Source organism: Lampris incognitus, chromosome 1 (assembly GCF_029633865.1).
Source record: "Lampris incognitus isolate fLamInc1 chromosome 1, fLamInc1.hap2, whole genome shotgun sequence".
Taxonomy (NCBI): Eukaryota; Metazoa; Chordata; class Actinopteri; order Lampriformes; family Lampridae; genus Lampris; species Lampris incognitus.
The window spans coordinates 120,485,032-120,629,210 of NC_079211.1; the positions used below are offsets into that span (position 1 = coordinate 120,485,032).

At 45.3% G+C, this 144,179-nt stretch overlaps 5 protein-coding genes across 8 annotated transcripts in view; 4 read left to right on the forward strand and 1 right to left on the reverse strand.

Annotated features, from left to right (window-relative positions):
- Positions 1–3,944: 3,944 nt before the first annotated feature.
- LOC130111957 (kinesin-like protein KIF27) lies at positions 3,945–32,555 on the forward strand. Its single transcript, XM_056279269.1, has 14 exons — positions 3,945–4,005; positions 4,821–5,833; positions 6,181–6,324; positions 6,615–6,791; positions 7,506–7,708; positions 9,660–9,781; positions 16,249–16,386; positions 16,596–16,804; positions 18,311–18,358; positions 18,524–18,694; positions 19,868–20,056; positions 20,266–20,493; positions 23,861–24,059; positions 31,525–32,555. The coding sequence occupies exons 1-14, from the start codon at positions 3,945–3,947 to the stop codon at positions 32,151–32,153; spliced, it is 3,531 nt and encodes a 1,176-aa protein (XP_056135244.1). The 3' UTR covers positions 32,154–32,555.
- An 8,522-nt stretch (positions 32,556–41,077) lies between these two features.
- Positions 41,078–66,675, forward strand: gkap1 (G kinase anchoring protein 1). Its single transcript, XM_056290333.1, has 12 exons — positions 41,078–41,108; positions 41,559–41,818; positions 42,272–42,430; positions 43,406–43,483; positions 61,063–61,198; positions 61,293–61,321; positions 61,536–61,697; positions 61,963–62,049; positions 62,396–62,459; positions 62,575–62,645; positions 62,780–62,857; positions 66,176–66,675. The coding sequence occupies exons 2-12, from the start codon at positions 41,582–41,584 to the stop codon at positions 66,215–66,217; spliced, it is 1,143 nt and encodes a 380-aa protein (XP_056146308.1). The 5' UTR covers positions 41,078–41,108; positions 41,559–41,581; the 3' UTR covers positions 66,218–66,675.
- A 1,193-nt stretch (positions 66,676–67,868) lies between these two features.
- On the forward strand, positions 67,869–75,795 carry LOC130111965 (ubiquilin-1-like). Its single transcript, XM_056279279.1, has 12 exons — positions 67,869–67,994; positions 68,300–68,442; positions 69,333–69,442; positions 69,862–70,124; positions 71,184–71,363; positions 71,808–71,970; positions 72,139–72,260; positions 73,599–73,682; positions 74,376–74,491; positions 74,670–74,838; positions 75,495–75,532; positions 75,684–75,795. The coding sequence occupies exons 1-12, from the start codon at positions 67,869–67,871 to the stop codon at positions 75,793–75,795; spliced, it is 1,626 nt and encodes a 541-aa protein (XP_056135254.1).
- A 7,280-nt stretch (positions 75,796–83,075) lies between these two features.
- On the reverse strand, positions 83,076–88,702 carry LOC130122831 (probable gluconokinase). Of its 4 annotated transcripts, none has more exons than XM_056291879.1 (5): positions 88,569–88,702; positions 88,151–88,181; positions 87,925–88,011; positions 85,584–85,627; positions 83,076–84,669 (listed from the first exon to the last, which is right to left on the reverse strand). In XM_056291879.1, the coding sequence occupies exons 1-5, from the start codon at positions 88,604–88,606 to the stop codon at positions 84,300–84,302; spliced, it is 570 nt and encodes a 189-aa protein (XP_056147854.1). In that variant the 5' UTR covers positions 88,607–88,702; the 3' UTR covers positions 83,076–84,299. The 4 variants fall into 4 exon arrangements, with proteins under 4 accessions (XP_056147854.1, XP_056147869.1, XP_056147846.1 ...); XM_056291894.1 differs by lacking the exon at positions 88,569–88,702 and adding an exon at positions 88,322–88,521 and having other exon boundaries at positions 85,584–85,622; XM_056291871.1 differs by lacking the exon at positions 88,569–88,702 and adding an exon at positions 88,392–88,491.
- A 1,036-nt stretch (positions 88,703–89,738) lies between these two features.
- The window catches only part of frmd3 (FERM domain containing 3), a 124,847-nt gene continuing 70,406 nt past the window's right edge, over positions 89,739–144,179 (forward strand). The window contains exons 1-3 of the mRNA XM_056286184.1: positions 89,739–89,843; positions 135,378–135,482; positions 137,232–137,274. Coding sequence (XP_056142159.1) covers positions 89,739–89,843; positions 135,378–135,482; positions 137,232–137,274 — 253 coding nt within the window. The remainder of the gene's footprint in view (positions 89,844–135,377; positions 135,483–137,231; positions 137,275–144,179) is intronic.

Here is a 144,179-nt window from a genome sequence, read left to right on the forward strand (position 1 = left end):
AGTAGGACTCCAGCTCTCACACACGTGTTTGAAGACTGGCAGCTTTGCGCTCTTCCTCTTTAAGACGAGCTTCAACATTTGACACTTTCTTCTGTGTGTCTTTTACTTCACTGCATGAAAAGTCTATTATTTTTTTTATCCCTTCTATCGTCAGTGTATTTTCGTCGATTTTCTTAGTGTTTTCACTCACCAGCCTTTCAATAGAGTCGGCTCGCCCATTTATGAGTTTGGAGAGTATGGAGATGACGGCATTATCTTGGGATGTGGACTCTTTAGTCTCATAAAGAGCTTTTTTGCAGTAGGGGACTTGCATGGAGTCACAGGTAGCGGAGGAAATTCTTCTTCTGCCATAGTGACCGTTACTGGTTCTACGGAGCGGGCGTAATCATGGCATGAGGATATAAGCATGTTACCCGAATGGACCGCAGGCGAGGGGACTTTGCTCTTTTGCGATCTTTTCCTGTCTCGACTCGACATTAAGCTGCTTTCAGTCGTTGAAGAAGTTCTTCCGGTTGTTGTTAAAGTTATTTAAACAACGACTTCTTCGTTTTTCACCAGATAAATCGTTTATTGTTGCAGGAGCTCAGCAACCACGACTTTACTCGGCAGCCATCTTTGCGTTCCTTTTCGGCGCTGGTATTTTGTTCTGTGAAATTCACGTCCGTGTGACGCTAAGCTCACGTGACACAAATAACCAATCAATCATTAGGAAACGGAGTTTGTTGCTTGTGATAGGCTACGTGCTGTACGTAGGCTTACAGCTAGTGGAAATTAGCCCAGGAAGCACACAAAAGTGCAATACATTAAGAATGTAACGTATTTGCGATTTTAATTTTTACACATGTTTATGTTTGATGCACACCAAAGTAGGTATGGCCACGGCCCTACTGGCCATACCGGTTCCGCGGCCTATGGTATAATCTATATATAATCAATTTTGAACAACGGTACTCACGCATGCGTAAGTAAGCACAAGATGGAGCTTTCTGAGACAGTGTTGGAGCGGCACATCATGGCCTCAAAAGGATCAACAGAAGACATCATTACCTGGCACAAACCCGCTGGACAGGTACGGTCGCAGATCAAAGTATGCTGTTTGTCAATCCACTTTTCACTGGGCCAAGGACTGTCCAAATAAAGGTGAGCAAGTCAAGCTGACTGAAGGTAGTAACACAGAGGAGGTAGAGGAGTGCAACATCAATCTATACACTAAAGAGTCACCCACTGAAGCAGAAATCTTGATGACAGAGTGTTTTGGTTCAGCGATTATTAACACCGCATGCACACGGACTGTATGTGGACAGGGGTGGCTTGATAGCTACATCACTGGACTAAGCCAGAACGAGTTGAAGGACTTGAGGAAAACAGAAACACCCAGTTGTAGACCCTTTGAGTTTGGAGATGGAAAAATGGTCTGCGCCACTAAAAAGTTGAAAATTCCTGTAAAAACTGGACAGACTAAGTGTCATATTGAAACTGATGTTGTCCCAGCTAACATTCCACTGCTTTTGAGCAAAGCCTCCTTGAAAAAAGCAGGGACATAACTGCATATGGAAAATGACAGGGCAGCGATGTTCAACAAACCTGTAAAACTTGACTTTACTAGCTCTGGTCGTTACTGTGTGAACATTATGGACAACAAAAACAAGAACATTCAATGGGATGACCAGGTCTTGGCAACTGCAGAAGATGACACTCTAAAAGAAAAAAATGAGCATGAAAAAGCCAGGGTGAGGATAAAATACTGACAATCTCAGAAGAAATGTACTCGACAACAAAACAGAAAATCTTATTGAAGCTTCATAAACAATTTGGTCATGCTTCTGCTGACAGACTACAGAGGCTTCTAAAGAGTTCAGGTAGTAAAGATGCTAAATGTAACATTATCCAACAGAAAATTGTGAGTAACTGTGAAACATGTCAAAGATACAGTAAAACTATGCCAAAGCCTGCTGTTGGCTTACCACTAGCATCTCAATACAATGAGACTGTGGTTGTAGAGCTGCATGAACTTGAACCAGGTGTGTGGTATCGCTACGTTATTGAACAGTTCGCATGGTTTAGTGCTGGCAGCATTCTAACCACAAAAAAATCTTCTGAAATAGTGAAACACTTTATCCATGCCTGGGTAAGTGTGCATGGTCCACCTCAGAAACTGTTCAGTGACAATGGAGGAGAGTTTAACAGTGATGAGGTGAGAGATATGGCAGAAAACTTCAACATAGAGATAAAGACAACATCTGCCTACAGCCCATGAAGCAATGGAATTCTAGAGAGACATAACCAAACACTTACTGAGATCATAATGAAAGTGAAGACAAGTAATGGTTGTGACTGGAACACAGCAATGGACTGGGCGCTTATGGCAAAGAACACCATGCAAAGTGTCCATGGCTACAGTCCTCATCAGTTGGTTTTTGGACACAATCCCAACCTGCCCTCTGTGCTAATCGATAAGCCCCCAGCTTTTGGGGGCACAACAAAAACTGAATGGGTGGCAAAACACATCTCTGCTTTACATGCATCGAGAAGGGCTTTTACAGAAACAGAATGTTCAGAAAGAATGCAGTGAGCACTGTGAAAACAAATACGTCATGCAGACAAGAAATATGCAACTGGAAACAAAGTGTACTACAAGACAGTAGATTGCCCAGAGTGGAAAGGACCAGGTTTTGTCATTGGTCAGGACAGCACAGTGGTGTTTGTCAGACATGGAGGAACCGGCATCAGGGTACATTATCTCAGATTGAGAAAAGTGAATACAGAAAATGTGGATCAACGTGTCACAAACGATGATACTGAAAATGACACAGACCTTGAGTGAGAACAGGAGATTGCTGACAATAACATAGACGGCACAGAAGACACTGTAAAGGAGATGCAACAAGGGTTGAGACAAATGGAGCCAACAGGAATGACCAGTAGGATGCAGGATGAAACAGAACATCACACAAATGACAATACATAGACACATAGTGGTCCAGAGCAGGGAACAGATCTCAGTCTAAAAACAGGACAAATTGTGAAATACAGAGATAAAGACAGAGGTATTTTACACACAGCTCAAGTCTTAGGGCGTGCAGGCAAAGCTAAGGGTAAATACAAAAACTGGTACAACTTGCTGCAGATTGAGCCCACTGATGTTGCAGGCACTAAAGACTCCGCTGACATGTCAAGTGTAGAGAACCTTCAGGTAGAAACATCACAAAACAAACACCACAAAAGTGTTACTCACACTAACACAACAGATGTATGTGAGGATGTATTTGTAACAAAAGATGTATCATTTGACTTGGAACAACAGCAGGAGATGAAGAGCTGGAGTGATAACAATGTGTTTGAGGAAATTAGGGATGAGGGACAGAAGTGCATTTCTACCAGATGGGTGTGCACCCTCAAAGAAACACTCACTGGGTCAGTACCAAAAGCACGGCTTGTGGCTAGAGGTTTTGAGCTAGAAGTGTCAGAGCTGCAAAAGGACTGTTCCACATGTGCTACAGAGTCAACCCATACATATGGATCCTTCACGAGCTGTGGAACAAGACTCACCTCTCTGTGAGAAGGAAAAGGATCAACTCAGGTCCAAGATAGGCCAAATTCTCAGGGTTGCAAGACAAAGCAGGCCAGATGTAATGTTTGGTGCCAGCAACTTGGCGTCAGGCATGAAAAATAAAACTATGCAGACTATTCATAAAACAAACAGAATAGTGTGTAAACTTAAGTCCAGGAAGGTAGTCTTGAATTTTCACCACCTTGGCAGAGATAGTGCCTTGAAGATGATTGTGTTTAGTGATGACCTCATTCGGAAGTTTTTCTGATGGAGGCACTCAAGGAGGACACCTTATTGTTCTAATGGGGGAAAATTTAAATTCCCACCCCTTTCGTGGCAGTCAAAGAGAGTCAAGAAGATTGTGCGCAGCACACTTGCAGGTGAAACATTGGCGATGTCGGATGGAATTGATAATGCCATCTTTCTGGCTGCACTCTTCTCTGAACTGACTACTGGTGATGCTGAACATGCTGCACCAATAGCCTGTGTCACAGACAATCATTCACTGGGTGATGCACTGAAGTGAACAAGGTCAGTCACTGAGAAAAGACTCCGTCTGGAAATAAGCAGCATCAAAGAACTTATCCTAACCCAAAAGGTTGAGCGAGTCCTTTGGTACAACACAAAAGAACAACTTGCAAACTGTCTTACCAAAAAAGGGGCTTCAGCTCTCCAGTTACTTAAGGCACTCAGTGAAGGACAATGGAAACTTGGTTAAGAAAAAAATCGCTCTTTGAGTCACATGTGTTGTGTTAATTGTTATGTTGTATTCATGTTCTATGTCTTTTGTTGTTTACAAAAGCAGGTCACAAGGGTCCAGTTGAGTACTGGAAATAAGTAATTTTTTAAATTTTTTTAAGAGAGAGGGCATTTGTTAAGTTACAGGTACTAATATTGTGTAATGGTTGCAGTATATCCAGAAGGCCAAATAATGGCCTGTGTGAAAGTATACATATTATCATGAATTGGGAGTAAGGGGGAACTTTTATTGTGAAGGTGCAGGAAAGGAAGTGTGTTGTTGTTTTATGCACACGGTGTGTTATGGTGAACATGGCGGTCGCCAATACAGAAGTTGTCGAGTAAAATGTCTTCTTTTTGAGTAACATCATCAACTGATAATTTTTCTGGTAGCACTGTTGTGTGTTTGGGAGTGCAAAGTGCATTTTCAGTCACAAAGACTGATTGAGAGCCCTCTGATTGTGCGTCCTTATAGTTTGTTTCTGTATGTGCATTTTTACCCATGTATATGCATGTCTGTCTGTGTTTCCAGTGGTGGTTGGAGCCAAAGAGACAGTGGTCACCTCAGCAGAGGAGCTTCTCAGCATTTTAGAAGCAGGAAACGCCCTACGCCACACAGGCACCACGGGAATGAATGTGCGCTCTAGCCGCTCTCACGCTATCCTCACCATTCAGCTCACCCAGCGCTGCCATGACAGCAGCTCCTCCATAAACTCTGTCCGCTCCTCAAAACTCCATTTGGTGGACCTGGCTGGCTCAGAGCGTGCTGGAAAAACAGGAAACACCGGGATGCGTCTCAAAGAGTCAGTCCACATCAACACAGGCCTGCTGGCACTAAGCAATGTCATCCGCGCCCTCTCTGACCCCGGACGAAATCGCCGTGGCAACAGCAGCAACAGTAATCACGTTCCTTATCGTGATGCAAAAATCACCCGTCTCCTACGTGACTCTCTGGGGGGCACCGCTCACACACTCATGGTGGCCTGCGTAAGCCCTTCCCACCACAGCGTGGCTGAGACACTGAGTGTCCTACAGTTTGCCTGCAGGGCCCGTCACATACGCAACCGTCCCAAAGCAATGTGTCCCAACTCTGATGTTAAACCTTTTCCTATAAGCTGGGACCCCAGTGAGGCGAGGCTTGGGGAGCTGGAGTTTGAAATACAGACACTAAGAGAGATGCTTATAAATAAGGAGACAGAGCTACAGAGAGAAAGGGAGAAGGTGGGTGGACACACTGGGCAGGACGCAGACAGATCCAGACAGACCAATGAGTCTGACATGATATGTGACCCAGAGAGGATGGTGAATCAACAGGATCTGTCAGAATACTGCCTGTTGGCACAAGAAGCTGCAGAATTATTGAAGGTGACCTGTAGTCCCACCCTGAGTCCCTCTCTGAGGCAGCGAATGGAGGATTGGCAGGAAACGCTGACAGCTGTCAATCATGCACATCAGACTGATGATAAATACTATTTACAAGTTAATGGGGAGCAACCCCACCATGTCACCATACTACAGCTTAGAAGGGAATTCAACAAATGCCAGGTAGTAATTACAGATTAATAAGACAAATGTCAGCTCACTGTTTAAAAGCTTTCAGATGTATAATTTTTTCAAAAGTTGGCATAGGCATATCAAACCCAAATTTCGGAGGATTAACGCTGAGGGTCACCATTACCCTTGAAAAATCATTTAGTTTTTATAAATTTGTAATTTTCCCTGTTGAGTATGGCTGGCCTCTCAGTTTGTCAGAATGTTACTCCAAGGGCAACTAAACAAGAGGATAGTTATGGGAATAATGTAATGTTTAGATTGAACTATATAAATCAGGTTATCACAGGAAAAGTCAGCACACTTGTCAGCAGTTTTTTGATTTTGACACTGTTTCTTAGGAAGCTCGAGTCATAGACCAGAAGGTGTTGGAGCAGAAAGAGGAGGAGCTGAGACAGGTACAGGAGAAGTTCAAGAAACTCCTACAAGAGAGTGAGACACACTTCCAGGCCTTAAAGGAAGAGAAACAATGTACACGGATACAGGTATTGAAATGAATGAGCCCTAGACAGGTGATACCTTTAGGGCTGATGAGTTTTTTCTGTGTAGGACTAAACTACAGTGGAAAAAATGGGACAATAGTAGTATAAATACTTACTTCATACTTAAAACATTAGATATAATTGAAAATTATGTTTTACATTACTCCACAATGCCTCCAACATACATGACCATTGGTATTCAACCAACTCCGTATGTGTGTGTGTGTGTGTGTGTGTGTGTGTGTGTGTGTGTGTGTGTGTGTGTGTGTGCGCGCATATGCGTGTGTGTTCAGACTGAACAGCTGGTAGACCAGCAGATTCTGATTGATCGTCTTCGCAGCAATCTTAAGACTTCGCGAGTCCCAATCACAGGGGCATCAGCACAAATAGGGGCTTCTCAGAATTCAGCTGTCAGGCTCCATGGTACTCCTGTCATCGGGCACAGTTGTGGTCACGGGCCTGCAAGGAAGGTAAATTGATATAGAATGTGGATTTCTGAGATTGTATGTTTGGCTGTGACCCCAGTTAGCCAAGACATCTGTATGTGTACTCCTAGTTTAAAGTATTTTCTACATTGCCTCTAGTCAATAAAGATATAAGTGTTTGAGAAATAATGCAGGGGCGGCACAGTGGCACAGTGGTTAGCGCGGTCGCCTCACAGCAAGAAGGTCCTGGGTTCAAGCCCTGGGGTAGTCCAACCTTGGTGGGTCATCCCGGGTCGTCCTCTGTGTGGAATTTGCATGTTCTCCCTGTGTCTGTGGGTTTCCTCCGGGGGCTCCGGTTTCCTCCCACAGTCCAAAGACATGTAGGTCAGGTGAATCAACCATACTAAATTGTCCCTAGTTATATGGTATGAATATGTGTGTGTGTGTGTGTGTGTGTGTGTGTGTGTGTGTGTGTGTGTGTGTGTGTGTGTGTGTGTGTGCGCGTGCGTGTGTGTGTGTCGGCCCTGTGATGGCCTGGTGGCCTGTCCAGGGTGTCTCCCTGCCTGCCGCCCAATGACTGCTGGAATAGGCTCCAGCATCACCGTGCCCTGAGAGCAGGATAAGCAATTCAGATAATGAATGGATGGATGGAAATAATGCAGGCTAGTCTCTGGCCTTTCTCGGCTTATATGTTTTTATTTAATTATATCCATGCATATGGATCTGTCTCTGTACATGTGGGCATCTGCATGTATGCAGATTCACACCAGTCCCCCAGCCTATTCATTAGAGAGAGTGATTGCAGCATTTAAGACGCGTGGTCAACTTCTTCTGGCTGAGATTGAGGAGAAAGAGGAAGTGTATTGCCCATTCATAAAACACCAGGAGAAGAAGGATACAGATCAAGGGGAGGGAAAAGAGGATGATGATGAAGACTATGAAGACAATAAAAAAACACTTCGGTAAGTCTACTCTGAACCTGCTGAGTTTGGTTCCAACTTATGAATATTATCAGAGAAGAAAACAAAAGAAAGTGACGTTGGAGTATTTCTGTGTTACTCCTATGTATATACACATATACGCATATACACTATATGTACAAAAGTATTGGGACACCTGGCCATTATACCTACGGTCAGGCACTGATGTTGGACGAGAAGACCTTGCTCGCAATCTCCGTTCTAGTTCATCCCAAAGGTGTTTGATAGGGTTGAGGTCAGGGCTCTGTGCGGGCCAGTCAAGTTCTTCCACACCAAACTCACCCAACCATGTCTTAATGGACCTTGCTTTGTGCACTGGGGCACAGTCATGTTGGAACAGAAAAGGGCCCTCCCCAAACTGTTCCCACAAATTTGGAAGCATAAAATTGTCCAAAATGTCTTGGTATGCTGAAGCATTAAGATTTCCCTTCACTGGAACTAAGGGGCCTAGCCCAACCCCTGAAAAACAACCCCATACCGTTATCCCTTCTCCACTAAACTGTACAGTTGGCACAGTGCAGTCAGGCAGGTAATGTTCTCCTGGCATCCGCCAAAGCCAGACTCGTCCATCAGACTGCCAGACAGAGCAGCGTGATTCGTCACTCCACAGAACACGTTTCCACTGCTCCAGAGTCCGGTGGCAGCATGTTTTACACCACTTCATCTGACGCTTGGCATTGTGCTTGGTTATGTAAGGCTCGCATGCAGCTGCTTGGCCATGGAAACCCATTCCATGAAGCTCCCGGCGCACAGTTTTTGTGCTGATGTTAATGCCAGAGGAAGTTTGGAACTCTGCAGTTATTGAGTCAACAGAGCGTTGGTGACTTTTACACACTAGTATGTGCCTCAGCACTCGTTGACCCCGCTGTGTGACTTTGCGTGGTCTGCCACTTCTTGACTGAGTTGCTGTTGTTCCTAAATGTTTCCACTTTTCAATAATACCTCTTACAGTTGACCGTGGAATATCTAGCAGGGAAGAAATTTCACGAACTGACTTATTGCAAAGTTGGCATCCTATGACAGTATCACGCTTGAATTCGGTACCAGACACATAGGACACGTCACGTCACGTCGCCATCAACATTCCGTCAACGTTACTTTTGACCTGCCTCACCGCGCATGTCGCGTCACGTCATGTTCAGCCCACGCGCAGCCGACGAAGGGCTGTAAAAACAGCATCTGCGCGCGGCAGAGACATGGGTAGAGCGCAAGAGGTATTCAAGTTCTGTAGTAGGCTACTATGCAACGCGAATTATCTGATTAAACAAGATACTAGTCAATTTCTGTAGGCCTGATTGTGTTTTGCCTCGCAAAATACTTCCTTTGACTTCGTATTGTAATATTGTAATAAAATCGGGCAGATTGACAGTAGGCCTATTGCATTGGGATTAGAGAACAAAATTATTTTGAAACAGTAGTCCATACCAATATCATTATATCAACTTTATTTCTCATTATTACAATGTACTAGGCTGGTTGACGGATCCGTCAGCCATCGAGAATTCAAACTCTGTAATTCTTGACGTTGAACAGAGCCATCGGACGTGACGGAACGTGGCTAGTGTGACACCTCTCATTGCTTCCAATTAATAATTTACTTGACGTTCGACGTGACGTGACGTGTACTGTGTGTCTGGTCCATAGACTGAGCTCTTCAGAACGACCCATTCTTTCACAAATGTTTGTAAATGCAGACTGCTTGGCTAGCTGCTTGAGTTTATACACCTGTGGCAATGGGTCTGAATGACACCTGAATTCAATGATTAAGAGGTGTGTCCCAATACTTTTGTACATATAGTGTATGTCACATGTATGAGACAAGCTCACACATAATCTAAATTCATCTTTTTTTTTAAAAATTATTTATTTTTCATACCATTCATCATCAAGGTTGCTGTAACCCATACAATTGACTGTTGTGGTGTTATAATAGGCGATCATTAAACCATACATGGACCAGCCAACAGAGGAAAATGGCCCAGAAACAGAACAATGTTCGACTGGACCAAAACTCCAAGAATGGTATCCTGTTACAACAGCCCCATCTAACCACAGGTATATTATGGATCTTTTACACTGCTAAATAATGTCTGTCTTGTCTTAAGACAAGTGACAAAAATCTTGAAATGAACTGGGTAGTATTTACTGTATCACTACAATTTCCCCATCCCACTAGCCAAAGCGCTTATCCTGCTCTCAGGGTCACGGGAATTCTGGAGCCTATCCCAGCAGTCATTGGGTGGCAGGCAGGGAGACACCCTGGACAGGCCGCCAGGCTATCTCAGGACAACTGCACCCCATTCCAAAAAAAAATTCACTTTTGAAATTGATCTGTCTGGAAACAAATGAACATATCTCATCTAATTGGCAAATTTCTTGATTTATTTAAGAGAATAATACATTTCTAAGACTTATTACACTGGACAACAAATTTTTTCAAACGTTTTGCTCCCTGAAAAAAAAGATTATGGTAGACGATGTCAAGATGAACACAAAAATAATTTCAGATTTGCTGTATCATGTAGGAGTTTGGAGAAACATTAAAATAACTTTTATTGAATTCAACATGTTTAATTGCATAATGATGCTGACACATTGTGTCAGTTCTACTGAGCGTAAAATGTTTTGCAGCCGATTTTCGTTTGTACTCAGCATCTGGTGCCTCTTGTGTCAGTGTCCAACAATAGTTGGCCACATTGATGGAATCCAGTTGCCCTGATACCACTTTTCCATGGTCTCACTGTCCTGGTGAAGCCTTACACCATGTTCGTCACTGACTGCACCAAGATCAACAGGGAAGGAGTCCAAGTGTGAATGCAGAAAATGAATTTTCAACGACATGTTGCACTTCATGGTTTTGTTTGCTTTACGCATGTTGTCAAGCAGCTCAGCTCAATGTAGTTTGGTGCTCTGTAGTTCCCAAGAAAATTCTCAACAACATCCTTAAATGCCTTCCATGCTATTTTCTGTGGCCCCACTAGCAGATCCCCTAACTCTTTGTCATTGATGGCCTGTCTGATTTGTGGACCAACAAAAATGCCTTCCTTAATCTTGGCATCTGTTACTCTTGGAAACATTTGTCTCAAATAGCGAAAACCTTCACCTTCTTTGTTCATTGCTTTCACAAAATGTTTCATTAATCCGAGTTTTATATGAAGAGGAGGAAGAAATGTCTTTGTTGGGTCAACAAGTGGTTTATGCACCACACTTTTCTGCCCTGGAATGAAATACTTACAGAGCAGCCAGTTCTTTTTAATGTAATGTGACTCTTAAGCGCGGCTATCCCATTCACAAAGGAAACAACAGTATACCCGAACTGCATTCCTAGTTTTACTTTATGTGAGGCTGTGTATAAAAGTTGAAAACAAATATCCGTTTGTGAGGACAACAAGGGGCATGGTGGCCCAGTGGTTAGCACTGTCGCCTCATAGCAAGAAGGTCCTGGGTTCGAACCTCAGGGTTGTCCAACCTTGAGGGTCATCCCAGGTAATTTCTGTGTGGAGTTTGCTTGTTCTCCTCGTGTCTGCGGTGGGTTTTCTCCAGGTGTTCCGGTTTCCCCCACCATCAAAAAGACAAGCATGTTAGGGTTAATACTCCTGTCTGTGTCACTGACCAAGGCAATGGAAAAAAGAACTGGAATTGGTCCCCGGGCATTGCACGGGGGCTGCCCACCGCTCCTAGCTACACAGCTAGGATGAGTTAAATGCAGAGAAAGAATTGTCCCATGGGGATTACTACTACTACTACTTTCGGCTGCTCCTGTTAGGGGTCGCCACAGCGGATCATCTGTTTCCATTTCTTCCTGTCTTCTGCATCTTCCTCTGTCACACCAGCCACGTGCATGTCTACCCTCACCATATTCATAAACCTCCTCTTTGGCCGTCCTCTTTTCCTCTTTCCTGGCAGCTCCATATTCAGTATCCTTCTCCCAATATACCCAGCATCTCTCCTCCACACATGTCCAAGCCATCTCAATCTTGCCTCTCTTGCTTTGTCTCCAAACCGTCCAACCTGAGCGGTCCCTCTAATATAATCATTCCTAATCCTGTCCTTCTTCGTTACTCCCAGTGAAAATCTTAGCATCTTCAACTCAGCCACCTCCAGCTCCGCCTCCTGTCTTTTCGTCAGTGTCACTGTCTCCAAACCATATAACATAGCTAGTCCCACAACCATCTTGTAAACCTTTCCTTTAACTCTTGCTGGTCCCCTTCTGTCGCAAATCACTCCTGACACTCTTCTCCACCCACTCCACCCTGCCTGCACTGTCTTCTTCACCTCTCTACTGCACTCTCCGTTACTTTGGACAGTTGACCCCAAGTATTTAAACTCAAATGCCTTTGTCACCTCCACTCCTTGCATCCTGACCATTCCACTGTCCTCCCTCTCATTCACGCATAGGTATTCCGTCTTGCTCCTACTGACTTTCATTCCTCTTCTCTCCAGTGCATACCTCCACCTCTCCAGGCTCTCCTCAGCCTGCACCCTATCTCGCTACAGATCACAATGTCATCCGCGAACAGCATCGTCCATGGATACTCCTGCCTGATCTTGTCCGTCAACCTGTCCATCACCGTTGCAAACAAGAAAGGGCTCAGAGCTGATCCTTGATGTAATCCCACCTCCACCTTGAACCCATCTGTCATTCCAACCACACACCTCACCGTTGTCACACTTCCCTCATACATATCCTGCACCACTCCTACATACTTCAATGCAACTCCTGACTTCCTCATACAATATCACACCTCCTCTCTCGGCACCCTGTCGTATGCTTTCTCTAAATCTACAGACACAAGGCAACTCTTTCTGGCCTTCTCTATACTTCTCAATCAACATTCTCAAAGCAAACATCACATCTGTGGTGCTCTTTCGTGGCATGAAACTATACTGCTGCTCGCTGATCATCACCTCTCCTCTTAACCTAGCTTCTATTACTTTTTCCCAAATCTTCATCCTGTGGCTGATCAACTTTATACCTCTGTAGTTGCTACAGTTCCGCACATCGGCCTTGTTCTTGAAAATCGGTACCAGTATGCTTCTTCTCCACTCTTCAGGCATCCTCTCACTTTCCAAGATTGTGTTAAACAATCTAGTTAAAAACTCCACTGCCATCTCTCCTAAACATCTCCATGCCTCCACAGGTATGACATCAGGACCAACTGCCTTTCCACTCTTCATCCTCTTCATAGCTGCCCTCACTTCCTCCTTGTTAATCCACTGAACTTCCTGATTCAATATCCCTACATCATCCAACCTTCTCTCTCTCATTTTCTTCATTCATCAGCCCCTCAAAGTACTCCTTCCACCTTCTTAGCACACTCTCCTCACTTGTCAGCACATTTCCATCTCTATCCTTGATCGCCCCAACTTGCTGAACATCCTTTGCAGCTCGGTCCCTCAGTCTAGCCAATCAGTACAAGTCCTTTTCTCCTTCCTTAGTGTCTAACCTGTCATACAACTCTCCATATGCCTTTTCTTTTGCCTTTGCCACCTCTCTCTTCGCTTTACGCTGCATCTCCTTGTACTCCTGTCTACTTTCTTCATCTCTCTGACTATCCCACATCTTCTTTGCCAACCTTTTACTCTGTATACTTTGCTGTACTTCCTCATTCCACCACCAAGTCTCCTTGTCTTCCTTCCTCTGTCCTGATGACACACCAAGTACCTTTCTAGCTGTCTCCCTCACTATTTCTGCAGTGGTTGCCCAGCCATCTGGCAACTATTCACTACCACCCAGTGTCTGTCTTAACTCCTGCCTGAACTCCACACAACAGTCTTCCTTCTTCAATTTCCACCATTTGATCTTCGGCTGTGTCTTCATTCGCTTCCTCTTCTTGGTCTCCAAAGTCATCCTACAGACTACCATCCGATGCTGCCTAGCTACGTTCTCCCCTGTCACCTCCTTGCAGTCTCCAATCCCTTTTAGATTGCACCTTCTACATAAGATATAGTCCACCTGTGTGCACTTTCATCCACTCTTGTACGTCACCCTGTGTTCCTCCCTCTTCTTGAAATATGTATTCACCACAGCCATTTCCATCCTTTTCGAAAAATCGACCAACATCTGTCCTTCCACATTTCTCTCCTTGACCCCATACCTTCCCATCACCTCCTCATCACCTCTGTTCCCTTTACCAACCTGTCCACTGAAGTCCGCTCCAATCACCACTCTCTCCTCCTTGGGTACCCTCTCCACCACGTCGTCCGACTCACTCAAGAATTCTTCTTTTTCGTCCATCTCACACCCAACTTGCGGTGCATATGCGCTGATAACATTCAGCAATACACCTTCGATTTCCAGCTTCATACTCATCACTCTGTGTGACACTCTCTTCACCTCAAGCACGCTCTTGACATACTCTTCCTTCAGAATTACCCCTACCCCATTACTCCTCCCATTCACACCATGGTAGAAGAGTTTGAACCCACCTCCGATACTCCTGGCCTTACTCCCCTTCCACCTGGTCTCTTGCACACACAGTATGCCTACCTTTCTTCTTTCCATCATGTCAGCCAGCTCTCTCCCTTTACCAGTCATAGTGCCAACATTCAAAGTTCCGACTCTCACCTCCACACGCCTACCCTTCCTCCTCTCTAGCCGCCTCTGGACATGCCTCCCCCCTCTCCTTCTCCTTCGCCCAACAGTAGCATAGTTTCCACCGGCACCCTGCTGGTTAACAGTACCGGTGGTGGTCGTTGGTAACCCGGGTCTTGACCGATCCGGTATGGAAATCTTATTTATGATCCGCATATTTCATTTGGTAAAGATTTTACGCCGGATGCCCTTCCTGACTACTTTATTAATCCCCATTAATAAAGTAGTAAAATAAAAATAATAGTAGCAGTGCCAATACTTTTAGATCAACACAAATGTTCCCATCGTAATTGTTGTACTGTACGTATGTGTTTCAACAACAGTTCCATGTTATTGTACGTTTCTTTCATGTGTACTGCATAGCCAGTGGGTACTGAAGGGTGGACATTGCCACTGTGTAACAGGACAGCTTTCAGGCTTAACTTTGACAAATCTATAAAAAGACACCATTGTTGTGGGGTCATGCACACAACCCAAAGCCATGAACAATCAATCAATGTCAGTGCAGAAACAGTGATTGTCAACCTATGTAAAGAAGTTTGTCAAATGTTCTTGATGGTTCTGAAAGATAGAAATTTTTGTACCCGTTGACAGCAAACCCCATCCTTGCAATCTTGACCCAAGTAGTTCTGCTTTAGCTTTTGACAAATCTTAGTCCTTGACCAGGTCATTTAATTCTGGCTGTGTTATCAGATGAGAATAACCAGGCATAAAGTGTTCAACATCTAGATCAGCGTCGATTTCAACATCTGGTTCATGCATTGTGGCATCTTCATTTGCCTCATCTAGGCTCCATGTCTCTGGTGGCTTGGCAAACTGTCATCATGTGGCATTGGTCTCATGGCTGAACACGGATTGGGGTATTCAGTGGATTTATTTTTAGTAGAGAAGCCAGATACATTGGTCAGACAGAAGTAATAGTCCAGGGGCGTCCTGGTAGCGCAGCTGTGCTGCTTATAAGGTTAGGGGATACCTGCTGTCAGTTGAGACTGAAGGGGTCACTTAGATGAGTGATGAAATGTTTCTCCAACTAAATGTTGTGTCTACATGAACTGATTCAACTTTCTGGGATATTATCAGCATTATTAATTTTTTGATTTTTTTTTCTTTTTTGGATTTTGATATACTTTAATGATCCCCATAGGGAAATTATGCTCTGCATTTAACCCATCCTAACTGTGTAGCTAGGAACAGTGGGCAGCTGCCATGCAGCACCCGGGGATCAACTCCAGTTTGCCTTGCCATGCCTTGGTTAAGGGCACAAATGGGAGTATTAACCCCAACATGCATGTCTTTTTGATGGTGGAGGAAACTGGAGCACCCAGAGAAAACCCAATTCAGACACAAGGAGAACATGCACACTCCACACAGAGGATGACCTGGGATGACCCCATGGTTGGACAACCCAGGGGTTCGAATTCAACACCTTCTTGCTGTGAGGCGACAGCGCTAACCATTGCGCCACCATGCTGCCTAATTTATTTATTATTTTTTTCCCTTTTATGTGTATTGTCCAAACATTAAGAGTAAGTCAGAGGAATAGTTCTTTTGTCATGACCTCATCTCATTAGCATCAATTACCAAACATCTCCTCTGAGCACTCTGCACCTGCTTTTCACACAGCGCTGTCTGAGTGCTCCTCTCCAGTATTAATGCTAGTGCTGTTTCCAGAATTTCCTTTGTCACTGACCAGATTCAATCCATTTGTGTCTCGTTATACCGCTTGATTGTATTCAAACTGTACTTAGTTCAAATTTCCCCCTCTGTGCCCTGGTATAATCTATTGTTAACATGGAGCATTGCCCACTTTCTTGTGTTGCTTCCCCTCAAGACACCAGAGTCACTGTATGTTTTCCAATTAGCTATTTCACACCCCACCTAAACCTCAGCTTCCTTTTAAGGTCAACACTAACTCTGTTTGTCCCAGGGGCTGGAGAGCACCATGGCAAACAACATGGTTTAAAGAATTCAGGACTGAGAACTAACGCCACTCAGAGGAGGATCCAGGAACTGTCGATCAACATGCGTATGAAAGAGGAGCTCATTAAAGAGCTTGAAAAAACTGGTGTGTAATATTTCTGTCTGACATCGTTTCTGTGTGTGCTCCTTTAAATCTAACTCTTTCAATGTGTGATATTGCTCTTTTTTGTGAGAAACATAAGTTATGTCATTTGGTATGTGCAAGTACCTATTTGTTTGTCTAAGTGTTTCTTTGTATGTGACAGTCATTGTTTCTGGAATTATAAATCAAGACTTGTGTGTTTGTGTTTTTAGCCAGGAAGGCCCAAGCCGTGGACAGCTGTGTCAGACACAGTGGTAATGGCACAGAGGTTGGGGTGTTGGTACGGCTTTCCCTTCAGAGCCAGCAGACCCAAGATGAACTCAAACTCAGCCTGCAGCACATGAATATGCAGAGAGTAAACCTTCTTCGACAGGAGAGAGAGACCAGCAGCACATCTAAGGAAGAACCAGACCGAATCAGGGTTTGTATCAGTGTTTCAAAATGCACTCACACCAACTTCTAGTACTTCGGTATTTTAAAGCAGCAATACTACATCAGACAAAACATTTGGTTCTTTGACTGTTCATGTTAATCTTCGAGGAACTTGTATTGGGCCAAGCACACAATAGTCATCCACTCATCACAGTGGGAAACTTTTGAAATAAAAAACAATTCGCGGATGTCCGGGTAGCGTAGCGGTCTATTCCATTGCCTACCAACACGGACCTTGCCAGCTTGAATCCCCATGTTACCTCCGGCTTGGTGGTCCCTACAGACACAATTTGCCGTGTCTGCGGGTGGGAAGCCGGATGTGGGTATGTGTCTTGGTTGCTGCACTAGCGCGTCTTCTAGTCGGTCGGGGCGCCTGCTCGGGGGGGGGGGAACTGGGGGGAATAGCGTGATCTTCTCATGTGCTACATCCTCCTGGCGAAACTCCTCACTGTAAGGTGAAAAGAAGCGGCTGGCAATTCCACATGTATTCGGACAAGGCATGTGGTAGTCTACAGCCCTCCCCAGATCAGCAGAGGGGGTGGAGCAGTGACCAGGACAGCTCGGAAGAATGGGGTAATTAGCTGGATACAATTGGGGAGAAAAAGGGGGAAAATTCGCATTTAGCACATGGCAGCATGGTGGCCCAGTGGTTAGCAATGTTGTCTCACAACAATAACGTCCTGGGTTCGAACCCCAGGCCCTCCCAGGTCCTTTCTGTGTGGAGTTTGCATGTTCTCCTCGTGTCTGTGTGGGTTTCCTATGGGTGTTCCGGATTCCTCTCACCATCAAAAAGACATGCATGTTAGGGTTAATACTTCCGCCCATGCCCCTGACCAAGGCAATGGAAAGAAGAGCTGGAGTTGGTCCCCGTGCACTATGTTGCCCACTGCTCCTATACAGTAGGATGGGTTAAATGCAGAGAACAAATTCGTTGTAAGAACACAATGACAAAATCTTCTCCTGATCACCACCTTGTCGTGGTGGAGAAGCTTTTGTGTACTAATGATCCCAAGAGCTATGCCATCCAGAGCTTGGCTCCTGGTAGGGTCACCCAAGGCGGATAGGTCAAGTGGGAGGATCCAGATGAAGCGCGATCCAACAAAGACCTCAACAATGGAACTGGCAGAAGACAATGCCAGTGAAGGCGGATGAAGGCTGCAACAGGATGGTCCCCAGTCGTTTTGGTTTGACATGCCATTACTCTGGCCACCCCTGCCAAGGACGATGTGGTGACTGCAGGCGCATCAACTTCTCCACGTAAAAAGCTGTCACGCGCAGGCATCCTCCTGCAAGGATACCCACAAGGACCTAGAAGGACAGTCTTACTCGACCCTGAGTGACTGCTGATGATGATGATGATGAAAGACAAAATAAAGTGGCTTTCTTCTTTCTTCTTATTCAGTATCTATAGTGACCTGAATGGCAGTGACTCTGTTTGGGTGAAATGTGAACATCTCCTTTGGTTTAAAATTGTTTAATGTTTGTTTGTTTACAGGATTTGACTGTCCACCAAAGAGAATTCTACGACAGTGCAAAAGAAAAGGTTAAGTATTTTTTTCAATTTACAAAAATTAGTATTTAAATCTTCTCTTGACTTAACATTTTCACTAAACGAACTTTTCTTTATTCTTTCTCACAATTTTCTTCTCCCTCCTTTTCCCCACTTTGTTCTTTTTAATTCTACTTCCTTCTCTGTCATTTTTTTTAGGAATATGGTAATGGTTGGCTGGAGGCAGAGGAGGAGCAGGCCTTGCAGAGGAGAACTGGGCTGCTGGCGCTGGAAGAAGAGCTAAGGGTGAAAGAGGAGGTGCTCCAGCGCAGGGAGGTCTGTGTGCAGCAGAGAAACACATTGGCGATCCAGAGGCTACGCTCCAGTCAGGTCAGCCTATTGGTGTGCATGTGTGGTACTAGTACAGATATGTGGATATGTGCGTGATTATTTTTGCCTCTGTGGGAGATAGCAATATATGAGAGATGTCAATGGCTTTGTGAGTACAAAGGTATTGTAAAGGCCACTGTTTATGACTACTGAACAAACTGGGCCTCATACAAGAACATTCAATTTAAATTAGCTCGACATTTCTCTGAACTTTTCTCTTAAATTTGTTCTTGCAAGAAGTGCATAAGAGAAATCAATGCCACACTCATAAAATATCTAAGCAGCCCAAAACGATTCTGCCGCTTGTGTCTTGAATGTTGAATGTCACTTATTCTTACATTGAATGCACATACCACCAAACCTTCGATTAGCATAGTTAATGCCTCAGAAAGACCATATAAGGACAGCTGAATTTGAGTGTTGTGTGATTAACAGAAAAGGGAAAGTTATATTTGGAGGAATCTGGGTGGCTGATGAGGTGCTCACTTTGCAGAGACACGCTGCAGAGAAAATTATCTAAAGAGAAACAACTTTACTTGTTCAGAATTTGAAGTGCAGGAGTCAGAACTAATGAAAAGAAAATAGAGGGTTTTTTTTCCACAGTGGGGTTTTCTTGGTTTCAGTTAATTTGAGCCTCTTATATAATTTCATTTCAAAATGCATCCTAAATATTCAAAATATTATTATGCAGTAGGACATGTATAGGTTTTGAAAAAGTAGGCTTTTTGTGTGCTCTCTCTAATATTAAAACTACTCTTTCTGTATGTTAGTGAAATAATTTATGGACTTTCTCCTAAAGACGTGGTCACGTAACTGAACTGTTGAGCTTATTCACATACAACAGGTCTACATCACTCTCAGATTTTGATCTTACCAATAAACAAATCCAAAACAAGAGGAAATTGATGGATCACACAATATTTATTTCGTAGTCATCAAGGCACTTTAAAAACAAATATGTGTATACCAACGGTTCTTACAGGAGGCGAAATGACTCAATGGGCTTCAATTATTGTCATTTCCATGTGTATGGAATCCTGAAAGTTGATGAAACATTTGAAATGCTGAAAGCTGCCTTAACACCAAATTCCTTGAAAACACAAAGTTGAAATTTGTCTGATTGTCCACATTTGAAATGATTTGCGTGTACCTCCCCTTTTATCCTGTTCTCAGGCACTAACTCAGGATCTGTTGCGTGTGTCTGCAAGGCTGGGGTCCCTGGAAGAGCAGCTAGAGGGCAGGAAGGCAAGGCAGACTGGAGGAGTCACCAAAGAGGAAATGGAGAAGGAGAGAGAAGCTCTAAGATGGAGGAGAGATGCTCTGGATGCACAGCTTAAAGAGGGCAGGGTTCTCACGACACAGGTGTTAGGGGAGGGGAAATAGTTTGTCTGTGTTTACTGAAAACACAGTGCTGAACATGTAGGCACCCTATTTGGCCAGCAAAGTTTTGACTTTTTTTCTTTTTTTAAACACAATATATATATTATGACAGAGTATTTTGTTCCTACCGTATAGATGTGTTTGACCTTGCATTTGTAAGCATTTTCATCAGTGTATGTGCCTTTACCCAGGAGGAGCATTGCCTGCTCCAGTTGGAGGAAGCCATAGAAGCTCTGGATGCAGCTGTAGAATTCAAAAACTGTGCCATACAAGACAAACAGAGGCAACTTTCAATCCCACCCTCCTCTTCCTGTCACTTGCACAACACTGAGCCCGTCCACCTCTGCGATGTCACCAGGAAACTACAAGAGCTCTCAATGCCTGAAGGCTCACAATTGTTGGTCAAATACTTCAACAAGGTAGGATAGATTATATACAGCACATTCTCTCTATGTCACAGAAACACATACACAAATACACACACATCCTCCTCACCTTTCATTTGTACTTTCTTTGTCCTACACATTGTATTTTTTTAATTTCTTGTGTTTGAAAAACTTTTTATAGTCTTTCATTTCTTTAAATACATCTGATTTTAATAAGCTTAAAAAACGCTCATTTCAATATGTTACACAATAAACAACTTATTGTGAAATTGTGAGAAAACAAATATTTGAATATTAGGTGTAACCAAAATGGTTCAAACTCTTGCTGGAGTTTTTCAACAAGTAAGTGAGGTACTTTATTCTTGCGTGCCAACACTACACAAATTGTCCATTTCAGTGTGTTGCTGTGTGCGTTTCTGACACAAACTGCTATGTGTGAAGTGAAAAGAAACAAGGGGAAGGAATTATGGATAGAGGATATGCAGGCAAAGATTCGGTGCAAAACCCTAATTTTCCCCATCTCTCCTCCTCAAGTGGCTTTAAGTTGAGTGCCATCCCCCGCTCCTCCCCATAGCTGTATTGCCCATGTGTCTTAATTCTTCTCTTTATGCTATATCAATGCCTGAAAGCTGTCTGTCCCTCCTCCTTACCGCCTCTCTTTTTCTTTCACTCTTCCTTTGTTTCTTCCAGTGTGTGTGTGTGTGTGTGTGTGTCCGGAGGTTGCAGTCAGCTGAAATATCTTCCATTGATTTTGTCTAGATTTTCCCCACAATGGTTGAATCAGAACAGCTGAATGCTTTCTTTCTGCTGCAGCTGCTATGCTGTCTTTCAGTTGCTCTTTCTTTCTCTTCCAGTCCTGCCCCTTCCTCTCTTGCCAGGCGGTGCTCCCGCTGAGTCAGAACGCCAGCTGTAAGCTTTACTTCACCAATGCTACTGTACCTCTATAGCTCTCTGTCTTACTTGCTCCCTTCACCTTTATACCTGAGCTGAATACACAAGGTGGTGTGGCAACTGTATGGAATATATCACAGAAAGGTAAATCAGTTCATCTGGACACAACGTTTAGTGGGAAACACGTTTTATCACTCATCCAAGTGACTTCGTCAGTCTCAACTGACTGTGGGTGTCCCCCAACCTTATAAACAGCACAGTTGCATAACGGCCGAAACCAACGCTTGGTTTCTTATGCAGATAGTTTCAATGGCAATGTGTACTATTGAATGAATGAAAGTGAATCAAAGAAAATTGAATCAGTTCATCTGATGTCCTATCCAGGGACACCACCTAGCCCTTAATTCAGATTTGTGGACAACACCTGGGTTAAAATTAAATCTCAGGATGTACCACATTTCACTGACCACATTAACTCGGTGGACAACCACATCAAGTTCACTAGAGAAGATGTGAAAAATGATGTTAGCCTTCTTAGACTGAAATTGCAATTGGTGATGGGGAACATTTGATTGTTGATGTTTACTGTAAACCTACACATACTGATCAGTACTTAAGGTTTGACGCTTGTCATCCACTGGAGCACAAATTAAGAGTTACTAGGACACTGTACCACCAAGCTGACAACGTCCCTACTGACACAGTGGCCGGGGAAAAGAGAAATCCCACTATAAACAGGCCCTGGTTATGTGTGATTATCCTAATTGGGCGTTTGTCAAAGCCAGGAAGACACCCAAACAGTGCACAAGCCAATCAAAGAGAGGAGAAGGACAACAGCTGCCTAAGCGTAAACCAGTGGTGATTCCATATGTGGCGGGAGTTTTGGAACAGTTGAGACATGTATTTTCCAAACACCACATCTCACCTTGGAGTGCACGCTGTTAAGTGTCAGGAGAATTGCCATGACTTGTACATCAGGGAAACCAAACAGACGCTGGCCAAGACAATAGCACAACACAGGAGCTAATGCTTCAGGCCAGGACTCCACAGTCTTCACCCATCTACAGGCCAATGGCCACTCTTTAAAGGATAAGGATGTGCACATCCTTGATAGGGAGGAACGCAGGAGTCAGATTGTAAACATCCCCATAGTACACATGGCCATTGAAACTCTAGTTAATCGTCACGCCTATTTGCATATGAAACTAATCGTTAGTTTCTGTTGTTATGCAACTGTGCTGTTTTATAAAGTTAGGGGATACCTGCAGTCAGTTGAGACTGATGAAGTCACTTTGATGAGTGATGAAACATTTCTCCCACTAAACGTTGTGTCCAGATGATCTGAATCACCTTTCTGTGATTTCCTTACTTGGATTATTGAGCATGCAAAGACATGTATGGAATATAATTCTTATACCATTTCAAACTGTAGTGTGTATTGTTCTTTTTAGGGGTTATATATGCACAGAGAAATATTATTATAACATAATGAACTGATCACAGAAAGGTGACTCAGTGCTTAAACATAAACCAGTGGTGATTCCGTATGGGGCAGGAGTTCCGGAACAGTTGAGACACGTATTTTCCAAACACCGCATCTCAGCTGCTTTCAAAGCCCAAAACACGCTACACTAAAAATTGGTCCACACCAAGCATCGGATCCCCTGGCACAAACAGAGCAATATAGTATACACTGCGAAGTGCCGGGAGGATTGCCGTGACTTGTACATCGGAGAAACCAAACAGGCACTGGCCAAGAGGATGGCACAGCACAGAAGAGCTAACATGTCAGGCCAGGACTCCACAGTTTAAACCCATCTACAGGCCAGTCGCCATTCCTTCAAGGATGAGAATGTGCACATCCATGATAGGGAGGAACGCTGGTTTGAACAGGGAGTCAAGGAGGCCATCTATGTGAAGAGGGAACGACCATCCCTGAACTGGGGGGGGGGCAGCTAAGAGTACATCTGTTGCCATCTTACAATGCTGTGATTGCAGCTATTTCCCAATAGTACACATGGCCATTGCAACTCTAATAAATGGTCACAGCAATTTACATATGAAACTGATCATTGTTTTCGGTCGTTATGCCATTGTATTGTTTATAAGGGTGGGGATACCTGCAGTCAGTTTAAACGAAGCGGTCACTTAAGATGAGTGATGAAACATTTCTCTCAATAAACGTTGTGTCCAGATTAACTGATTCACCTTTCTGTGATTTCCTTACCTGGATTATTGAGCATGCATAAAGACATAACGAACTGATGCGCTCTCTTCCCTTCTTCACCTCTACGAACCCACCCACCTTATCTAGTCCTGCTTGCTGTCTTTCCCTCACTCAAGGTCAAGGTCACTCAAGGTTTAGTCAACACTTTGAAGAGAGCTTGCATTTTTTAAGAGATATTGTGTATTAATTTATTGCTTGTCCATTTTTTTACTTGTTTGTTTGGGGGGAGTGAGCTGTCCCCTCCCCCTCTTATCCCTCCACCTCCTTCCTTTTTGCCTCCAGGTGGTGTGTCTCCGCGAGGAGCAGCGTCGTTTGCAACTGTTTTGTGACGATCTGCAGCTCCAAACTGAAGAGCAAGAGGGGGTGGTCGGAGAGATGGAGGCTGCCCTGCAGCGCCTGGCCCTTGATGCAGACCGAAGGCTCACCGAACAGCACCAGAAGCACCAGAACAGCATCCAGCTATTGCTGGAACAATTTAAAGGTGAAGGGGCCAGGGCAAAAAGGACTCTTACAATAAGCATCTCATTTACAGTGTTGGATAAATCTGCTGGTAAAGATTTTCTTTGGTATGGGCGGATAAGATGAACTTATCCTAAAACCAGACTTTTCTACCAAACATAGTTGTGACATAAAGCAACACTAATAAATGGTTGCATCCAGCCATCCATTATCTTTATCACTTTTGTATCACATGACTGTGGTGATACACATGGTGTGAAGTAGGGGTGGGAATCTCTAGGCACCTCACAATTTGATTCCAATTCAGAGGGCTACCATGCGATTATAAACGATTATTGATTTATGTACATGATTTATTTTTTTTCTCACTGTGTGACTACTTGCTACTTTTAAAACATAGCATATTTGTAATGATCCATAATTAAAATAAACACATGAATTTACTTCCATTATCTCTCATTAATACGGTAACAAATAGAAGAGATGTGTCAACTGAAAGGTCACATTTCCCAGCATTGCAAAGAACGAAAACAAACAAAAGTGTGCCTGTAGCAGCATCCTTGTAAATTAACATGGGCTTCAGCAAGACTTCAGCAATCACATGATAACATAAAAATCTGTTCTCAGTCACAATAAATAATAAAGACTTCAACTGAAATCCTCTGTTATGGGCAATGAGCACAGAATCCCTCAGACCAAAAAAAATTTTTTTTGCTGTATATTAAAATAAAAAATGGCTTTCATACAAAAACAACATAGAATTCTTTACCAGCTCTCATACAAAACTAACACTTTCTGTGGAATATTTGGTAAAACAATAAATAATGGAGAAAATACAAATAATAGGCCACAATGAAATCATGGAAATGCATGGAAGTGCAACATAGCAAATGTGCTTAGCAGGTGAATGCTAGAATGTGAAAGTTTTTGTGTAAGATCAGGAGTTGGTCTACATGCTCCGGTGGAAGAGCTGCCAGTCATCGGTAATAAAGTGCGCAGCTACAGTGATGTAATATTCTGTAGCGATGTATGTCAACGCATCGCATGTTATTGCTATCCTACCCGCTTTCCTCAATGATTCCATGACTTTGGTTTTCGTTTCATTGTAGAGTGTGGGTATCGCTGTGTCGGTGAAAAAACGTCGAGATGGAATGTTGTATCTCGGCTCCAAAGTGTGCAGCACAGCACGAAAGCCCTGGTTCTCAATTACTGAGTAGGGGCGCACATCGTTGGCAATAAAAGTTGTGATCGACTTTGTGATTCGCTTCACCCTTTCTGAGTTCGGTGGAAGCTCTGATATCACTTGTTCAATTGGTCTCTGGTTGGCAGCAACTACAACCGGCTGTTTTTCCTCCAACTCCAGGTGGAAACGTGAAATATGGTTTCTCATGTTTGTTGTGTTCCCAAAATATTTTATTTTAGTTAGACACAACTTGCATACAGTGTGGCTCTTGTCTAGGTCCCTTTTCCCTTCAACTTCACAGAAGCCAAAATGCTTCCATACACTGGCTTTTAAGCCAGAGGATGCCAGTCAGATTGTATCCAACTTCGGCTGCTCGTGCTCAGCCATCCTCACCAAAACTGAAAAGTAGCATAGCTTAGAACGTAAACACGACACACGTTTTATGTCTGTTACGTTTCACCATCCAGTTGGTTCAGCGGCAGCCGTAAGGAGCGCACAACCCAGTCAAGAATTGAGCTTTAAATTTCCGATTACTGAGTTTTCTGCATCACGACATAATCTTTTGTGTGAGAATCTCGATGCATCTAAGAATTGATCCCCCACCCCTAAGCGTGAAGATACCCATTCCCCATCTAAATGGAGTCAAGACTTCCTTTTCCCCAACAACTCCCTTCTCTTAACTGACCACTAAATTTTTAATGGAACTTGCTATAAGTCGTGATGGAACCTTTACAGAAAAAAAAAATTAAAATGATCTATACTTGGACTTAAAATTGAATCATTCTCGTCCAGTCCAGTATAAACCATGTTGTGTCTATATGGGGGTGCACATATCTGAAACAGTATGTATGAGAGAATTGTATTGCTTTCTTATCTTGACCATGCAGTGTCTTTGTCCACGTCTGAGTTTTGTCTTCGTTTTGTCTTCGTTTGATGGTTCGGAGACCTGGCGCTGGATCGGCTGGGAAAGCGGGGTAGGCTAAGCTAACTGCTAGCCTATGCAGACCAGCAGTTCCAATAACACCAAGGGCAGTCTGGCGGCAGCCTCACCTGGCGTTAACTGTGGTGGTTTTGATGTCGTCGTGAGGAGTGTGGGGAGGTGTGTCAAGGGTGTCTGGCTGGGAGAGCTGGTGCTGGATTGGCCGGTAGTGCTTGGTCTGCTTCATCCGGTGGGCCTGGGGACCACTATTTCAGTGCTAAATGATGAGAGCCATCATGAGTGCTGACAAAGTATTTTTATCTGGCTCGGATCACAACCACATCCGGGACACAATGCCCCTACAGCGATACACATCCAGCAAAGCATCCATCCATCCAGCCATTATCTGAACCGCTTATCCTGCTCTCCAGCATCATGGAGATGCTGGAGCCTATTCCAGCAGTCATTGGGCAGTAGGCAGGGAGACACCCTGGACAGGCCGCAAGGCCATCACAGGGCCCACACACACACACACATGCACATATTCATACCTAGGGACAATTTTAGTATGGCCAATTCACCTGACTTACATGTCTTTGGACTGTGGGAAGAAACCAGAGCCCCCAGAGGAAACCCACGCAGACATGGGGAGAACATGCAAACTCCACACAGAGGACGGCCCGGGACGACCTACCAAGGTTGGACTACCCCAGAGTTCGAACCCAGGACCTTCTCACTGTGAGGCGACCGCGCTAACCACTGCGCCACCGTGCCGCCTCCGGCAAAGCAGCACCACCTAAATTCCAACAGATGGCAGTAATGTGCCATCTAAGACCCGTAACATATTCCTTTTCTGAAATAAGAAACATCTCATTAAGTTCCAGAACTAAACTATACTATGAATTTGTGTACTTCGTAGTACTTAGCCTTCCATTACTGAACATGACATAAATATTACAATTCAATCTCAAGAATTATACTAACAAAATTACTTCAAAAATGATTATACTGTTGTCAGTATTTAACAAACTTGCACTTTTTTTTTTATGACAACAACAATATTGGTATAACAGTCCGACCCAACTACAAATTAAGCCTAACAGGTGCCCGGGACAGCTGTCCAGAGCGCAACTGCGTAAAGGGCCTTGCCAGGGTATTTGCAGGAGAACAGGCAGGCAGAATGTCAGAACGGCTGAGTGGGGTATGGGGGGGGCAGAGCAGCTTATACTCTGTGACCACTCAGCTCTTCGCCCAGCGCCTCTGGGCTGGCATGGCACACGGAGATGGAGGGGAGGGAGATCACTTTCGAGACCTGCCCTCTGTGACGCAGCTGGTCCAGTACCCTGGTCACCACACGAGGCTCCAGTAGCCTGTAGGCCATAGGCAGTGTGGTCTTCAAATACCTCAACATCAGGCGCTGGGCCGGACTGCTGTCTATACCTTCTGTTGGTGTGTTATGCCACTGCAGGATTGCCTTCCAGGGATCATTGCCATCATGGAGAGCTTTCTTGCATAAGTTCTTGGCTATCTTCACAGCAGCCTCAGCCTTACCATTAGCTTTGGGATGGCATGGTGAGGAGGTGATGTGCTCAAACTCCTAGTCTGCAGCAAACCGCTGGAATTGGTGGAATGAGAACTGGAGCCCATTATCAAAGATGACCCGGCCAGGCTGATCGTAGTGAGCAAACTGAGCCCTGCAGCATTTTATTGTCATCTAAGCTGAGAAGTCTGGAAGAAGGTCAAATCAGAATAATGATCAACTAGCAGGAGGAAATCTTTGCCACCATGCTGGAAGAGGTCTAGGCTTACAATCTGTCAGGGGTGTGTTGGCAGCTCATGTGACACCATTGTCTCCCTCTGCTGCTCAATGGCGTATTCGTTGCAGACAGTGCATTTGCCGATAAAGTCCTTGATTTCGCTCCGCATCCCTGGCCAGTACAGTGTGTCGCATGCTTGCCTGTAACAGGCCTCAGCCCCTATGTGATTAGAGTGCAGTCTTGCCAACATTTTGGGGCAGAGTGATCTAGGAATGATGACTCTTTCAACCTTTGAATAGTACCCCACTTTGAATACTGAGCTCCTCCTTAAATGCCCAATATTCCCTTGCCGCCAGTGGAGTTTCATCTCTGTTCAGGCCAGCCGCTCAGAGTCACAGATTTCACAGCCTGGACTTGCTTGTCATTGTCAGTGTGCTGCCAGACCTGTACGAGTCACCGGTCTGACATTGAGGTAGCCAGCCTGGTTGATGAACTCCACATCCAGCTGCTCTGTCTCTAAACTACAGACAGCATGCTTGTTGTGCATGGGCCCTGCATGTGTGTTTGACACAGTGGCCCTGCTGAGGGTATCACTCACGTGCATCTCTGGCCCTGGCTTATACACCACCCTGACGCTGTAGCTCTGCAGAGCCAGCAGCATGCTCTGGAGACGCTTTGGGGCACTAAGAAGGGGCTTGCTGAATATGGTGATGAGGGGCTTGTGATCGGTCTCTGCTGTAATGCTGTCGCATCCATACAGATAATGGGGAAAATGCTGGCATGCAAACACAATGCTGAGGCACTCCTTTTCGATGTGAGCATAATTCTGCTCTGTTGGTATGAGGACCCTCGAAGAGAATGCAACAGGGTGACCCTCCTGCATCAGGCAGCAGCCCAGGCCATGCTGGATTGAATCACTCTGAATAGTGATGGCCTTTGCCATGTCGTAGTAGCACAACACAGGCGTTGTTGTCACCAGCTGTTTTATCTCTTTCACCACAGCATCATGCTTTGGGAGCAAGTGCCAGACTGTATCCTTGTCCATGGGTCTTCTCAACGGTTCGCACACCTCCGAAAGCCGTGGCAGGAATTTGGCCAGGTAGGTGACAAATCCAACAAACCGCTGCACAGCCTTCACATTTGATGGGGGTGGCATTTCCGCAACCGCTTTCACCTTCTCTGGATCTGCCTTCAAGCCCATGGAAGACAGGATGTGCCCATGGAAGCAGACCTCTGGCGTCTTGAATTGGAGCTTTTTTAAGCTAAGTTGCAGCTTGACCTGCCTGCATTGGTCCATTAGGGCCAGCAGTTTAGTATCATGGTCTCAGTTTGCCTGCTCATCTGTTTCGCCACAGCCCACGATGAGATGTCATTAGCTATGGGCTCCACCCCATTGAGCCTAACCAGCAGCTCATGCTGTTTCTGTTGGTACACTTCTGGGGCCACAGACACACCAAAGGGAAGCTTCAACCAGTGTTTTCGACCCCAGGGCATCCAAAAAGTGGTCAGGTAGCTGCTGGGCTCATCAAGCTTGCATTGAAGGAAGGCGCCCCTGGCATCCACGAGAGTGAAAACCCTTGCTTTAGGGAGCTTGTAGAGTACATCATCTTGCATGGGCATGATGTAATGTGATCGCCTCAGTGCTTGGTTGAGGTGCTTTGGATCAATGCATATCCGCAGCTTGTCAGGTTGCTTAACAATTACCATACTGCTAATCCAGTCTGTTGGCTCTGTAACTGGAGTAATATGGTCCTCCACTTCGGATTGGTCAAGCCGTGCCCTCACTGCTTTCTGCATAGTGACTGGAACATTGTGAGGGGCACTCTGGACTGGCTGAATCGCTGCATCTAACTCAAAATGCATCTCACCTGGCACGGAGTCGACTGGGGCAGTGAAAACATTTTAGTATTTGCTAACCAGCATGTCCTCAGTCAGGGGCCTGGCTTGTCCACCGCATTAAGGTCTGCTGGAATGGTAAAATGCATGAGCCCAAGGTGCTCACAGGTGGACCCTGAGAGTAATGGCTGCTGACTGGCCTCAACTACCTTGAAATCTAGAGTGTATCTGCAGCCGCACACAACACACTCTGTCACAAACAGGCCCGTGGAGGGCATCAACTGGCCTGAGTAGAGTCTGAGTTTGGTGCTGCTTGACACAAGATTGTCTTTAGCTACAATCCGAATTTTGTCCTTGAAACTCATGCACGTGGCTCCTGAATTGAGTTGACATTGCTGCTTCTTGTTGTTCAGTTCAAGAGTGACAAACCACATTTTTCCTTTTCCTCCCACAGCCCCAATACATTCAATGGCATAAACGTCATTTTCGGCGCTGCCGCTGCCCTGGCCTATAATTGAATCGTCCACAGAATGAACTCGTGCCCCTGCTCTCTTGGTTTTGATGCACACTCTTGCAAGATGGTTAGCCGTGCCACAGGCTCTGCACACCTTGCCACACGCTGGGCATTGCTCTTTTTCGCCCTCAACAAACGTCTGCATGTGCCCTCATTTGCAATGCCAAGTACAACTTTGTCCCTAATCAGTTCATCTCTCAGCGCCCCATAACCACATGTAGCAGCCTTTTCCCTAAGGTGAGTGACAAACTGTCAATGGACCCACCATCCTTCTGTTTGCAACAGCCAAAGATTCATAAATCATATTCTTGGTGGGTTTGAAGTATGCATCCAGAATTTTCTTCACATCTTTCTGCTCCTCCTCAGCTAATTCCAGATTGTGCTTGTATACATGCCTGCATTCAGGGCCCATTAGACTCCTCAGAGTAGCCGCTTGGACCTCTGCATGTTTCTCATGCAGTCCCGTTGCTAAACTGTAATCCTCAAAATCTGCCCTGAAGATGCCCCAGTTAGCACTCCAGTCTCCATTAAGTTTCATTTGAGCAGGAGGAGGACTCACGTTCACTGCTGCCACAACTTAACTCTGGTATACTCGCTAACTTGAACGTTACCACACTTAAACTGGTAAGCTAATATTCACGTCTCCTTGGGAGAAAAGGGTAAGCGTCGCTATCATTCACTCACTTCTGACACCATGTTTCGGTGGTAAATGACGAGAGCTGTCATGAGTGCTGACATACTCTTTTTATCTGGCTCAGAGCACAACCACATCCGGGGCACAACGCCCCTATAACGATACACATCCGGCAAAGCAGCACCACCTAAATTCCAACAGATGGCAGTAACGTGCCATCTAAGACCCGTAACAACCACGGCCCCTGCCTGGAGCTGCGCCCGAGGAGGAAACGCCGATGGCGGTCTGACAGGACGCGGAAGCGGGGCGGGCTAAGCTAACCACTAATCCATGCAGACCGACGGTTCCGACAGTCATCCTGGCTGGCGTTCGTTCCCTTAGACAGTGATATTTTTTTTTTGGGATATATGTGTTAGTTTGGTTATGTGTGATCTTGTAGTTCTTGGATGTGTTTTTGTCTTTGTGTTGTACTGCTGTGGGCTGGAGGAAACAGCATTTTGTTTCATTTCATGTACGCAAGTGCAGGAACTTAAATGACAAAGTGTTCCTGATTCCTTCCTGATCTGTACAGAATATGAGCGTTTATGCACATTATATATATATGTGTGTTTGTGTGTGTGTGTGTGTGTGTGTGTGTCTGTCAGAAGGTGCTCCAGGAGAAACAGAGCAAGCTGCCCAGGCCAGACTACAGCAGCTTGAGAAAGACTTGTTTTTCTACAAGAGCTCCAATCGCCAGCTGAAGAAGAAACTTAAAGAGCTGCTCAGTGACCATGTTCCTCCCCCACAACAGCCTGCTGCACAGCCGTCACACAAACAGGCCCAATCTCTGCATAAATACACAAAGGCAAACAGTCACCCACACACTGAGCAGATACGGACAAAAACACACTCTGAGCATACACATACTATGACACACAATCACCAGCCTAAAATTAGTCATGTACAGGTTCACAATGAGCATACACTTCCAGAGAGACATCCAGACCAGCCCTCTTGTCCATCCTCATTTTCTGATCTACAAACACACAAAATAATAAATATACCCCCTCACACCCAGATATGCACACATTCACAATCTCAGGTGATGAATGTACAAGGGCATTGCCACAGTGTGGAAGGCTTGGAGATGACACCAGTCCGTCTGTCCCGCAGAGAGCTGAGACCATTCTCCCCTGCTGGCCTACAGGTTTCTGAATCTGCCACCCGAGGGCACCACTCTGAAGTGGAGACTAGCATAGAATCCCTACTGGAGGATTCCATAGAAATGTCCTGAAATACTGATTGATGATGCAGCAGAAAAAGTATTGGAAATGAAAAGTAAAATTGTGGAGTGTCTCATGTGAAGACGAGACAGTGTTGTCTTAAAAGGTTGCAATGCTGGTTTGGTTTTTGTCTATCTTAACCGATAATTCCAAATTCAGGCTCCAAGCTGTGATAATATTTTCCCCTCAAATATTCTTCTAGCATGGAGGTTGTGAAGTTCATGGACTTGAGTTGTCTTAAATGTACTGCAGTATCAGTAAGATGTTTAAGAAAAAATTAGGAGTGGTTGTTGTCAAATAGACTTTCAAACCTTAATATATCATACACGGTGAGAATTTTTGATTACTAATTTTATATAATTCCTTCTAAAGCAGGTGAATCTTGTATATATTGTTCTGAGTTCTGGACTCACCAATCCATGACAACACTGTCCAAACTTTTTTCTCCCCCTTATGTCCTTAAAAAATGTGTCGAACCGTTGCAAATATAGATTATTCTTTCATGTAAATCAATATGCTGAAAACGATAAGCTGGTCCGTCAGCATGAACTTTTTGTTAGGCGAATCGTAGATAACCGAAACTAGGAGAAGCCGCTACATGCCTTTTTTTGTTTGTTTGTTTTCTAAGTAGAAGAAGAAGATAAAGAAGACTCATATGAGTGAACTAAGACTAACCATAACCCAGCAACAGCTGAAACCTGTGGGATCTAATAATTTGGGATACATGGTTGGCACCACCTTTGTTTTCTCAGAATATATAATGCCTCAACCTTTTTAATACTAATTTCCTGTGGCCCAAGTCCAGCCAGAAGATTGAGAGGGAGACCATCAACTCTGACCTTGTCCTCTTACTAGAAGGTCAAAAGGGAACAGTTGAAAGAAAACTGGAGAACATGGGAGCCATCATTTACAGCTATGGCGTAGAGAGATTTGGAGTGAAGGAGAAGATACCCAGTAGGCAGAAAGACCCTTCAACTCAGCCCAAATCCAGGAGACAGCGGGAAATTGACAGGTTGGTGAAGGAGAGAAGACAACTGAGGAAGCAGTGGAGGAAGGCCACAGAGGGAGAGAGGGTTGGGCTTGACGCACTGCAGGCTGAAATAAAGCAGCATTTGACAAAGCTGCGAAGAGCAGAACACCTCAGACGACAGCATAAGAGGAAAGAACGGGCTAGGACCCGTTTCTACAGCAACCCTTACAGCTTTGTCAAGAGCCTTTTTGACAGCAAGAAAAATGGGAGCCTTGGAGTCCCCATACGAGATCTGGAAGAGCACCTAAAGAAGACCTACTCTGATGTCCGGAGACATGAGCCAGTCACCATCCCGGATGACATGCCACCAATTCACCCACCTGACCACCATATGGACACAAGACCCCCCACATGGAGCGAGGTGGAGAGGACGGTAAAGCAGGCAAGATCGATGTCAGCTCCTGGGCCCAATGGTATCCAGTATAGACTCTATAAGAACACTCCTGGAGTCCTGAAATACCTCTGGAAGCTGATGAAAGTGGCATGGCAGAAAAGAGTCATACCCAGGGCATGGCGAAGAGCAGGAGGCATTCTGATCCCCAAGGAAAAGAACTCTACCTGCATCAGCCAGTTTCGCCAGATCAGCCTTCTTAATGTAGAGGGAAAGATATTTTTTAGTGTGATTGCCCAAAGGCTCTCCACATTCCTGCAAAGAAACAACTTTGTTGATACATCAGTGCAGAAAGCCGGGATCCATGGCTTCTCAGGATGTCTGGAGCATGCTAATATCATCTGGCACCAGATACAAGCTGCCAAGAAAGAACGGAGAGACCTGCACGTGGTTTTCTTAGACCTTGCCAACGCTTTTGGATCAGTTCCTCACAAGATCCTGTGGACGGCGTTTGATTTTTTCCATGTCCCCAAAAATATCACGGAGTTGGTCAAGACCTATTTTCAGGATCTCCAGTTCTGTGCCACAACACAGAACACCACCACCACTTGGCAACATCTGGAAATAGGCATTATGGCGGGCTGCACTATTTCCCCCCTGGCATTCATCATGGCAATGGAGCTCGTCATCCGTGCATCGCGATGGGTGGTGGGAGGCGAAAGGTCCAGGAATGGCCTGCGTCTTCCACCAATCCGGGCGTACATGGATGACTTGACCACCATAGCAACAACAAAACCATGCACCAGGCGCCTGCTGCAGAAACTCCAGGAGAACATCAAGTGGGCACGAATTGAGTTTAAACCAAGCAAATCTCGCAGCATCTCCATTGTCAAAGGCCAACTAGTAGATGAACGGTTCTGCATTAGTGATCAACCAATCCCCACGGTCCGGGAGAAGCCCATCAAGAGCCTCGGACGGTGGTACAATGCAGACCTCAAAGACACCCAGCAACTGGAGCAACTTCGCCAGGATACAATCAGTGGCCTCAGGCAAATCAACAACACTGCACTGCCCGGGAAGTTGAAGCTTTGGTGCTTTCAGTTTGGGCTGCTACCCCGACTCATGTGGCCAATAACTATGTACGAAGTCTCACTATCTCATGCCAATCGCTTGGAGAGGCTAGTGAACTCGCAGGTGAGGAAGTGGCTTGGACTGCCAAGGTGCCTCAGCAGTGTTGGACTCTACGACAATGGAGCCCTCGCACTGCCAATTTCCAGCCTGGTTGAGGAATTCAAATGTGCCAAAGTGAGGCTGGACATGTCCCTCACAGAATCCCGAGACCCAATAGTGAGAGGAGTTGCTCCAACCCTAGCAACAGGGAAGAAATGGACCCCGGCTGCAGCTGTACTGGAGGCGAAATCTGCCCTCCGCCACCGAGACGTAGTAGGCCATGTTCAACAAGGCAGAGGCGGCCTTGGCCTGGGAATAAAAACACCTACCTGGCAAAAGGTGACTACTACCGAACGGCGAACTATGGTGGTTGAGGCGGTCCGCCGACAGGAAGAAGCAGCCAGATGTGCTAAAGCCGTAGCACAAGCCAAACAGGGTCGCTGGATGAGGTGGGAGGGTGTTGAAAAGAGGAAACTCACATGGAGTGAGCTCTGGAGCATGGAATCAAACAGGCTGAGTTTCATCATCAAGGCCACATATGATGTCCTGCCCTCTCCTATAAATCTAAATCTCTGGTTTGGAGAGAATCCATCTTGCTCCCTGTGTACAGCCCCAGCAACCCTCAAGCATATCTTGGTTGGCTGCAAGACCAGCCTTACCCAAGGCAGATACACCTGGCGACACAATCAGGTGCTCAGGTGCTTGGCAGCTGAACTCGATTGCAAGAGGGTTTCCATCAATGCCCAACCCTTCAACAACCAGGAAGGGCCCCGGCGGTTCCCAGCTTTCATTCGAGAGGGGGATAAACTGAAGGCCAACCCTTCACTTCCCAACTTAGGCTCACTAAACTCAGCCAGGGATTGGGAAATGCGAGTGGACTTAGGCCAGAAGCTCATCTTCCCGACAGAGATCGCAACAACCACCTTGCGACCAGACCTCGTCCTCTGGTCCAACGCTAACCAGCTCGCTTACATCATTGAGCTCACAGTCCCCTGGGAGGATGCAGTCGATGAAGCGTACGAGCGTAAGAAGCTGCGGTACGCCAACCTAGCAGCCGAAGCAGACGACAGAGGCTGGAAGGTGAAGGTGCGCCCTGTGGAGGTGGGTTGTAGGGGCTTTGTTGCCAGCTCCACAGCAAAACTCCTGAGGGAACTAGGAGTCAGGGGGCAGGCCCACAGGAGAGTGATCAAAGAGCTAGCCAACACTGCTGAGAGGACTAGCCACTGGATCTGGCTCAAAAGGAGAGACGCCGTCTGGGCTGCCAGGGTGAACAGCTAACCACAGGTCACACACCCAGGACCGATCAACCTGTGGTGGGCCTGCCTCAGCGGAGGGTGTCTTGTGATAAAAGGCCGAAACACCCTGTGATGCTGAGGTACACAACTGATGATGTGTCCTGGTGGTGGCAATGTCACCTTGGCAGACATCTCCAGTTTGATCTCCACTGAATCTGTTGCAGTGCAAACACTAGGGATTTTAACAACCAGTCCTTTTTTTTTAATCAAGGGGGCAGGATAAGGAAAGCCCTCCACTGACCCCCTGTTGGATAAAAGAAACGGTGCCTTGGAAGTAGAAATTCTTTGGTTCTTAACCTTTAATCCTCAGCGTGTAGTGGTTATGGGGCTACATAATTCCCCCTATTGAGCTAGTAGGAACGTTAGTTTACAGCTGCTGTTTCCTCGGTTCGGGTTTACAGTGACACACTTCCGCTGCGCGGGTTTTTTGTTGTTGTGGTAATGGTGGAAGGAATAAATGGTGCACGTTGTGTAGCCGAAAGAGAAAGTTGTCACGACTCCTGCTTGAGCTCCTCTACACTGGTGACCCCGACGTTTGTCTCTTGGTAGTTATCAGAGACAGTCTTTCGAACGAACATGGTTGATGAAATCAACGCGGTTTCTCTCAAATTGCCAGAGTTCTGGGAGTCATCGGCAACGACATGGTTTGCCCAGGCGGAAGCGCACTTTGCTATCCGCAAAATAACGGATGATGCTACTAAATACTACTACGTGGTATCGGCGCTCGGATGTTCGACTGCAACTAGAGTGGTGAGTCTCCTTACAAATCCTCCGGTGGAAGACAAATACAAGGGGCTCAAAGATCACCTCTTGAAGATTTTTGAACTTTCCGACGCCGAGAGGGCCCACCGTCTCTTTTCTCTGCAAGGCTTGGGTGACAGCAAGCCATCCGAGCTCATGGACAAAATGCTGAATCTGCTGGGACCGGCGCACACACCTGATTTCCTCTTTGTACAGCTATTTCTGCGACAACTGCCGGCCTAGGTGCGGACCGCTTTGGCTAACACCACCATTACCGATTGCCGCAAGCTAGCTGAAGAAGCTGACAAGTTCTTCCTGGCCAGCCAACAGCAGCACTGCGCGTCCGCGCTCACCCCTGCCCACCCCCACACGCCACCACCTGGTGACTCCATGGGGGTCAACGCGGCAACCCCCGGTCGGCGACAGGAGCCCGGCCTGGGCTTTTACCATGCAAAGTTCGGGGCCAAGGCGAAAAAGTGCACCTCCCCGTGCAATTTCAGCTCGTCGGGAAACGCCAAGGCCGGCGCTCACTAGTGGCCATGGGCGTCGGCGTGGAGGACAACAGGCTACTTTTCCTGCGAAACTCCATCTCGGGGCGGCGTTTCCTATGCGACACTGGGGCGCAGAGGAGTGTCGTACCTGCATCGAGTGTGGACGCCCTGTCGGGCGCTCACGGCCCTCCCATGGAAGCTGCTAACGGCAGCTCTATCCGTAAGTACGGCACGAGGCACATTGACATGTGTTTTAACGGACAGCGGTTCAGCTGGGATTTTGTCACCGCCGACGTGGCATTTCCCCTCCTTGGTGCAGATTTTCTTTGTGCTCATGGGCTGCTGGTGGACGTCAGGAATCGACGCCTGATTGACGCCGTCACCTTCGCTTCACACGCGTGTGCACTCAGCGATACAGGCTCCGTCAGGCTGTCCAGCATGCTCTCCAATGAGGACGTGTTTCTCCATCTTCTCTCCGAGTTCCCTGACCTCACTCAGCCTACATTCTCGTCATCTACGACCAAACATGGGGTTGAGCACCACATCGTCACCACCGGCCCGCCGGTGCACGCCCGAGCTCTCTGTCGCCAAGGCGGAGTTTGAGAACATGGAGCGCCTCGGCATCATCCGTCGCTCCAGCAGCCCGTGGGCTTCACCCCTCCACATAGTGCCTAAGCCTGGCGGTGGGTGGCGTCCATGTGGTGACTACCGTCGGCTCAATGACGCTACAACACCGGACCGCTACCCGGTCCCTCACATCCAAGATTTCTCCGCCCACCTGGCTGGGAAAGTGATCTTTTCCAAGGTGGACCTCGTCCGTGGATACCACCAGGTGCCCGTCCATCCCGCTGATGTCCCCAAAACGGCTGTGACAACTCCGTTCGGACTGTTCGAGTTCCTGCGCATGCCGTTTGGGCTTAAGAACGCCGTGCAGTCCTTCCAACGCCTCATGGACTCAGTGTTGCGGGACCTGCCTTTCCTCTTTGTGTAGCTGGATGACATCCTGGTCGCTAGCACCTCCGTGTCCGAGCACTTGTCCCACCTCAGAGCCATTTTCGAGAGACTCAGCCTGCACGGGTTGATAGTTAACCCGGCCAATGCCAGTTTGGTCTGAGCACCATTGACTTCCTGGGCCACCGGGTCACCAAGAACGGGGCGGCCCCCCTTCCATCTAAGGTGGAGGCCGTCGCAGACTTTCCACGCCCACACACGGCCCAGTCCCTCCGGGAGTTCATTGGCATGGTGTCCTTCTACCACCGGTTCATCCCCCGGGCTGCCGATCTCCTCCGCCCCCTATATGAGGCTCTGAAGGGCACAGCCCCCAAACACGCTGTGGACTGGTCTGCAGAGAGGGCCATGGCTTTTAAGGATGTGAAGGCCGCCCTGGCTGATGCGGCGATGCTGGCACACCCTGTGTCTGGAGCGCCCATCGCCATCACGACGGATGCTTTGGACTACGCTGTCGGCGCGGTTTACGAGCAGTGGGTGAGCGGTGGGTGGCAGCCGCTTGCCTTCTTCAGCCGGCAGTTGAACCTGAGAGAGCGCAAATACAGCACCTTTGATCGTGAGCTGCTTGGCCCTTTCTTCGCTGTTAGGCACTTTCGTTTCCTACTGGAGGGCCGTCAGTTCACGGCTTTCGTCGATCACAAACCGCTGGTGTTCGCGATGGCCAAGGTGGTAGAGCTGTGGTCAGCCCGCCAGCAGCGACAGTTGGCCTACATCTCAGAGTTTACCACCAACGTGAGGCTTGTCGCTGGGAAGTCCAACCCGGTCGCTGACTGTCTCTCCCGGGCCATCACTGGTGCCGCCCATTTGGGACTCGACTACAGCCAGATGGCGGCTGACCAGGCCGCCGACCCAGGAGTGCAGGCATGCAGGACCGCCGACACAGGGCTGCAGTTGGAGGATGTGGCTTTCGACGACGCCGGCGCCACGCTCCTGTGCGACGTCTCTACGGGTCAGCCCCGACCAGTCGTTCCGACTGCTTGGAGGTGACGGGTCTTCGACGCAGTCCATGGGCTGTCACCCTGGCAGAAAGCCTTCACAGAGGTTGGTGGCGGCAAAGTTTGTCTGGCATGGACTCAAAAAGGATGTGAGGGACTGGGCTGACACCTGTGTGGAGTGACAACACTCCAAAGTGCTCCGGCATGTCAAAGCGCCCGATACCTTTCACGGTACCTGAGAGGAGGTTCGACCACGTGAATGTGGACCTGGTAGGCCCCCTACCCCCCTCCCGTGGTTTCACATACCTGCTCACCATGGTCGACAGGACCACGCGATGGCCAGAGGCCGTCCCGCTTTCGTCCACGACAGCGCCTGAGGTTGCCCGAGCGTTCATCGGAACCTGGGTCGCCCGCTTTGGCACCCCATCTGACCTCTCCTCGGACAGAGGGCCGCAATTCAATTTTTAGGGGTGAGGCTCCATCGCACCACAGCATAACACCCTCAGGCGAATGGATTGGTCGAGAGGTTCCATCGCTCGATGAAGGCCGCATTGCGGGCTACCCTCACGGACGACCGCTGGGTCGACAAACTGCCTTGGGTCATGCTTGGGCTCAGGACGGCTCCCAAGGAGGACCTCCAGTCCTCATCCGCCGAACTGGTCTACGGACAGCCACTTCGGGTCCCGGGGGATTTCCTTCCCGACGCCACAGCTCCCTGGTCCGCCAGATGCCAACGGACTGCGCTGCAGGAGGAAGCCAGGGCTTTTGCACCGGTCCCCACTTCTCAGCATGGCGGCTCTCAGTCCTATGTCCCCACGGAGCTGCGGTCGGCGGAGTATGCTTTCATCCGTCACGACGCGCACCGCGGTCCCCTGCAGCCACCCTACGACGGCCCATTTCGGGTACGGGACACTGGAGATAAGCACTTTGTGGTGGAGTTTGGCAGCAGGCTGGAGCGGGTTTCTGTGGACCGCCTCAAGCCTGCTCACCTGGACTTAGACCGCCCTGTTGGTCTTGCCCTGCCCCCACGGCGGGGGCGCCCCCCGGCGAGCCGCCCCCTGCTTCCCCAGCCCCTCCCTTTCCCCGGTCCAGCAGAGAGATCCGCCCCCCTCGCCACACTGACTTTTCGTATTAAGGCGAATTCTGGGGGGACGTGTGTAGTGGTTATGGGGCTACATAATTCCCCTTATTGAGCTAGTAGTAACGTTAGTTTACAGCTGCTGTTTCCTCGGTTCGGGTTTAAAGTGACACACTTCCGCTGCTCGGGTTTTTTGTTGTTGTGGTAATGGTGGAAGGAATAAATGGTGCACGTTGTGTAGCCGAAAGATAAAGTTGTCACGACTCCTGCTTGAACTCCTCTACAAGCGCTCCTTTTCATAGTGAAGGAAAGGAAGCTGCCCAGAAAATCTATACAAAGTCTTGTCCACATTGCAAGAATGAAGCTAGCATTTGCCATGCAGTATACCAGTCTAACTGGTTTTCTGCAAAGCAATATCAAAACTGCTCAAGTAGTTTTTAAACATTAGCTGCTAGAGTGACTAGAGTATCTTCATGCCTTATTTGTTCATAATAATTTATTTTTTTATATAAATTCTCTGACTTCGATTTTAGACTGATATTGTATTAGGATGAAATACAGTAAGCATACTGATAACATGCGTTGGCCTAAACTTTTCTTGTCTCTTCCAGCGTTTCTTTGTCGCAGTGTTGCCAGATTGAGCGGTTTTGGGTTGCATTGTGAGGGGAAAAATTGGCTTTGGCAGGTGGACTGAATTTGGGCTGGTTATCCGGTACTTGGGCGAATTTTTACTCCATTTTTGGCTGCTTAGCAGCCACCACCAACGTTACTCCGTCGCGCATTAATGTCATCAGCTCCCAGTTTAGTCGGGCCACTTTCGACTTTTTGGTCCAAGCGGGCTTCTGTACCAAGATAACGACTGTTTGCAAGCGTTTGGTAATCGAAAGGTACGTTTCAAGACAGGTAGAAGTATCTTCTGACTGTCGTTGCCTTTGACACACTGCCTCGTAAACAAATGTCAAGTAATACCTTAAGGGCATGCCTTGTGTACGAACGTATGTACGTGCTTGTTATCGCCACATTTGGCCAGTTTTTACACTTGTTAAAGCAGCACCGGTCAGCTAAAGATAGCCGGCTGCGTTAGCAGCGGAGCAACGTCTATGTAGGCTGTTATCTTAGCAACGGCATAGCCGACACAAAATCACTTAAACGTTATTTCATTGTGTCTTGCACTGAATCATTAATTTAAAAAAAAAACTCTCGTCCTCACAAAACTTATGAGACGAAATGTAGTTATTTGGGGAAGAAAGGTAGCAACTGACAACTTAGCTATCGGTGGTTGACCGGCTTTCAAGTTGTCCTCACCATTGTTAATCAGCCTCTCCTCTCGTCCTCAGATATCGCTGTATTTCTTTCCATCATGGCATCGTCTGCGCTGATCACCGTCCCCACCACCGCCTCCCGTTTCGCTCTGCTTCAGATCGATTCGGACTCGGACACCGACACCTCCGAGGCAGGGAAAACCAATGCTAAAGGCGGACGGGACTCCGGGAAGAACCGGCACGGCAAGGCAGCAGGGAAAGCTACGCAGAACAACGACAAGAAGAAAGACAAGAAAAAGAAAAGGAGAGAGCACCAGCAGAGTGAGGCTAACGAGGTGAGTAGCGTTGTCTGCCAGAAGACGGACATGTCATTACCATCTTCGAAGTGAATTTCACTTTACTTTTGGATTTCTCCTCACTTACCTATTTAATTTGTCCAACGCCATGTATAGACTGTCATTGTCAAAAGCCCACCCCCTCCCCCCATTTTTTGCACATGTAAACAGATATTGGTATTTACTGATACTGTGTAAAATTGATTATTGGGATATTTTCCATATCATCCAGCACGATGTGGCATGTTGATTTAAATGACATTTCTGTCAGCGAAATTAGTTAAGACTTTGCAAGGTTCTGTCCTGACCACTTCATGTTACATCTACCTAATGGAGCTGTTGATTCTGGAGAGTGAATATACAGTTGTCCATGTGTATGCATGTAAACAGCATTGTGGCCAGAATAGTAATTGTCAGTTGTTTCCACTAACGTTTGTCTTATTTGTCCATCAGTTACGAAATCTGGCCTTCAAGAAGATCCCTCAGAAGTCCTCTGTCCCACCTCCCGTTACGACGCTTCAGGGAATTGCCAATGAGCTCCTCCATCCTGTAGCAGTAGACCATGCTATACCTTCTGAAGGATGGCAGCAATGGAAGCAGAGGGATGAGCAGGTACAAGGATAGACATTCTCTGATCGCAAGAAGTAGTTTGGATGAGAGAATCATGTTCTGTTGACCATCTCAAAGGTTAAGAAAAGAGTATGTGATGGCCATAGTGTTATCAATATAAAAATTGATATGATTAGTTTCCTGTAAAAGTTTGTATTCCTGGTATTTTTTTCTTACTATTGTCTACTTTTTTATTTAACCTTCTTTTAATCGTACCTATTTTGTAAGCTTGTTATGAGAAAGATGCTGTAGAGAAACCTTTACTGTCAGCAGAAGTGTTGGAAAGAAAAGTGAACGATGAGTGATATTGTTTACTCCCACAACATATACAATGGAAGTGCCCTTGAGGAAGGAACTTAACCTCCAACTGCTCCAGTGGAGTTGCTTCCAGGTGCATGTTTAGTTATGAGTGGGAAGGAGGTTGATATTGGAAAACATCACGTCTGCTCAGCTATACTAAGCTTCATAATTTTTCAAATTGAAGGACATGTAGGTCAGGTGAATCGGCATTACTAAATTGTCCCTAGGTATGAATGTGTGTGTGGGCCCTGTGTGATGGCCTGGCGGCCTGTCCAGGGTATCTCCCGGCCTGCCGCCCAATGACTGCTGGGTTAGGCTCCAGCATCCCCGCGACGCTGAGAGTAGGATAAGCAGTGTGGATAATGGATGGTTTAAAAAAAAAGCATCACTGCAGGACCTCTCATAATGCCTCCTCTTTCCTCTGGAAATTTGTCAGAGGTTTATTGTGTGTGTGTGTGTGTGTGTGTGTGTGTGTGTGTGTGCGCGTGCGTGCGTGCGTGCATGTGTTGGTGGGAGATATTCAGTTATAACAAATGTCAGAAAAGAGCAGGTGAATGTAAGATAGTACAATAGTATTGATCCCCTGAATTCTAACATTTGAATGTCTATCTTGATGTACCATCTAACTGTCTGAAGTGTTGTCCTTCCTTGTCTGTGTATTACTCTCATCCTCCATAGATAACCAGTGAGCTGTATGAGGCAGACTTAGAGAAGGCCTTGATCCTCAGCAAACTAGAGTATGAACAACAGAAGCAGGTATGTCACTTACATATACACATGTACTTGCATACATGCTACCTTGCTGTTTTTGATACTTCTCATTTGGAGGGTACAGTATTCACAGACAGATCTATCACAAAACATTGATAGTGATGCTCTGTTCCCACACGGCTTGTCACGTTGGTTCCATTTTTAACGTTATTGCTGCATTTCAATACTGTTGAAACAATCTTTCTGGCTTTCGCCACTAGAGGGGGTCAATATAATTGAAGATGGCTGTCTTTTTTTTCTTTTTTTTTTTAAGGAGAACAAATTGAACTGAACAATTAGTTGAAAGGCTCTATGATATTTTTTAACATTTTAACATCCCCACATCCCATTTACCTACATCCTGCTCCCCTCTATCTACTCCTACCCCGTCCTGCAGGCCTGTTCTCGGAACAGAATTAAACCACATTACAGTAGGTTAAATATAAACATGAAAAAGGAAACAAAGAAAAAAAAATAGATAAGTAAAAATAAATAAATAAATAAATACAAAATAAAAAAGTGAGTAAATAAATGAAAGAATAACTACTGTACTAGCATCTGAGCCATTTTAATGTTCTTCAATGGTATGCCACCCTTGTTACGTACTGACAACTTGGCAGTAAGTTAAACACCTTCCGTTCATCAAAACTCTGGAGACAGAATCCGTTGTTCGCAGGTTTATTGATTTGCAAAATGGTGAAACTGAGAAGATAAAAACAAAATAAAACAAAAATATGCTTACTGTGAATACCCCATAAATACACTGCAAACACACCTCTATTATGAGTTAAATGACCCCTTTTCAACTCTTACTTGTTTACATTGCATATTTAATAAATGATTGATCAAATGACCCGTAACGGTCTTATTTTAATACGGTGTCAATCATTGTGTTTTACTATAACTCCTATTGACTATAAACATAACATTTGTTGTACATGGAATCAACCAAAAATAGCTTGGTAGCCTTTTTACATCAAAATACACAAAACGTTTATTTACATCCCAACGATGCTATGAATGGCATAAGATGTGTGCAGACGTTTGCTGATGGAAAAAGTTATCCTAAAAAAGTAGCCATAATTTTGCAATGCATTTCACTTCTTGACTAAAGTCACATGGGAGGCTAACTTCCTGTGTTTCTTAAAGGAACCACTACCTGTCGAAGAAAACAATTGAAATGACTTAGAAAAATGTGATTCACTAAACTACCGTAACAGAACACTCCCCGTCTGGCGTGATTAACTGCCACAACCCAACAGTCCCTAACACAGTTATTATAGCTCCTTCTCAGGAGTGACGAGCCAGACTGTCTCAGTAATGGGCTGCAGGAACACTTTAGTCCCATCCTTCCTAGAGACCTTGATCTCTACCTTGCATATTCTGTTGTCTTTGCTGGGGAAGATTTGAGTAATCAGTTTCAAAGGCCATTCATTCCTCTTAAGTTGGTCGTCCTTGAGAAGCACAATGCTTCCAGGCTGAAGGTCAGGCTGGGAAGACTGCCACTCCTGCATGATTGTTCTGGAACACCTTCTCCATGAAGGTGAGATAATGGTGTTTCATTCATCACTGGCTTCCCCTCAAGATTGCATCTCAGTGATGCTAGTCAATTCAAGGCCTGGGCTTTGTTGTCAGGGAGACGACACCTTGGTATCCTGAACGACAGCAGAGCTACCCAGCTGTTGTCCTCATCCTTCTTTAAGCCTTGTTCCATTATTTGCAGGAATGAGATGTCTTCGATGGATGGAGCCACTTTATCATCCTTTATCTGCTGAAATACTGTGGAGCCTAACTGTTCAGCTTTTTCATTGCAGGTAAGTTTCTCTGTAGAGCGCACCCTAGGATGATCGGGACACTGAAAATGGCTGTATCTCTCCTTCACATGGAAGATGTTTGGGCAGGGCTCAAAGATGGAGGGGTGTTCCCGTTCTGTAGTGCTGGTATTGCATGTATTCACTGTGGCGGGCTTGTGATTGCCTCCCAAGCAGACGTTACCAACTACCACCCATCCCAGGTTGAGTTTCTGGGCATAGGGAGCATCATGAGGGCCATTCACCTGCCTGCACACTTTATGGACTGTAATTATGTCTCGCCCAAGGAGAAGCATGATGAGAGCATTTGGTTCGAGCTCTGGGATGAGGTGAGCCACTGACTTCAGGTGAGGGTGGTTAGATGCAGCGTTGGGTGTCGGAATCTCCAATCTGTTGTTAGGGATGTCATTGCATTCCAAGAGGCTTGGCAGGGGAAGACAGACTTTTCTATCCACTGATTCAATCTGGTAGCCTAAGGCTCTTCTCCCCATGGTCTCTGTTACTCCAGAGCAAGTCTGGAGAGAATATGGAAAGGTGGGGCCTTGGACATTGAAGGCATCAAAGAACTCAGAACGAGCTAAGGATCTTTTGCCATGCTTGTTGAGGATTGCGTAGACCTTCATTGCTCTATCATGATGGCCAGCAGGGTAGATCTTAACGAGGCAGCTCTTAGAGCACGATCTGTCACTCTGATCGCCACTACAGACTTCGGTGCAGCGAGTTGTGACTTCTAAAGATGGTGTAAGGTCTTGCTCCCCGCCATGCTCCATAGAGAGGCATGGCTGCTGGGTCCACAGTGCTTGTCCGTGGTGGAAGGCAGCGATATGCTTCTCACTCTCACACTCAAGACATGTTGTGGACTTACAGTTCTTAGCCATTTGTTGTGTAAAAGTGCATCATTTAAAGCACATTCCATTCTCCTTCAGGAATGCTTTGCATTCCTCTAAAGGCTTCACATGGAAAGCCCAGCACTTACTGAGTAGATGGGGCTTTTTATGAATGGGGCACTGTCTATTAGTATCATCAGCTTTAAGATCATCTCTGTCTGAGGCAAGAGGAGCTGTAGGAAATAAATACGTTTTGTGGACTGAGATTTCGTTCTGTCTGCTTAGTCTCCATGGAGTCTTGTCTGCTTTTGGAGGAGCATCCGCTTAGCCCCTTGGATCGGTCCTTATTTTAGCCTGTTCTCCGATGAAGTCAACAAAAACTTCAAAGGGGGGGGAATGAGACATGGTGCTGTTGTTTGTAGCTGGATCCGTGATACAGCCACTTCTCTTGTAGGCGGAAGGGCAACTTTTGGACTAAAGGATTTATTCCCTGTGATGTATTGAGGTATTGAAGGCCTGGAATCTCCATCTGCCTTAGCTGCCTCCAGTTCCATGAGGGGATCACTTAACTCGTGGAGTTTTGAATAATGTCTGTTGGAGATTTTTGGGAGGCTATCGATATGTCGGACAAGTGCATCTTCAATTATTTTGGAAGCCCCGTAAAATGCATCCAGTCTATCCCATATCATCCTGAGTCCTCTATCTAGGAAGTTAACATGGACTGCCCTGATCCGTTTGGCCTGCTCATCTGACTCTTTCCCCAGCCACTTGACAAGCAAATCCATCTCCTCACTGGATGTCAAATCTAGGCCACTGACCACATTCCGAAAGGACCGTTTCCAGGCTCTGTAGCTATGTGGTTGGTCACTGAAATGGATCAAACATGTGGTGACCAGCTCACGGCGAGCAAAATATCTGATGAAATCAGTCATGCTAGATTGGTCATGGTGAGAGTAGTGAGGCGTGTGACTGGGCACAAAAGAACATGGGGGACTGTGGTCTCAGGATCTTGCTGTGTATCTGCAATGATAATCTTGCATGTTTCTCGAGTAGAGAGGCATATCTGCACCGAGCTGTGGCTGCTGAGCTGTTGCTCTGTTTGGTGCTGTGGAGCAAAGTTCAGCGTCGGCTTGGCTACTCTCTGCCTTGAGGTGTGGGTTTTGGATAGAAAATGCTGGCACTGGCTCTGTGTGTAGCCGCCTGATCTCATCTTGAGAGGGTAGATGCAGTGCTGGTGCTAACTCTATTTTATTTTGCTGTTTGGCCTGTTCAGCGACGTATTCTCTGGTACGCTCTATGGGGTCAAGGGGGGGTTGCTTCGAGTTGAAGCTTGCAGCTACTTCAATCATTGCCTTCAATGGCTGCCTCTAAGGCTTCTGCTTCAGCCACAGCTGTGGCCATTTCTCTCTCCAACGCCAACATATCCATTGTTGCCTCTAGTTGTGCTTTTTCTACTATTAGCGCCATTTCTTTCTTTGCATAAGGTAGGCGGGCCTTGGCTGCTTCCGCTTTAGCACGAGCCATGGTGGCAGCAGCCCCAGTGGAAGAATCACTTGAGCATTTAGAAGAATGTGAAGCACAGGATCTAGTATTTAGTGTGGGATCTTTCTTTCCCATCGTCTGTGTCTAGCGTATACTGCGTTATCTTCTGCACTGAAGCCATTGTTTCACTATGCCGCCCTTGTTATGTGCTGACAACTTGGCAGTAAGTTAAACACCTTCCGTTCATCAAAACTCTGGAGACAGAATCTGTTGTCCGCAGGTTTATTGATTTGCAAAATGGTGAAACTGAGAACAGAGACAAACAAAACAAAACTATGCTTACTGTAAATACCCCGTAAATACACTGCAAACACGCTTCTATTATGAGTTAAATTACATGTTTACATTGCATATTAAATAAATTATTGATCAAATGACCCATAACAGTCTTATTTTAATATGGTGTCAATCATTGTGTTTTACTATAATGCCTAGTGACTATAAACATAATATTGGTTGTACATGGAATCGGCCGAAAATAGCTTGTTAGCCTTTTTACATCAAAATACACAAAACGTTTATTTTATACCAAATAATGAATTACAATTGTAGATAATGATAAAAGATCGAATTACATACCAACAATGCTACGAATGGCATAAGATGTGTGCAGACATTTGCTAATGGAAAAAGTTATCCTAAAAAAGTAGCCATAGTTTTGCTATATGTCTTCACTTCCTGACTAAAGTCACATGGGAGGCTAACTTCTTGTGTTTCTTAAAGGAACCACTACCTGTCACAGAAAGCAATTGAAATGACTTAGAAAAATTTCATTCATTAAACTACCGTAACAGAACAAATGGATTTCAGGATACAAATTAAATATCCACAAAAGTGAGTGTTTTTTTGTCAACCAACTGGCTAGAGATATCATTATCATCTATACCCTTCAGGCTGTCTAATGCAGGATTTAAATATCTAGGTATTCAAATCACATGATCTATGCGCACATTACAGGAGAGAAACTTGACTACCCTCACAACCACAGTCAAGCCCGACTTACAGAGGTGGAGTCGCTTACCACTCTCCCTGGCGGAAAGAGTACAGATAGTACTCGCTGATGGCGAGTTGATTAAAATGCGTGCAGTTGATATGGTTGGTGAAGTTTTAAGTCATGATGAGAAAACAAGAAAGCAGTTGTGGCGCTATTAAAGCAAGTGCCATTGTCGGCTAACACGGCAACAAGTAGAGTAGAACTTTTAGCGGGGGAGTGTTTTTCCAATCTACTCACCAATTTAAAGAAAGCAGAAGCCATATCACTAGCCATAGACTTGTCCTGTGACCGAACCGATGTGAAACAGCTATCTGTATTTGCAAGATTTTTTTGATGGGAAGAGCTACTTTGTTTGCCTCCTCTGCTTGGGCGCACAACTGGGGAAATCATCTTTAATGAATTAACACAGTTCTTTGAGAAGAATGCTTGGATGTGAGCAAAATTGTGTTTGTTGTCACCTATGGGGCTCCGTTAATGGTGGGACAATGCAAAGGCTTGGTAAACAGGCTTGCCGCTGTTAACCCAGCACTCAGCATTTCATTGCATTATTCACAAATTAGTGTTGTGCAGTAAACTGTGCGGGGAAATGCAAGAGGCAATGATGAGACTGGTAAATTTCATTCGCGAGAATTCTAGTCTACAACATCACCTTTTCAGAGCATTGCTGGTGGAAATGTCAGCAGAACACAAGGCTATTTTGCTGCATAATTATGTTCGTTGGCTGAGCAAAGACCGTGCGTTGGAGAAGGGTGTGCAACCTGTGCGATGAGCTTGTCATTTTTATCCGGACTGCAGAGCCAAAAAGCCCAAGAATATCAAAGGTTTTTAAGTGACAATAAGGTGATGACATATGTTATTTTTTGTATGTGACATCGTGTCCCATCTAAATCACCTTAATCTGCAATTACAAGGCTAGAACCACACTGTTGCGGACATGTACGAAGTGGTTGACGCTTTCCAGTCAAAGCTTAAACATTTTGGAGAGAGAAATTCATGGGAAAAAGTTGCACTTTCCATGTCTGTGGGAGCATTGCATAATGAACGAAATGCGAGAGGATCCAGTGATGAAGGATTTCATGACAAGCCTGGCAGAAAACTTCAAGGAATGATTTGAAAGCACCCCTAAACTCTCAGGTGACATCCTCCTCTTCCTGAGACAGCCATTCTCTGTTTCGGTTGATGGCCAGTGGACTGCAGAGACCAAGGGCTGGTACCTTCCATAGATGGGGCAACTCTTCAGATGGAGGTCTCTGAGATGGGAACATCTGATTTGCTCAAAGCACAAAACAAGGATGTTGGGGTGAGTGACTTTTGGATCAATGTGGTTGCCCAAGTTTGATAAAAAAAAATATGAGAGCTATTGCCATGCTCCTACTCACAGTTTTCCCCTCCATGTCATTGTTTTCTTCAATGAACTCGATCAAGAACCCAGAAAGAAACAAACTCTCCAATGCACATCTTGGCTAGTGCCTCAGAATTGCCACAACAAAAAACAGGCCTGATGTTAGAAGGATTGCCTCATCCCTTCACGCTCACTTATTGGTGAATGAAAATCCATTTTATCCTGTCCTCTGCGTCTTCTGCTGTCACCAGCCACCTGCATGTCCTCCCTCACCACATCCATAAGCCTCCTCTTTGGCCTTCCTCTTTTCCTCTTCCCTGGCAGCTGCATATTCAGCATCCTTCTCCCAGTATACCCAGCATCTCTCCTCCACACGTCCAAACCATCTCAGTCTTGCCTCTCTTGCTTTATCTCCAAACCGTCCAACCTGTGCTGTCCCTCCAATATACCCGTTCCTATTCCTGTCCTTCTTTTCTTACTTCCAATGAATCAGGAATAGGGAACATTTGTCATTTCATTCCATGCACCTGCGCACATGAAATGAAACGAAATATTGTTTCCCCCAGCCCACAGCAAAGGAAAACAAAGGCAAAAACACATATCCAAACTACAAGAACACATATCCAAACTACAAAAAAACAATGCAAAAACACATATATCCAACCTATCAAAAAAAAAAAAATTTTTTTATCACTGTCCAAGAGAGCAAATACCAGGATGACTGTCGGAACTGCCGGTCTGCATGGGCTAGCAGTTAGCTTAGCCTGCCCCACTTTCACGTCCTGTCAGACCGCCTTTGGTGTTTCCTCCTTGGGCACAGCTGCAGGTAGGGCCGTGGTCCCTGGGCCCCAGCAGACACAGCAGACCTGGCTCCCCCAGCTGATCCAATGCCAGCTCTCCCAGCCAGACACCTTCGACACATCTCCCCGCACTCCACATGACGACACCAAAAACACAGTCAACGCTAGGCAAGGCCGCCGCCAGACTGCCTTCAATGTTATCGGAACTGCCGGCCTGCATGGGCTAGCAGTTAGCTTAGCCTGCCCCACTTTCGCGTCCGGTCAGACCGCTTTTGGTGTTTCCTCCTTGGGCGCAGCTCCAGGCAGGGCCATGGTTCCTGGGCCCACAGGACGCAACAGACCAAGCTCTACCAGCCGATCCAGTGCCAGCTCTCCTAGCCATCAAATGAAGACACAAACTTCGATGTGGACAAAGACACTGCATGGACAGTACTGGGTGAGGCCACCACAAACCTAAGTTTGCACCGCCATCTTCCCACACTGGTACTGGGTGAGGCCACTGCAAACGTGGATTCACACTGTCATCTTCCCACACCGGAAGCGGGGGAAAAAAATCTGTACATCTTCAACTCTGCCACCTGCAGCTCTGCCTCCCGTCTTTTTGTCAGTGCCACTGTCTCCAAACCATTCACCATAGCTGGTCTCACTACCATCTTGTAAACATACCCCTTAACTTTTGCTAGTACCCTTCTGTCGCAAATCACTCCTGATACTCTTCTCCACCCTGCCTTCACTCTCTTCTTCACCTCTCTTCCTCACTCCCCATTACTTTGAACAGTTGACCCCAAGTATTTAAACTCATATGCCTTTGTCACCTCTACTCCTTGCATCCTCGCCATTCCGCTGTCCCCCCTCTCGTTCATGCATATGTATTCCGTCTTGCTCCTACTGATTCCTCTCCTCAACCTGCACCCTACTCTCGCAAGAGATCACAATGTCATCCGCGAACATCATTGTCCATGGAGACTCCTGCCTGATCTCCTTCGTCAACCTGTCCATCACCGTTGCAAACAAGAAAGGGCTCAGAGCCGATCCTTGATGTAATCCCACCTCGACCTTGAACCCATCTGTCATTCTACCCGCACACCTCACCACTGTCACACTGCCCTCATACATATCCTGCACCACTCCTACATACTTGTCTGCCACTCCCCACTTCCTCATACAATACCACACCTCCTCTCTCAGCACCCTGTCATATGTTTTCTCTAAAGACACAGTGTAACTCCTTCTAACCTTCTCTATACTTCTCCATCAACATTCTCAAAACAAACATCCCATCTGTAGTGCTCTTTCGTGGCATGAAACCATACTACTGCTCGCTAATCATCACCTCTCCTCTTAACCTAGCTTCCACTATTCTTTTCCATAACTTCATGCTGTGGCTTATCAAAAAAACATTTTTTTCAAAGACAATTTTATTGGTGATGATTCTTCTTCCGAGAATCGTCACATTAACGTGGTGGAGGGGTTTGTGTGTCCCGGTGATCCTGGGAGCTGTGTTGTTAGCCCCTGGTAGGGTCTCCCAAGGCAAATTGGTCCCAGTCCCACAGGAGGGGCCAGACTAAGAGCGATTCCCAAAAAACCCAATGAATTTACACCAGCAGAGTTACAGCACCTCGCCTGGAAAAGGGAAACTGGGGCCCCCTCCTGGAACCAGACCTGGGGGGGGGGGGAGCTCACCAGCGAGCATCTGGTGGCCAGGCCTTGGCCCATGGGGCCCGGCTTGGTCCGGCCCGAATAAAACAACATGGACCACCCCGTGGAGCCACCACACGCGGGGATGAGCATTGGGGTAGGGTGCATGCAGGCCGGGCGGCAGACAAAGGCGGGGACCAGGGCGTGTCGACTTCGCAGATTGGTCCTCGGGACATGGAATGTCACCTCTCTGGCAGGGAAGGAGCCTGAGCTGGTGCGGGAGGTGGAGCGGTACCAACTAGGACTCGCCTTCACACATAGCATGGGCTCTGGTACCAAACACCTGGAGAGGGGCTGGATTTATTACTTTTCCGGAGTTGGCCAAGGTGACAGGTGCTGGGCGGGTGTGGGGATACTCACAAGTCCCCTGTTGAGTGCCACCATGTTGAAGTTCTCCCCAGGGAATGAGAGGGTTGCCTCTATACGACTGCAAGTCGCTGGGGGAAAGGCTGTAACTGTTGTGTGTGCTTATGCACCGAATAGCAATTCGGAGTATCTGGCCTTCTTGGAGTCTCTGGGTGGTGTCCTGGATAGGGCACCGCCTCGGGACTCTATAATTATGCTGGGGGACTTCAATGCTCACGTGGGCAACAATGGAGAAACCTGGAGGGGCGTGATTGGGAGGAACTGCCTCCCCGATCTGAACCCGAGCGGTGCCTTGTTATTAGACTTCTGTGCGAGTCATGGATTGGCAATAACAAACACCATGTTCGAACATAAGGTAGTTCATAAGTGTACTTTACATTACATTACCGTCATTTGGCCGATGCTTTTATCCAAAGCGACTTACAATAAGTACATTTAACGTAGGAAATCAGAACTACTAGTCATCAGAGGTCATAAGTGCATCTAAACAAGCATCTAAGAGCAAAACCAGTGCTAAAGTAAAAGTGCAAGAAAGATTTTTTTTTTTACTGAATGAATACAATAAGTGCTAAGAACAAGTAACAGGGTAGTAGCTCTTGAAGAGGTGAGTTTTCAACCTGCGCCAAAAGATGGGCAGTGACTCCACTGTCCTGACATCAATGGGGAGTTCATTCCACCACTGTGGGGCCAGGACAGAAAAGAGCCGTGACCGGGTCGATTGGCAGCAGGGGCCTCTGAGCGATGGGGCAACCAGGCGTCCCGAGGCAGTAGAGCGAAGTGGTCAGGCAGGGGTGTAGGGTTTGACGATGGCCTGGAGATAGGAAGGAGCTGTTCCTTTCACTGCCCTGTAGGCTAGCACTAGAGTCTTAAACTGGATGCGAGCAGCTCCTGGGAGCCAGTGTAGGGACATGAGAAGGGGAGTTGTGTGGGAGAACTTAGGGCGGTTGAACACCAGACGAGCTGCAGCTTTCTGAACAAGCCCCAGAGGTCTGATGGCCGACGCTGGGGTGCCAGCAAGGAGGGAGTTGCCGTAGTCCAGCCGGGAGATGACCAGAGCCTGGATGAGCACCTGTGCCGTCTTGTCTGTGAGGAATGGGCGAATGCTCCTGATGTTATAGAGGAGAATTCTGCAGGAGAGAGCAACCAATGCAACGTTTGCAGCAAACGACAGTTGGTCGTCCAGGATCACATCCAGATTCCTCGCAGTCCGAGTTGGTGTCACCAAGGTGTTTTCAATGGTGATAGCCAGGTCTCGGTGTGGGCAACCTTTCCCCGGCAGGAACATCAACTCTGTCTTGTCCAGATTCAGCTTCAGGTGGTGTATCACCATCCACTCCGAGATGTCAGTCAAGCACACAGCAATGTGTGTTTCTACTTGTGTGTCAGAGGGAGGAAAGGACAAGATCAGCTGGGTGTCATCGGCATAACAATGGTAAGAAAAGTCATGCGAGCGAATAACAGAACCCAGGGATGTTGTGTACAGGGAGAAAAGGAGAGGACCCAGAACCAAACCCTTTGGAACTTGGTAAGAGAACACCTTAGGCCGAAGATCGATGATAGACTTTGTGGTCGTATCATCAGATCTGAGGCCGTATGTTTTGGACACTTGGGTGAAGAGAGGAGCAGAGCTGTCAACTGATCACCACCTGCTGGTGAGTTGGATCAGATGGCGGGGAGGGCTGCCGGACAGACCTGGCAAACCCAAACGTGTAGTGAGGGTGAACTGGGAATGTCTGGCAGAGGCCCCTGTCCATGAGGTCTTCAACTCCCACCTCCGGAAAAGTTCTCGTGTATCTCGAGGGAGGCTGGGGACATGGAGTCTGAGTGGGCCATGTTCAAAGCCTCTATTGTAGATGTGGCAGGCAGGAGCTGCGGTCAAAAGGTCATCGTGCCTGTCGAGGCGGCAACCCAAGAACCCGCTGGTAGACACCGGTAGTGAGGGAAGCCGTCAGGCTGAAGAAGGAGGCCTTTTGGACTTGGTTGGCCCAGGGGTCTCCTGAAGCAGACGACAGGTACCAGGAGGCCAGAAGGGCTGCTGCTTTGGCGGTCGCAAAAGCAAAAACTTGGGTGTGGGAGGAGGTTGGCGAGGCCATGGAGAAGGATTTTCGGTTGGCCTCAAGGAAGTTCTTGCAAACCATCTGGCAACTCGGGAAGGGGAAGCAGGGCTTGACTCAGGCTGTGTTCAGCTGGGGAGGGAAACTATTGACCCGGACTGGGGATGTTGTCAAGCGGTGGAAAGAACCCTTTGAGGAGCTCCTGAACCCGATTAACACGTCCTCAGTGGACGAGGATGAGTCTGAAGACTCCGGGGAAGCCCCACCCATATTCCTGGCAGAGGTCTCTGAAGTAGTTAAAAAGCTCCTCGGTTGCAAGGCGCCGGGTGTGGATGAGATTCGCCCTGAGATGCTGAAGGCTCTGGACATTGTTAGGCTGTCTTGGTTGACATGCCTCTTCAGTGTCGCGTGGAGGTCGGGGACAGTACCTGTGGAGTGGTAGACTGGGGTGGTGGTTCCCATATTCAAAAAGGGGGACCAAAGGGTGTGCTCCAATTATGGGGGCATCACATTGCTCAGACTTCCTGGGAAAGTCTAAGTCTACTCTAGGATGCTTGAAAGGTGGCTCCAACCGAATGTCGAACCTCAGATCCAGGAGGAACAAAGTGGATTCCGTCCTGGCCGTGGAACAACAGACCAACTCTTTACCCTTGCGGAAGTGCTGAGGGGGACATGAGAGTTGGACCAGCCAGTCTACATGTGTTTTGTGGACTTGGAAAAGGCTTACGACCGTGTACCCTGGGGCACTCTGTGGGGGGTACTGCGGGAGTATGGGGTACCGGGGCAGTTGCTACAAGCCATCCGGTCCTTGTACAACCAAAGTGAGAGCTGTGTCCGCATTCTTGGCACAAAGTCAAACACATTTTCGGTAGTCGTCGGACTCTGCCAAGGTTGTCCCTTGTCTCCGATTCTGTTTGTGATATTCATGGACAGGATCTCAAGGCGCAGCCAAGGTGAGGAGTGTGTCTGTTTTGGGAACCTCAGAATTGCATCTCTGCTCATCGCAGATGATGTGGTTTTGTTGGCTTCATTAGAACGCGACCTCTGGCATGCACTGAGGTGGTTTACAGCTGAGTGTGAAATGGCTGGGATGAGAGTCAGCACCTCCAAGTCTGAGGCCATGGTTCTCTACCGAAAAATGGTGGATTGCTCCCTCCGGGTTGGGGATGAGTTGTTGCCTCAAGTGAAGGAGTTCAATTATCTCGGGGTCTTGTTCACGAGTGAGGGTAGGATGGAGCGGGAGATTGACAGGTGGACTGGTGCAGCATCAGCAGTAATGCTGTACCGGACCATTGTGGTGAAGAAGGAGCTGAGCCGGGAGGCAAAGCTCTCAATTTACCAGTCAATCTTCGTTCCAATCCTCACCTATGGTCATGAGCTTTGGGTAGTGACCGAAAGAGTGAGATCGCGGATACAAGAGGCTGAAATTAGTTTCCTCCGTAGGGTGTCTGGGCTCAGCCTTAGAGATATGGTGAGGAGCTTGGACATCTGGAGGGAGCTTTGAGTAGAGCCGCTGCTCCTTCGCATCAAAAGGAGCCAGTTGAGATGGTTCGGGCATCTGATTAGGATGCCTCCTGGGTGCCTTCCTTTGGAAGTTTACCGGTCACGGCCAACTGAGAGGAGACCCCAGGGTAGACCCAGAACACGCTGGAGGGACTACATGTCCAATCTGGCCTGGGAACGCCTTGGGATCCCCCAGGAGAAGCTGGAGGGTGTTGCTGGGGAGAGGGACGTCTGGAGTGCCCTATCTAGCTTGCTGCCACCGCAACCCGACCCCGAAAAAGCGGCTGATGATGAGATGAGATGAGATTTTTATTGGATTTTAAGCAACAAGCAATACTTAAAAGGATTTTAAAACAAGTGCATGATATGTCAGATTTACATGATATAAAAATGATATAGGAACATATAGTCCCATCTACAAGCCGGGATGCGCTATGTAAGAGGGTATATTACGTCCCTGGAGTGAAACAGGAAAGTGCTGGAAGTCGGGTTTAGGATTTAGAAAAGAAAGAAAAATAGGTAAGTCAGTAAATAGAAGACGGGGGGGGGGGGTTAGAATCTGGTAGACCTTCACAGGTTATATTACTGACATAAATCAACAAAAACAAAAAGCAGAAGACAATGGGGCAATAATTATTCCGTTTGGCTGGAGATTCTTAAAAGTATTCCAGGAAAGGTCAAAGGTCCCCACACCTTTTAAAACTTGTCCTTGTAGTTACAGACTGAGTAGCGGATCTTTTCGAGGTTTAAACAGGACATAATATCATTCAGCCACTGAGCGTGGATGGGCGGGGCAGCATCCTTCCATCTCAGTAGTATTGCACACCTGGCCAATATACTAGAAATGAAGGACAATATGTGGCATTTGGATGGGGTCAGGTGTACGTCATCCTTGCCAGTGGTGCCAAACAGGGCAACCAGAGGGTTAGGTTCTACTTTAAAATTGAGGGTTAGGGATAGGGTTTTGAAGACATCGTCCCAGTATTTTTCAAGTCTAGGACATGCCCATAACATGTGGTTAAGGGAAGCCTCATCCTACCTACATTTATCACAGGTGGGACTCGCATCCGGGTACATACGGGATAGTTTGACTTTGGACACATGGGCTCTGTGCACCACCTTAAATGGTAACAGACAATGACGGGCACAGAGGGATGTTGAATTAACCAGCCTGAAGATCGAATTCCATATATCATCCGACAGTGAAAGGCTTCACTCCTGCTCCCAGGCAGTTCTGATCTTGTCAAGAGGGGCATGTCTTATACCTGCAAGCTTGTCATATATATTACAGATATTAAACCTCTACGTGACGGGTGTAGACTAAGGAATGCATCAGCAGTGGTCGTATCAGGTGCCTCAGGGAAATTTGGTATCTGAGAGTGGACAAAGTGTCTAATTTGCAGATATGTGAAAAAAATCCTTATTTTGTAAATTGAACTTTCCAGAGAGTTGTTCAAATGACATGAAGATATTTTCTATAAAAAGATCTTTGAAGCTCTCAATACCCCTTCTGTGCCAGTCCTGAAATGCAGAATCAGGTAAGGAGGGTTGAAAGAGGTGGTTGGATGAAGTAGGACTCGAGAGATGAAAAACATGGAAATGAAAATGTTTTCTGAACTGAACCCATACTCTCACGATGTGTCTGGTGACTGGATTATCAATTAATTTATTTGTGGGAAGAGGGAGTGAGGACCCAAGCAGCGCTGGGATGGAAAGGTTTTTGCCAAAGTTCAACTCCATTGCCACCCATGATGGACAGTCAGCTCGTTTACGAAAGTGTGACCAAAATGCAAGACAGCATGTATTAGCCACCCAATAATAGAAACGGAAATTGAGCAGTGCCAAGCCTCCATCTCCTTTTGATTTTTGAAAATGGACTTTGTTTAGCTGAGGGTGCTTACAATTCCAAATATAGGATGATATAACTGAATCTAATGAGTCAAAAAAGGATTTAGGGATCAAGGTTGGTATAGACTGAAAAAGATATAAAAATTTAGGGAGAATATTCATTTTGATTGCGTTAATTTGGCCCACCAGGTATGTAGATAGGGGTGACCACTGTGTTAGGTACCTTTTCACATGTTTTAACAGGGTAAGGAAATAAAAAGACACTTATGTTTTCTTGTGACTTTAATACCAAGGTAAGTAAACTGATTTTCCACAATCTTAAAAGGGAGGTTGGGTGATCAACTTTATACCTCTTTAGTTGCTACAGCTCTGCACATCACCCTTAGTCTTGAAAATCGGTACTAGTATGCTTCTTCTTCACTCCTCAGGCATCCTCTCACTTTCCAAGATTGTGTTAAACAATCTAGTTAAAAACTCCACTGCCATCTCTCCTAAACACCTCCATGCCTCCACAGGTATGTCATCTGGACCAGCCGCCTTTCCACTCTTCATCCTCTTCATAGCTGCCCTCACTCCCTCCTTGCTAATCTCCACACTTCCTGATTCACTATCCCCACATCATCCAACCTTCTCTCTCTCTCTCTCTCTCTCTCTCTCTCTCTCTCTCTCTCTCTCTCTCTCTCTCTCTCGCTCTCTTATTTTCTTCATTCATCAGTCCCTCAAAGTGATCCTTCCACCTTCTCAACACACCCTCCTCGCTTGTCAGCACATTTCCAGGTCTACCCTTGGTTGCCCTAACCTGTGGCACATTCTTCCCATCTTGGTCTCTCTGTCTAGCCAATCGGTACAAGTCCTTTTCTCCTTTCGTAGTGTCTAACTTATCATACAACTCGCCATACGCCTTTTCCTTTGCCTTCACCACCTCTCTTTGCTTTACGCCACGTCTCCTTGTACTCCTGTCTACTTTCTTCATCTCTCTGACTATCCCACTTCTTCTTTGCCAACCTCTTTCTCTGTATAATTTGCTGTACTTTGTCATTCCACTGCCAAGTCTTCCTGTCTTCCTTCCTCTGTCCAGATGACACACCAAGTATCTTCCTAGCTGGCTCCCTCACTATTTCTGCAGTGCTTGCCCAGCCATCCGGCACACTTCACTCCACCCAGTGCCTGTCTTAACTCCTCCCTGAACTCCACACTACACTCTTGCTTCTTCAACTTCCACCATTTGCTCCTTGGCTTTGCCTTCATTCTCTTCCTCTTCTTGGTTTCCAAAGTCATCCTACAGACCACCATCCGATGCTGCCTTACTACATGCTCCCCTGTCACCACCTTGCAATCTCCAAAAAGATATAGTCCACCTTTGTGCACTTTCCTCCACTCTTGCATGTCACCCTGTATTCCTCCCTCTTCTTTAAATATGTATTCACCACAGCCATTTCCACCCTTCTCACAAAATCCACCACCATCTGTCCTTCCACATTCCTCTCCTCAACATCATATTCCTGCCCATTACCTCCTCATCACCCCTGTTCCCTTCACCAACATGCCCATTGAAGTCCGCTCCAATCACCACTCTCTCCTCCATGGATACCCTCTCCACCACGTCATCCAACTCACTCCAGAATTCTTCTTTCTCTTCTATCTCACACCCAACTTGCGGGGCATATGCGCTGATAACGTTCATCAACACATCTTCGATTTCCAGCTTCATACTTATCACTCTGTGCGACACTCTCTTCACTTCCAACACACTCTTGACGTACTCTTACTTCAGAATTACCCCGACTCCATTTCTTCTCCCATCGGCACCATGGTAGAAGAGTTTGAACCCACTCTGATGTGCCTGACCTTACTCTCCTTCCACCTGGTCTCTTGCATACACAGTATACCTACCTTCCTTCTCTCCATCATATCAGCCAGCTCTCTGCCTTTACCAGTCATAGTGCTAATATTCAAAGTCCCGACTCTCACCTCCACACTCTTACCCTTCCTCCTCTCCTGCTGCCTCTGGACATGCCTTCCCCCTCTCCTTCTCTTCACCCAACAGTAGCAAAATAGTTTCCACTGGCACCCTGCTGGCCAACAGTACCAGTGGCGGTCGTTGGTAACCCGGGCCTCAACCGATCCGGTATGGAAATCTGATTTATGATCCGCATATTTGATTTGGCAAAGGTTTTACGCCAGATGCCCATCCTGATGCAACCCTCCCCATTTATCCGGGCTTGAGAATGGCACTAAGAATGCACTGCTTTGTGCATCCTCAGTCGCTTGGTTACTACTGTCAGTACTACTGATGATGATCGTAATAGCAACAACAACAACAATATTTGCACATAAGACAACATTTATTTACACAATAGAAAGAAAAAAACTGAGACGTTTTGGCCCTTGGCTTGACATGCATGACATAATTTGGCCCTTGGGGAAAACTAATTGGGGAAACCTGCCTTACAGGATTGCAAGAAATATGAGGGAAATAACAAAAAGGAGAAAAAACTAAATGCAGAACCAGTCTCTCATTAACTGCTCAGTAATTCAAATTCCTCCCTGGCTTTACTCTGCAGCCATGTTCATATCATAACTTGAGTTTCCAGGTCACTCTTAAGCAAAGCAAGTGCATGTTACAAGCAACATGGTCTTGATATTCCTGTGGGTTGATGTTGGATATTTGTCCCAATTCTTTGTGTGAATTGGCACTAAAAAAAGTCCCCTTCTAATTCACAACATTGTGACATATTTTTCACCTTTGTTAATGTGATTGGGCATATTTGTAGTTAAGTGCTTCTTTTCAATTCAACAGAACACCACAGACATGGCATCACCCAAGTCCCGAGGAGGGAAAGAGGGGGGAGGAAAGAAGGAGAAGAAGAAGAATCAGCAGGGAAAAGACAAGAAGACAGTTTCTCTGCAGGACTTCCAGGCTGAAGGCAGTGCTGGTGAGAGCTGAGTGAACTAGAAACAAGCCCTATTGGGCTCAATCCTACAAGATATAATTAAATAATGTTGACACATATTAATCTCTCTTTGCAGAGAATCTGGGTAAGAAACAAGAGAAAGAGGTGAGGAAAGTACCTGTGTACCGTTTGAATTCCTAAAACCTGTCCTCCTTCCTTGTTGACAGGTTGTTGAGTTGATTGAAAACATTTGGAGAAGCCTTGTTCAGATCTGCTCAACCTAATCCATATGGACAGATTCTTATTTGCCATAGCTGGAGAAATATCATGTCAGTCTGGACACATCACTGACCCCAAACACTTGTATGACTTCTTGCAGGAAGCCAGAGCCGCCATAGTAGCAGTGGGGTCGGGACAAGAGGAGCGGTTCTTTAACAAACTGGAAAATGATGTCAGTCAAATCATCCAACGGGAGAAGAGACGTGAGCAGTACGCCAACAGTCAGGGGCAAGAGGTCAACACGTCTACGGAACATGAACTGGTGAGATGAGCCGGCCACCTAAGCCACTCCATGCTACAAAAACAATAATGGTCCGCTGCACCCCGCCCCGAGCGCCCCTTTGTAGGTTACTTATATAATTCAGCTCACTAAGAGCATACGCATACTGTGGCCATGATTGAGAGAAAGAGAGGGTCAGCCATGGTAGAGAAAGCATAATCTTTTTTTTTTTTTTTCTTGTTTAGCTGATGTCAGAGTAAAGTATGAAATTTCTTTTAATGCTCTCCTTCCCCATTGTACTTTTCAGGACCCGCGGGCGGAGCAGCTAAAGTTTGAGCTGGAGAAGAAAGACCAGGAGATTCATAAACTAAAGAAGACCATCTCGCAGTGGGAGGTCAGCAGTCATAAGTTATCTTATCATTCATTTAAGTCCTTTAATATTGTGTCCTTTTCTGGTTATCTCAATTATTTAACTGTTTGTTTGTTTTTTTTTTATTTTGTTTTTTTTGCAAAGTGTGTCATTATCAAAACTATTATTTCCCTTCTTTGAAATAAATGGGGCTATAAATGTTAGTCACCTAACTCATTTTACACTAGCAATGAAACTCATTCAGTAGTTCCAAATTTACCCAACTTTTTTAGGAAAAAGCATATTGTATTTAAAATTTCTGAATGTCTGAATACTTGAATTTACATAACAAAGCTTATAAGGCTTTTTTTTCTTCTTTGTATTTTTGTAGGTGAAATATAAAGAGGTGAAAGCAAGAAATGCCCAGTTGCTCAAGATGCTTCAGCAGGGAGAGAGTGAGTTGAATGTCAGCATAGCGACAAAGATAATCTCATACATTTCCTGTATACCTTTATTTGATCAGGTCGGTTGACTAAGTACCAATTGATCTCTCACTCTCTCCTCCTTCAGTGAAAGATAAAGCAGAGATCCTTGTACAGGTGGAAGACCTTCTAAATATCAAAGAAGAGCTGTCATCACAGGTGTGTATATGTGTATCTGTGTGCATGTGTATGTGTCTATCAGTAAGTGAAAGATAGGTAAGTTCAGTAAAAGCCACTGAACCCGTTTTATTTGCTAGCCTCAGACTAAATGAACTGGCTATCTGTCTCTTTAGGTTAGATTACTGCACGGTGCTCTTGAACAAGAGAAGTCTAAAGTCAAAGGTCTAAAATCAGAACAACCGAAACATCAGGTGAGAATACACACATTCAGTCTCTTTTTTACTTGCTAACATGTCTTATGTCTTGTTTTTTTGTTTTTTTCCTGCTGCAGCTTTAGATGGGGAAAAAAGTTGAAAGATGCTTTTTTGTAAATAATTTTGCTAAAGTTTATTAAAGCCAAGTCATATTTGTATATAGGTATAAATTATTTGATCCCAGAGAACAATATCCCTAGACCTACAGTTCAGATAAGGGAAAAAACATATCGGGAAAACGTGGGAGAAAGGTTTCAGAGAAATGAGAGCAAAATTAGTAATCAAATCTAACTTTTCATGTCTAAAAACCTTGGAGCACAGCATAATCAAATATTCAACAGCATTTTTATTCATAAATTGTGTTATTTATACCTTTATCCACAACTGCTCTCAACTGTCTCAATAGCTGTGATGGAGTGGTCTAGTCCTCATTAATATTAATTGGTCTTGGAGTAAAAAGTACAAGCAAAGATGGTTTACCCAAATAAGGTTAGCCACTTGCTATTTCTTCCTTTGTTCCTCCCTTTATTTGCGACTACCCTCTGTCACTAGTAAGTGTGAAACAGCATCTAAAATAAATGGGCAAGATAGGGCTGAGACACAGCTACATGGCTAAAACGTACTTTGTTACTCTTCAACTGTGAATCTTCTTTTTTTGGATTTTTCCCCCCTTTTTCTCCCCAATTGTACTTGGCCAATTACCCTACTCTTTCGAGCTGTCCTGGTCGCTGCTCCACCCCCTCTGCCGATCCGGGGAGTGTTGCAGACTACCACATGCCTTCTCCGTTACATGTGGATTTGCCAGCCGCTCTTTTCACCTGACAGTAAGGAGTTTCACCAGGGGGACGTAGCACGTGGGAGGATCACGCTATTCCCCCCAGTTACCCCTCCCCCCCGAACAGGCGCCCCGACCGACCAGAGGAGGCGCTAGTGCAGCGACAAGGACACATACCCACATCCGGTTTCCCACCTGCAGACACGGCCAATTGTGTCTGTAGGGATGCCTGACCAAGCTGGAGGTAACACAGGGATTCGAACCGCTGATCCCTGTGTTGGTAAGCAATGGAATAGACCGCCACGCTACCCGGACGCCCCCTGAATCTTCTTTTTTTAGGTTCTGGAAGGTGCTATGTCTAAATAAACTCAAGTGCCATTAATCAATAAGGCCACTACACAATTTTTTTAGAAGTCAGCTACTATAGCTGTAAGGCCTAACAACACTGATTGACTGTGTTAGTTGAACAGGATGCAATTAAAACCACTTTCGGTGGACATGGGCCTTTTAGTTTGGTTCAAGTGCCCAAGTGGCAATTTTTGTGGGGGGGGCACTTGAATCAATCAGTCAATCACGTTGTATTTTATATAGCGCTTTTCTAGCTGCAACAGCCATTCAAAGCGCTTTACATTTCTGGTCAAATCTGAATTTCAGACACCTGTTATAATAGAACACGAGCTGTTTTCTGTACAGTCTTGAATGAACGAATGAGGGTGGAATTTGTGCTTCCTCATTCTCGGGTCTGTACCACAGGCCTGGGAGCTCGCTGCCACAGAGTATGTAACGATCCAGTTCATCAACACCAGTTAGTTTAGTACCACGGCACCCTGAAAGAAGGCTGGAGTGGAGCTTAAGCACTACACTCCTACAGATAGTGAGAGTGATGCATAGCTGGAGCCGACACAAATAGTGCAGTCATGAATAAAAGTAAACACAAAAGGCTGTCAGAAGTCTCCGAGCAGTCTGAAGACCTGGGTCAGTGGGAAGCACTAGATGCAGCACAGACAAATTTCTTGCCCTCACAGTCACTGTACAGCTGTTAGCAGAAAGACCCTCAACACAGGAGCCCCCCAGGGCTGTGTCCTAAGTCCCCTCCTCTAGTCCATGTACACCCATGACTACATGGCCACACATAGCTCCAACTTGGTGATAAAGTTTGCTGACGACACGACAGTGATGGGCCTGATCACCGACGATGATGAGACGGCATACAGGAGAGAGGTCAACAATCTAACAAAATGGTGCCAGGAGAATAACCTCTCTCTCAATGTCAACAAAACCAAGGGGCTGATTGTGGACTACAGGAGGAGAGGGAGGAGGCTGGACCCCATTACCATCAATAGGACTGCTGTAGAGAGGGTCAAGAGCTTCAAGTTCCTCGGTGTCCACATTACCGAGGACCTCACCTGGGATGAACACACCAGCCATGTGGTGAAAAAGGCACAGCAACACCTCTTTCACCTCAGGTGACTGAAGAAGTTCGGCATGGGGCCCAGGATTCTATGGGCCTTCAACAGAGGCACAACCGAGAGCATCCTGACTGGATGCATCACCGCCTGGCATGGGAACTGTACTGCCCACAACCGCAAAACACTGCAGAGGGTTGTGCGGACAGCCCAGGACATCAGTGGATACAAGCTTCCCTCCATCCAGGACATATACAATGGACGCTTTGTCAGCAAAGCCCATAGGATTATCAAAGACCCCAGCCACTCCAACTATGGACTGTTCCAGCTGCTACCATCAGGCAAGCGGTACCGCAGCCTCAAAGCTCCAACCAGTAGGCTCCGGAACAGCTTTTTCCACCAAGCAACCAGGCTTTTGAACAAAGAACATTAAAGACACTAAGCCTGGTGCCAGACTGACTGGTACTGACCTATGGTCTTCAACGGATCATCAATTTACACACAAACAAACTCACGCAGACATAGCTTGGCATACACAAATATACAAACAACTACATACACATATGCACATTTATTAAGGCTGGGCCTACACACGCACACACAGCACCTTACATACACCACACACTATTCATTATTATTACTGCTTTTTTGTTCTGTTTTGTTGTTATTTATTACTGTTGTTGCTGCAGTGTTGAGGAGCCGAAACACAAGAATTTTACTCTCTTGTACTTGTATATTGAGACGTAACAAATAAAGAATCTTGAATTTTGAAATTTTGAATCTTGAGAATATGAGAGGCCAGGCACACAACAGGCGAACTCATGAGCTCATGGCAGTCATTTTAGTGTGTATGTGTATGTATACGTGTGTGGGCACCCAACAATAGGTCAGAATTCATTTGGGGGTCCAACCTGGCTTTGACATACATGACAAACCACATTTTAGTCTAAAAATTGCAGCTTTTCATACATTATTCAGTTGTCAGTCCCAATAATGTTTATACTGACAGGTTAAATGTTTATTGGTAAGATACTGTTTTGTTTTTAGAGTGTATGGCACAAGCTATCAGGCGACTTGACACATCCTGTCTCGGGTCCATGGATAACTAATCTACTTCTTTCTCTTGTTTGGCAGGGAAACAAGAAGGGGAAGAAAGGTTCAGAGTCAGAACTGTGAAGATCCCAAGAGTTGTTCATTGCAAAAATAAACAAACAAATGAAGAAAACTGCTGCTGATTTCCATCATGAACCCCTCCCCTTTGTTTTTCAGCACACTATGCATGCTCCTCTCTTACAGACACTCAAGAGACATACACACTCCCACATGTGCATACAGACATGTATACAAAAAGACACTTAAAGACACAACCCTGACTTAGTGGGATGTATTGCACAGCTAAAGATTAAAAAAAAAGCTATTGAAAATGCACTGTATTGAGTTTCTATATTTTGAGGAGACACTTTTGAATCCAATCCTGCCTTCTGTAGACAAAATGTCACAATCTCTACAGTACTTACAGTACCATTCTCCATTTGAACTCAAAGCACGCTGTGTTCCCCAAATTTATATGGCCAGGGTTTGATGCCAAAATGATGTATGAATATGAAATGTATGTTTTTCTTTTTCCCATTATCTCACTGTAAAGTAAATAAATTACTTTTGAAAAAAATGGCTTGTCCTTTTCCTTGCCTTACCTCTTAATTGAAAAGAAACACATCTATAAACTTTCCGATCATACTGCTGTTTTGGTAAACTCATGAGAGGCGTTGCCATAACCAACCAGTGGCACCATGTGTAAGCCCATACTCCTACTGTCCATCAATTGATGGGGGGGACCGCCCACTTGAGTTGGCCCCAGCTGGTACTGAACCAGATATTGTCCACTGGGGGTTGTTAATTTGTTTTGTTTTTTTTGTCAATGAGAATTAATCAAATGTATTTATTCTCGTTCAAAATGTTTTTAAATTTACATAAAAGCCATTCGAAGCATATTACAAATTCCTGTCCACTCAATGTCACATGGTTGGTAGCTTAGCAATAGCTTTATCTATCTATCTATCTATCTATCTATCTATCTATATATGTATAGATCAACACATACAGGAAAAAAATATTTTAATACATTGCAGTACAGGCCTGTTTCGTGCGTCTCGCACTCATCAGCTGCTAAAGTGTTTACACAAAGAATCATACATCCAGTTTCCGAACCGCTTATCCTGCTCTCAGGGTCGCGGGGATGCTGGAGCCTATTCCAGCAGTCATTGGGCGGCAGGCCATCTCTCACACACACCCATTCATTCCTAGGGACAATTTAGTATGGCTGACTTACATTACTTTGGACTGTGGGAGGAAACCGGAGCCCCCGGAGGAAACCCACGCCGACACGGGGAGAACACGCAAACTTCACACAGGACGACCCACCAAGGTTGGACAACCCCGGGGCTCGAACCCAGCACCTTCTAGCTGTTAGGCGACCGCGCTAAACAGTGTGTGTGTGTGTGTGTGTGTGTGTGTGTGTGTGTGTGTGTGTGTGTGTGTGTGTGGTGAAACTTATGAGATGTAGGGTAGGTATGTATAAATGTATGCATGAGGGTTTGCTGGGTGTCTTTTTATTTTTCAGAGGGGGAAGTTACCACAAATGTCCCCGGTTTTGCTCCAAGAAATCTGCTCACACAAATGGATGTGTTTTAGGTTCCGGAGGACGGGAGTTGAACGAGCGACATAACTCGGCTGTGGTGCATCTGGACCCGGCCTGTATCCCGTCCACTTCTTGCCTCGTCATCGGACGGAGCGCTCCACTTTCAAGTCGTCTACGATCCGCGCTGAGATGGCCGAGGAGGCGACATACGGACCCGGACCGTCGGGTGGAAGCTCTGAAACCATCCAAGTAAACATCAACACTTCGACAGAAAGAGAGGACTTCACCGTGCCAGCAGACTGCACCGTAAAACAGGTTAGTAAGAGAGCTGGCGTGTTTTTGTTTTTTGTTATTCGGGTTTTTTTTGGGGGGGGGGGGGTAAATGGGGATGCACCACACCTACTCATCGGATGGTTTGAATGATGGAAATAACAGCGGATTGCAACTTTAGTAGACTGTTTGCATGCTTGAATTTCCGTTCAGTATGAATACTTATGTAGCTACTGCAGCTCAGTCGTCTCGAAAATTCACTCAGCTGGCTTGCATAGGCTAAAATAACACGCACGCGCGCACACATGTCTCGTGCTCGTGTTAGTGGTTGTGTTTGTGTATGTGGGCAGTTCACAGTGCGTGTGTCAAAGCAGTCAGACGTCCCTGCAGAGCAGCTGGCACTGATGCACTCCGGGCGGATCCTCAGTGAGTCTGAACTGCTGAGTCAGCACAAAGGACGCGACGGGTCAGTCCGCCTCCGTATGGTCCTCAGGTAGGCCTACACATTCGTATTACTACTCCAGATGGATATCGGACACTCGCGCAATGAATTTGGGAATTCCTTGATCATCACATACGCACGGATTTGAAATAGACTAATCAGCACGTACATAGTATATAGCTAGTGGATAGGTAGGCCTACATGCACATCGGGACTGACTGGTAAATGCACTGACATATTGGACTACTATTGACCTCTCCCACATACTGTGTGTATCAGCCCATTGATCACTGGTGTTCAATAGCTATAGAGATTTACACTAGCATTAGCAGATTAATTTCCTAGAAATCTTCGAGAGAACTGCAGAGTATGACATTAAGCAACAAACAGTATAAGCTCAGTTTTCTTTTTAGCTCTTGTGTATATCTTTCGAACAATGATGGGGGGGGGGAAACTAGTTAAAGTGGAAAACCTTGCATTAATGTGCTAATGCAAAGTTTATGCATTAGCACATTTTTTGTTTTGTTTTTTTAATGCAAGGCTTAGTTAAAGCCTTCATTAGGTTCATGGTGGGTTGTGCTCTAGCTTGCATACGATATCAGAATATCACTGTCAAAACCAATCTGTTGTTATTACAACATGAAACATATTCTTACTCAGCCACTGACATCCACTGACTTAGACGACTGAGTAAATATGTGCAACAGCATGCCCAACACACACTGATCACTAGCCAATGACCGTGTTGGCCCAACAGATTTCATTTCACTGTCCAACCACATGATATTGTTTGCATTTATCAAATTATAAAAAGAGGACTGTGGTAACAGCGCTTATCGACAATATTAAAGAATGCCTGTGTGAAACTGACACCAACATGAAGTCACTATCAGCACTAGACACATTCCCAGTCTAACTGATCAGCAATCCTTCTGTCTCAGGCCTCCAGATTCGTCCAGTCCACCTACCAGTAGTCTGGCTTCAGATACAGACCAGTCAGAAGAGACCCTGCAGACCCCTTCTCCATCACCTACCTCTCCCTTATCTCTGGGTAAGGCATCCATATTCATTCCTATTTTCTCTGACCCCATCTCATCTCATAGTTTTTCTACAACTTCTCTTCCTTCGTTCTATTGCCTTATTTCTTTGTCCAGCTCTCGCTGCCCCATCTGTCATTTTCTTTTCTTCCCTTTCACCCACCTCCTGGATATCAATTTCTCCCTTTTTCCATCTGTATCCCTCCTGCTATATCTCTCCTCCATCATTTTCCTTCCTGCTCTCGCTCCATCCTAACTTTCCTCTTCCCTCATCGACCCATATGAACCACATCATCCCAGGCAGCAATGGCTTTGGTAGAGATTCTCCCTTTCTGGCATTATCTAGCTCATCCCTTGTTTTCTTTTTCTCCAATCCACCATTGTTCTTTCGCTCCTCCACTTCTCCTCACCACCTCTCTCCCGTCTTCTACAGTGGAGGACTTTGGCTGCTTGGGTCTGACTACCAGAGGTCCTGGTTTCTTCTCAGCAGTCCAGCAACAGATGGAGAAGCAGCTCCTGGCTGACCCAGAGCTGATGTGCCGTGTGCTGGGCAGCCCTTTGGTGCAGAGCACCTTCTCTCCTTCCACTCCTGAGCTAACTAGACAGCTGGTACTGTCTAATGCCCAGATACTGCAGCTCCTACAGACAAACTCAGACGTAGCTGATATGCTCAATAATCAAGACACCATTACACAGGTATGTGGAAGCCGGCTTAAGAAGAAGTGTATGTTCAGTGATGAGGGTGTGGTAGAGGGTTTGAGTAGCTGGGTTTATGTGTATACAGATGGGTGGCAAATTAAAGGAAAAACCTGAATGCTTCACCCCTACAGTGAGGGGCTCTGGGGGCTCTGTTATGTTGTGGGGGGCATTTTCCTGGCATGGTTTGGGTCCACTTGTCCCCTTAGAGGGATGGGTCACTGCAAATCAATATAAAGTGATTGAGTGATCACCTTTATCCTGTGATGAAACATTTCTATCCTGATGGCAGTGGTCTCTTCCAGGATGACAATGCCCCCATCCACAGGGCACGAGGGGTCACTGAATGGTTTGATGAGGATGAACATGATGTAAATCATATGCTATGGCCTTCACAGTCACCAGATCTCAACCCAGTTGAACTCCTATGGGAGATTTTGGACCGACATGTTAGACAGCGCTCTCCACCACCATCATCAAAACACTAAATGAGGGAATATCTTCTGGAAGAATGGTCTTCATCCCTCCAATAGAGTTCAGAGACTTGTAGAGTCTATGACAAGGAGCACTGAAGCTGTTCTGGAGGCTCGTGGTGGCCCAACACCTTACTAAGACACTTTATGTTGGTTTTTCCTTTCATTTGTGACCCGTCTGTATATTTTAGTTGAATCATCGATCATGGCACACAAGTGGTGCAGCAGGCTAATACGCCATCACCCCAATGTACTGAGGTTCACAGAACGGCCAGGCGGAGCGTGAAACATGCTCAACATGTGGCCCTACTTTATGTTTGTTTTTCCTTTAATTTGTCACCCATGTGCGTGTGTGTGGTGGAGGGCAGTGGTTGGCATCACGTGTCGCATGTTTGTGTCACAAAACCTATACATGTTTTAAGTTTATCATTTGTCATGTTTATGTGTCTGTGTACAAGGATTACTACAGTGGTCGAACATATACAGAATACAAAAATGTATGTCACACATTATGTCACAGGTAATTGTTCATTACTCTGTCCCTCTCTTCTCTCTCCCTCCCTACACCAACCCCCCTTTTCACCAGATGCTAGAGCTTGCCCAGAACCCAAATATGATTCAGGAGATGATCCACAGTCAGGACAGGGCATTAGGCAACCCACAACAAATGCAAAGCAACCCAGAGGCTATCTCTGATGATTTCATCGTCAGACAGAAGATGGAGACAAAAACAAAGGAACAAAATCTCAACCCTTTGCTAGTACAGGTGTGCAGACACACACACCCACACCCACACTGTTGTTTGCATGCCTAAGATGCACAGAAATCTCCATCCTCTTAACGTCTGTGGAAATCTGTATTGATGCAGACATTCACAAAAACACACACACACTTAGACAGTATTGTACCCACTCATGTGATAGATAGATAGAATTTTTTCCTGATTACACACACACACACACACACACACACACACACACACACACACACACACACACACACACACACACACACACACACACACACACACACACACACACACAGACCTGCACTCACCTGATAAGTTAAGGATAGAAAATTTGTCATAAGTTACCAGTCAAGCTAAAGCCCCTGGGTTGAAAAATGGGTGGAAGAGCATGAAGAACAAGTATTTTAACTTGTTCATTCACCCATTTTTCTTTTTTTTTGTTGCTCTTATTCCCTGATCCAGATGGAAGGAAACCCCTTGGTTACCTCCTCTTCTGGGAAATCCCAGCCAATCAGTGGAGAGAGAGAGAAGACTGTTCCCCTCCTCAGCGATTCGACAGTTCCCCCCATAGACTTGACTGCCCCACCCACAGCCGACTCCATACCTCAGAACACCACCACTGGAGGCAAGGAAATAAACTTACACACATTTGTACCACAACAAAGGGTGTATATCAGAAGTTTTCTTATTTTTCTCCTTGTCATTCTCTTTGCCATTCAACCTTTTATTTTTTTCCTCTAGTCATTTTCTGGTTGTATGTGCGCATGCCCCCACTCCTCACCATCTGTTCCAGGTATGCAGTCTCTGCTGGAGCAAATAATGGCCTCTCCAGATCTGATGGAGAACCTGCTTTCTGGGCCCTATGTGAGCAGTCTGCTGCACAGCCTCAGCCAAAACCCTGACCTGGCTGCACAGGTAATGCACGCACGCACGCACGCACGCACGCACGCACGCACGCACGCACGCACGCACACACACACACACACACACACACACACACCCCATCATCATCATCATCATTGGCGGTCACTTGGGGTTGAGTGTGACTGTCCTCCTTCTAGGTCCTTGTGGGTCTTCAGGTGGGTATAGAGGCCAATCCTGGAGCCACATATTTTGGAGCAATGTGGGCAAGGGTGTGAAGAAGTGGTTGAGGATGTGGTTTAGGCCTCTCTGGTAACTCACTCCTTTCTGAGTCTGTGCTTGTTTTCAGCAACACAGTGGAGGTCATGGTTGTAGTGCTCAGCACCTTCACGGACTCTCAGTCTCCAGGCCTCCCTGTTTTTTGCTGCTTGTTCCAAACCTTTTGATATGGGCCTTGATGTTATCTTTATATCATTTCTTTTGTCCTCCTGGGGCACGGTGTCCTGTCACGAGCTGAGAATAAAGGACTTGTTTTGGGAGGTGAGAGTCAGACATGTGGATGACATGGCCAGTCCATCTTAGCTGATGTTGTGCAATGGTGGCAGTTATAGTAAGCATGTTGGTCTTCTTGAGGACACTGAAGTTGGTGCGCTTATCCTCCCAGCTGATCTTAAGGGTCTTCCTGAGGCATTGCTGTTGATATGCCTCGAGTGCCTTCAGATGCCTGCTGTATGTGGCCCAGGTTTCTGACCCATACAGTAGGGTGGGCAGCACTACCACTTTGTACACCAGAATTTTTGTTTTGGCCTGAAGGTCGTGGTTTTCAAAAGCCATTCTACTCAATCTTGAGAAGGACCGGCTGTCACATCTGAGACGATGGTATAGTTCAAAGTTGGCTTTGGAGGAGAGAAGGCTGCCAAGATATGGGAATTGTTCCACATTTTCGAGTCTGGTATTGTCTACAAAGATGGATGGGGGCAGAGCAGGCCTATTTCTGTTGGGTGGCGGTTGGTAGAGGATATGAATCTTTTTTATGTTAATGGCCAGGCCAAGCTGCATGTATGCCTTTGCAAAGGCATCCAGTATGCTCTGTAGTTCCTCTTCTACGAGGGACACTAAGGCGTTGCATCAGCGTACTGCAGCTCTATGATAGATGTGGTGGTGGTTTTACCTTTAGCCCTGAATCTGTTAATCTTCAGAAGATTCCCATCAGTCTTGTATATGATTTTGACTCCCTAAGGCAGATTGGGCCCTGTGAGGTGGAGGCTGGTGGCAATGAAGACAGAGAACACACACACACACACACATATGTATATAATGTGCATAAACTCTCATATACTGTCCAGACACAGATAAGAAAGCAATATGATTCTCTCATACATACTGTTTCAGATGCTGTTTAGCCACCCCTTGTTCTCAGAAAATCCGGAGATGCAGCAGCAGATGAGAAAACAGCTCCCTCTGTTCCTACAGCAGGTTTGTTCACCTTCGTCACTCCTAAACCTTTAATCTAATAGAGAAGGAATTGCATTTTCTTTGTCCATGAGGTAATTCTCGGGTTTTGGACATGCACCCTGTACTGGTATGTCCGTCCTCTGATTTCTGCCAAATCAGGTGCATATTGTCACATTAAAAGCTGGTGATGTATCGCGTGTCTTTGACATTCCAGCTGTTTAGGGAGACATTTTTTTCAGACATTGTGGGATTTTTATCTCAGAGATTGTGCGAGGATTAATTAGGCCTCATAGCTGCTGGTCTGCCGCAAAATGCTTCATCATCAGCTTGATTAGTAGGCATATTAGAAGGCACAGCTATGACATTTGTACTGCTTAGAGCTAAAATTATTTCAGACACTTGGGTTTTCTACTCAGAGATTTCACATTGTCTAGCTTCTGGTGTGTTGTGAAATGCCCTTGTCAACCAAATATTTTTGTTGTACTTGCTGCTTTAAGATCATTTATGAAACGTTGCATTCATGCAGTAATCAAGACTCCCGTCTCATTCTGACTTCCTCTTTTGTGAAAAAACGGGCTTGGTGTATTTTCAGATGCAGAATCTAGAGATATTACTAGCCATAGTAAATGCCTGGACCAATACTGAAGCTTTAACACCAGTTGTGCTGATCGGTCTACCCTCCAAGTATAGCCTGTGTGGTTGATTAATGTTTAGATGCAGAGCCCAGAACTGTTGTCAGCCATGTTGAACCCCAGAGCCATGGAGGCTCTGCTACAGATCCAACAAGGCTTACAGACTCTTGCCTCAGAAGCACCTGCCTTCATACCTGGGTGAGTAAGGATACAAAGCAAAGTGCCTCATGTAAATATAGGATTTTACTCTTGATTGAATCATTGTTTTTGCCACTATGCACTGAAGGGTTTGTGCTACTTTTCATGAGCTCCCTTGTGTCAAGTGATGCTGTCAGTAGGTTTGCTCAACCTGTTGTTATACATATCTTTCTTGCAGGTCCAGGCTGGGAGACATTGAGACAAATGCAAACTCTGCCACTGAACTGCCATTTGACTCACTCCTAAACAACCAATCAGAAAGCAGTCCTCAGGATGCCGTACTGACAGAGCAGCAGCAAACGTTTGTTCAACAGATGTTACAGGCATTAGCTAATGCCAATAATCAGGTATAAAATTTTCATTTACAGTATTATTTTTTTAAGTTTTATTTGTTCTTGTTTAACTTACCCACCTCACTCTTTGTTGTGAAACACAATAAGTTTGTGTTTCTTTTTGGCAATGTGCTGATGTAATTGGATGTAGTTACCAAGAACATTTATTAGCCATGCAGGATTATTTAGCTAGTAGCATGTACTGGGAACTTGACATATTAAATTAGCCACTGAGTTCAAATGATTGCAACTTTTAGAAAAGATTGCCAAGTATAAGTAAGTTTCCGTATTTGATTGACAAGTATGCAGGAGTCATGTTCAGCACTTCTCACAAGTCTCTTCAGCACGCACATATTTGGTTGGAGGTGAATGGTGGCTTCTTACTCCTCTAGAATCTTTTGGGGGGTAGTTAGTTTCATAGACAATACCTGTTGGTGTCAGTTACAAATACAAATTGATGTGCACAGAGATGGTGTAGTGGTTACAAGCATCATGTCAGGACCACATATAGTATCTGTCTCATTGAATAATCTCGGTGAAAAACCAAGCATGTGTGAGCTGTATAAAACAGCATTAAGACAACATGAACACCTAAGGAAAATCTTAACATCATTGATAATCTTTTTTTAATTAATTTGCCCTTTACAAATCAATTCTTTTTATGCAAATAGCCAGGGACAGAACATTTTGAAGCCCAGTATAGGGAAAGGTAAAACAAATATCCGAGGCTTCAATATAGTAGCCACCCAAAGATAAACAAAGATTAAGATATTGCAAAATCTTATTTCAAAATCCCGTTTTATTTTGCACATACACAGGATGCACTGACATTAACTCCCACTATTCTCATCAACTGTTAGGTCCAGAAAGAGGAGTGTTAACTTCAACGATGGGCTGGATCTGGCTTCAGAGATGAACAACCTTAAGATCCATCCTGAGGAGACCTTTCCACCGTTGTACAAAATCTGCTGAGTCTCTTACCCACACAAACAAACACTCTAAATCAAGTCAGCTTTATTCATAAAGCCCTCAGTCACAGTTGCTGATACACACACATATGCGTAAGGGCACACCAAAACTATGGTGCCCACACAGCCTATCTCTATACTTGTAAAACATTCCACTCACTTAAATTCATTCATTATTCTTCTATACGAATCTTAGCAATTTGCACAAAATTCCTTGAAATTGCCTTGCACTAACATCCTCTCTAACCCCGTATCCTAAAATGGTCCCTTTTCAGGTGAGGTTGATTGTTCTTTTGTTGTTATAGCTGACTGTTGACCATACGACTTTTACATCTAGACATTGAATACCACCCTGCAGGTCACAAAGAAGGCCCTCAGTTTTTCTCCTTCTCCTTTACCTCCTCCTCATTCTCTCAACACAAATACAAACTCACGAGGTGTTGCACTAACAACTAAACACTAACTAAATAATACAGAATGATATCTCTGAGAGTTAAGTGACGTTATAGTTTTAGAAAAAATGAAAAGAGGCAAATGAACCACTATTCGTGTGTTTGTTTGCATATTGCAAAATCAAGTGGTTGCTCATAATGCATGGTAAAGCTGTGTGAATCTGCACTCACATCAGCTTGAATACATTTATTTCCTAAATACTAGCACTGTATCACAAATGAAAATCTATCTGTTGAGAATCGTGATCTTTGTGTTTTACTGTATGTATTGATTAAGCAAATATATCAGGTGAATTATTTGATACCCTCTATTAAGATTGCTGTGTTCGCTCAGTTGGCTTTAATGGAGCCAACAGGAACCAGGATAAGGCATCAGGAACAATTTATTTGTCATTTCATCTTATGTACTACGTACACAAAAGAAACAAAATTCTGTTTCCCCCAGCCTACAGCAGTGCAACACAAAGGACAAAAACACATATCCAAAAATAACACCACCAAAAACATAAAAAACAGAGAGAACAAAGCAAAAAAGAAAACAAAAAACACACGCACACACAAACAGCCAACAACACAGTCCACCCAGTGCAACACAGTCCAAAAACTGTGTTGCACTGGTCCAAAAACAAAAGCAGTGGATGTTTAATGCAATTATGGGTGATTGGTATTATGCGGGCACGGTGGCGCAGTGGTTAGCATGGTCGCCTCACAACAAAAAGGTCCTGGGTTTGAACCCAGGGTAGTCCAACCTGGGGGGTCATCCCAGGTCATCCTCTGTGTGGAGTTGGCATGTTCTCCCCATGTCTGCAGTGGGTTTTCTCCGGGTGCTCTGGTTTCCTCCCACAGTCCAAAGACATGTAGGTCAGTGAATCAGCTATACTAAATTGTCTCTGTGTGTGTGTGTGTGTGTGTGTGTGTGGTGTGTGTGTGTGTGTGTGTGTGTGTGCATGTGTCGGCCCTGTGATGGACTGGCGGCCTGTCCAGGGTGTTTCCCCACCTGCTGCCCAGTGACTGCTGGGATTGGCTCCAGCATCCCACGACCCGAATTCGGAGAAGTGGCTTGGATAATGGGTGGATGGTGTTATGTGTGTGCATTTTTATTCCCTAACCCTTTCTTCTTAACTTTGGCAAATTTCATGCTACAAAAGTGATGATGATGATGATGAAAATGAAGAATATTATTATTAGTAGTAGTGGTAGTGGTAGTGGTTATAGTAGTAGTTGTAGTGGTAGTGGTAGTAGAAGTGGTGGTAGTAGTAGTGGTAATGGTTGTAGTAGTGCTGGTGGTAGTAGTATTGGTAGTAATAGTATTACTACTACTAGTAGTAGGAGTGGTAGCAGTAGTGGTGGTAGTGTAGTGGGAGTAGTGATGGTGGTTACTGAAAGAGAGAGAAAGGGGGGGAAATCTTTATGATCCCCACTGGGGCAATTAATTTTGGAGCAAACAGTTAAAAAAAACCCATAAAGAACATTAAGTCCTAAAACACATACATATTATATAGCTGAAATATACAAAAGTGCCAATCAGACCTAACAGTGACAAAAACAATATCACAATTAATCGGTCCTAGTCCACGTACCCTCCGGTTAGAAGTTCAAACTTCGGATAGACTCTGGGACAAAAGAGCGACCATATCTGTTTCTGCTGCATCTAGGGCATCCTATACCCATGCCCATGCATGTTTGTCATCTGCCCCCAGATATTTGTACTGGCTAACCACCTCTATCTGTTAATCATGTATGAGTGTAGGTGATGGGGGGGGGGGGCTGAAAGGACTCATCACACCACTGTAAGATCTCATTAACAACTGGACTATAGCAAGTCTCATCATCTTTGAGAAGACTGACTGTAACAGAATCATCAACAAATGTGATGATATGATTAGATTCATGCTGGCTCAAACAATCACTGGTGTACCAAACAAACAATAGGGGTGAGAGAAGGCACCCTTGTGCTGAACCAGTGGTAGACTTAAGAACACTAGAGAGTCAGGAATGGTCAGTTAAAAAGCTCATAAGCCATAGGCAGAAAAAAGTCTATAAAAGGCAACTTACCTTCTAGCTGTTTCACAATGATGTTAAGGGGGGGTGATGGTGGCACACCCCCCCCCCGATGCTGCAGGAGAAACTCTCAACTATTTTCAATGTGCCAGTTGTTTGCAATGCATTTCTTGTTTGCCACATCCGTGCCCAACTCAGTCATATGGCCTATCAGATTTTGCAAAGCCATCAGAAAGACCAAGATGAATAGTAATCCTGTTAGTGTTAACCATATTCATGATTAAGCATTGTTGTCCTTTAAACCATTTGTATTAAGCCAAAACCGGACAAACAAAACGAAACCAGAAGACAATGACAGACAATGAAAGACTGCTGCTCCTGATCACCACAGGTGCAGCTCCCCCCTCCCGGGACTGGGAGTCCATCCCTCCAGTCGAGAGAGAGCGAGAGAGAGAGTGAGAGAGAGCGAGAGAGAGAGAGTGAGAGAGAGAGAGAGAGAGAGAGAGAGAGAGAGAGAGAGAGAGAGAGAGAGAGAGAGAGAGAGAGAGAGAGAGAGAGAGAGAGAGAGAGAGAGAGAGAGAGAGAGAGAGAGAGAGGAAAAACACTCTTTTGTAGATGTTATTGTAGTTACAGTTGCAGTAAACCACCCCCTTTGGTCTCAATTTGTTTGAAACCTCTCTCCCTGCTTTTGCAATGATTTATATAATCATGTTGACATTTCCATGTGCTCAGAAGGACTTAGAGTGTTTAAATTACAGTCATATCAATTCAGCATTCAAGTCAAGTGAAAAGTGAGAACTGCACGAAAATGAAAGACATTTGAATTAAGGGAGAGGAGCAGTAGGGGAGAGGAGTAAGGACCTGACAGAACAGCCAGGACAAAAAAAAGTGCAAAGGACAAAAGTGTGAATGTGTGAAGGATTAAAAGAACTTGAACTAGAGTACATGAAGAGCACGGAGAAGGAGTGGATGAAGATGTAAAATATTGAAAAACAGAGCGAAAGATGGAGGGAGAGCCGGAGTGGACCCCCAGCAAACAAAAAACGTCCCCAGCATGTCCCCTAAAGGTCCTCTCCGAACGCCCGATAAATGTCATTGTGTTGGGTTTTCATTACATTACGGGGACGTTATTGCAGGACGTCCCTGTAACGTCGCAAGGACATTACAGATACGTTAGGGGAAAGCCCTCTAGATGCCCCCGTGACATCCCGGGGACATTATTGCGTGATGTTCAGGGAATGTCGCTAGGACATTACAGGGACATCAGGTGAAAGTCCTCTAGACTTCCCCGAGACGTCCCAGGGACGTTATAGCGGGACATCCCGAGGACATTACAGGGACGTAGGGGAACGTCCTCTAGATGTTCCTGTGACGTCCTGGGGACGTTATTGTGGGACGTTTACAGAGAAGTTAGGGGAAAGTCTACCAGACATCCCTGTGACGTAATGAAAACCCTACACAATGACATTTACCTTTAGGGGACGTGCTGGGGACGTTCTTTGGTTTGCTGGACCGCCGCCACGGGAGAGCGATGGGTCGTGGGCACGGGATCGAAGGAGATGCTGTGTGTCACGGACAGCACAGCATGCTGGGTGGGTCCGCTGCAAGGTTCACTGTCATCGTGAGGAAGAGGAGCTGAAGAAGGGAGGAAGGTGTGCGAGGTGCGTCGTGGAAAGACTGGGAAAGCGCTCCATGCCAGCCAGATCTGTGGCTGTCTCTTGTCTACTCTTCGTGTCTATATGTATGTGTCATAATAAATATATATGTGACTGACGATATTTGACTTCATCCCTCTGTCCGAACCCCGTCGTTGCAACAGACTTGCCCCATGCTCATACAAGAGGCCATATCAGAATTGTAATGTATTTTTGTTTGTAGGCATGTGAGCCCGATGGCTGTAAATAAATTCCAGCCATTTCAGCAATATAGTGGGATTTTTTTGGTAGATAGTAGAAGGGGACCGACCGGTTTACATCCAAAAACTGCACACTCTTTCACTATGCTATAGCAAACTCACTCTCTGTACTGACAAGTCCACTCTGCACAGGAGGTTTCAGGTTTCTTTGCCCGCCCTATATTTGCATATTAGACAGTGATAGGCTTTCGGATTTGTGACGTACAAAATTTAGTTTACCTGGGGTAAGTTTGAATCTCGAGATTTTAGGGAAGTGCACAGACAGCCCTCTAGTAGAGAAATGTGAAAACACCGCTCTAGTGACAAACTTTGCACAGGTACTAGTCGGTATTGTCAAGGCCAGACATTTTAGGGGACACGAACATAATTTTGAGTGGAGGGCTTCTTTAAGTACTTGCTCATAATACATTATGAGGCTGCATGAAGCTGCATTCCCAAGCGCTGATGTCATCAAATACTGCGCTGGTACTCCCTCACAGACATGAAACAATAAAACAACCAGTTCATACATTTTCACAAGTAAGACATTTATTTTTTTTAGTTCATCTAATGCTACATCATGTGGAGCCTGGGCCCCTTTTTCTTTTGCCATCTTCTGCGTGTGATGTCCTGGCGGCCTGTCCAGGGTGTCTCCCCGCCTGCCGCCCAGTGACTGCTGGGATAGGCTCCAGCATCCCCGCGGTCCTGAGAGCAGGATAAGCGGTTTGGATAATGGATGGATCTTGTGCTTGTCTAGTAAAAGCGTTTAACACAGAGGGACACACTCGGGCGCCGAGGGTTTGCGGTGATGACGGTTTGATCCTGGTGCACCACCTTTGATGCGTGTTATTCCCTCTTGCTGCTGTTTGCTTTCCTAATGCTCTGATCCGCCTTTCAAAACATGAGGAACAAGTACTGACAAGAACTCGTTTTTATGTGATTACACACATGTAATAATGACACAAGCAAAATATGAGACAACTAGGGACCGTGTCCAAGAGAAGGGGGTATTCTGAGCAGTAGAAAAGTTGTTTCATGGCTGTATGGGTTATCGACCGTTGTGTACCTTTGCTATTTTTCTCATCGTAGGCTATATAACGAATTTGTTGCAAAATATTTACTGACAAAGCAAGCCAAAACTGGGAAGAACATCCTCAGGCATTGATTTTCTTTTAATGAAAGGTAGTGAAGTTGTTTCATGTGTGTAGCTGATGGCATTTCAATTTTGCCTTTCCTCTTTTTTTAGTCTTTTTATTCTATATTGTAGCGAATTCGGGGGACAGCGCAACCACAGGAACTGCCGCGGCCGGGAAGCGAACCTGTATCGCCCGCGCCGCAGGAGACATTCTTAACCGCTCGACTAAAGGGTTAGACCCGCGAACCAGCGGCCAGCGTGTCTTCTTATCCATGCACGTTACAATATTTTCTCCTCTTCTGCCGTTTGCAGACGGTCCCTTAACATATGCCCGAGCAAGGAAAACAAATCGACGTATCAGCACAAGTGAGACATCAAACATGGTCATTATTTTAACTCCAAAATCTATTTGATCGCAAAGTCCGAATGTCCAATGTGAAAGCAACTTTCCAAACAGCTCTTCTCTGATTGACTGATAAATGTATCCGATATTATCCGTAAAATTTAAGCTAGAAAAAAAGATTTACCTATCCACTGTTTCCTTTGTTAAATCTGAACTTATTTCCCACTATGGTCCGGAGACATTTCTTAAATGGACGGACTGACTGACTTTCTTATTCACTGTGTTTTATCGCTATGAATTTCTCCCTGTGTTTTAAGAACAAGTGGCTTTAATAAACAAGTTTCTTTGTTTATTAGCAAATTGTCACTTTTTTCCAACATTACTTCGACTGGTGACTTGAATCCGAGCTAATGAGTCATCAAAAATAACTCTCCTATTAATTTTTCATATTTTCCTGTTCTACACCCGTAACCTCCCCACTGTACTACTCCTGTATGAACAGTAGAGGGTAGCGACGTCCATAAATTTGGGAACCAACTTTGACAAGAGGCTTATGAAAGGTGCACTGTAAAACATTGTCTCCCCCAACAGGTGAATCGGAGTAAAAGTAAACAAAGGAGCCCATATCTAACCATCAGCGTGGTAAACCAACAGAATTTTAGGTAAATGTATAAATACTTTTCCAATGGGCATTATTACCACAGCTATTGAGAAGATGGTATTGTTGGGGGAGGCCAGTGTGTTCGGACAAAATGGATAAGTACGGTCCTCCTATGAAGACTTTTCTCATGTTCCCTTTTCTTATTCTTCTTACTTTGTTCTGTCGTGTATGGAACAGAAAAAGGTATTCAACACAGATAGCATGTATGTTGCCATCAAAAGCCACTTAAGGTCAGGTTGTTCTTGTATTAAACAGCATTCAGGCCGGGGTAGTTTGTGTATGTACCCAAAGAACAGGTTATGTTCCCTCAGTGTCCCATTTCTGTTTGTCCTCGCCCTCCGTAATCTTGCGGCTCAACAGATGCAGAAAACACACACTCTTATCATCAGGTATATGTGTGTGTGTATGAGACTCTTGGCAACTGTCGTGTCTAGCGGCTCAGACCCTCTCCGTCAGACTGTCTGTATCTGTGAGTATGGGCATATATGTCTCCTAGCAGGTGGACACCGTGTGCCTGTATGTGTGAGATACGAGAGTAGCCAAGGGGTTTTGTCTGGATTAGAGGCTCCTGAAATATCTGGGTTGGGGTTTGAAGATGACTCATGCAACAAAAACAGCTCTACTGTTCTCACTGGAGGTGTGTGCATGTGTGTGTGAGGTCTCTCCCCAACAGGCTTAAAGAACATAAGTCAGGTGTGTGCAAGCAAGAGAGAGAAAAGCAGGCAGGAGTCTTCAATCAATCAATCAATCAATCAATCAAACAAACAAACAATCAAGTTACATTTTATATAGTGCTTTTCTAGCTGCAACAGCCACTCAAAACGCTTTACATTTCTGGTCAAATCAGAATTTCAGACACCTGTTATAATAGAACACAAGCCGTTTTCTGTACAATCGCTACCTATTTCGTATACGTGAGGCCACTGAAATGTGATTTACAACTGAAAAGTCCTACATATCAAAGACAACAAACACCTCATCCTGCTGTACAGATTCATTACTTAGTATTCATTAGCCTACCAGGCTAAAGACGCCTTATAACATGGTCCAAAAAAGGGGGGTTTGTTCTTTTTACCTTATTTTAAGCCACTGAGAGCTTGTGCTTTAGGACAAATGTAATACACATCAAGTAACAACGTACCTTCTTGTATGGCGCAAGCCTGTTTGACTTTACTACATGGTCGAAAATGACTTTGTTTGTACTTTCCTCAATGTTACAGATACACTTAGGTCTTTGAGAGTTCAGCCAAGTTATATAACTGAAATTCAAGATTTTGCGTGTTTTCCTTTTGAAAAGAGAAAATTTCAATGGACATTTCAGTCTGCCTCTGTGCTGTTAAAGACTCAGTCACCTGATACAGTCTGTAGGGAGTCAGGTATGATGCATTTAACTCTCTGAAATCCTAGTGAGCCAACAAAACAAAAACTCCCAACACTGCATGTTGTTGTTTTTTTAAAATTTATTTCTGATTTTTTCCCTTTTTCTCCCAATTTAGCAGCCAATCGCTCCCCATTCTAGTTCAAACTCCCACCCTCGTACTGCATGCGTTCACCAACTGCATCTCTCCGGCCGGCAGTCTCGAAGGAGACGCCTCGCCACTTTCATGACAAGGCGAATCCAGGCCGAACCACTGTTTTTTTCCAACACACCCTGAGACGCATTCATGTGACGAACACAAGCCGACTCCACCCCCCTCCCGAAGACAGCGTTGCCAATTATTGCTGCTTCATCGAATCCGGTCATAGTCAGATCTGACGAGATCAGGGCGTGAACCTCAGTCCCCAATGGGCAACTGCATTGACACAAAGCCGATGCTTAGACCGCTACACCACTGCGGACCCCCACTGCATGTTGTTTTAAGTGCCTCACATATGATTCCTTTGCAGATGCTTTACTGTCCACCTACACTTACGTATGAACATAGGTTTATAAACATGACAATATCTCTGACGCGATCCACTCTTTCGAATGACCAGTCTCATTCAAAGTTTAGGATGGCCTGTTTCATTCTTTTGCCCTGGTTACAGCACCAGTGGCGACTTGAGGCTCAGTAGGTGTTTCTCTATCTCCATGGCGATGTCAGGGACACTCATCTTGATGTCCAGTGGCAACACATTTTTCTCCTCCAGTGGAGGTTCCAGTACACTGAATTGGGAACGCAGCATATCCACGTTCATAAAATGTCCCCTCCTGGCTGCCATCCTCCGGTGGATGAGCTCATAGGTACCATATAGAAAGATGAAGTGGACATCAGGAATGATGGGGAGTGGGATTTCCTGGTCAGGACAGGTAGAGGACGTGACAGCTTGGTGGCCATGGAGAAGGATTTGTCGGTAGAGGCGTCTCAGGGCAGAACACACCACGATGGCATCACAGCTTGAACACCTTTCTCTGTGCAATTGAAGAGATACACATGCAAGTGCGTAAATAGTGAGGAATGAAGTAACCTCTTTCAAGTACTCAGAGGTGTTGTCAGATAGAGTTTGAGTGGAGGTGAAATAGAAGGAAACAACAAAAAAGCTGAAAGATGACTTCAGCATGGTCTGTATCTGAGTGGGAGTGATATGTGCAAGTCTTTCTGCAACCCACTGGAGAGATGATGGAGGTGCAGAGAAGCAAGGGAAGCAAGGATGTAGAGAATGGAGGAAGGGTGTGACTAATAGGGGTAGAGGGAGGCAAGGGAAGGATTAGCAGAATAGAGGAGCTCTCTGATGTTGTCACACGTCGTAAGTAACAGCTGTCACACATTCAACTTCTCCCTCGTCCCGACTACTCTGAGCTGCTCCCTGCACCTTTACTCTTCTGAAGTCGCTATTTCTCCTCTAGTTTTCCTCCTAATTTCTTCAAAATCGTCTTTGTTGAAAAAAAAACTAAAAAAATGTAAATAACACTGAGCATTTTCATGTTTGCATATCATTGCATCTTTGCATCTCAGTCTCCTTCTATATCTCCCTCCCCAAGAAAAACTACAGCATTACATTTCTAGCTAATATATGTACTGTATGTTTCTGCACAGATGTATGTGTGTGTGTATGAGTGTGTGTATATACAGCAAGTTAATATCTATTCAGCAAGTATACAAAGAATTTGTGAAGAATACAAAGTGCAAAAAAATTGACACGTTGCTTATGGGAATATCCAAAATAGACATCCTGTGTACATTAGGCTATTAGATGCTAACCATACACCCTGTAACTCAACTATTGAACTTAATTATTGATTATGATCTTAGCATAGGAGGGAGTATATGAGAGTGTGTGCACATCACTTGAATAGATTTGTATTGATCATTTGTGTGTTCTTACTTAGAAATGACATCGTGTAGTTTGAGGAGCCAAGGCAGTCTGTCCTAAGAGCATCAAACAAGAGCAAAGAGATCATTTACAGTTTCTTATCATTACGTGCATGTTTAAATACACATCAAAGAAATTAAACCCCAGACAATGAACAGACTGGTGAGAGTTTAAACCAAACTACAGAAAAGCACATAGATATCATGTCCATGCCCCAAATGGTAGTTTACATTACATCTGACTGGACGCGGTGGTTCCCAATGTGGGCTGTGGGACTCCCAGGTCATGGGATGTGTAATTCTACCTGGATCTTGACTTCTAACATACCAGCGTGCAAAGAACAACAACAAAACAGAGCAACAGAAACATTCTAAAAAAAAAAAGGGGTGTCCAGGTGGCGTGGCGGTCTATTCTGTTGTCTACCAACACGGGGACCACTGGTTTGAATCCCCGTGCTACCTCCGACTTGGTCAGGTGTCCCTACAGACACAATAGGCTGTGTCTGCAGGTGGGAAGCCAGACGTGGGTATGTGTCCTAATCGCTGCACTAGCACCTCCTCTGGTTGGTCGGGGTACCTGTTCAGGGAGGAGGGGGAACTAGGGGGACAGTGTGATCCTCCCACGCACTACATCCCCCTGGTGAAACTCCTCATCGTCAGCTGAAAAGAAGCGGCCGGCGACTTCCCATGTACCGGAGGAATCGTGGTAGTCTGCAGCCTTCCCCAGATCGGCAGAGGGGGTGGAGCAGCAACCGGGACAGCTTGGCAGAGTGGGGTAATTGGCCAAGTACAATTGGGGAGAAAAAGTGGGAAAATTAAGAAAAAAAGAAAAATGTAATGGATATCCACAATGTTTTCTGACATCCACCGTTTTTGACCAACCTAAGTAGATGTTGCTCGCTGCAAATGCCGCAAAGTTTCTCTGGGGATTACAAATGTGAACAAAGTCTTTTGGTGGCTGGGGAATCAAAACCACAACAAAACGAACGAGCTGCCCTGATGCTTCTGTGCAGGAGTGTGGATGGTATGTGTTGTTTCAACCACTTTCAACTTCAGCAACTGCTGCTGATATTGCACATATGCTTGTCATATGCTTTCTGTGAGGGCCTGGCAGCCTGTCCAGGGTGTCTCCCCGCCAGCTGCCCAATGACTGCTGGGATAGGCTCCGGCATCTCCACGACCGTGAGAGCAGAATAAGCGGTTTGGATAATGAATGGATGGACGGATAATGTGTTTTAGAAGAACCAAATAAAGAAGAGAACAAACAGAATAGAACTAGCACCTTTAAGATGAGATCATTTCTGGAATGTGTAAAAATGTGGTTTTATTTTTATGGAGAGTGACTTTCCCCCATGAAATAAGGACCATTTACACCCAGTTGGTTTGCAACAAAATGAATCAAGTAAAATGGCATTAAAAATGTTATGGCACCATTTGGTGTCAAAAGTTCAGCGCCTTGAGTAGTTATGACTGCAGCAAGGGGGTGACGAGTATTGATTACTGCATTTTGGGGTTTTGCAAGCTAAATATATTGAGCAGCACAGGTTAAAAAAATTTCCTGAGATTTAATATGAGGGGTGTAACAATAATATTAGGGGTATAATGTTTATGTTTTGTATTTAAAGTGAGTGTTCATAATTACACATCACCAGTTTTCCTTTGTGTCTAATGCACATAACACAGATATAAAAGACTGAAGCTGAATCAAAGAAGCCACACTTGCTCCGATCCAGATCTCTGATCAAACACACATCCTATCACCTGCCAGCTCATACTGGCATGAAAGTTGCTGACAATTCGTCCCATCGCCTGACAACGAAGCTGCAGTTACAGTTTATATTTGATTCATGATTAGCTTTGCTTTATGTAACTGCCCTCCATGGAGCCGTTTTAAGACTCCAAAGCACTGGTAGAAGCACGTCCCTGGGTAATCCTCACAGGCATTCGAAGGAAATTTCTGCATAGGAAATTAGCACCAGGCACTAAGCACAAGCAGCCAACTGCAGACAAATTTTGGTTGGGATAGTGGTGAGAGACCACCCGTTTCGACACTCTGCCAGGCATTGTTTGGATTTTCTACTCTACTTATTCAATAAGTAAATTCTATTCGGTTAGTGGTTGAAATTTGAAGTCATTGCAGTCAGTAGTGAAAATGCTAGACCCTGCCTCTGACCCACAAGAAGATCCTGCAACCACCTGACTCAAAGCCACAGATTTTTCTCGCTGTAAGTCATAACACCTGTGAAATGTTAGCCCACAATGGCAATTACACTCTCCAAATGATTGAAGGCCTTCAGTTAAAAGTTGACAGGGGTGCCCCTGAGACCTTGGCCAACACACACCACTGTGCTGACCTGGTCTGTGAGCGGTTTGCCATCAGCCATCTTCTCAATATTCTCCTTTGGGTGGAAGTCATCTCCCTCATAAAGAGCCCAGCCCAGCTGAGGAGTGAACACACACACACACACACACACACACACACACACACACACACACACACACACACATACATAATATGAAAGCATAACGGGCTAAATAGAAGGCATGTGAAAGGGGTTTGGGGTAGGATCTGTAATCTACCTTTTCTGAGAGGAAAGCTCCTAGCGTGGATCTGTTTGGGAGGAGAGAAAAGGTGGGACAGACAGTTATAATTCCCATCTGGTCAGTGAAAACAGTAACAAACTGTTGTGATATCGCTAGCCATTTGTGTCAAGAGACTAAAATTTCACTATGTTATAGCCAATGTCTTACCTGACGTTAACTGTCACTAAATAGCACCAACGGTATGGCTTTATCAGGCTACGTGCCTATCATTACCTACATCAGTATCAATTTGTCTTTGTGCACAGCGGTGTTCAGCAGCTCTCTCATTTTCTCAAATACGGGGCAGGTGGCGCAATGCTTTTTTCTAGAGGGTGAAGATGTATGATATAACACACCCGGTAGTAACTGAGTGTTACCGTAACTCACTGACCCACTGCTTTTGTGCTACACGTACTTGCCGCAGCCTGAAACCCCCATGATGATGTAGATCATGCTGCCCGGAGCGTCTTGCCCAAACACGGGGGTCGAGGGTGGAGGGAGGGGTCGCTCCGGGTTCGCCTCGCAGCCACCGGAACACACCTCGACCGAACAGCGTTGGTTGGGTAAAATACGTCATGACGCATACCTTACGTTCACTACGCCACGTTAGGAATTAAAGGCGCAGTGCGTCGCATTTCAGCACGCGCCAAATGTACAATTCGGCGACGCTTAACGTTGTTTTTCCAAGAAAATAAAATTATCCCAATGATATAAAATCTAGAAAATTACGGTGTGTATACATTTCTGCTGTTTGTTTTCGCAAACTCAAAACTGTGTATTGGAATTTACAATACTTTGCTTATTCTTTCGCATTTAACTGAACTTACCAATGGTGACCAGGAAAATGCAGTTGCAGCGACAAATGATGGATGTAAATGTTCACTGTTTTCAGTCAACTTTAAGTATTGATCATTTTCTAAGACAGCTTTTTTAAAAAGCTGTCTTAGAAAATCAATTAGAACTCAACTGGTCTCAATGTTTTGTTATCAAACTATGAGGAGTGAATTGACATATTACTATTTCTTACAAAACCTTAAGTATCTATTTTGTTGTTTTTTTTCATTTTTTTTTTTTGCCTAATTAGGCAGTGTAAAGTTCTGCTATAATGGGTGAAGTATAAATCAGAAATACCGGTGTCGCTGTAACGCAATTTGCTTTGACAAGCGCTGCGCACAATTGCGAGGTGGTCCTGAAGACTCAACGAACAATAACAAATACACTGCTGGGACCGCTGGAGACGTGCAAGAGGGCGTAAGGAGCACACGTTCATCCGAGAGAGGGAGACAGAAGAATGAAAGGAAAACCTTACCCACCCTCCCTCGGTTTATAAGTGGGCAGGAACGGAGACGAGTGCAAGCTTCATATCCCGCTTGCATCCATCCATTCATCCATCCGTCCGTCCATCCATCCATCCCTCATCCATCCATCCTCTTATCCATCCATCCCCAGCGGCGTCACAGGCTGCGACGGTACCGGGTCGAGGGCTTATGCGTCTCTGTGTGTGTTTGTGTGTGCGTGTGTGTGCGTGTGTGCGTGTGTATGTGTTTCTGCTGATATGAGGAGCTGAAATAGAACCGAAAGAAGAATGAAAATGCTCCGGTTTCGCAGCCCCAGCATCCGGTCCTTGGACCAAGAAATCCTCTGTACGATCCGATTACTGGACGACTCGGAGATCTCCTGCAGCATCCAGGTAGTCTACCGCGTGCATGCCTCCACCTCGTCCGCCTATTGTCATCTGCAATTATCGGGATCTTCTGTAGACACAGAGCCGTTTTTTTCCCTCTCTCTCTCTTTCTCTCTCTCTCTCTCTCTTTGACATAACAAGTGGACCCATTATTATCTGTTATAAGACTGCCTTAACGCGCTGTGTATTGACATGTCGTCTGTCCCATGCTTTTTTCCACCAATGTTGAAGCCATCGCGCTACCAGTTTTAATCCATCTGTGATTGATTGGCTTTACATTTGCGATGCTGCATAGGGCTGCGTGTGTCGTATGAAAACATATAAAGATTCGGACACGTCCCCCTTTCCAGGTCGTTATCGTTGTGTTCAGATGAGGGCGCGTGACAGTTCGATCAATAACCTAAATGTCTCAGCAGTAGCTACAACGGTGCGCACACCGGTGCATTTGGTCCTCTTGGACGAGACGTGACAACGGTTTGCTTCAAGCAAGGCGTGACCCATGCAGATGGGAAATTCAAATGAAGTGAATCCTGATAAAGCCCCATGGGTGTGGTGATGAGGAGTAAGAGGAAGACAGGTTTGTATCGATCGCAATTATTCGTGGCAGTCTGTGTGGGTGTGGGTATTTATGTGTGTCTACACGCGTGTCGCCTGTGCTAGTGTCGTGAAACAGTCGTGAAACTTCTTAGTTGCACCAAAACTTCATGTGAATGAGCAGAGTTGGTGTGGACAATTATTAATAAGAAGGTGCGTTTCTCTGCGACATGTAGTTGCAACTTCAGAGATGCTTTCATTGATATATTTGTAAAGTACTTGAGTGGATGAGTGTAATGCTTTTAGGAGGGTGCATACTATATGACCCTTCATTGTAAATGCATGGTACAAGTTTACTTTTAGGCTAGTAAGCAGATAGGACAGTCTTTTCTAAATGCCAAGAACAGAATAATTTACAATCCTTGGTAAATTTCTTGTCAGCCCCATCAAAATGTATGAATGAAGATTTTGTCATGTGTAAAAAGTCCATATGAGTTTGGTCCCAAAGTAATCCACACTTTGGGATATTTCTCTGTGCAAGGGCTGAGAAATATAGTAGAACCTACTGACAATCTGTTTTGTCCTTCATTTCATCCTCACTGAGAAAACCATGGGCCAGGGTAGTGATGTTCAAGTCTTACATCACATCCATAGTGCAGCTCGATTAAGTTCCTCTGGCAATTGGAAATTTGGCACAAATAAAACCAGAAAATACAGCACATAATTGGGAGTTGTGCATTTATTCTGTCATTTCTAGTGGATTTTTATCGAGAGATTTGGAGAGCAACTACAGTTCAGAAAATAAACATGCAAACAGGCGATGGTACTAAAGCTATTGTATGAATTTGATTTGAGAGAGGAAAGAGAGAGAGGCAGAACCCATGTAAAGATGTGTCAGGTGCAGCACTAGGCATGCATACACAGTTTAATAAAACCAGCTGTTGGCAAAGTGCGTTAAGGATCATTAATATAGTCTGCAGTGGTAAAATAGCTTCAGTAGATCAGTGCAACAACACAGGATTCTTCTGTAAAACACAATGAGCTCATACCGGGGGGGGGGCGTATTTACAATTTCAATCCTTTTATCTAGTGATCACACATATTTATTTATACACATATACACATACACAAATGTGTATACACACATTTACAAATTTCATACAAATATTGTTATAGCTGTCTAAAGCGAGAACAAATTAGGAACGCCATTGCTCCATTACACACAAATGTGCACCACTAAGAGTTAAAAAATTGTTTCATCTGTGCCTGGCATGTGTAGTGTACAGATCCAACCCGACATGTACAGAAGTGAGAGACGAGAACCAGCTTCTTTGCTGTTTTCTCAACCCACCCCTGAGCTGTATTAGCCAGCTGCTACCAACCCAGTGTATCCGCCTAATTACGACAGACAACACACACACACACACACACACACACACACACACACACACACACACACACACACACACACACACACACACACACACAACACACACACACACACACACACACACACACACACACACACACGCCATCATCATCAGCGGTCACTTGGGGTCGAGTATGACCGTCCTCCCTCTGGGTCCCTCTGGGTCTTCAAGTGGGTGTAGAGGCTGATCCTAGATCTGCATAATGGGAGGAAGCCTGTGAGTGACAGGTTTTTACATGGAGTGGCTGATGCACCTGCAGCCACCACACGGTCCTTGGCAGGGGGTGGCCAGAGTCCAACAACATGGAGAACCAAAATGATTGGGGACCACCCTCTGTTGCAGCCTTCATCCACCTTCACTGCCGTTGTGACCTGGAGACATCTTCTGCCAGTTCCGCCGTTGAGGTCTTTGTGGATCACGCTTAGTCTGGAACCTTCCCCTTGACCAATCCGCCTTGGGTGACCCTACCAGGAGCCAAGCTCTGGACGGTATAGCTCTTGGGATCATTGGTACATGCAAGCTTCTCCATCACGGCAAGGTGGCAATCCAGGAGAAGACACACACACATGCACACACGTGCAAACACACACACACATATGCCATGCATGGTATAGAACAATGAATTGATGGTGGTGGTGATCACATGGTTTGACAGTGAACTCTATTTCAATTATATTCTCTTCGATCTCCTTCACTAACCTTGTCCACAGTGTGTCCACCCCCTAAGCACTATACCACCTCTGTAATGTACTAATTTCTTCAGGCCACTTAAATACTATACACCTACCTCCCCCTCACTTCCCAACACTGTCCATTGATTTCCCTTGATTCCACAATGCCGAGTTTACCTACGCAGAGATAAACAGACCTCATGAAACACCACCTCGCCATGAGCTGCCATGAACAGAAGTTTCCAGCTGTCTTGATCCTGCGGTCTGACCCCGGAAGGCCTGACGCACTCAGTCACGTGGTGGCCCCGTGTAAGACTAACAGACTCCCTGTTCCTCTGTATCCACCCGATAAAAGATTTAAAGAACACCATTAAGTGCACCACGTGTAAGAGAGAAAGCGAGAATGTGTCTACACATATTTCTGTCTTTTAGTGCTCGTGTGCTTCTACACCAGTGTGTCTGCATCTTTGAGAGCACTAAAACGAGTTCGAGTCTTTGTATGTATCTGGGAACATTAACGTGTGGCCCTTCGCCAGTAATTGTGTGAGCTTGAGCGTCACAGATGGTGCATGTCGGCGTGCACCTGAGTGTGTTATCTGTACGTCTGTCTGCATGCGCTTGTAGCCGTGTGTCTGTTTGCCTATGCATGCTAAGGAAATGGACATTCGTGTTTCTAGCTGACTGCGTTCTCCGCTGCTTTCTTTAATGGCTTTGTGTTCCGTTGCTGTGTTGCTCCTTCCTACATATTTCATGACATCCTGCGCTCCTGATGCTCAACAACAACGCATCACCCCTCTTTCCACTGTAAGGGGCAATACTTCCATCTCCCTCTTTCCGTTTCCGCCTTTTTCCTTCTGATTCGTCCCTTCCTCTTTGTGTTGAGTTCTTGCCTCCTTCTTTCGTCAAAGCGACCGAGCTGAATACTACTGTATGTATAGGTCAGGATGAGAAGGGAAAGACAGCGATAGACACAATGTCATCATGTGTGTGACAAGTGTGGTCTTTACATCCATTGCACATTGTCCGTCTTGGGAGAGAGATCCCTCCCCTGCTGCTCTCCCTGAGGTTTCTTCCTATTTTTTCTCCCCGTTAAAGTTTTTTTTAGGGAGTTGTTCCTTATCGGATGCAAGGGTCTAAGGACAGGATATTGTGTTGCTGTAAAGCCCCTTGAGGCAAATTTGTAATTTGTGAAATTGGGCTATACAAATAAAACTGACGTGACATGACTTTATGTTTTGGGTGTGAAGTAGCTTGGCTTATGTGCATCTGGGGATCGCCAGTCTGAGCCCCTTACTCTTTTAAAGTTGACTGACAATGTTGGCTCTTTGCATTGCATAAAACATGTGATGTATTAGCCAGGACCACATGGGAAACAGAAAAGAGTTGCCTTTCTGAATTAAGAATAGGATTATGGCCACCCTTGAGGCCACATTTTGAGGTGATATCATGCCATTTTTTTTTTTTTGCAAAAAAAAAATGAAAAAGATAAAAAGATCGTAGTGGTCTATTCCGTTGCCTACCAATACAGGGATTGCCGGTTCGGATCCCTCGAATCCGTCTTACCTCCGGCTTGGTCGGGTGTCCCTACAGACACAATTGGCCGTGTCTGCGGGTGGGAAGCCGGATGTGGGTATTTGTCCTGGTCGCTGCACTAGCACCCCTCTGGTCGGTCGGGGCACCTGTTCAGGGGCTGGGGGGAATAGCGTGATCCTCCCACACACTACGTCCCCCTGGTGAAACGCCTCACTGTCAGGTGAAAAGAAGCAGCTGGCGACTCCACATGTATTGGAGGAGGCATGTGGTAGTCTGCAGCCCTCCCCGGATCGGCAGAGGGGGTGGAGCAGCCACCAGGAAGGCTCGGAAGAGTGGGATAATTGGCCGGATACAATTGGGCAGAAAAAGGGGAAACTTCCAAAAATAAATAAATAAATAAATACATTTAATTGTGTCATCCGTTTATAAGACACTGAAATATAGAAATAATGTTTTGTCTAGTTATGTTCAGGGTCGGGCAGTAATTCAATATTATCATTTGTCTTCCAGTGGTATTGTATCAAGATGGCATTTAGATACTGTCATATCGTGATAAACAATTTTGTTGTCTACATTAATAATAGTGAGAATCTACTGATTAAAATTTCTCACGAAATCAGGCCTGAAATATTGGAAGAATCATATTTGAAAACAAAGTTTGGTTTGATATGAATGTGATGATCCTCGGATGGATAGTTAATTGAAAGTGTAATTTTTGCGTATGTAAGCAGATATTGTGATATATCGATATCATGCTAAATTCTACAGGATTATAGAGATAGTGACATTTCCCCAGCACTAGTTATTGTCCACTTAAGTTTGCCAAACAGGTGACTGCTTATGTCTTTGGGTGGACATCAGGGACTTGATGACATGATGTCCGAGTCTCAGGACTTGCACTGGAAATTGGAGTCAAAACACAAATGTGATGACTTTTAGACTTGGCTTGACTTGACAAAATTGAGGAAGACTTGCATCTGGACGTTGACTTTAACTCCAGTGACTTCGTGACGTCACTCGCACTTGAGTCTTTTGACTGGAAAGACTTGATGACTTCTCCAAGCCCAGTGATAAAATGCTTTAAAAAATCAACTCTGCTCTTCCATTATTACAGATCCACCTTGAATCAGCTGGTAATAAAACAAACGTTAGAGAGTATTCATGATTTGTGCAGATTTAGCATATTAACTATTACTGTTAACATTTTTACATGGCAAATGTAAATGTTGATGAAGAGCACATAACAACTTGTTCAGGTCTTGAAAGTCAACATCTAGGGTTGGGACTGGACTTGGGATGTGGGTGCCAGGACTTGAGGCTTACTGGGACTTGAAAAACAATGACACAGTCCACCTCAGACAATGTTGTCTATCTCCACATATAGACTTCCTCTCAAACGTTTCACATTCCAGTGACCATTTCTCTTCATTTTAAACAACCAACACAGTTGGCCCATCGTCCCAAAACACAGTATGATCCATACACGATCATACACACTCACACTGACCCTGTTCACAGCTGTCATGCAACCAACATCTCTGTTCATACAAGTAATAGTGTGTGTGTAATATTTATCTCCATTAACTGAGGAAAAACAGTACTTCATATTGCTCCTCCTTTATCCTAAATGGCAGAGGAAGTGTGCGTTCCCTGTAAAGACCATGAGAGATGAAGGGGCAGAATCTGGGTTTCCATAGTTTCAACTCAGGACATTTCTTAAAATTATAACTTTTTAGGAATATTAGTATAACTGGTTGTTTTTGCCCTTTCACTAATGGGTCAACATTTTGGACCAAAAGCATGTTTTTGGATGGGATCTGCACTCAGTAACAGCCACGGGTGGATTTATGTTTTGTAGCTCTTTGGAGTTAATATCCTCAGTAGATATCTCAGCAGATCTCTGGATGGATGTGTTGCCTTGCATGTGTGTACAAGCAGGTGTGTACTGAATGAGCTAAACAGAATCTACACATACATCTAATGTCCGTGCCTACTCGTGAGTGCTTAAGTGTGCTCACACAGGTGTGTGTGTGTGTGTGTGTGTGTGTGTGTGGGTAGGTGTGTAGAGCCTGAGGCTGATTGTGTCCAGTCTACTTCTCTCATGTTCAGTCAGAATGTAAACTTAGACCTGCCAGAGGAGAGACACGTCAAGATCAATACACACTGACCTCATCTCCATCCCTCCCTCCCTCCTCTCAGCTCTCTCTCTGTCTTTCTCTCTCTCTCTCTCTCTCTCTCTCTCTCTCTCTCTCTCTCTCTCTCTCTCTCTCTCTCTCTCTCTCTCTCTCTCTCTCTCTCTCTCTCTCTCTCTCTCTCTCTCTCTCTCTCTCTCTCTCTTTCTCTCTCTTTGTTCCCCCTCTCCTTTTTCACCCACTCTTTTCCTCTTTTCATCGATCTATCTTTCGCATTCGCCTCTTCCCTCCTTTTCTTTACCTTCCTTATTTCTCTGCTCTTCTCTGCTGCTCTCTCTCTCTCAGCTCCTCTCTTCCGCTGCTTTTGTCTCCTTTCATTTCATCCATTTGTCCACCCCTTCAACATCAGCTTTTTGCTTTGCCCCGTCTCTCTCGCTCTCTCTCATCCGTCCATCATCTCTCGCTGTCGTTTTATTTTAATCTCTCTTTTATATCTCATCTCTGCCCACCATCTCTCGTTCTCATTATTTTTCCTCCTCTCCCGCTCCATCTCTGTGACGGATCATGTATAATTAAAGAAGATCACTGTCCTTCTTGAAGGCAACATCAGTCAGGTGCCACCGATGCCCTTTTGTGTGTGTGTGTGTGTGTGTGTGTGTGTGTGTGTGTGTGTGTGTGTGTGTGTGTGTGTGTGTGTGTGTGTGTGTGAGAGATTGGATCTCTTTTATGAAATATTTAGGTTAGCCGGCTTAGCCGCCAAAGTTCAGCAATTACGGACATTAATTCGCCATCCTTGACATCAAAGTGCTTGGCACCGAAATAGTTGCTCAGAAATGGTCTGGAAATTACTTTAAGTATTTATAACCCGAAATCTATCCTGCTGTTATGTCTGTTTCTGTCCTATTCTGGGGTAAAAGTCACCTTATCAATATAATTGCTGTTATAGTCTATTTAAAGCTGCGGATGGGGGAGTTCGTGTTGTATTTCACTACATCTGCAGTTTTGTCAGTCAGAGAAAGGGGTACGTGTGCACACGAGTGTGGGTGTGTGCACGTTTGTGTGCATGCACGTGTGTGTGCATGTGCGTCTGTGTGTATGTGTTGATGCTGGGGGGGGTGGTTACTTGCCTCTCATTTACCAGGCATTATTTTGTGTAGGTGGGCAACTGTGTGCAGGTGTCTGCGTATTGTAGCTTGTTGTGTATGTGAGTGATGCTGAGGCAGTGCTGTCACTTCCGCCAGTAGGCATTCCTTGTAGCATGTTATAAATAGCAACGCTTTCTACACTTTTCCTGCTCGCTGGCACCTTTTTGCTGCTTCACCAAAAATCACTGGAGAGAATTAATACTTCTGATTTCTGCCTGGAGGTGACAGGCAGGAAAAATGCGAGAGGAAGCGGAGATGGAGGGACAGAGAGAGAGAGACAGAGAGAGAGAGACAGAGACAGAGACACAGAGAAAGAGAGAGAGAGACAGAGACAGAGACAGAGAGACAGAGACACAGAGAAAGAGAGAGAGATAAAGATTTGATTTTCAAAATCACATTTATTCAGCCCAGCAGCTGATATTCACAACATATACATCTTATTATAATCCAATACATCTTGTAATCTACCTAAAAAAACAAACAAACGACAAAACAGTTTCAGAAAATGTCTCATTAAGTAATTCAAAACAAAAGTGTCCATACCAACAAACAGGTTTCAAACTTAAGTCAATTCTACATGCATGGCCCAAAATCACAAACACAAATTGAATAAAAGAATAAATAAATAAAATAAAAACATAAGTCAAATATACAGCCAGGGCTCACACTTGTTACACAAATTAAAAACAGAAAACCAGGTCTTAATCATCTCCCACTGAGCACAATACTCCCCCTATTGCCCATTTAAGGCTGAAAGCCTCTAAATTGTCTATCATTTTGTAGTAGGAATACTCCACCCTGAGCCGAGCCTTCAGCAGACCTTTAAGAACCTGCACAGGGTCCACACAGCCCACCGCCCGAGCCTGGTTCTCACGGCTCAGCCAGATGGCTAATTTGGCCGTGGCTTATATAAAATGTGTAATTGTTTGAGTACTTTTCTTCCTAGCTAGGTATTTGGGGCCATACACAAAAAACTGAAAGGAAAAAGCCTCCCCAAGTCCAAAAACCAGCCTGTTAGCAAATCAAACACACCCACCAACCTAGGACACTGGACAAATAAATGCATTCAAGTTTCACACTGTGAGAAAAAAGGCTCGCCTCCCTGTGGTCAGGATCCAGGTGTGCTCTGTGACTGTTCATAGCTATGCTCCATGCACAATCCTCCACCAGAGACTGGTAGTTTGTACAGGGACCGCCAGCAGTCTTTTGGAGAAGAGCCTGGACCAAAAAACTCAGAGAGAGAGAGAGAGAGAGAGAGAGAGAGAGAGAGAGAGAGAGAGAGAGAGAGAGAGAGAGAGAGAGAGAGAGAGAGAGAGAGAGAGAAAGAGGGAGAGAGAGAGAGGTTGGAGGGTAGAGAGGACTGTTATGTTTATGAGGGAGATGAAACACACACACACACACACACACATATATATATATATACATATATACATATACACACACAAACACACACATATATATATATATACACACACACACACATATATATATACAGAGATAGTTTATGATATGTTATGTTTATGATGAAGATAAAACACATATATACATATATACACATATATACTATATACAGAGATAGTTTATGATATGGTTATGATGGAGATAAAACCGACAGAGATAGGGAGACGGAGAGCTGATGGTGGAGTAATGGAGGAACGTTTTGAGGAAACACAAGAGGAAATGAGCCGCCACAGGGTACACCGGTGAAGATGACAGTGAGGAAAGAACGGGAAGAAGGCAGCGAGAGATGAAGGTGGGATGATGGAGGGAGGGAGGGCAGGAAAGTGAGGCCGACAGAGAGGGAAATGATTCTGAAGAGGGGAGAGGAGGCAAGAGGGAGGAAGACAATAGCAAGAATAAAAAAATGAAAGGGAAAGGTCACAAATCAAAGGATGAATAAGGGGAGAGGAAGAGAGGGAGGGGTGAAAGAAGAGAACTGAAAAAGGTCAAAAGATGAGAGGGAGGAGGGAGACAAAAGACAATCAGCAGAGGGGAAGGAGCCAAAAGAAAGAGAAGGAGAACAGTAGCAGTAGGCATATAGTTACTGTATGGAATGCCTCCGTGACGCGTGCACCGCTGGGTCTAGCAGGGATTTAGTGTCTTGCTCAAGGGCATGTCAGCGGGGCAGGTGCTCGCTGACACAGCGGCCCCGACCTCACCAGAGAGGGCCCGTCTCTGTTACAGGTAGGTCACTCTGCCATCCCAAAGAAGTTGATCGGGATGAGAGAGAAAAACAGAGAGAAGAGGGGAAAAATGTCAAAGAGCAGGAGGGACATTTTAAACATTTAGCACATGCACACACATACACACACAAGACAAACACTCAGACAAAACAGACACACGCACACACACACTCAGACAAAACAGACATTGTATAGAGCACCCACACACGCACAGATTCTCTCTCCAGACTGCAGCCTCTCTACACTCTATCTTGCTGACTAGCTCCGTTTCTCAAACACACACACACACACACACACACATACACACACACACACACACACACACACACACACACACACACACACACACACACACACACACACACACACACACACACACACACACACACACACACACACACACACACACACACTCATTGTTGTTGCAGCACTTTGAGGGCCTGCAGACCAGATTGTGTCTGTGTCAACTGTAATGGATACCACTTCTACTATGTGAAGGGCAGCAAGTGGGTGTGTGCGCTCATGCCTCTGTCTCTACAACTGTACAGTGTAACTGTAGCCATACATCTCTGTACAGGATCATGATTAATACAGGAGGAGGGGTTGGGTGTTGGAAGCTCTAGTGCAAGAGTAAAAAAAACAACAACAACAACAACGTATAAATCTCCAGTTGATAACATTATGAAACAGTAGCAATAACCTTTAAGGCCAGTGTTTGACATGCCCTGGAAAACGCACCCCATCTTCCTGCCATCTCCAGGGGGTCCTGTGTAAATCTCTCCATGAATTAATTGGATTTAGTACCTTGGTCACCTCAGGCCAGTCAATCTCTGCAACAGGCTTTCACAAGTCTGTTCAAAATGACTTTAAATGATTAGCTCGTAAAAAAAACCCCTCTTCAGAACAGTTGAAGCCAAATGAAAAAAAAAACAGCAACCCCTGAACATCACGATTTTCTGTGGATCTGAACTCTTTATTTATGTAGTCTAGAAAGTTCAGTATTACATGTCTTGACGCATGCTCAATAATCCAGGTAAGAAAATCAAAGCAGGTTGAATCAGTTCATCTGGATACAACGTTTATTGACAGATACATTTCATCACTCAACTGACATCTTCAGTCTAAACTGACTCTGGGTACCCCCACCCTTATAAACATCCATCCATCCATTATCTGAACCGCTTATCCTGCTTTCAGGGTCTTGGGGATGCTGGAGCCTATTCCAGCAGTCATTGGGCAGCAGGCGGGGAGACACCCTGGACAGGCTGGCAGGCCATCACAACGCCAACACACACACACACACACACACACACACACACACACACACACACACACACACACACACACACACACACACACACACATTCATACCAAGGGACAATTTAGTATGACTGATTCACCTGACTGACATGTCTTTGGACTGTGGGAGGAAACCGGAGCCCCCGGAGGAAACCCACGCAGACACGGGGAGAACATGCAAATTCCACACAGACGACTCAGGATGACCCACAAAAGTTGGACTACCCCGGGGCTCAAACCCAGGACCTTCTTGCTGTGAGGCGACCGCGCTAACCATTGTGTCACCGTGCCACCTCCTTTATAAACAATACAGTACAATACAGTTGCCTAACGACCGAAACCAACAACCATATTCATATGCAAATATGGGTGTGACCATTGATCATGTGTACTATTCACAGAGGTTTCAGGATTGTTGCAAACACAGCATTGTAAGATGGCGACAGATGTATAACGACCGAAATCAACGACCAGTTTCATTATCAAATATGGGTGTGCCCATTAACTAGAGTTTCGATGGCCATTTGTACTATTCACAGATTGGGGATTAGTTGCAATCACAGCGTTGTAAGATGGTGACAGATGTACTCTTAGGCCCTCCTCGGTTCAAGCATGGTCGTTCCCTCGTCACACATAGATGGCCACATAGATGACTCCCCTGTTCAAACCAGTGTTCCTCCCTATCAAGGATGTGCACATCCTCATCCCTGAAAGAGTGGCCACTGGCCTGTAGATGGGTGTAGACTGCGAAGTCCTGGTCTGATGTGTTTAGCTCTCATGTGTTGTGCCATCCTCTTGGCTAGTGTCTTTTTAATTTCTCCAATGAATAAGTCACTGCAGTCCTCCTGGCACTTAGCAGCGTACACTACGTATATGCTGTTTGTTCCGGGGACCTGATTCTTGGGGGTGGACCAACTTCTGACGCAGCATGTTTTGGGGTTTGAAAGCAACTGAGATGCGGTGTTTTGAAAATACACGTCTCAGCTTTTCTGACACTCGCCACATATGGAATCACTACTGGTTTATGTATGCTTAGGCAGCTGTTGTCCTTCTCCTCTCTTCGATTCGCTGGTGCACTGTTTGGGCATCTTCCTGGCTTTGACAAACACTCAGTAAGGATAACAACACTTAACCAGGGCCTGTTTAATGTGGGATTTCTCCCCTTCCCCAGTTGCGGTGTTGGTGGGGGCGTTGTCAGCTCGGTGGTACAGCGTCCTGATGACTCCTAGTTTGTGCTGCAGTGGATGATGAGAGTCAAACCTTAAGTACCGATCAGTATGCGTAGGTTTGCATTACATTACATTGGCGAAACTAAACAGACGCTGACCAAAAGAATGGCACAACACAGGAGCGCTAACACGTCAGGCCAGGACCCCACAGTCTACACCCCTCTACAGGCCAGTGGCCACTCTTTCAGGGATGAGGATGTGCTGGTTTGAACAGGGAGTCAAAGAGGCCGAAGAGGTGGTTTGTGTGTGTGTGTGTGTGTGTGGGGGGGGGGGGGCTAAGAGTACATCTGTCGCCATCTTACAATTTTGTGATTGCAACTATTCCCCAATCCTCTTGTGAATAGTACACATGGCCATTGAAACTCTAGTTAATGGTCACACCCATATTTGCATATGAAACTGGTCGTTGGTTTCGGTCGTTAGGCACTTGTATTGTACTGTATTGTTTATAAGGGGTGGGGATACCTGCAGTCAGTTTAGACTGAAGATATCACTTAGTTCAGTAATGAGACGTATCTGTTAATAAGCGTTGTGTCCAGATGAAGTGATTCAACCTTCTTTGATTCAGTATTACATATTTACATGACTACTTGTACGTGTGTTTGTGTATCTGTGTGTTTGTCCCTTCCCGCTGGTACTGTAAAGAACACACATCATGACCAAGAGGCATGGCATAATATTATTAGTCTTTAGTTAAATGTGTAGCCGGATGGTAAATCTGTTAAATATGTTAAATGATTTTCCACTTAAATTTAGTATAGTTTAACTGTTAATATATGTAATTGTTACACTGTCAAGCCATGTAAAATGTCATTTGATGTATTTAAATTGTGAGGCAGATTGTGAGTGTATTTTTATAGTTTTGGTTGTCATTGCATGTTTTGACCAGTAAGTGGCAGTGGCGGACTTTTATTGTAACTCCGTGCAAGTTATCCAAGTGCATCTTGGGTATTCTTTCTTTTTTTTTCTTGTGTGGAGCGCCTGAAGATTGCGGTGTGACAGTGCTCTGACTCCGTAGTAAGTAAGGGTAAATATCTTGTGAAATATACCTGTAACATTATTCCAAACAATATTGTATGTCGGTAATTTGACAAGATGGTTTGATTTAGACGCTACTGGAGTTGATGTTCGGTGATTTTGGGCGCGAGCCGTCGACCGCTGTTCGCCATTGCAGGCATGACAAGGTAATGTTGGCGTGAATAAAGCCACACCATGCCATTGTATTTGGGATGTAAAGGTTTTATATGCATTTTAATTCTGTTTAAAGGTAACTGACAGAGTGAGAAGTTGCGCGATCTTCAGGAAGTTCCACATGTCTTTGTTAAACCCTGTTTAACGTACATAGTCCACTGCCGTATTTTGCACCGTATTTTGTATTTATTATTTCCCTTTTTTTAAAATCTTTTCTGTTAAACTTGCCACATCTGTGAACATTTATGATCGGTTTGCTCGAAAGACACAGGAATGTATGCACTCAGTAAAACGATCTGCATTCGAAGGTTCAAACAATAAAATTAAAGCTACAAGAACCCCGGAAGTAATTGTGTCCTGTGTGGTATCTAATTCCACGGGCTACATAATTTTGGTACCAGGAGTGGGGTGTAGCTAAAACATTTTTTTTTAAATTGGCAACAGAGTGGCTTATTTTTACTTTAAAAAAAATACGGCAGTGGTGAAGATTGCTGGTGACGTCCGTTGGTGTTGAGTCTGAAGCCATCCTGCTGTGGAGGTGGTGACCAGCGAGAGACGTGAGGGCCTCTAAGAGGTTCTGGTGCTTCCTGTTTCACACGACTCAGCCGTACCAGCGCAGAGGACTCCAGCGCTAACTTCAGCTACAAAGACCAAGATCCAGCAAGGCTCCAAGTTAAAGACTGTCCTTGTAGTATCCTTGAACCAGGTTTTGAACTAAATATCCTCATTTATACTGGACTGAGTAAAGATTAATATATCATTATGTCTAGTGATTCTGGTGATGAAGGGAGTTCACGTAATGATAATGGCCACACCTCAGGTGGCATAATGGGTATAGGTGAAGGTGCTAAAAAAGAAATGCAGACCACCATGCAAGGGCTCGCCAGACTGCGAGATGAGCTCACCAGGTTAAATGGTGAAGCAAGGGCTCAGAGAGCAAGTGATAACAGTGCACCCACACGTTCATACATCTACGTTCCAAGAGAACGCCAGATCCAAGCATTTAGTGGGGAGTGTGGTACAGACAGGAGATCTGTCGAAGAGTTTATTGAAGAGGTTGAAAGGGTTTTAAGATACAGAGAGCAAACAACAGAAGAACAATGTGACTATATACTATCTCTATTGCGTGGCCCTGCATTGGAAGAGGTGCGACTGCATGAGGGGTCAGTCAGTGGGGCCCAGTGATTTATACTCTTACCTGAGCAATGCATTTGGGGAAAAGCGCAGTTCCACACAGCTTTTGCCGACCTTTTACAACCGTAACCAAACTGATGGAGAAGACCTCCGTGACTACTCCCATGCACTATCCCAGATTTTGAGCTCTGTAGTGAAACAGTCCACAGATGTAATACCTAATGAGAAAACTGTGCTCAGAGACCGGTTTATTGAGGGTTTAAGAGAAGCAGCACTCAGGCGTGAACTCAGGAAAATGGTTAGGGACAAACCAGAGAGCAGTCTTCTAGATGTGAGGAACGAGGCCCTCCTGTGGGAGATGGAGGACAGCAGGTCTCATCGTCCCAGGGTCATAAAGAGCAACCAAGTTACATCAGAGGTTCCGGAAACCCAGTGCTCTATTATTAAAACAAACAATGACCAAGGTATTGCATTAAATGATGTTCGGAGAGCAGTAGCCCATCAAGAAAAACAGCTAGCAGAGTTAGGCAAAACACTCGCTGATCTAGCCTTTGCTGTAGGTGAACTGAGTAAGCGCAGCACTCAACAGACGTTCCTAGAGCCCAAGCCACGACCTAGACCCCAGCCAAAGTTCACACCAGATGGTCAGCCTATCTGTTTCAAGTGTAGAGGCATAGGTCACATTGCAAGAAAATGCTCACAGGCCAGAGGGGGTCAAGGGGACGCAACACCTAGTTCTTATGTAGTGCAGGAAAACTCGCACCCTCAGTTGTCATGAGCCACACAACTCGAGGGGAGGAAGCTGGCTCACCAAAAGAGACTCCAGACAGAAGCAGGATCTTAGAGCGTGCAGTTGGAGAATGTAAAACTGTTGAGGTGAAACTACGAGGTGTTACAGTGTCCTGCTTACTTGACACTGGTAGCCAGGTCAGTACAATTTCTGAGAGTTTTTTCAGGGAACACCTGTCAGTGAAAGGCGAAGACATTCACCCGGCATTTGAGTGGTTAAAGATCACTGCAGCTAATGGATTAGACATACCCTATATGGGCTATGTGGAGCTTGATGTAGAAGCCATGGGTCTGACTATCCCAGAGCGAGGTTTTCTGATAGTTAAAGATTCTGAACACTCTTCCTCTGTTCCAGGTCTAATAGGGATGAACATTGTCAAAAAATGCAGAGAGCTAGTACACACTGAGTTTGACACCACACTGCAGGAGAGGTTTGACTCAAACTGGAGAGAGGCTTTTAATCATCTTCATGCAGTACATGCAACAGACAGACTCTCTTTCGCTAGGGTAGCTGGTAAGGATGTAGTCCATATACCTGCTTCATCTGCTGCTACAGTTATGGCTAGGGGACTCAGGACTGTGAGTGAGGATGGTTCTTTTTTGTTGCTGGAGTCTGTGGGTGTCCCCGTTCCTGGAGGTTTGGTTGTTGTGCCTACTTTGGTTTCATCGGGCAATCACATTTTTCCAGTCCGAGTCATGAACATGTCTGATGAAGATATCTGGCTAGGGCCACGGACTAGGCTAGGGGTTTTGACTCAGGTAGACTGTGTGAAAAGTGATGAGCTTTGTGAGGTACAGTTCCAGAGAATCTCAGCAGACACTGAACAAGTGAGTATCAGTGAACACCCCGAAACACCGACAGATGTGCAGGAAATTCTCGGCAAGCTCAATTTTTGTGGTAGCCCAGAACAGCAAGCACAGCTGACTTTGTTACTGGAGAAGTACTCTTTTGTGTTTGCAACAGAAGATGAAGATCTAGGCCACACTGACAAAGTACAACATGAGATCCATCTGACAGATGACATACCTGTAACACAGCCATACAGACGAATCCCACCCACACAGTACAGTGAAGTCAGGGAACATATTGGCAAGCTGCTTAAAAAAGGGGTCATTCAAGAAAGCTCTAGTGCTTATGCTTCGCCCATAGTACTAGTGAGAAAGGCAGATGGTAGTCTGAGGCTATGTGTCGATTACAGGAAACTCAACTCAAAGACAAGACGTGATGCATTCCCGCTCCCGAGAATTGATGAGAGTTTTGATGCGCTGAGAGGGGCAAAGTTCTTTTCGACCATAGCTCTGGCGAGCGGATACCACCAGGTAGCTATGCATGAGAGAGATCGGACTAAGACTGCATTTACTACACCGTTTGGTCTGCATGAGTACGTGAGAAGGCCTTTTGGTGTTTGTAACGGTCCAGCTACATTTCAGAGACTTATGCAAGTTACTATGAATGATCTCATTTTTCAGATACTCCTGGTCTACCTAGATGACATCTTGGTTTTTTCAGAGACATTTGAGCAGCATTTGGAGAGACTTGAGACTGTGTTTAAGAGACTGGCAGAGACGGGCCTTAAGGTGAAGTTGCAGAAGTGTGCTTTTCTACAACAGTCAGTAAAGTTTTTGGGTCATCAGGTGTCAGCAGAAGGTATAGGAACTGACCCCTCCAAGGTCTCTGCTGTTAAGAACTGGAAGGTCCCAACCACTGCCAAAGAGCTGCAGTCGTTCTTGGGTTTCTGTAGTTACTACAGGAGATTCATTCGAGGCTTCTCAGATTGCCGGGCCACTGCATGACCTAGTCAACAAATGTTCAGGTGTGAAAAAAACAGGGAAAGTAGGTCACCAGTTTTGTAATATGTGGACACCAGAGTGTGACTCTTCCTTTGAGCAGTTAAAGGAAAAACTTACCTCTGCTCCCATTTTGGGTTTTGCCGATTTCACACAACCATTTGTAGTTGAGACAGATGCTAGTCAGCATGGATTAGGCGCTGTATTGTGTCAGCAGCAAGGTGACACCAGACGTGTCCTAGCATATGCTAGCCGCAGACTACGCCAGGCTGAGAAGAATGACCGAAATTATAGTAGCATGAAGTTGGAGTTGCTTGCCTTAAAATGGGCAGTTGCTGAAAAATTCAGGGGTTACTTGCTTGGTTCAAAGTTTGTTGTCCTGACTGATAACAATCCCCTCTGCCACCTCAAGACAGCCAAGTTAGGTGCTATAGAGCAGAGGTGGGTAGCGCAACTGTCTGTTTTTGATTTCGAGGTTAAGTACCGTCCTGGTTGCAGTAATGCCGCCGCAGATGCTCTCTCTAGGCAGGAGTTTGCAGGGGAGCCTGAAACAGACCCTGACTCGGATTTTGACGACTGTATCACTGTGTGTAACCTGATTGAGCGAGGAACAGTTCTGGATCCTGGTCTTGTCTCTAGAGGTCTGGAGTGTTACAAAGTGAGACAGATCCGTGCTGGGGAGTCGAGGTCTGGTGAGACAGGTACTAAACAGGGCAACACCCCCACACTGCCAGGTTATACCAGAGAGGAGCTGGTAGGTTTTCAGGCCGGTGACCCCACCCTAAAAGAGTTTAGGGCATTTTGGGATCGGGGGAGGAGGCCATGTCCCAGAGAGAGAGCAGCCCTGTCTAGTCAAGTGAAAAGATTGTTGAAACAATGGAGATGCATACAACAACGAGAAGGGTTGTTGTACAGGGTTATCACAGACCCACGTCATGGAGAAGTGTGGCAGTTACTCGTGCCTAGTTGTTTGAGGGACCAAGTTCTAGAAAATGTACATAACAACATGGGACATCAGGGCATAGAGCGCACTGTAAACTTGCTAAGAGGGAGGTGTTTTTGGGTAGGGCTATGCGAGGATGTGGAAAGCTGGGTTAAAAACTGCGAGCGGTGCATTTTGACCAAGATGCCTCAGCCAAAAATCCATGCTCCAGTTCAGGCATTCCTGGCCTCCCGACCTCTAGAAGTGGTGGCTGTTGATTTTACAGTGTTGGAGGCAGCTTCAGATGGCCGTGAAAATGTCCTTGTTGTGACCGATGTGTTTACAAAGTTCACACAAGCGTATGCTACCAAAGACCAGAAGGCTGACACTACAGCTAAAGTTTTGCTCAGGGAGTGGTTCATGAAATATGGGGTCCCAGAGAGACTGCACCCAGACCAAGGTCGAAATTTCGAGAGTGAAATTATAGCAGAGCTGTGCAAACTCTATGGGGTTAAAAAGACACGGACAACTCCCTACAGGCCACAGGGAAACGGTCAGTGTGAAAGATACAATCGCACACTCCATGACTTGTTAAGGACACTCCCACCAGAGAAAAAAAAGTGTTGGCCAGAGCATCTGTCTGAAGTAGTATATGCCTATAATGTCACTCCTCATTCCACCACAGGGTACTCGCCTTATTATTTGCTTTTCGGGGTACAGCCACATCTCCCAGTAGATGCTTTATTAGGGCGTGAGTGTGTGTCAGACAGGAAACAGGATTGGTTGTCTGTTCATCAGGAGAGACTCCGACAGGCACTTGAGAGAGCCAGAGAGTACTCAGAGCAGAAGGCAGCTGAGAGGATCTCACTGCAAAATGAGAAGGTGTATTGTCCTCCTGTGGACATTGGTCAGTTGGTTTTCCTACGTCACAGACCCCCAGGTAGACATAAGATTCAGGACACATGGACCTCAACAGTCTACAAGGTAGTTGACATCCAGGGTACCACACACACTGTTGAACCTTTTGAGGGAGGTCCCATTAAAAGAGTTCATAGGTCAGAGTTGCGACCTTGTGCGAAACCAGTTCCCAAACCAAGAACTAGAACTAGGTTACAGACCACTACACAGCCTGTAGCTGAGGATGAGCCTGAGTCACCTGAGGCTGATTTTGTTATTGTTGAGGAAGTCATCCCTCGCCGGCTTGTGCAAGTACCTAACCTGCCTCTTGCAGCAGAAAGTGTTAGTTTACCTGTGACAGCACCCACAGATGAGAGTGACGGTGAAGGACCTGAGGAAGGTTATTCAGATATGAGAAATTGTGGCACAGAAACAGAATGTGTTAATGATGTGCATCCAAACGTTAGCGACAGTGACTTGCCCATTATTGAAAACAGGGACAGGCCCGCACTAACAGAGGATGCTGGTGGAGCAGGACGTAGAACCTATGCACCTAAACCTGCCATTAGGAAAAGCAAGCGGGAAATGGCTGGATCTCATTCAAACCCATTTCATCTGCCAAAGTCAGCCTGTAATGCAGTCTCAGTCAGCACAGACATGGTCTCTAAGGTTTTGACAAGCCTGGGTGCTGCTCTCTTTGAAAAGGCCTTGCAGGGAGTATTTGAGTCAGTTCATGTTTCGTAGTCACCGAGGACGTTGACTATATTTGCAGGGGAGTATGTAGCCGGGTGGTAAATCTGTTAAATATGTTAAATGATTTTCCACTTAAATTTAGTATAGTTTAACTGTTAATATATGTAATTGTTACACTGTCAAGCCATGTAAAATGTCATTTGATGTATTTAAATTGTGAGGCAGATTGTGAGTGTATTTTTATAGTTTTGGTTGTCATTGCATGGTTGACCAGTAAGTGGCAGTGGCGGACTTTTATTGTAACTCCGTGCAAGTTATCCAAGTGCATCTTGGGTATTCTTTCTTTTTTTTTCTTGTGTGGAGCGCCTGAAGATTGCGGTGTGACAGTGCTCTGACTCCGTAGTAAGTAAGGGTAAATATCTTGTGAAATATACCTGTAACATTTTTTCCAAACAATTTTGTATGTCGGTAATTTGACAAGATGGTTTGATTTAGACGCTACTGGAGTTGATGTTCGGTGATTTTGGGCGCGAGCCGTCGACCGCTGTTCGCCATTGCAGGCATGACAAGGTAATGTTGGCGTGAATAAAGCCACACCATGCCATGGTATTTGGGATGTAAAGGTTTTATATGCATTTTAATTCTGTTTAAAGGTAACTGACAGAGTGAGAAGTTGCGCGATCTTCAGGAAGTTCCACATGTCTTTGTTAAACCCTGTTTAACGTACATAGTCCACTGCCGTATTTTGCACCGTATTTTGTATTTATTTATTCCCTTTTTTTTAAATCTTTTCTGTTAAACTTGCCACATCTGTGAACATTTATGATCTGTTTGCTCGAAAGACACAGGAATGTATGCACTCAGTAAAACGATCTGCATTCGAAGGTTCAAACAATAAAATTAAAGCTACAAGAACCCCGGAAGTAATTGTGTCCTGTGTGGTATCTAATTCCACGGGCTACAAATGATTAAAGAGGCGGCCTCACGTTCGCGCGCGCGCGCACACACACACACACACACAGAGAGACAAACAAAAGATTATGGACAACTCACATCAACTCATGCGTTCACATTTGCGCCCTCTTTTTTCCAACTGGAAATCTCAGACGAAGTACTCAAAGACGCCCCGTCCCTGTCTTTGAGACACGGAGTGAGGATAACACCGCGGCCCGGTACCACGGTGGAGCAGGTGCTGTTGGGGGTAGGAGAACAGGTGGGGCATGGAAACATCTCGTTTGCCTCACGAATGAATACAAGGAACAGGGTTTGGTCAACCAGCTGATAGAAAACGGCTTGCTCGTAAACGATGAGTTTACGGTCGTTTCCCAGCTGGCGGTACCCTCCACCCGGATCACTGTGTCCGGAATCCCTCCTTTTATATCCAACGAGGTGCTGGCGCAAGAACCGAGGCGCTTCGGGAAGCTTGCGAGTGGATTCCGGACGGTGAATCTGGGTTGTGAGGACACCAAATTGAAGCACGTTCAGTCTCTGCGGAGACAAGTGTTAATGTATTTGGACTCTCCGACTCAAACACTTGAATGTCTCTTTCCGTTTTAAGCATGAGGAGGGTTTCTATATGGTTTAAGCTAGCTCCGGGAGTATGAAGTGTTTTGAGTGTGGCGATGTAGATCACAAGCGGACCACTGTTCATATAGACGGCACGCAGCGCGGTCTGCTGCGGCTGATGTGTGTGACAGCGGGTAGGGGGGTAGCGGGCAGCGAGCCGCTGCGGCCGACGTGGCTGACAGTGGCGGGACACAGGCCGAGGTGTCTGACGGTGGTGAGCAGCGAGCCGATGTGGCTGGTGATGATGGCGGGTGGCAGGCCGCTGCGGCCGAGGTGACCGACAGTGGTGAGCCCGCTGCGGCTGACAATGGGGAGAGGAGAAGCGGGCGGCGGACGCTGCCCGAGGCTGCTCCCCCTGTGCGGAGTGAGGCTAGTGGCTTCGTGGTCGGAGCCGCCGGTGCGTCCGGCTCTGTTTCTACAGATAATTTAGCAGGGGAGGTGGAGGCTGAACCTGTGGTCAGGACATTGCAGGGGGAAGATTACGTGGGGAGGTCGGAGCAGTTTTCAGTACAGGAGGCAGAGATGCTGCAGGTTGAAGTGGGCAGAGGAGCAGGTGATGAAGCTGGTTGGTGTGACAATGTGACTAACATGGAGTGTGACTCTAGAGGCGGAATCTGATAGTGTTTCTGTAGCGGACAGTAATTCTCAGAATGTATACTTATATTCATTGGAGGCGATTAATAGTTTTCTGGATGACTAATTTGGCAAATTGGTTAAAGTCAAAGATTATTTTCCTGATGCTGACCAATTTATTCGGTCAGTTACTACACTGGAAAAAGTTGGTGGGTTAGATTTACTGTATAGCAAAAAACATTATCATCTCAAGAAACATGTCACTGGTTTAGAGAGAGATTTAAAAGTGCCTATGGCAAAAATGTTAAAGAAAATGAAACTCTCAATTTAGACATACCATGATCATACAACACTTGATGTTTCTTCTCAGCTATCTTTTTCTGTCTGATTTCTTACTGGCCTGTCTTTCTTCTCATATGCAGGGGTTAAGGGTGGCTTCATTAAAAATGAATGGGAGTAGAGATGCACAGAAAAGAGCTTTAATAACAGAAGATTAAAAAAAAAGGACTGGTTGTTAAAATCCCTAGTGTTCGCACTGCAACAGATTCAGTGGAGATCAAACTGGAGATGTCTGCCAAGGTGACATTGCCACCACCAGGACACATCATCAGTTGTGTACCTCAGCATCACAGGGTGTTTCGGCCTTTTATCACAAGACACCCTCCGCTGAGGCAGGCCCACCACAGGTTGATCGGTCCTGGGTGTGTGATCTGTGGTTAGCTGTTCACCCTGGCAGCCCAGACGGCATCTCTCCTTTTGAGCCAGATCCAGTGGCTAGTCCTCTCAGCAGTGTTGGCTAGCTCTTTGATCCCTCTCCTGTGGGCCTGCCCCCTGACTCCTAGTTCCCTCAGGAGTTTTGCTGTGGAGCTGGCAACAAAGCCCCTACAACCCACCTCCACAGGGCGCACCTTCACCTTCCAGCCTCTGTCCTCTGCTTCGGCTGCTAGGTTGGCGTACCGCAGCTTCTTACGCTCGTACGCTTCATCGACTGCATCCTCCCAGGGGACTGTGAGCTCAATGATGTAAGCGAGCTGGTTAGCGTTGGACCAGAGGACGAGGTCTGGTCGCAAGGTGGTTGTTGCGATCTCTGTCGGGAAGATGAGCTTCTGGCCTAAGTCCACTCGCATTTCCCAATCCCTGGCTGAGTTTAGTGAGCCTAAGTTGGGAAGTGAAGGGTTGGCCTTCAGTTTATCCCCCTCTCGAATGAAAGCTGGGAACCGCTGGGGCCCTTCCTGGTTGTTGAAGGGTTGGGCATTGATGGAAACCCTCTTGCAATCGAGTTCAGCTGCCAAGCACCTGAGCACCTGATTGTGTCGCCAGGTGTATCTGCCTTGGGTAAGGCTGGTCTTGCAGCCAACCAAGATATGCTTGAGGGTTGCTGGGGCTGTACACAGGGAGCAAGATGGATTCTCTCCAAACCAGAGATTTAGATTTATGGGAGAGGGCAGGATATCATATGTGGCCTTGATGATGAAACTCAGCCTGTTTGATTCCATGCTCCAGAGCTCACTCCATGTGAGTTTCCTCTTTTCAACACCCTCCCACCTCATCCAGCGACCCTGTTTGGCTTGTGCTACGGCTTTAGCACATCTGGCTGCTTCTTCCTGTCGGCGGACCTCCTCAACCACCATAGTTCGCCGTTCGGTAGTAGTTGCCTTTTGCCAGGTAGGTGTTTTTATTCCCAGGCCAAGGCCGCCTCTGCCTTGTTGAACATGGCCTACTACATCTCGGTGGCGGAGGGCAGATTTCGCCTCCAGTACAGCTGCAGCCGGGGTCCATTTCTTCCCTGTTGCTAGGGTTGGAGCAACTCCTCTCACTATTGGGTCTCGGGATTCTGTGAGGGACATGTCCAGCCTCACTTTGGCACATTTGAATTCCTCAACCAGGCTGGAAATTGGCAGTGCGAGGGCTCCATTGCCGTAGAGTCCAACACTGCTGAGGCACCTTGGCAGTCCAAGCCACTTCCTCACTTGCGAGTTCACTAGCCTCTCCAAGCGATTGGCATGAGATAGTGAGACTTCGTACATAGTTATTGGCCACATGAGTCGGGGTAGCAGCCCAAACTGAAAGCACCAAAGCTTCAACTTCCCGGGCAGTGCAGTGTTGTTGATTTGCCTGAGGCCACTGATTGTATCCTGGCGAAGTTGCTCCAGTTGCTGGGTGTCTTTGAGGTCTACATTGTACCACCGTCCGAGGCTCTTGATGGGCTTCTCCCGGACCGTGGGGATTGGTTGATCACTAATGCAGAACCGTTCATCTACTAGTTGGCCTTTGACAATGGAGATGCTGCGAGATTTGCTTGGTTTAAACTCCATTCGTGCCCACTTGATGTTCTCCTGGAGTTTCTGCAGCAGGCGCCTGGTGCATGGTTTTGTTGTTGCTATGGTGGTCAAGTCATCCATGTACGCCCGGATTGGTGGAAGACGCAGGCCATTCCTGGACCTTTCGCCTCCCACCACCCATCGCGATGCACGGATGACGAGCTCCATTGCCATGATGAATGCCAGGGGGGAAATAGTGCAGCCCGCCATAATGCCTATTTCCAGATGTTGCCAAGTGGTGGTGGTGTTCTGTGTTGTGGCACAGAACTGGAGATCCTGAAAATAGGTCTTGACCAACTCCGTGATATTTTTGGGGACATGGAAAAAATCAAACGCCGTCCACAGGATCTTGTGAGGAACTGATCCAAAAGCGTTGGCAAGGTCTAAGAAAACCACGTGCAGGTCTCTCCGTTCTTTCTTGGCAGCTTGTATCTGGTGCCAGATGATATTAGCATGCTCCAGACATCCTGAGAAGCCATGGATCCCGGCTTTCTGCACTGATGTATCAACAAAGTTGTTTCTTTGCAGGAATGTGGAGAGCCTTTGGGCAATCACATTAAAAAATATCTTTCCCTCTACATTAAGAAGGCTGATCTGGCGAAACTGGCTGATGCAGGAAGAGTTCTTTTCCTTGGGGATCAGAATGCCTCCTGCTCTTCGCCATGCCCTGGGTATGACTCTTTGATGCCATGCCACTTTCATCAGCTTCCAGAGGTATTTCAGGACTCCAGGAGTGTTCTTATAGAGTCTATACTGGATACCATTGGGCCCAGGAGCTGACATCGATCTTGCCTGCTTTACCGTCCTCTCCACCTCGCTCCATGTGGGGGGTCTTGTGTCCATATGGTGGTCAGGTGGGTGAATTGGTGGCATGTCATCCGGGATGGTGACTGGCTCATGTCTCCGGACATCAGAGTAGGTCTTCTTTAGGTGCTCTTCCAGATCTCGTATGGGGACTCTAAGGCTCCCATTTTTCTTGCTGTCAAAAAGGCTCTTGACAAAGCTGTAAGGGTTTCTGTAGAAACGAGTCCTAGCCCGTTCTTTCCTCTTATGCTGTCGTCTGAGGTGTTCTGCTCTTCGCAGCTTTGTCAAATGCTGCTTTATTTCAGCCTGCAGTGCGTCAAGCCCAACCCTCTCTCCCTCTGTGGCCTTCCTCCACTGCTTCCTCAGTTGTCTTCTCTCCTTCACCAACCTGTCAATTTCCCGCTGTCTCCTGGATTTGGGCTGAGGTGAAGGGTCTTTCTGCCTACTGGGTATCTTATCCTTCACTCCAAATCTCTCTACGCCATAGCTGTAAATGATGGCTCCCATGTTCTCCAGTTTTCTTTCAACTGTTCCCTTTTGACCTTCTAGTAAGAGGACAAGGTCAGAGTTGATGGTCTCCCACTCAATCTTCTGGCTGGTCTTGGGCCACAGGATTTGAGGTTTTCTTCCTTACATCTTCCTCTCTGCTGCTGGCTGTGGCTGGCCGGGCTCCAGACCGGAGTCCACTGGAGGGTCTATGCAACATTGAGCTTCGTCTGGGGTGCTGATACCCTGAGGACTGTGAGGGTTCTCCTGCCTCCGGGCTTCACTCGACTGATTTGGCCTACTTCTTAAGAAGTATTGGTCAATGCGAGGCCCCTTACCAAGCTCACTAAGGCACTTCTTTTTGCCTTGATGGATCTTAAGACCCTTCACTGATGTAACCTTTGACCAGCCACAGATGCAGCTGTGCAGCTTTTGTCCTGCCAGTGCTGATGATCCATCGGTTGCAGTGCTGGTCATCCGACTCGTTGTCAAATCCTTTCCTTGTTCCGTTACCGTGTGATCCACCTGTGAGTCATCTTGCGCCCCCGCTCTCGCAGACTCTGGGGGTATTCTTCTCCTTAAAGTTTTCGTAGCAATATTGGGTGGATCCAGGAACGCTAACTAGCATTGGATCCTGCTAGTATGAGTCGCTAGCCCATACCGGCCCCGTTGGGGTCTATTCCCTCCTGTCAGCAGTCTTTCCAGGCCGTCATCTGGTCTTTCCCTGATTGTCAGCTGCCCTTTCGCAGCGGTCACTGGTTTACTCCAGATATTCAAGATTAAAAAAAAAGGACTGGTTGTTAAAATCCCTAGTGTTTGCACTGCAACAGATTCAGTGGAGATCAAACTGGAGATGTCTGCCAAGGTGACATTGCCACCACCAGGACACATCATCAGTTGTGTACCTCAGCATCACAGGGTGTTTCGGCCTTTTATCACAAGACACCCTCCGCTGAGGCAGGCCCACCACAGGTTGATTGGTCCTGGGTGTGTGATCTGTGGTTAACTGTTCACCCTGGCAGCCCAGACGGCGTCTCTCCTTTTGAGCCAGATCCAGTGGCTAGTCCTCTCAGCAGTGTTGGCTAGCTCTTTGATCCCTCTCCTGTGGGCCTGCCCCCTGACTCCTAGTTCCCTCAGGAGTTTTGCTGTGGAGCTGGCAACAAATCCCCTACAACCCACCTCCACAGGGCGCACCTTCACCTTCCAGCCTCTGTCCTCTGCTTCGGCTGCTAGGTTGGCGTACCGCAGCTTCTTACGCTCGTACGCTTCATCGACTGCATCCTCCCAGGGGACTGTGAGCTCAATGATGTAAGCGAGCTGGTTAGCGTTGGACCAGAGGACGAGGTCTGGTCGCAAGGTGGTTGTTGCGATCTCTGTCGGGAAGATGAGTTTCTGGCCTAAGTCCACTCGCATTTCCCAATCCCTGGCTGAGTTTAGTGAGCCTAAGTTGGGAAGTGAAGGGTTGGCCTTCAGTTTATCCCCCTCTTGAATGAAAGCTGGGAACCGCCGGGGCCCTTCCTGGTTGTTGAAGGGTTGGGCATTGATGGAAACCCTCTTGCAATCGAGTTCAGCTGCCAAGCACCTGAGCACCTGATTGTGTCGCCAGGTGTATCTGCCTTGGGTAAGGCTGGTCTTGCAGCCAACAAAGATATGCTTGAGGGTTGTTGGGGCTGTACACAGGGAGCAAGATGGATTCTCTCCAAACCACATTTGCGCCCTCTTTTTTCCAACTGGAAATCTCAGACGAAGTCACTCACAGCTTCTCTCGTCACTATTCTTCTTCTTCTTCGTCTCTCTCGCTCTCTCTCTCACTTTCTGCACTGCATGCTGGGAGTTTGGTGAAGGCGATCGTGGTGAGTGTGCCTTTGTCTCGATTTTTCTTTTCCCCCCCACTGTGTTTATTGTATGATTGTTTTGTAGTTGTGGTTGTTCTTCGTGTAGTTTTGGGGTGTGTTCGGTGGTTATTTTTGGCAGACGGTGAGCCGTCTTGCCGGGCATGGCGTCCCTTGAGACGCCCCGTCCCTGTCTTTGAGGCACGGAGTGAGGATAACACCGCGGCCCGGTACCACGGTGGAGCAGGTGCTGTTTGGGGTAGGAGAACAGGTGGGGCATGGAAACATCTCGTTTGCCTCACGAATGAATACAAGGAACAGGGTTTGGTCAACCAGCTGATAGAAAACGGCTTGCTCGTAAACGATGAGTTTACGGTCGTTTCCCAGCTGGCGGTACCCTCCACCCGGATCACTGTGTCCGGAATCCCTCCTTTTATATCCAACGAGGTGCTGGCGCAAGAACCGAGGTGCTTCGGGAAGCTTGCGAGTGGATTCCGGACGGTGAATCTGGGTTGTGAGGACACCAAATTGAAGCACGTTCAGTCTCTGCGGAGACAAGTGTTAATGTATTTGGACTCTCCGACTCAAACACTTGAATGTCTCTTTCCGTTTTAAGCATGAGGAGGGTTTCTATATGGTTTAAGCTAGCTCCGGGAGTATGAAGTGTTTTGAGTGTGGCGATGTAGATCACAAGGGGACCACTGTTCATATAGACGGCACGCAGCGCGGTCTGCTGCGGCTGATGTGCGTGACAGCGGGTAGGGGGGTAGCGGGCAGCGAGCCGCTGCGGCCGATGTGGCTGACAGTGGCGGGACACAGGCCGAGGTGTCTGACGGTGGTGAGCAGCGAGCCGATGTGGCTGGTGATGATGGCGGGTGGGAGGCCGCTGCGGCCGAGGTGACCGACAGTGGTGAGCCCGCTGCGGCTGACAATGGGGAGAGGAGAAGCGGGCGGCGGACGCTGCCCGAGGCTGCTCCCCCTGTGCGGAGTGAGGCTAGTGGCTTCGTGGTCGGAGCCGCCGGTGCGTCCGGCTCTGTTTCTACAGATAATTTAGCAGGGGAGGTGGAGGCTGAACCTGTGGTCAGGACATTGCAGGGGGAAGATTACGTGGGGAGGTCGGAGCAGTTTTCAGTACAGGAGGCAGAGATGCTGCAGGTTGAAGTGGGCGGAGGAGCAGGTGATGAAGCCTGCTGGTTGGTGTGACAATGTGACTAACCTGGAGTGTGACTCTAGAGGCTGAATCTGATAGTGTTTCTGTAGCGGACAGTAATTCTCAGAATGTATACTTCATTGGAGGCGATTAATAGTTTTCTGGATGACTCATTTGGTAAATTGGTTAAAGTCAAAGATTATTTTCCTGATGCTGACCAATTTATTCGGTCAGTTACTACACTGGAAAAAGTTGGTGGGTTAGATTTACTGGATAGCAAAAAACATTATCATCTCAAGAAACATGTCACTGGTTTAAAGAGAGATTTAAAAGTGCCTATGGCAAAAATGTTAAAGAAAATGAAACTCTCAATTTAGACATACCATGATCATACAACACTTGATGTTTCTTCTCAGCTATCTTTTTCTGTCTGATTTCTTACTGGCCTGTCTTTCTTCTCATATGCAGGGGTTAAGGGTGGCTTCATTAAAAATGAATGGGAGTAGAGATGCACAGAAAAGAGCTTTAATAACAGAAGTAATGAAACATAAAAGACTGGATGTAATTTTTCTACAAGAAACACACAGTGACAATAAATCAGACAGACTGGGGCTCATGGTGGGAAGGGCAACGTGTCCTTAGCCATGGGAAAACATTTTAGTGCAGGCATTGCTATTTTATTTTCTTCTGCCTTAAATGCAAACATTTTATCCAGCACAGAGATTGTGAAGGGCTGAGTCCTTATGGCGACGGCTGAAATAGAGGAGTTTACGTTCAGTTTTATTAATGTTTATGCACCAAACAATGGCTCTGAGCATGAAGGGCTTTTTAAAATGTTGCAATAGAAATTAAGGAGCATTAATCCAGGAGGGTGTATTGTATTGGGTGGAGACTGGAATTGTTACACTGACTTTACTTTAGATAGCACTGGAGAGGAGCCATACCTTCAGTCATCCTCTGTCCTATCCCATCCCTAAAGAAAAATGATTTGATGTGTGGAGGATGAAACACCCTTCAGTTAGACAGTACACTTGGGTCAAAATATCAGATGGCAGAGTTAGTGCAGCTAGATTAGACAGGTTTTATGTATCTAGTTCTTTTACTGCTGAAGTTGTTAATTGTCAGATCAACGCTGTTGCTTTTACAGACCATCATGTAGTTTTAATGGAGCCGGTTTCCTCTCCCATTAGAAAACTTTTTTTTGGGGGCATTTTAACGTTAAATTATTACATGATCACAATGTTTGTGAAAATTTTAAATTGTTTTGGGATTATTGGAGATCTAAGAAAGACAATTTTCTTTCTCCTACTCAATGGTGGGAGGTAAGAAAGACCCAAATTAGATTTTTTTGCCAGCAATATAATTCCATAGCCTACATTAAGAGGGCTGTACAGGAGTTAGACGAAGCGATAAGAGACCTCGAAGATTTTTCTGTCTCACAACTTGATCAGCAGAATAATAATCTCCTATACTTCAATAGACCGCAACTGAACGCCTTCCTGTGAGAGAGAGCTAAAGGAGCTTTAGTCCGAGCATGCTTCACTAGACTCCATGACATGGATGTACCAACCGCTTCTGTAATTTAGAGAAGTCAGTGGTTCAAAAAACAAAAGCCCAAAAAACGAATGGTGTGTTTTTGTCTCCCTGATGGAAAGGTGACCACAGATTCTGCTGAGATGAGGAAACATGCAGTGGACTTCTACACAGTCTTGTTCAGGGCAGAGGGCTGTGATGTGGACTCTGCTGCGGAGTTTCTACAGGGCCTTCCTCAGCTGAGTCCAGAAGAACAGGATACATTGAGTTTGGACATATCTCTGGATGAACTGACTGCTGCTGTGTCTCAGATGGCATCGGGCAAGGTTCCAGGAATAGACGGCTTATCATCCGATTTTTTTTAAACACTTCTGGAGTGTTTTGGGACAGGATCTTCTGGACATTTTTAAAGAGTGCTTTAAAAAAGGGACACTTCCAGTTTCCTGTAGGCGTGCAGTTCTCTCTCTGCTGGCTAAGAAGGGAGATTTAGCCCTTTTAAAAAAGTGGGGACCAGTACCTCTTTTGTGTGTACAGACTATAAAATCCTCTCCAAAGTTTTATCAGACAGACTGAAAATGTTTATTGCACTGTTGATTGGTGCAGATCAGTCTTATTGTGTTCAAGACAGATCTATGATAGATAGTTTATTTTTAATGGGAGATGTTTGATATATGTAAATAATAATAATAAGGATAATAATAATAAAACATTTTATTTGTGGGCACCTTTCAGAGCACTCAAGGACACCTTACAGAACACAGTAAAAAACAAGCAGCACTGTATCAGACAGCATAAAATCAAAACAAAGCAGGGTGGGCTGGTGCTGCACAATTAATCTAATTGCAATCGTGATATCAGCCTGCGCAATTATATGACCGCAAAAGGCTGCGAGTTAATGAAATAATAAAATGTGGGTTTGTGAACGTCTGTGCGCAGTCTGCATATCTACGCCCATAATTAAGAGATGACCAATCACTCTCTGTTTAGACAGCGAAGCGTGTGCAGTCTACGGTCACATGACTATCTGGTGTGCTGTGTGCAGACCAGAAAGAAGAAAAACATTGATACCGATGACAATGAGCAGGTTAACGCTAATGAACTGGTGAGAAAAAAAAACAGCCTCTGTTACATGGTGATATTTTGGATTCAAGCTAAGTGATATTGAGCAGAAAGAGGTACTATGTAAAACACCCAAAATGAAAGTCGCTACATGTCGCGGCAACATGACAAATTTGTATTATTTATCGCAGTCACAATATTGTCCACAATAATTGCAGTATAACTTTTTCACCAAATCGTAATGCACTAGGGTGGACAATAAAAAGTTAATACAACATCTAAGTATGAAATCATCATCTGCACAAAACTCAATGAAGCGTGGATCAGACTGAATATGCCAGTTTGAAAAGGTACGTTTTGAGATGGGATTTGAAGGTTGAAAGAGAGTCAATGTTGTGAATTTCTTGTGGGAGAGAGTTCCATAGGCTGGGGGTAGAATGACTGAAAGCTCTAGTCCCCATGGTAGTCAAGTGGGCTGACGGTGTAGTGAGTTTAAGAGCAGAAGAGGATCTGAGCGTGCGGGAGGGGGTGTGGACATGAAGGAGTTCGGAAAGATATGAAGGAGCTAGGTTATTGAAGGCCTTAAAGGTGAGGAGCAGGATCTTGAAGTAAATACGGTATTTAACAGAGAGCCAATGGAGTTGCTGAAGAACAGGAGTGATATGATCTATGGAAGGAGTTCTAGTAATGATACAGGCAGCTGAATTCTGGACCAATTGAAGCTTATGGAGATACTTGAGGGGAAGACCAAAGTGGATAGAATTACAGTAGTCAATACCGGATGTCACCAGGGTGTAAGTGAGTATGGCTGTGCTTTCAGGTGTAAGTGACGGGCGAAGACGATTAATATTGCATAGGTGGAAGTATGCAGACCGAGTAACATTGTTGATGTGCGCTTCAAAAGATAATGTGCTGTCCAGGATGACACCCAGACTCTTAACCTGAGGCGATGGAGGAACTATAGAATTGTCAATAGTCAGAGAAAAACTATCAGGTTTGGCCAAAGTAGATTTAGTGCCTACTAGGAGGACCTCAGTTTTATCACTATTAAGTTTGAGGAAGTGGTATGAAAACCAGGATTTAATTTCTAGTAAGCAGTCAGAAAGGGAAGTGGGCGGAAGAGTGGAGGTAGGCTTGGTGGATAGCTAAAGCTGGGTGTCATCCATGTCGCAGTGAAATTGAATGTCAGATTTCCTGAAAATGTGGCCAAGAGGTAGTAGGTAAATAATAAATAGGAGGGGTCCAAATACCAAGCCCTGGGGAACACCGGTAGTAACAGGAAAGGACTGAGATCTCAAATTTTTAAGTTGGACAAACTGAGTGCAGCGAGAGAGATAAAATCTAAACCAGTCAAGGGGGGCACCAGTTATTCCAATAGAAGCTAATCTTTCTAGGAGGTTGTTATGTGAGAGGGTATCAAAGGCTGCACTCAGATCAAGGAGGGCAAGTATAGTTAAGAGCCCAGAGTCAGCTGCCATCAACAGATCATTAGTGATTTTCCCCAATGCTGTCTCTGCTGTGCATGGAGCGAAAACCAGACTTGAATTGTTCAAACAGATTATTGTTAGTCAAGTGAGAATGTACCTGAGACGTGACTGTTCTTTCAAGTGTTTTAGAAACAAAATGGCAAATATGAGATTGGGCGAAAATTATTCAAATTGTTGGGGTGTGCACCAGGTTTCTTGAGTATTGGAGTTATTGCAACTGTTTTGAGAGATGAGGGAACAAGACCAGAGGTAAGGGAGGAATGTATGCTATCAGTTATTAAAGAGGATAGAGAAGGTAGACAAGCTTTTACTAAATGAGTAGGAAGGGGGTCTAACTGACAGGTAGATGATTTGGATTTGTGAATAAGACCAGATATTTCAGCAACAGCTGGGAGTTTAAAACTAGTTAGTGAAGAAGAGAGAGGAACACCGAAGGGTGAATAAGATGAACTGTATGCAGTATTGTTCGACGAGGTCAATTGCTGATGAATATTTTCAATTTTGGCATTAAAAAAGGTCATCAAGGCGTTACATTGAGCAACTGAATACAGGTGAGGCGCAAGAGTGTCCGGTGGCCGTAAAATATTGTTTACCATGGAAAACAGGGTTCTAGTGTTCCCTTCGCCTGATCTAATTAAATTTGCATAATTAGACGATTTGGCTGCCGACAGAGCTTCCTTCATAATAAAGTATGTGGTCGTTATACATGTCTTTATGAACAACAAGGCCAGTTTTCATGTAAAGGCATTCCAGGTGATGGCCTTTAGCTTTAAGCTGGCGTAGTGCAGGTGTAAACCAAGGGACAGAGTGCGTAAAGGAAACAGACTGGGTTTTTAAAGGAGCAAGATAATTTAAAAGACTGTAAAAGCCATCATTGTAATGAGAGACCAGTTCGTCTGGGGTGGATAAATTGTCTTTGCTGCGGAGGTTATCAGTTCCAATAGTAAGAGCAGATAAATCAATATTCTTAATGTTACGGAACGAGATGGAGCTTGACAAATTTGTTTTGGATACTGTTAAGTTAACATCGCAAGACAGAGCAGAGCAGCAAATCAGATCAAGTGTGTGTCCTTTGGAGTGCGTAGGAAAATCGATATATTGCTGTAATCCAAAACTGTCCCGGCATGATGTAAAATCCCTTGTGAGAGTATTGTGGACATTGTCCATGTGTATATTAAAATCACCCAGCAATATTACATTGGGGGACAAAGAACATAGGAAGGTTAGAAACACAGAAAGTTCATTTAAGAAATTGTTGTTGGGCTTTGGTGGTCAATAAACAGTGGCTAGTATCGTAAGATTTGGCCCACTGATTTGTAAGGCAATGGACTCGAATGAAACGTGCACAGGCACAGTTATGGAAGACACTTTTCACTTTTCACTGTAAAGTATTGCAACACCACCACCTCTGCCAGCTTCACGGGATTTGCAGGTGTACACAAACCCAGGAGGAATAGTTTGATTAAACTGAAAAGTCATTGAGTTGTTGCCATGTCTCAGTCAAACATAGAAAATCAAACTTAGGTTCATTCAGTAGATCATGAAGTAGGAGTCCCTTGTTGGTTAGCAAGCGAATGTTAAATAACCCGATGGAGAGATTATTTTTTTTCGGTTTTGATGCTAGCTGACCTGGCTAGGTTAGCTAGTGCACTGTGGTTAACAGTCCGTCGGGACTTTCTTGAGGGACGACCAGAAGGAACGTATTGGTTTTGTGTCATCGAAATTGAAGCACCGGGGGGATCCACGGTGAATGTATTTCCGACGAAAATGGCGAACGATATCCCGGTGAAGTTGCAGTGCTGGTGGTGGCTCAGAGAGATGGGGTTGTTGTCAAAAGAGTTCCGCTGACATGTATTGAAGTAACTGTGTTACTGGATGGAGTATCAAAGGTAAGGTAATCCAGGTGAACATCATCCATATAAACAGCCCATTGATCCACATTATTGCCAGTGTTGTACCAAACGTAGTCTCCGGAGTAGAATGACAGTAGCTGGGAGAGGTGAGGAATCCAGGAGCCAGGTATAAAACAATTGGTAGCCAAAAACACACAGGATTGTCCAATAAAAACAAAATAAAAACAACCAAACGTTTCTGAAAATTTCAGCAGAATGAACTACTTTTCATTTGGCTAAAGGAACAATAGAGTCAATGACAGAGCAAAAATCAACAGAGATCCAGCGGGCAGCAGTGGCTAGTTTCGCCAGCATTCATATGCATAAATGTTGGTATTTTATCTATTGACCAAGAGAAGGCTTTTGATCATGTAGATCATGATTTTCTTTTCTCTACCTTGCAGGCCTTTGGTGTTGGGAGGGGTTCCTGTCCTGGATAAAGCTGTTGTATAGTGGTGCATGTTGTGTCATGAAGGTAGGAGGAGGGTTAAATTGTCCTGTGGGCCAGTTAGGAGAGGGATTAGGCAGAGCGGCCCATCTCAGGCCAGTTTTACAGCCATTGAGCCTTTCCTATGCAGGTTGAAGAGGAAGCTGAGGGGCCTCTCTCTGCCAGTGCTAGCTCAACACCCTTCTGTTGTTGTATCAGTATATGCTGATGATGCTAATGTGTTTGTCCAGGGAGAGGGAGATGTCCGGGAATTGAAAGAGAGCCTGGTCTTATATGAAAAGGCTTCTTCAGCCATAATTACCTGGGGAAAAAGTGAGGCTTGTTTGGTGGGTCAGTGGGGCTTGGGGAGTACTCCTCATCTTCCTGGAAACCTTAGGTGGGGAGACAGAGGTATTAAAGTTCTATGAATATATTTAGGAAGTGAGGACTTTCAGAGGCAGAACTGAGAGGGAGTGCTGCAGAAGGTGGAAGGTAGGTTGTCTAAATGGAAATGGTTGCTACCCCAGCTGCCCTACAGGGGAAGTGCTCTGATAGTTAATAACCTGGTCGCCTCATCTCTATGGCACAGACTCATTGTTTTAGTGCCACTGCCAGGCCTTGCAGAAAAGATGCAGAAGCTGCTGGTGAATTTTTTTCTGGTCTGGTCAGCACTGGCTGAGAGCATTGGCCCTGTGGCAGAGGGAGGACAAGGACTTATTGACATTCGATCCAGAACTGCGGCCTTCAGACTACAGAAGGCACAGAGGCTGCAATATGGCTGCGGTCACTGCTGGTTGGTTCCTGCTCAGTTGCATCTTAGGAAAGCTGGCTGGCTTTGGTTGGGTAAACAGCTTTTTTTGCTAAGATCATCTGAAGCTAACCTAACTGGACTCACACCTTTTTACAACTTGGTGGTTGAAGCCTGGCAGATGCTGAAGGTCACACGAACCCCTGACCCTAGACCAGGAATGTGGCTTTTTGAGGAGCTGCTGTTTCACAATGACTTCCTTGTGAATACCACCCTTTCCTCTGCTACAGTAAGGACTAAGTTTGTTGAGGCTGGCATTACTAATTGGGCCATCCTACAAAAACATCCTTGGAAGCACTTAGTGTCATCATCAATATCAGGTCCTCCAGAGTGCTGAAGAGGGTTGTGGAAGAAGTCTGGGAGTCCCTATATCGGCCACTGAAAGCGTTTGCTGAAAATCATGCTCTAGCTGACCAATGGAATGATGACAGTGAGTACGTTTTTCCCTCCCTGATCATCAGTCTTGCAGTTGAGGTGTGGCAAGGGGGGAGTGGACTGCTTCTTCCCCTGAATACACCAGTGCTGGGTAGTTTCAGCTCTTGTGGGAAGAAGCAGTTTTACTACAGCTGTGTGAAAGTACTCAACCTTCACTCTCTGGCTGAAGTCAAGGAGTCGGGGTGGACTGAGGTTTTTGCTTCAGACTGTACCCCTAAAGGCAGGTGGAGGGTCCTGTATAAGCCTCCTGTCAAGAAATGGGTGGCTGACCTCCAGTGGAGGATTATACATGGAGCAATAGCTACGAACAGACACAGAACTCATCTGGATCCAAGCATTGTGGAGGAATATCCTTACTGCACACAAAGAGAGACATTAGAGCATTTAGCGGTCTCTTGTCCCCGATTAGTGGGCTTCTTTAGAGTACTGCAAGAATGGGTGGACGCTTTGGGGGAAGATTTCTGGGCCTAAATACACGGCAAGAAAAAGACTGCTTCTGGTCCTACAAAATTTTCTGTTTGGAACTGCTAAGCTAGCAATTTGGAAGACCAGGAAAAATCAGATGTTAGGTCAGGGCTGGACTGATGTGGTGCACAGTATGAAGGGTTTGGTAGCAGCTCGTCTGAGGATCGAGCACACTTTGTACACCCTGACCAGTAATCTGGATTCTTTCAGGGCTCTGTGGCAGTTAAGACAGGTTTTATGTTCACTTAGTGAAGATGGGTCACTTGTTCTTAATTTTCAATTTATTATGGTGTGTGTGTGTGTGTGTGTGTGTGTGTGTGTGTGTGTGTGTGTGTGTGTGTGTGTGTGTGTGTGTGTGTGTGTGTGTGTGTGTGTGTGTGTGTGTGTGTGTGTAATATGACTGAGCCACAGTAATGATGCTTGGGATTTTGTTTTTTAGCTTACTAGTTTAATGTTGACATGATGGAAATGGAGGATTTTTATACTGTGATGTAAATAAAAGTTTTTTATTTTAAATGTCAGAATTCTCTCTCTCTCTGTCTCTCAAATTCAAATTCAAATAGCTTTATTGGCATAACCAAAAAATGTTGTTGCCAAAACAGTCTCTCTCGCTCTCTCTGTGTCTCTCTCTCTTTCAATTGATATGTGAATCAGTTCTGTGATGGAAAATAGTCTTTATTGGATAGGTTATTGTGAAGGAGTGATTTTGTTTATATTTTTCATAGTTTTAAAATGATGTCTTTTTTTTTGTTAAAGTCTTGTTTTAAAATTCAATTCTCTCTCTCTCTCTCTCTCTCTCTCTCGCTTTTAAGGTCATGGATTGTTTTTCTTCACAACAACATTTTAAAAATCCTGGAGGGAAAAGATAAGACAGCTTCCTTTATCCACCAACACAAACAGACACACAATCGCTCTCTCTCTCTCTCTCTCTCTCTCTCTCTCTCTCTCTCTCTCTCTCTCTCTCTCTCTCTCTCTCTCTCTCTCTCTCTCTCTCTCTCTCTCTCTCTCTCTCTCTCTCTCTCTCTCTCTCTCTCTCTCTCTCTCTCTCACACACACACACACACACACACACACAAGAACTGCTGTCACGCGCATTACCCAGTCATTGAACCCCTCTGTCATCTTGTGAGTTAGTGTTGTGTCAGAGATGAAGGAAGAGTGATGAATATCCATTTTAAAAGGGATTGGTTCAGCACCCTATATTGGTATTTTATGGCTCTATGTATAAGCTCATTACGTTGTGTGTCACGGCATGAATGTATGTGAAAGGACAGGGCGCGTGAGCGTGTTAGGTTCCTCCTATGTGCGTGCGTGCGTGGGTGTGCGCGTATTGTGTGTCCATATTGTGTGTGTTTTGTGTGCACGTTTCACATTCCCGTTTTTACGTGTGTGTGTGTGAGTGAACGTGTCCGTATATGTGTGTGTCTTTGCCTGTGTGTGTCCATGTTGTGCGTGTGTGCGTGTTTGCATGTCTCCACTGCATAGCAGATGATGATAGGGGCCTCCTTCTCCACTGGGACAAGGTCACATTCACAGTGTGCACGGGGATGCCAGCTTATGATTCAGAAGCAGCTTTAATTAAAGAATGAAGACAAGTATGTTATAATCACGTCCATGCTGCACTAACACTACTCCTTCTCCTCCCCCCACCACAGGAATTGAGATGTATAACAACGATAATCGTGTACAGGATTTTTTTTTCTTTCTTTCCTCGACTACACCCTTGGGAGGACTAGACAAGGGATTTTCCATTTACTCAAAGCGACAGTTGATTCTTGGAGGACATTGCAAGCAAAATGTGGACGAGAGATATACTTTATAATTAGTAAGGAAGCCGAAAGTAAGACGCCCTGATGTTTCTTGTGGATAAAGGTAATCAGTCCTGCACCACGCTCTTTTTTTTGGGGGGGGTTTCCCCCCTTTTTCCTCCCCAATTATACTTGGCCAGTTACTCTATTTTCTGAGCCATCCCGGTCGCTGCTCCACCCCCTCTGCTGGTCAGGGGAGGGCTGCAGGCTACCACATGCCTCCTCGGACACATGTGGAGTTGCCAGTCGCTTCTTTTCACCTGACAGTGAAGCGTTTCGCCAGGGGGATGTAACGCGTGGGAGGATCACGCTATTCCCCTCAGTTCCCCCTCTCCTCCGAACAGGCGCCCCAACCGACCGGAGGAGGCACTAGTACAGCGACCAGGACACATACCCACATTCGGCTTCCCACCCGCAGACACGGCCAATTGTGTCTGTAGGGACGCCTGACCAAGCCGGAGGTAACATGGGGATTCGAACCGGTGATCCCTGTGTTGGTAGACAACATAATAGACTGCTACACTACCCGGATGCCCCACGATGCTAATTTTTAACCTTTGAGTCAATGGGAGCCCTTAGGAAAGATTATTTCAATTCCCCCCTTGCCTCTGTACTTCGCTTTACTTTTTATTTGCAAAATGTAGCCATCCGTTTTTTTTTTTTTTTTTTTTTTTTGTTCTGAGATGTTTTCTTGCAGAAGCTTTATCCTGACAAGATTTTCAAGAAAACCATCAAGGATGACAACTTTCTGTCGACTAGAATGAGAAATTTGCAGGATTTTTTTTTTGTGTGTGTTTGCGTGTGTGTGTGTGGGGGGGGCTATTTTAGCCCATTTGTTTTGTGTTGCATCGATGCTTTGCATCCCGCAGCCTTCTGACCAGCTCATTGATCTGTCCCTGCTATATCCCGGTCAAGCTTCTGGATTGATCCATTCACCGAGGGGTGGGGGTTTGGGTGGTAAATGCAAACTGGCTTTGAAAAGATTGAGCCTGTCAAGATTAGACACTAAACATTGTCATGCACGCCAAATTACAAAAACCTGACAAAATGAGACCTCTTGTGTCTCAAATCTCTCTCTAGTTCCCTGAAATATGCTGTCATTTGGAAAGAGAGGAACCAAGGATTAGGTAGCATTTGTCTTAGCAGCACACACCACCCCCACCCCTGTGTGTACGCGCGCACACACACACACACACACACACACACACACACACACACACCCCGCTTGTTTTTTTTAAGTGAATAAGGACACATCCTGTACTTTAAGTCCCGCCCACTGCTCGCTTTTATTTCACTCCGGGCTTTGCCCCTCTTCTCCTCCACCTCTCTTATGCCTATCTGTTCCCACTCACTCCCTCACTTGTGTGCAGATAGGATTCTGCATTAGTTCCTCATCACAGGAGCCTCAGAATTAAACAGTCTGTAGTCTCGCTGAGTTTCAGCCTGGCCAATTAGGGATGCCGTGTCATGAAATGAATTACATTACCAAAGATAAGGACCAGTCATAATTGAGCTGGCATGCATATTAATTAAACGGCAAGCGGTGGTTAACTGGGCCAGAGGACCCTGGGTCCTAGTGCTTTATTTTCAGGAAACACAGTGGGTGATGGTTGGGACCAAGGCCCAAGTGCAAATCCGCTGCCAGCAAAAACACTGATGACAACAACAACAACAACAACAACAAGTGAGGGCCCTCATGTTGAACATTTTATCTTAGAGACAGTTTTACAGAGTTCAAACGGTGCAGTTCTGAGGGTTATCTGTTTTGTCATTGTCATCTCTTTCCTAGACCATCACCCAGAGACCGACAAGCCTCTGTGAGCTGTTCTTATTTTTGGGACATGTTCTGCATTTGACCATGGCGATGTTGCGGAGGGTCAAATTATGTCGCATCTAGAGAAAGAGGAGGCAAACTCTTGTCGTCTGTTTCATTTGTAGGGGAACATATCCGGGTGTCTTGAGAACAGATTATTAAATGCTAATGGTTTCCTATGTGCTTTTACTCTGTACGGTCGGACGACATAACAAACAGACCTGACGGTTTTCGTCTTGCTGCTCATCAGCTGTGCCTTACACAACACCAGCCTTTACACTGAACATGAGCGCAGAGCCACTGACATGGTCACAGATGTAGAAGTCTTTTTTTTTTTGCGGAATTTCCCCCCTTTTTCTTCCCAGTTGTATCCAGCCAATTACCTCGCTCTTCCGAGCTGTCCTGGTCCCTCTGCCAATCCGGGGAGGGCTGCAGACTACCACATGCCTCCTCCAATACATACAGAGTCGCCAGCCGCTTCTTGCACATGGGAGGATCACGCTATTCCCCCCAGTTTTCACTCCCCCCTGAACAGGCGCCCCGACCGACCAGAGGAGGCACTAGCCTAGCGACAAGGATCACATACCCACATCTTGCTTCCTACCTGCAGACATGACCAATTGTGTCTGTAGGGACGCCCGACCAAGCCGGAGGTAACACGGGGATTCGAACTGCTTATCCCTGTGTTGGTAGGCAACGGAATAGACCACTACGCTACCCGGACACCCACAGACATACAAGTGTGACGCTTTGGTCCAAAATCCATTACAAGTAGACACCATTACTAGGCTATTTGTAGTGTCTGTACTAACAGGCTGGCAAGCTGGCAAGCTGCCACTTCAGCGAAATGGTGCTTTACCGCCGTAAAATTATCGATTAGATAAATGTTGACATAGTACATTCACACATGCATACTGCACGGAGGAAGTGTCAGTTTCACTGTAGCTTCTTCAGAAATTATAGAGACCAGTTCAAACTGAATTATATCATATATTTACATTTTGAATAATGGGATTTTCTTTGAAGCAAGTTCATTGAATTGTTGGTTGTGGCTCTGTTTCTTTTATGATTTACTTAGATTCCTGGGATTTCTTATCACAGTGCTGTGTGTGTGTGTGTGTGTGTGTGTGTGTGTGTGTGTGTGTGTTGTGAGAACAAATTTGAGTTGTTAATCATCAGAGTGAGGACTTTTTTGCAAAGTGAGGGTATGTTGGCCAGTCCTCACTTCTTTAAGGGTGTGTTTTAGAGTTAGTACTTGGTTTTAGGGTTAAGATTAGAATTAAGGTTAGGTTTAAGGTTAGGGTTAGACATGGAGTTGTGATGGTTGCGGTTAGGGTGAAGGACTAGGGAATAAATGTAGTCAATGGAGGTCCTCACAAAGCTAGAAGTAAGAGTGTATGTGTGTGTGTGTGTGTGTGTGTGTGTGTGTGTGTGGAAGAGAAGGAAGAGCACTTTGCTGTCATTAGGTGAGATCATGTAGAGACAGGGTGACCAGGTTAATTTTTAATGCCCAGCCATCTGATATATGAAATATGTATTTGCCCCTTGTTGGACAAGACATGGACTCTTAACATCCTTCCCCCTCATGCAGCCCATGCTGTTCTTCAGGCTCATCTTTTTCACTCTTTCACTCTCCGTTGTACTCCATCATGTTCTTTTCAATCGATTTGCTGAAAGCTGCATTTCAATATTAATAGTAAATCAAATGTCTCCCAGTCATCTGAGAGGATTGCTTATATAATGCCGATCGCACTGAGAAGCAGTGCCACGGCCTACAGAGACAGGCTTTTGGCTTCTCTCTCAGCCTATTGTCAACGCGGCACCTCTCCCCTGCAAAAAACCCTCAAATAGCGAGGGGATGATTAAGGAAAACTGCGACGTTGATTCTCAATGTGATTGGCAGCACAAGTGATCCTTTCACATTACATTACATTACATTACATTACATTACATTACATTACAGTCATTTAGCCGACGCTTCTATCCAAAACCACTACTACTACTGAAAGAAAGTGCTTTCTCTCACTCTCTTTCTGTTTTATTCTGTCACTTTTCCATCGCTAATTATTCCCCCACTATTATTCTCTCTCTCTCTCTCTCTCTCTCTCTCTCTCTCCCTGTCTGTCTATCTGTCTGTCTCCTCCCCACTTCCCAGTTCCCTTACCCCTGAGCTAGACAGGGAAAAGGTATTGAATGCCTGGCAATGTGGATGTTTCTTTTTTCCTTTTTGACAGTTTTATTACCTTACTGTTTGCTCATCAGATTTAAAAGCTTCGCAGCACTTTTGTCAGTAATCAGCAGAATGTCCCAGAGGTTGTACACAGACACTTAGAAATATGCAGGGACACACTCGCAAACACTAAACTACCCCCCCCCCCACACACACACACAATGTAAGAAATATACTTCCTACACAAAGGTATCATAAGACATCCTCTATCTAACACACACAGCTCTTCTTCTAAGATCTTTACTGGTTACACATACACTCACACAGTACAGCCCCCCCACACACACACACACGCACACACAGACTCACAGCTGCACAAATTCAAATAGAGACACAGATTCACATCACACAGTGGGGTGTCAGAGCTACTGTCCCACCCACAGAGACAGTCTCACACGCAGTTTGACTGACAGCTTACTTTTGCCACAGTGATAAAACAGTGATGTAAGAATACCTCAAAGCCATCCAATGGGGACTTCTGTCCAGGAGTCCACTGACTGCTAGCTGATTGTTGTGAGAAAAGACAACTGGGGCCGCTTACTCAAAGTACTGCTGGTGTTATGGAGATGAAAAAAAAAAAGTATAAGACCGAGCTGCTGACAGGTTTATTATGCTTTACTGTTTTATTATGAGACACATAATCTGCATAAGAATGACTGCTAATTAAATGATTGTGCTCATTTGTTTGTGATCACATTGTGCATGTGGCTGCATGTTCAGTATCATGGTTATGTGTGAGTGTATATGAACACTATTTTGTACCTGTTTTTATTTTTCTAATTTCAGTAATCTCTGAGGGGAATTTCACATGCTTTAGGAACAGTGCAATAGTATTATTCTGTACATCTAAGTCGCTGTACATTTGTTCTGGCTTCATTGGGAGTTTATCTGGAGACAGTTTTTATTCACTAAATAGGGGAATTCATAGAGGACAGGTAATTTCATATCCAACTCATTTTTAACCAACAGGTTGAGTAACGGGGTCAGGTTTAAAGTACTAGGGCAATGAAAAGAGTTTTGTCCTGTAAAAAGTTAATGGCCTTTTTTTTTCTTTCAGTAGCGAAAACAGTGCATCAGTGTAGTGTAACAGATATTGTAAAGGTTGCTTGGGCAATTGGTCAGTTGATTGACAGTCTCCTAGTTGCTATGGAGACTAGTTATGATTGTGTTACACCAGCATCAGAACTACTCTTGAATGGCAGATTTCTGTGTTATCATGGTGAAAACTTATGACCAAATGGACAGTTTTTTATGTGACATGAACTTTGTACATTTGTATCTAAATCTGCATGTATGTACACCCATCAGCCAAAACATTAAAACCACTGACAGGTGAAATGAATAACATTGATTATCTTATTACAATGGCACCTGTCAAGGGGTGGGATATATTAGGCAGCCAAGAACAGTCAGTTCTTGAAGTTGATTTGTTGAAAGCAGAAAAAATGGGCAAGTGTAAGGATCTGAGTGACTTTGACAAGGGCCAAATTGTGATGGTGAGATGACTGGGTCAGAGCAACTCCAAAACGACAGCTCTTGAGGGGTGTTCCCAGTATGCTGTGGTCAGTACCTACCAAAAGTGGTCTAAGGAAGGACAACCAGTGAACCGACAACAGGGTCATGGATGCCCAAAGCTCATTGATGTGCATGGGGAGCAAAGGATAGCCTGTCTGGTCCAATGCCACAGAAAAGCTACTGCAGCTCAAATTGCTGAAAAAGTTAATGCTTGCTATGATTGGCAGGTGTCAGAGCACACAGTGCATGCTTGCTGCACATGGGGCTGTGTAGTTGCAGACCGGTCAGAGTGCCCAGGATGACCCCTGTCTACCACCGAAAGCACCTGAGCCTCAGAACTGGACCATGCAGCAATGGAAGAAGGTGGCCTGGTCTGATGAATGACGTTTTCTTTTACATCATGTGGATGGCGGAGTGCGTGTGCATCGTTTACCTGGGAAAGAGATGGCACCAGGATGCACTATGGGAAGAAGGCAAGCCGGCAGAGGCAGTGTGATGGTCTGGGCAGTGTTCTGCTGGGAAACTTTGGGTCCTGGTGTCCATGTGGATGTTACTTTGACACGTACCTGAACATCGTTGCAGACCAGGTACACCCCTTCATGGCAACAGTATTCCCTGTTAGCAGTGGCCTCTTTCAGCAGGATAATGCACCCTGCCTCACTGCAAAAATTGTTCAGGAATGGTTTGAGGAGCATATCAAAGAGTTCAAGGTGTTGCCTTGGCCTTCAAAATCCCCAGATCTCTATCTGATTGAGCATCTGTGGGATGTCCTGGAAAAACAAGTTCGATCCATGGAGGCCCCACCTCACAACTTACAGGACTTAAAGGATCTGCTGCTAATGTCTTGGTGCCAGATACCAGAAGACACCTTTAGAGGTCTTGTGGAGTCCATGCTTTGATGAATTGGAGCTGTTTTGTGGCACGAGGAAGACCTACACAATATAGGGCAGGTGGTTTTAATGTTGGTGTATGTGTATATGGGGGGCAGCCAAGGCTAGGGCCATCCAAGCTCTTCAGCAAATCACAGTGATGCGAACAAGGAACAAGGACAAATGGTTGATTTCCAACTGGAATCAATCAGTCCTGCTCAGCCAAGCATAGATTCCACTCCCATCAAGGGGCTACTGGGCAGCAGGGTGAAGGACACACATGTGCATATACTAAGTGTATGCCTACACATGCGTGCGCATGCATACACACACACACACACACACACACACACTCACAATGACACAAATTAGAGGTATGCACCAATGTTAAAATGACGTGCACCACATGTAACAGATAGACATTTTGATGAATATTGTTTACATCTTTGGCATTCTTGTGTACATCTGCATGCAATGAATAGATATTGATTTGATGCCAGGTAATAAATGCAGGGTGATTGTTGAGGTTCTCTGTGCTGTGTTTATGTACAGCAAATTATATAAACTCCATTCTTAGGCTGTTTGAAGGCCGAATCTGGAACAGCAGATATATTTTTGCTTTTCTTTCTGCAGGACCTCTAATATTTTATTTTCAATCAGCATACTCTAAACCATGTCTGTATGAAAGCAGAATTACCTGAAAAAGCATTTACCATTATTTAGGGTGGATGCAAGCACCCTAGGATGCAGCGGAGATGAGTTAAATTTGTCAGCATGGTTGAAGCATGTCTTTGGTATCTTGGATGAACCACCTTTTGTATGAAAACCCAGAAATCATTCTCATAAAACTCCTGAATGAAGATTTTTAATGGCTTGTGTGTCCCTCCCCCCTCACAGAGAGACACCAAAGGCCAATTCCTATTGGACCATGTGTGTAACCACTACAATCTACTTGAGAAAGACTACTTTGGCATTAGATATGTGGATCCTGAAAAACAAAGGGTAAGGACACACACATGTGCACGCGTGCGCGCGCACACACACACACGCACACGTGCACATACACACTAATGCATCTGTGATCATTTTCTGACACGCATCCTTAGCTCACCTGTCCTATCTTGCATCAAACCCAATTCAAATCTCGAGGCAAGCAGTTGCAGCAAAACATTGGTTTTACATTTTTTCCTTTTTTTAACAAGTTTTAACAGCTTTTATATGTTAAATACCACACACTCTAAGTCAGTAAAATTATTTTTATGGTGACCACCTGTGCTGTTCTTTCTGTACCCCAAAAAGCTCCTCTGTAAGATGATTTTCTAATACAGCTGCTCTTTGAAGCATCACTTACTTGTCAATTTAAGAAAGGCTGTTTCAAGCCTCAGCTATATTTACTCAGCGTTCGTAAGACCAAAGCAAAGCAAACCCCATGCAAACTAAAAATGCCAACTGCAAATTAGGTTACCGATATTAATAGCAAAACAAGGTAAACAGACAAAGTGAGACTCAATTACCTGAAGAAAATCAAGCCACACTGAGTCAGCAGTGCCAAAATGGACATGTCAGCTACATATGACTTTGTTATTGATCAAACTGAATATCAGTAACTTTATGCCTAATAAATAGCAATGCAAGTTTGAATAAAATAAAAAAGCAATGTTAGTGATGCAGGCTTTTCTCATACACACACACGAACGAATCTGAGCAAACGCCGACACAGCTAGCTAAATAAACAATAACAACACACACACACACACACACACACACTCCCCCATCTCCATATTTAAGTTGGTGTTGCCATAGCAACAGCCTCTGGTTGTTATTCCCTAGTTACCCATGGACATGTACATGAGCTCAGTGCCATGGTGGAGAATCTCAGTGCGACCACACTTTGAATTATTAAGCCAATATATTGTGTATATATATATATATTGTAATATTTATAAAATGAACGTAGACACACACACAGACTGGGTGATTTATACAATTTAAGCAAGGAAGATGGTGAGCAAGTTTTTTCCCGTCAAAGTTTCACTAAAACCTATAGTTAGGGAGGGGGTCGTATTTAATAATTTGTAGAAATGAGATGGATATTGGCTTCTTCAAACACCCCCAGCATACACGAACCCATGCATGTATGTTTATGCATATGCAAAAGCTATGTGTGTGCGTACACACACACACACATACCAGACACCCAGATAATATACATACAATGTAATGTTATAATGCACAAAATTGGCAAGAAATCTGTGGTTTAATAGTAAACTGGGTTATGTCAAATGAAAGTCCCATAAGCCTTCCCAATTAGATTAATAATCATATGATTATGTAATATGTAATGTAATGGTGTTTTTTTCTGATTTGATTTTGATTTGAGCTGATTGTATTATAAACCTTACACAACGTGCAAGTCATTATTAATTCACAGAAGTATGAATGGTTCTTTGTTTTAGAGAAACTCTCGGAGCCTGTAGAAAATGGAGCATGTTCTTTTCTTCTTAGACGCTCATCTCTGAGGAATGAACCTCCTCAGTTTAGGGTAACATCTCACCTCTTAATTCTCTTTCTTTCTCTCTCCTTCTCCCTGTCACATCTGCCTCTCTCCATCTCCCTGGGTACCTCTTTCCACCTCTCTCAATGTATCCATTCCTCTCTCTCTCTCTCTCTCTCTCTCTCTCTCTCTCTCTCTCTCTCTCTCTCTCACTCTCTCTCCTGCCCATTTCTCTTTGCCCCCACTGCTCCCCTCAGCATTGGCTGGAGCCCAACAAGCCTGTGGTGAGACAGATGAAGTGTAAGTGTCCGGTGTTTTTGCCTTCATATGTGTGTATGCACAACAGTGTACGTGCATGTGTGTGTGTGTGTGTGTGTGGGTGTGTCCCTGCAGTAGCTGGCTTGACCCGTGTTAGTCTCCCGAGGGCTGTGTCAGTGTGAGGGTTCAAGCTCTACAACACACAGACAACAACACCACAGGGGCTCTCAAAGTGCCAGGGTTGGCTAGTAAGGAAATATGTGTCATGTTATTACTGCCCCTGCAACTCAAAGAATTAAATGTGCGCATGGAAAAAAAGGACTCCTGAAAAACAGACGAGTGCTTTGCTGAATTAAAGTCATCAAGGTTTGAGATTGTCTTTACAATAGTGTCAATACAACCAGAGGTGTAACAGTGGACAATGGTGATGGATGATGATCATGGTGTTCTCCAAACACTCATTCAAAAGCAAAAGAGACAAACCTGTCGGCTCAGACAGATTTTTTTTTTTGAAAACATGTTTATTGGCATTTACAGTTTTAGTATATACAAGTCACATATTGAATACTTCCCTTCCGACATTCCCAGATCCTTAAGGAGAAATACAGATTAAAGAAATAATGAAATTACATACAACTAAATCGAAGACAAAAAAAAAACAAAAAAAAAGAACAAAAAAAAAGAACAAAAAAAGAAAAATAAATAATTATCATGGTTCTCCTATACACACACACACACACAATCTCTTTGTTTACAGTCTATACTAGTTGGGCCATTCCTGACTTGAGTCAAGAGTATCCCAGCCTGTTATACTGGTTATAGGGCCAAAGTAAATCAGAAAAGGCATCCAGACTTTCTTCAACTTGTCCCTGTTACCCCTTAAGGTAAATTTTATCTTTTCCAACTTGAGATGAAGTATAATATCCCTGATCCATCTGACATGGGATGGGGGTCTTGAGCTCCTGCAATTTAAGAGTATTGGGTGCCGAGGTAGTAATGTAGTAAAGGCCACCCATTTATACATGTTAGATGGCCAGTCACAGTCTTCCAGTCTCACACCAAGTATGGCAATTAAAGGATGCAGATCAATAAAATTTCACTTAAGGATTCAAGTATTGCTGACCAAAATGTATGTAGATCAAGGCATGTCCAGAACATATGCAACAAGGTAGCTGGTGTATGATTACATCTGTCACAGGTGGGGCCGATGTTGGGGTACATTTTGGCCAATTTAGCTTTGGTAAGGTGGACTCGGTGAACAATCTTAAACTGAATAAGCCCAAATCTACTGCATGAAGAGGAAGAGTGTACCTGATCCAAAACTGCATCCCATAGATCATCAGGGAGAGGAGTACCAAGATCCTGCTCCCAGAGGTTTTAAGGCTAGCCATTGGCTGAGGATTTATAGTGGCTAGTTTATTATAGATCTTTGTGATGGCGCCCTTGAGACTAGCCTCTGTGGCCAATTAGTGTATCAATTGATGTTGTCAGCGGTATCTCAGGGAAAGGATGGAAACCCTTCTCAACAAAATGCCTAATCTGTAAATAGCGGTATAAGTGGGGTGGGGTAGGTTAAATTTCTCTACCAATTGATTGAATGAAGCAAATATCCCATCTAAATATAAATCCTTTATAAATCGAATTCCATTCCCATGCCATGTTCGAAAAGCCATATCTAACTTGACAGGGGTAAAGAGATGGTTTGACATAATGAGTGTCATTAAGGAGGCTTTTTGCAGACCAAATGTTTTCCTAACTTGAGTCCATATTCTGATTTTATGAGCTGTAACCGGATTTTTGCATGGTGTACCAATTACCATTGGTAGTAGGGAAGGCCCTAAGGAAAGAATAGGAAGATCATGGGATTCTATCTTTGCCCACACAGGTATTTGCTCAAGCGAGCTGCTTTGAACATGCATGACAACCTTGTGGATATTACTAGCCCAATAGTAGGAAAGAAGATTTGGCATAGCCATCCCTCCCAGTGCTTTGGGATGTTGTAGGAAGTCCTTACATATCCAGGGCTGTCTGCCATCCCAGATAAAGTTAGAGAACACCCTGTCAAGAAAGCCAAACTTTTTTTTTTCCGGAATGAATATAGGAATGTTCTGAAAAAGATACAGGAATGTAGGGACAATATTCACTTTAAGCAGGTTAATGCACACAGCCATTGATAATGGTAATGTGCGCAAGCGCTCCATATTTTGTTTGCATTTGTCAATTAAAAGGGAGAAGTTTAGTTTGTGTAAAAGCTGAAAGAAGCGAGGAACCATAATCCCCAAATATTTTAAATTTGAGGTCACTCTCCTGAAGGGGAACATAAAGGCAGGGATACCAAGGGCCGTAGGGTTCAAAGGGAAAACTTTGATTTTTTGCATGTTCAACTTGTATCCAGAGAGATTCCCAAATTGCTCCAGTTTAGATAGGTTAGAGGGAAGAGACATTGCAGGGTTGCTGATATATTAGAGAAGGTCATCAGCATATAATAAAACCTTGTGTACCCTACCACCTTGGATTATCCGTTCAAAGGATCCACACTGTTGTAAGGAAGCTGCAAGTGGCTCGATCACAAAATCAAAAGGCAATGGGGAGAGTGGACAACCTTATCTTGTTCCCCTATACAGAGGGAAATGTCTTGATTGTACCTCGTTAGTTCGAACCGATGCTAAGGGGTCATTATATAATTTAACCCAAGAAATAAAGTTGGGTTCAAAGCTGAATCTTGAAAGTGCGTCGAAAAGGAGACCCCATTCCACCCGATCAAAAGCCTTCTCCGCGATTAAGGCAACTACAACTTCAGGTGAAGCAGATTTCGACTGGGTGTATATTGTATCAAAAAGCCTACGAGTATTATCGAAGGATTGCCTACCCTGAATAAATCCTGATTGACTGGGTGAAATAAGGGCTGGGAGAACCTCTTCAAGGCACTTGGCTAAACATTTCGCAAGAATTTTAAAAATCCACATTAAGGAGACTGATTGGACGATAGGATTCACAGTGCAGAAGATCTTTATCTTTTTTGGGGATGTCTCAGACAGAATTTAATTGAATAACTTTATTGAATTACACGGCGGTGGGAAAACCAAAGTTCTGTAACAGGTGCAGGTGTTTTTCCATGTTTCTAACTCAGGAAAGGTCCAACAGTATGTATGAAGACCTGGGGGTAAGCGTGTGTATTTCAACAAGAATGTAGACAGAAGAGCAGGAGGAGCAGATAGGAAGTCATGATAAATGTATAAATTGATTTTGTTATGTAAAACAAGCATATGAAATACAGTTTCAGGTATTAAGTTCAAGTTCAAGTACTTTATTTGTCACTTGCACAGAAATACAAAGTAAAACATGCAGTGAAATGAAGGGGGGGTACTCCGTCTGTCATTATGTGAAAAAGACATAGGCGTAGATAAAAGACAAAGATCAGTGTATTCTCAAGTCAAAATAAACAATAAATGAAAAAAAAAAACACCTGGCTGTCTCAAGTATGTGAAAGGTCGTATATGTTGAGAGTTCTTATGGCCTGTGGATAGAAACTTCTCTTTACTCTCTCTGTTTTTGCCCTCAGACTACAGAGGTATCTACCAGACCCCAATAGCCTGAACAATCTGTTAGGGTGCATTTGAAAATATTAAATCATATTAGCATTTGAAAAAACCCCGTGTATTAGTTGAGCTGAATGTAAAAACTCTTTCCATATCAATATCAATGTTTTTGAATTGACTGACTCTGCATACTGAAAGTTAGATATTTGTATTTGTTCAGATAAAAGATATGTACAGAATAAGCTCTTCCCTTTAGTGACGGTAGATTATGACTTCCATCCATTATCCGAACCAATTGTCCTGTTCGCAGGATTGCGGGGATGGTGGAGCCTATCCCAGCAGTCATTGGGCGGCAGGCGGGGAACACCCTGGACAGGCCATCAGGCTATCACAGGGCCGGCACAACACACACACACACACACACACACACACACACACACACACACACACACACACACACACACACACACACACACACACACACACAGACAATTTAGTACGGCCAATTCACCTGACCTACATGTCTTTTGACTGTGGGAGGAAACCGGAGCCCCCGGAGGAAACCCACACAGACACGGGGAGAACATGCAAACTCCACACAGAAGATGAACCAGGTCAACCCCCAAGGTTGGACTACCCTGGAGCTCAAACCCAGGACCTTCTTGCTGTGAGGCGACTGCGCTAACCACCGTGCCGCTGGTGGTGATTTGATATTTTAAAAATATGGCCTTTATTCAGTCGGAGGCTCATGAATCAAACTGTGGCCAGATAAAATATGGTGATTTAGTTTGTGTCAGGGATGCTGTCAGGGGCGTTTGGGTGATAAGAGATAACTGCTCTGACATATCATGCAGAGAGAGGCTGTACATCGACAAACCAGGAAGAGGAACATTTATCTTAGAAGTATCCTTCATGACCCTGTGCATGGTGACATATAGGCCGACAACACTGCTATATAAACAACCACAGACTGTTTGACCTACAGTGTCACAGCCTCCATCCCACTTAACATGCGTTTTGTTCTGGTGGCTTGGGTTAGCAATCAAGGTTTCCAAAATTATGGAAATGTTCCTCTGATAAAAGTGACATCTACGCAAATGCAAAGCCCAAGATGAAAATTAATATATTTCAGTTGCATTTTGTAGCCGGTCAAAGCTCTACCCAGCTTAATGCTTGGTAGATGGCAGGGAGCTTATACAGTAAAACATTATTGCTCATGTGGAAGTGGATGGCACACTTACCCTGGCGGTGGCCCCTAAGGGTCAGTTTTGACTGGCTGCTATCTGAAAAGATGGCACATACTGTAAATAAAATCCTTGGTCGCCTAAATGTTAATACTGCTATGAGTTTTATGATTTTTTGCTGCATAACAAACTAAAATCGTTTGGGGAATGAGGTGATACCCTATTGAGTAACTTATCCTTACCCATAATACCCTAGGACAGAAATAATTAGAGACCCTAACAGACACATGGAGAGAAACAGACATGGACCATGTCACAAACAGACAGTTTTTTTTAAAAATGCAGCAGGAACACAAACAGGAAGAAGCAAACAGGCTGGAGTCTCTCAGATACACATAGAAATGCAGAAAAGAAGGCAAACAGGAAATAAAATAAAGACACATTGTCCCATAGTGAAACTGGACAACACAATGACCCTGAAATTTTTTTGAAAACATTCGCACATCCGTTTCCATCAAAAAAGACATATGCAGTCCACTGAATGTTATAATGAGATAATAAAAAGTGGTGCAACAGGAAAACGACAGGGGAAGAGATCTACATAGAGTCTAATTGATTTCAGTGCCTTACAACGTGGTGAGTGCATCAATATGGGTCGTCTTTGTGGGAATAAAACCTGTACTCTCAGGGCTGTTTGTGCACCATGTTTAATTTCACACATCACAGGAAACTTGAGCTAATAGTTCTTTATAAATCACCTCTTCTTTTTTTTTAGCAAAAGCTTATATGGTTAATGAAAACGTATATGATAGTGTTATTAGCGAAACATAAATTCGACCATGAAGATATCTCAGATGTAAATGTTTGACCCAACTCCAAAAATCCTGTTCCAATGTTCATCAGGGACTGTATTTGTATTCTGAGCCATCTTTGCTGTCATTGAGTTGTAGGGACAAGTCAGGACAGATATGTGTTTAATTCCTACTCCCTCTTACTTTAAAACACAACCTGATCATTCTGTGTTTGTCTTTCTTAGTTTCTCTTTTCCCCTTTTCATTCTGCCTAATAAATGTAGCTCTCCCACACATGATGCCGGCCCAGTTCTCTCCTTTCCAATGTAAATTAATGATGGGCGCTATTAGCTGTGGGCACCGCTTCAGAGATGGAGAGAAGGGTGCGGAGGGGGGATGAAGAGGGAGAGGGGAACAAAGGGCTGGGAAGAAAAAGTGTGGAAGGAGTGTTGGGGAGACTGACTCAGAGGCGGGAGAGGAGACAGTGACAGATACTGAGGCTAAACAGAGAAGTCGGATTAAAGAAGAAACGGGAGGAAAGAGGAGATGAAACAGAAAGGTTGACTTGAGCGAAGTCGACAGAGTGTGGGATGAGAGAGAGAGATAGAGAGTGCCTGGGATTGTGGGGGAGAGTGTTGGATAGATCTGAGCTACAATGACACATCATTTCTCCCTGTGGCAGAAGTTATTCTCACATTATTGTGTGTGTGTGTGTGTGTGTGTGTGTGTGTGTGTGTGTGTGTGTGTGTGTGTGTGTGTGTGTGTGTGTGTGTGTGTGTGTGTGTGTGGTGTTTTTTGGTGTTTGTGTTGTGATAAGCTTTGCCAGCTCATCACTCTCTGTTGCTCTGTGTGTCCCAGTTTACATAGATGTTCGTCAGCTTAAGACTGTGTGCGTGTGTGTGTGTGTGCACGTGTGTGCATGTGTGTCCCTTTGTGTGTTTGCGCACATATTTACGTGCCCGTTTACTTTCCCTTAAATGTTATCAAAAACATCTATTCCCTCCAGGCTGACAGTAAGTAAGCTCTAGGGGTTTCATTCTTCATATTGCTGAAGATGCATTATGTAGCAGGGGGCTGTTTTTCAGAGCTAGACTACACACAACACCAGTGAGGATCAGGCTGAGGGAAACAATGCCAGAGAACCAACAGTAGCCGTCCATAAAGGAAAATAAATGTGTACTGCCCCCCCCCCAACCCTAACCCTCTCAATCTTTCTACATTTCCTTTTCAGCTCAGTTTATATGATTCTTCTTTTCCTACACTGATCCTCTTAATTTTCTATCCTCCTCTTCTCCGTCATCCGTATGTCTGTTTGTCTGTCTGGGTGACTGGCTGTCTGTTGTTGACTCTATGATTTTCTCTCTCTCTCTCTCTCTTTCTCTCTCTCTCTCTCTCTCTCTCTCTCTCTCTCTCTCTCTCTCTCTCTCTCTCTC

Excerpts from the sequence above, each read along its gene's own strand:
- LOC130111965 (XM_056279279.1), top strand. The coding sequence starts at position 67,869 with ATGGCCGAGGAGGCGACATACGGACCCGGACCGTCGGGTGGAAGCTCT. Across the intron at positions 71,971-72,138 it reads TCAGAACACCACCACTGGAG|GTATGCAGTCTCTGCTGGAG; the intron begins GCAAGGAAATAA and ends CATCTGTTCCAG. Across the intron at positions 72,261-73,598 it reads ACCCTGACCTGGCTGCACAG|ATGCTGTTTAGCCACCCCTT; the intron begins GTAATGCACGCA and ends ATACTGTTTCAG.
- LOC130122831 (XM_056291871.1), bottom strand. The coding sequence starts at position 88,441 with ATGAGAGAGCTGCTGAACACCGCTGTGCACAAAGACAAATTGATACTG. Across the intron at positions 88,012-88,150 it reads GAGCTTTCCTCTCAGAAAAG|CTGGGCTGGGCTCTTTATGA; the intron begins GTAGATTACAGA and ends TTCACTCCTCAG. Across the intron at positions 84,670-85,583 it reads CTACACGATGTCATTTCTAA|AGAAAGGTGTTCAAGCTGTG; the intron begins GTAAGAACACAC and ends TCAATTGCACAG.
- LOC130111957 (XM_056279269.1), top strand. The coding sequence starts at position 3,945 with ATGTCGGATGGAATTGATAATGCCATCTTTCTGGCTGCACTCTTCTCT. Across the intron at positions 4,006-4,820 it reads CTTCTCTGAACTGACTACTG|TGGTGGTTGGAGCCAAAGAG; the intron begins GTGATGCTGAAC and ends CTGTGTTTCCAG. Across the intron at positions 7,709-9,659 it reads GACAATAAAAAAACACTTCG|GCGATCATTAAACCATACAT; the intron begins GTAAGTCTACTC and ends GTGTTATAATAG.
- gkap1 (XM_056290333.1), top strand. The coding sequence starts at position 41,582 with ATGGCATCGTCTGCGCTGATCACCGTCCCCACCACCGCCTCCCGTTTC. Across the intron at positions 42,431-43,405 it reads GGAAGCAGAGGGATGAGCAG|ATAACCAGTGAGCTGTATGA; the intron begins GTACAAGGATAG and ends CATCCTCCATAG. Across the intron at positions 62,858-66,175 it reads CAGAACAACCGAAACATCAG|GGAAACAAGAAGGGGAAGAA; the intron begins GTGAGAATACAC and ends CTTGTTTGGCAG.